This window comes from Dromaius novaehollandiae, chromosome 17, assembly GCF_036370855.1.
Source record: "Dromaius novaehollandiae isolate bDroNov1 chromosome 17, bDroNov1.hap1, whole genome shotgun sequence".
In the NCBI taxonomy this organism is placed as follows: domain Eukaryota; kingdom Metazoa; phylum Chordata; class Aves; order Casuariiformes; family Dromaiidae; genus Dromaius; species Dromaius novaehollandiae.
The window spans coordinates 1,261,616-1,403,483 of NC_088114.1; the positions used below are offsets into that span (position 1 = coordinate 1,261,616).

The window sequence follows — 141,868 nt, forward strand, 5'->3', positions numbered from 1 at the left end:
CTGAGTCTGGGTTTTCAAACTGATTGGCACTGTAAAGTTTTTGTTCTTGCATCAATGGGATTTCCTTGGGGAAAAGCCTGTGCTACTTGGGGTGGAAGTGTGGCTCGTTAGCACGAACCTGGGCCCCGCCTGAGCCAGCCGCTCCCTGGATCACTTCAGCTCTGATACCAGCTCACTGTATGAGACAGGATTTGCTAAACTCAGACTGCTCTTTCGAGCTAACCAGCTTGTTATAAAATTGAAGGTACCAATATAGGCCAAGTGGGTGGGGAGAGGGGACCTCATGTACTGAATAACTGGAGGGCTTTTGCAGCTCTATCAGATGAAGAGATGAATGAAGGAGAGGGATGTTGTCACCTTCCAGCGCCCACTCGCTCCCTGGAACACCAACAGAAGTTGAATTTCTTTCAAACTCCCCATGAATCATTATGAGTTGCAGAGACAGTTTCTGAAGGTTGCGCTCAAGCTGTCAGAGACTCTGCGTCACAGCGCGACGGATTCTGCAGCAGCTCAGCCCTGCAGCACGCCCGGCGCTTGCCCTCCCAGCAAGTCCCGTTGCAGGGGACCAGGGGCATCGCCAACAGCAGAGGTGGTGGGGCCGGCAGAGGCACGGGGACGGTGCCACGTCCGCGCTGCACCCGGGCTCGGGGACCGGCTCGCTGCCTCGCCGCGCGCGGGGCTGCTCCGGCAGCCGTCAGGCCTGGCCACCCAAGCGGCGGGTGCTGTGCCGCTCGGCCCTGGCTGGTGGTGGCCCGTTCGCGGGCCGGGGGGGCCCAGCGGCTCCCCGTGACCGACGGCGGAGGGAGGGCGGCTCCGGCCGCTTGCTCTGGAGCCGGGAGGAGGAGGGCTGGCAGGCTGCCTTTGGGGCGGGCAGGGTCCTGTGTCGTGTCCCCCCGTCCATCCCAGGACAGATGACCTGTGCTTGCCTCCTGGCTGACAAAACAGCTGCAAAAATAAACCGCAACGACGTCTTCTCAGCTTTCTTCTGGGCAGTTTTGTGTCTGCACGGGGAACCTCTTCCCACAGGGGCAGAAAGAAGGCTCTGTTCGTGGTTCCAGGAAAAGGCTGGTGCCGTCCACCCCAGCAAGACAGCTTCCCGCGCGGCTTCAGCCTCCCTGGCACTGCTCTGTTACAGGTTTACAGTCCCGTGTAGGAAGCAGACAAACAATGTTTGTCATGCCAGGTGCTTTTAGGCCGGCTCTAACTAACCCTTTCACTGCTGATGCCCCACAGTATTCCTATTTGCAGGGCAAACATGGCTTTAAATTGGATGCACTACTGAAGATGCACGGAGTGTGTCTCCTTGGGCTTGTTTACCAGAGCGTTCTGGCAACAGCAGCAGCAGTGATGTGGTTAATAAATACTAATAAACTTTCTAGGCTAAGCACTCAGGCAAGGCACTTCCTCCGTCTTGACATTAAATTCCTATTGGTGTGACTCATTAGCTATTTATTTATTTAAAGCCACTGAGCTGTTTGCAATATTTTTAAAAAGCAAACACAGTGTGTGGGCAGGGGAGCTGTTCTGCCTAAATGTTCATCTCGGTGACACTGATGATAACTTATCAGAATAAATAAAGAATCTTCCAATCATTTTTTTAAAATGTAAAGATTGTTTAGGGTGTTCTGCAGGAAAAAGTCACAATGTTTCCTTCTCAAAAACTTTTCGCCAGTCTGCGTGTTAGGTCCAGGTTACACTCCTATGTGGGTAGCTGCCTGAATGTTCTCCACAGCCCCAATTAAAAGCGGAATACATCATCTCCTCCCTGGTCTCTCAAACTCCTGCTTAACTCCGCCGGGCTCCTCCTCGAGCGGGCTGCTTCAGTGGGGCTAGATTCTGACACAGACACCATAAATCATAGTTTGTACAGAATCTGATTCGTGACAAATATTTAGAGAACTCGTGTGTTCCTGGTTTGAGAACAAATTTCTGGCTAATTATAATTTGGACGTTATCTTTCATTTTCCTGCCATCAGCAGTGTTCAGAGATCACATTCCAACCTGGGAGGTCTAGAGGTGTGCGAAGGCTCAGATCAAACACGGAAACTTGAAAAATCAAACATTTTGTATCCCCTTATGTTTTTAAGTTATCTCATTTTTATATAATTTAGGCTGGTACAAATCCAAGAATTTTTTTTGCTTATTTCCAGGGAAAATGTGGATTTTGTGCCATTTCGAAGTTTCAAATTTCATCTCAGTAAAATAGGAGTGTTTTAAAAACTTGAAACGTGGTGAATTTATTCATGTGACAAAACCCAGAAGCAGTTTTGTTCATTAAATGTTTCTTTGAAATATCACAAATCCCAGACTTCTGCTTAGAAAACCCCCTCTCCTGCCCAGGAAGCCCGCGACGGATGTGACTGTGCTTCGGGCAGCAGAGCTGCCGGGGCGGCAGGTGCCACGGCGCGGGTGGGACGCCCTGCGGCACTGGGAAGCTCCTGCTGTACCACTCCTTAGGGGACCTTCTCCCGGAGGTGAGAACAGGTCCAGAAACGGCTGGCTGGATTTTGGTGGCACAGATATGAATTCAGAGTACAGTAAGTCCTTTTGTGCTTGAATCAGGAGAATTTGGAAAATAACGTACTTTGGATCCTTGTTGTTTGCCTTTATTTTCCACTCGAGTTTTCAAAATTTTCAGGATTCCTGCTATGGCCACACTCTTCCATTTTATTTATTGTTATCAAAGAATGAAGAAAAGGAAGTGGGGATCTCTGTGTCACCAGGTCACTTGAGGAGCCATGTCCTTAGCCGTCCCTTGGCGAGCGTCCCTGGGGGGACGGCAGAGCGTGGTGCGGGGGCTGAGAGCGAGGTCTCCTAAGAGGCCCCGGATGCAGTCTGCACTCTGCATTCTGCACGAGTTACAGCTTAGACTTTGGGCTTGCAGTTGTTTCCTGCAGGGGTTGGGTGTAAGAGTTAAAACCCCCAGGTGACCACTTTCCAAAATGTCTCGATTATTTCTCAGGCAATTCTGGGTGATGTTTAGTTCAGACGATTCTGGGGGACTCGGACTCACGGTGGCTGAACCCGGCGCGTCTGCAGTCCTGCGCTTAGTGTTTGCGGGGGGCCGCGCCCCTCCCCTGCACACGCTGCGCTTTTGGAGACTCTACAGAGCAAGTGCTGAACACGGACAGCGAGCGGGAAGGGGAGGGAGGCGAGTGCTGGAGAAGCAGGCAGCAGCCATCTCTCCTCCCAGGGCCCCAGCACTCGGGATATCCCGCTCTGTCCTACTAACCCCAGTGGCTGTAGCATACCCCGTGTGCTGAGCAAGGCTTCTTTTTTTTTTTTTTTTTGCATTTTTCTTGTTTTTAGATCTCACACCCTTCCTGCCACTGCTGAACATGAGCCGGGGGAAACTCGTGTGCAGCACGTGGTGAACCGAGGCCCCAGGCTGTGAGCGAGCGTGCGGCTGCTGGCGGCCACGGCCCGGGTTGTGGGGCAAAGCGCAGGACGGCCCGCGGCGGTGCAGGGCTGCAGCTGCCTCTCCCCGGGGCAACGGGAAGCGGCCGTCTTTTCCTGCTCTCATTTCTCTTCCCACTGCCCCCATAATTGTCTGCAATGGTAAAAAAGCCATCCCACCACAGAGCGTGGTACAAAAGTCAACTGCTTTTATATTCAAACTCAGATTAAAAAAAAAAAGTGGATATTATATCTTGCAGAATGCTTCTTTGTAAATCTCCTGCCTGATGCACCAGTCAAATCATGTTATATTATGCTTCGAAACATAACATGATGTGACTGATGCAACATATGACTGATGGTGTATCAGCCAGGAAATGTAAAAGGACCCAATTTTCTAAAGAGCATTGTTACAGAAACAAACAAGATGCCCTTTTAACTTGTATTGATTGATTGCTAAAGAATAAGCTCTTCTCATACTTTTGCAAGTACTATAATTAGTTGGTAGAATTACCTGGGGGGGGGGGGGGGGGAAGAGCGTTTCTTCCTCCTGCTGGGGAGGGAGAGGAGGAGGGAGAACGGAGAGAACAAGCTGGGAAGTGGGATGGCCCCTCTGGCTTTGCGTGCACCCATTTTCTCCGTGGAGCACTCCGCTCAGGAAGTGGAGAAGATTCATGCCTAGACGTGCCCGATGCTTATTATGGCGCTGGGAGCTGGTAAACCTGCACTGACCTTCAGTGGTTTTCAGGTCACCCAAGCATAAACTGACAGAAAAGCAGTTTTCCCATGGGCTTCCTTCACCCATTATGGCCATGCTTGCTAAGACATATATTTCACTTTGACACTCAGTAATGCACTGGCTCCTGGGAGCAGCAAATTGCAATCTCGTCCAGGGTCCGATCCCTACCAAGCAGGAGACCTGGGATTGTCTTCACTCATATTTCGGTAGCTTTTTACATAACAGTTGTTCTTGTTCCCCCCGCCTTCCTCTTCTTCTTCTTTTTTTTTTTTTTTTTTTTGATTAGCAGCTAAAAATCACAGATATGTCTGGCAGGACAATGCCTTTGACAGCAAAGGGAATATTAGGGTCAAGCTTTATTAAGAAAGGAGCTATTGAAATGACATACTCAAACATATTGCTATTAGGGACTTGAAGAGTATTTGCCTCATTAATGTAAAAGGTAGCTAGCAATCTTCTTGATCAACAGTGGCAATTTATTTTAAAGTGTCCATTTTCTGGATGTCAGAGGAAGACTTTTATTTATAATCTTATTTTCAATTTCAACAAAGAACACTTCACTCATGCTCTGTGCAGATTTTTTTTGCAGACAATAACCGATTATAAAAACTGTACTCTCCCCCCCCACACACATCCCCGTTGTAGTAGTGTTGACATATGGAAATGAATCAAAATGTAATAGGCATAATTACAAGCATTGTATGCAGGCTACAATTAGTGTCTCTTCAAAGCAGACTTGTAATCAAAAGACACCAATAGAACAGTAGAAGAAATGAGAGGACAATTCCCAGAATTAGGGCTGTGTTAGAAAGAAGTTTTCTGCCCAGAGTGAATGGAGTTGCATAGTTGGTTTACATTTTAATTTTCTGAAGAGTGGAGAAAACCCTGTCATCACAGAAACGAGCCACAGCAAAAGCAGGGCCCTCCGCCTGGGCCCGGCAGCAGCCCGCACGGACCGCCGCGAGTCGCGGAGGGGCCGCTGGAGGTGAGCCCCTGGGAGCTGGGCCCCCCGCGCCGACGCCGGACCCCCGCTACTCGGGGACTCTCCCTTAACGACAACGAGGATCGTCCGGGGCACGAGTGACCCACTGCAGCACCGCGCTGCACGGAGCGGAGAGGACACAGCCTCGCTACAGCACTTGCTGTCAAGTAAACAGCGTGCCATGCCTGGGTCCCCCGCTTAATACAATTAGTGCTGGCTGAAATGGCACATTCAAACTTTTTTCAATGAAAAATGCAGATTCTGTGTAAGAGAGGCCTGTAATAATTTAATATCACAGCATTGCTTGCCAGTGGAAAATGCAAAAGAGTAAAAAATATTTCAGCTTGACATTTCCAATGGACTATTTAAATTTTCAAAGAATTGAAATTCGTTTGAATTATTTTCAAAATTCATTTAACTAAAGCCAAAAAAATCTGAAAATGATATTAAAAATGAAATAGTAACTTTCTGAATAAATTCTTACATTCATCTTGAAAATAGTGTTTTAGAACTTTGCAATTTGCCAATGGTCAAAAATTATTTGTATTTTATTTTTTGGTGCGTTTTGTGAACTGGGGAGTATATTATCCACACCGCTCTAAACACAAGAGACAATTTCAGTGTATGCAAAATCCCATTATTTTGTATTCCTTCAAATTCTAGTTAAGGTGGCTCATCTAAACACAAGTTGGTTGACAGTTTTGCAATTCAATTTTTACTTGTCAGAAATGTAACGAATTGAAACTATTTTTGCAGGAACGTTTCTATGTTAATAAGTTTTTGCTTTGAAATAAAACCCTCACATTTTAATAAGGTTAAAGCATTATATTTTGGCCTTATTGGAATGGACTGCTGGATTTTCATTTTCAAATTCATTTTGTTTTCTAATACTTTTTACAAATCAAAGTCAGAACAAAATATTTTTGCCATTATTCAGTTGAATGTTTTTATTGACCCAAACCACATTTCTTTTTCCCAAGAAATTGTTGGGGAGGAAGTGTTTTGATTAGGAACACAAGAAAATTTTGGATATTGAAATTTCCTTTGAAATGGAAATACTGAATTTTTCCCGGCTCTGTTTCTAACCCGCAGACTGCAGACATGCCACCAGCTCTGTACAGGCACAGCGCTTTTAATGTCCATCACTTCGCACTGAGCCAGGATGCGAGAAGGGGTCTGTAGTACGACCGAGAGCCCCTTGCTGCAGAAACATAGCTTTGAGCCCAGTCCCGCGGTGCCACCCGGCTCCCCCAGCCTTCACGCCCCGCTCTGGCCTTGGAGATACACACGTGGGTGACAGGTTTTCATGAACAGCTGTTTGGGGCTCCGTTTGGTGTTTTTTGAGACTTTTGTGGGGTTTTTGGTATGATCTTGCGTTCCTTTTTTCATCTTGGCTCCTCAGAGGGAACAGACACACTCGTGCCAGGGTCAGACACAAGCATCTCTTACTACCGCTCCTGGATGTGAGCCGCAAACCCCTCTCCTGCCCTGGCAGCCAGGCCGCCATGCCAGGCAGGGGATAACGCCAGCTGGGAGGGATTTCTGGGGTGATTCAGAGCACCGGGACGTCGCTGTGGGCACCCGCATGCGCAGTCGTAGTTACTGCTCTGGGACTTGGGATCCTAATGCAGAAACACCTTTCTTGCCCTAACTTTGAAAATTTGCGAAGAAATGTTGGCCTGTCAAGACACCATCTGGGAGGAGAAAAGCGCGAGGGGCCACGGGCACCTCTGCTACCTCCCCGAGCCCTGGGAATCTGCCAGCCCCCGCACCCCACCACTCCCGGCGGGGCCACGCCGGCCCGGGGGGCGCGGGGATGACACCAGCGCTGCCCCTCCCGCCGCCATCGGGACGACGGGGAACGACGCCAGCCACCGGCACCGGCACCGGCCGCCTCGCTAACGGCTGAAAACAACCCACCGCGCGCCAAATCTCCGACCAATCAGAGGAGGCCACATTGCCGCCGCGCGCCGAAGGGTCAGCCAATCAGAGGAGCGCACGGCCGCTGCGCAGCAGTATTTAAAAAAGGACGGTGGCCGCGCGGGGCCCCACGCGAGGCGGCACGTGAGCGCGCGCGGACGGAGGCGCCGGCGCAGCAGGTACCGTGGGGCCGGGAGCCCTGAGGGGGCCGCGGGAGGCGGGCGGGCGGGAGCGGCCTCGTGCGCCGCGCGGGGAGGCCGAGCCGGGGCGGGAGGCGAGGCGTTTCCTGGGGCGCTTGTGCGGCTGCCCCCGGCTTCTCGACGCCCGCAGCGGTGGTCAGGCGGTGGCTGTTGCGGTGGTCGGAGCGCGGCTCCCGCGGCCTGGGGCGGCTCCGGGGCGCCCGGCGCTGCGTGGGCAGCCGCAGCCGGCGCGAGCAGTGTGCAAACGGGGGGGCGGCGGGTCCGAGGGGGCCTCGCTGGGGGGGCGGGCGGCCGGGAAGAGCTGGGGTCCGAGGGCGGCTGCGGGGCCGGACGGCGCGGCGGAGCCGGGGAGGGGCTGGCGGCCTCGGTGAGGGTGTGGGCGCTAACGGGGGGCGCCCCTGGGCCGCCGGCGGGGGCGAGCGTCGTGCGTGGCGAGGGCGGCGGAGCCCGGCTGGGCTGGGGCTGAGCCGGGGAGTTGGGGCGTTTCTATAAGTGTTTAATTGGTTGTGGTGTGTTTGTTCCTCAATACCCGAATCGATAATTAAAAGTTTGTTAGTTAGCAATAAATTAAGTGGAATTCCCCTAATCGAGACTGTTTGCTCGTGACACCTGCTTGAGCCCCTCCGGGGCGGCAGGAAGGGTGGTGCTGTGTGGCGGAGGCCCTGGCTCTGACCGTGCTGCAGCCCCTCCGGGGAGGGGGCAGTTCGCACCAAATGGCTTCCTCCAAGGCGGAGCTGCTCTGTTGAAACCGGTGGAGTGATGCTGATGTCAGTCAGGGGAGAATCAGTCCTTTTACTAGAGGGTCTGTGTAGGAGGACTTATATTTGTTTGCAGAAGCCAGATGGTTAAAGATGAGAGTGACATAATTGCAAGAGCAGGAGCTTTGGGGGGGGGGGGGGGAAGGAGGAGAAAGTCCCTGGAGAAGCGAGACGCGAGGCTCCTGCAGTGTGGCACCACTCATCCTGCTGCTGAAGAGTGGCATGAGCAGGACATGGGTGTGCAGATGGAGCAAGCAAGCAGGGATGGCAGTGCTGGGGTGTGCCAACAGTTTGGCACTTGTGCCTCTTGTGAATTTATTCCAGAGTGCTCTGGGGCACCCGCCCTTTATTTAGATATCTTTTCTCCCTGTCTTTGGATGTATAGGAACAACTGAGAATCTAAAATGGGAAGGATACTAATGCTGGAAAAGTTGTGAGGACAGAAGTGGCAGGCATGACCTTGTAATCATGAAGTTTGTGATGTTAAACAGCTCTCCATTAATTAATGGAAGAGCCATTTATTAACTTGCTGATTTTGGTTGTGCTGGCATAAATCTGAAGTAGCCCCATTGAGTCTGGATTTATGCTGGCATAATTGAGGGCAGAATCTGGACCAATGCCTTTGTCTGCTGCTAAAAGAGTGGAACTAACAGAATATTGTGCTATTATCAAGTTTTGGAACAGAAACTTCAGATATCAGTAGTAAAGTTTAAAACAGTAGCTCAATTTCTGCAAAACAATGTCCAGGAAAAATAGTGCTTCCTACTTAGATTCTGCTAAATATAAACTCTACTTCAGCCTCTGCAAAAGTACAGTAAGTACTGGGCTGGCAAAGCATGCAAAATTCCACCCCAGCGGCAGTGACATCTGGGCTGAGATAATAAGGTTAGGTGAGGGAGAAACGTGTCCTTCCAGGAGGGCTCGTTGAGCCTGCGTGCTGGTGTGCTATCCCACTATCGAAGTTTCCTTGTCTCACCTGTAAGAGCCCCTTTTGTGCAGCCATAATATTTTAGTGACCACAATCCTCTGTTAAAAGCATGGAGAAAACTGCATTTTAGTATTTATCTGTAGGTGAAAGATTGTGTGTTCTGATCAGTAAAGCATGGAGGAAATTCATCACCAGCTATTCAAATCCACCTATTCAACTTGCAGTTAAATCCTTTGGTGTCCTTTTCCTCTATTACTCTCTGGTCTGAATAGGGATGTGGATTTTTAAACTGGCAGAAAGTACCTGTTGTGTTCTACATTTTCATTCCTAGTATTTAATATAGGCTACCAAGCAGAGGTAACACTGACTATGCTGGAGATGAGAAATTTTCCTCTGAAATATTAAGTTTTTGGGGCTCTTTGAAAGAGCTGAAGAGGAAACATGAATCTGAATTTGGAATTACATTTTAATCTTTCCTGTAGTGTTTTTAAATATTGGAAGGAGTAAAAGTTTGCTATCCTAACCATAAAAACTGGGCACAACCTTCTCTTTAAATGTATATAAAAAACCCCCCTATGGCTTACTGTTTCTTTCCCTTATCTGTCTCTTATTCTGAGGCTGACTTCATCTTCAGAGTGCAGTAGTTTCCTATTTCAGCCCTTAAGAATAGAAATGTTCTTTCGCTATTCCTGTCACGTGCTGCGAAGGTTGCATGGCCCCGCTCTTATCAGCAGAAGGCACATGGAGCATTGTGGGATACCCTGCCTAGGTGTTCGCTTTTTAAAGTGCTGTCTCCTGGAATCAGGCACTGGGCAAGTGACCCCCATGACCTTGAGTTACTGTGGTTTCCCCCCGCTGCCTTAAAAAGCAGAATCTTTGCAGACTGAAAATGAATAGATGGTAGCAGCTCTTGAGGGAAACCTTCTTTGAAATTGTTCTATAGATTCCAGTGAGAGACTTTGCATAGGGTGTTTCGGTGTGTGTTTCTTAAGGAAGCTGAGCTGCTTACAGTAGGAACACATTTGAGCAAATGCGTATCTTGGTTTTACCTGACTACTTGATAGTGAAGGTTTCACAGCCTTGTGCCAAGGGACTTGCTGCCTCATCTGCTAAATCCCCAACTGCTGCACTGGAGAATTTTCTTATTGTTTGAGGGTATGGGGCAGGGGCTGTGAAGAGAAACTTCTGGAGACAGAGCTGTGTGCAGAGCCCTTCTGCACTCCTGCTGCTCAGCTTCAGCCTCGCAGCTGGGTGATGGGACAACATGGCCTGGCCAGCTGCCTCCTGGACTCCTGTGGCAGCCACCCCTTTACCTGTGAAAATGCAAGAGGTCTCCTGTCTGAGGTGGGGAAGATGGAAATGCAGCAATTTGGTCTTTCTCTGTTCTCTATCCAGTGCTATGGAAAACAGTTGCATTGGATTGATTTACTCCCCTTGTGTCCCAGAGAAGTCTGTCACTTTGGCTTCACAGATGCTTCTAGCATCTTCCCCCTTCCATTTGCAGTAAGTCACAGGAACAGAAAAGATGTAGAAGTAACATGTTAGCCTCTGCTCTTGAGCCAGTTGTCTAAGATGTTTCTCACTAGGACTGAGAAAATAGACTTACAGATGGGTGTTTCCACCCTTGAGTGAATATGCTGGTAGTTCTAGGCTGGTGCTTGTGCTGTAGCCAAGTGTGGGCTGTTACTTGGACTTGGCAGGATTGAGACATTGTCACCCCTGGCCCAGACTGAATGATTTCATCAAACCCAGAAACTCTCCAAAGATCTGGCTCTCTGCAGGATTTCTGGGCCTACCTACTTCAGATCCTGACGCGTGAGCGGGCTGTGTCCCAGGCTCTGAAGCATCTCCTGTGTGGGAGGCTTTGGGCCTGCTCACAGGTGGCCTGTTCTGCCGGCTGCTGTGAGCAGCAGCTCCGGTGCTGTGCTGCAGCTGGGCTGCCCGGCTGTGCCAGGAGCTCTGGGAGCGTGCTGTGCTGTGCTGCAGGGCTGGACGGCTTCTGCTGCGGCTGCCGAACGGCGCTCCTGGGAAAGCGGTGAGTAGGAGGCTGTGGTGCCTCCCTGTGCTGCTTGTGCCCTGCCTGCTGAATTCCTGCGTTTCCTCCTTAATGACCTGTTGTGACTTTGACTTTTATGATGCATGGAGCTGTTGTGCAGATGTAGTGTACGCTGTGAAATAACCCTGTAATAATACAATTAGTTGCACTGTTATTTCAGTGTCCTGTGGAAGTGCGTCTGAAGAGTAAAGCTTAGCTTTGAATGCAACCAAAGGATAAACATGCTTACTCTCAAGGGAACATTTCCTCCTACACCATGATTTCATGATCCACTACAGAAATAAATATGTATTTGTCAATGACAGCCAATGAGCACCACATATAAGAAACATTTGATGAATTAGTAGGCTTCTGAATAAAGAAATGCTTCTCCCCCAGCACACCTACACTCCTGTGCACTCATTCTTTTATTGCCTGAAGCAGAGCATGCATCCATGTGCGTGCGCACCCCTGTCCCTCCCATGCCTTGCTGTTCCTGCTTTCTCCCAGTGTGATGTTTAGAGGTGCCGAGTGTCTACAAGCTGGGGAGGAGTGGGCATTCAGCACCTCTGACAGGCATGCCCACACACTCCCACTGCCCGTATGCTTTTTTGCACACATACTGTTAGCTGAGCTTGCTTAGGAAGCATTTTGTTCTTCAGACCATTGTGGGAAAATTTATTGCTGCTTGTGATTTTTTTTTTAAGCTTTTTTCTCCTGTCATTGTCTTCAGTGCTGCTGGAAACTAATTTAAAATTGGCTGCAAAGTATTGCTATCTTCACTCCCTTTCCTTTCCTCTAGAACAAAATTTAAGAGCCCACTTCCCTTCTGCTGTCTATTGCAGAGGAAAATCTCCCAATATTCCATGCCACCTTTGAAATTTTGTGCAGTCCTGTAGGTCAAATACTCCAAGACCCTAAAAATCCTTCTCTATATTCAGCAGACAGAAAACCAAAACCTTTACCTTCCTTCTTATTCTTTGATTTTACATCATACACTTCTGTATCACCACAAGGGCAAAAAGGCAGCAGGAAATCGGATATACTGTGCCATCCCCCAAATGAGTTTGTAGTGGGCGAAGAATTCCCTGTGCAAGGTCTTAAACCTAAATGAATTCTCAGTACAAGCCTTCTGTCCTTTTATTTTTTGGATGAGAGAGTTCCCATAGACACCCTGTGTCCTGCTAAAAGGTCTTCCCTTTCTCCTTCCTTACAAACATACTCACTTTTAAGTAAAAGACAGCATTTCTCTCTCCTGTTACTTCAAAATTTTGAAATAAATCTTCTCTAAACTGGTGGGAAATTATACATTTCTAAATTTTTTCATGATGCTTCCAGTCTGATTTACATTGAGTGAAGAGCTCCATTTTTAGTTTTCTTTGTTCCAAGGTCAAAAGGAATTTCAGACCAAGCAATCTGCCCTGAATATCAGTCTGTTAGATATTAGAGTGAATCTCTGCAAACCCTTTGGCTTTAGTTAAAGTCTGTAGGAGCTGGGGGGGGGGGGGGGGTTCCCCTCTGCCTAGCTCCAGCAGTGAGAAGGGACCAGGTATCTCAGGAAGCTGCCACCACCCTGAGTTGCAGAGAAACCCTGAGGTCCTTGGTACAAGACTATTTATTCCCTTTTCACCTGGTTGATCTCTGAGCTTATAAGCAAGTTCCGTGGGACAGACATCAGGGTGTCTGACATGGTAGGGCTTGCTCCCGCTGTTACTAATGGCCGGCTCCCTGTGGGGAGGCAACACCACCAGTTCCCTGGTGTGCAGAACCCCTTCCTCGCTGCAAGGACGAGTGCCGCAGTCCTGGAGCATGGCTTTTTGTTGTAGCTGTTGTTTTCCTAAGAAGTTGAAAGTGTTGTAAGCAAGCTGAAGGCAACACAAAATTCCCTTCTTGCTGCATGAGTTCAGTCAAAAGGAAATGAATGGGGCGTGTGTAACTTGACTGGTCGAGGCCAGAAGGAGTCTTCGGGACCCATCAATCTGCCTTCGCGTATGTAAGTTGCGGAATTTCCCTTGTAAATTGCATTCAGTCGTATGATTTGGGAAGAAATCTCATCTTAATTCTCCTAAATAGTATACATTTTGAAAGAAAAGATGTTAGGAAGTAAAATACCAAAATGTGACATTTGGAAAATGTTAAAAAGAACATTGTTGCATTATTGAAATACTTTGTTTCAATTTCCTTTGAAATTAAACTTTATCAAAATCACATGTTGCCATGGAAAGTTTGTTCTGATAAAATGGCATTTTCCAAAGAAATTGCTCTGGCTTTAAAACTTTTGACTAACAGTAGTAAAATGAAATCATTGAAGCTAGATGCACATACAATTGTCCAAATTCTAGATAAACATTTCTAAACAGTGTGGTTTTTTGGCTCCCTGACCAAACCCTTGAAGAGCCAGTTACATTTTCAATAGCTATAGCATGCCTAGGAGTGTGAAAGAACGCTCTGCTTTGGGTAAAATTGCTTTTGCGGAAAGATGGACCAGGAATTTGGGCTTTGGAATGTGGTACGAATTCAGTCAGCTTCCAAGTATATTTTTCTTTTTGTTAAATGTTCACAATGACACTTTAAGCTTTGTTTCATGTTACTTAAAGCCAATGTAAATCTGTGGGTTTTAACTTCTTCATTCTGAATTAGAAGAGTCTTAAAACAGGCATAAATAAACAGTGTGGTTGTAATTGTTCTGGTCTAGTTAACCACGGCATAAAACAAAATAAATTTGGCTCTGTTTATTTACATAGCACTTCTGTGATTTGCATTTAGTACACCATTAATATTTAAAATAATAATCATGCCTTGTAGCCTATTTTAAAAGTTGCAAAAGGCAGATGGTTTTGCTAAAGTGCTGAATTAGGAGGGAATAGGGATGTTACCCATATCCTTTGGAAGTGGATTGACAGCTCTGGTTTCTTTCCAAGTGCTTTCTGATGATGACTGTTCCAGCCCAGATTTCACCAAACATCTACATTTTAATTTGAGAGTCTGACCTTACTTGAACTGAGTCCCCTCATGATGAGCAAACCCCACTGGTACTGGACTGTGGGGAGCAGTTGATGTTACTTACCAAGTGATCCTTGGGGCAGTAGTTGCCTGCAGGTCAAGTAAATTAACTCATTACTTTATTTCTCTGTAGTGTGCTTATACATACAGATACGGTTTAGCCATGACATAGACACGGGTCTGAAGGCTGGACTGAGAGCCAGGAGTGCTTGGCAGCAGTGGTGGGAAAGGTACCTGAATTTAAAAATGGTGCATTCAGCATAATCACTGCTATGGGTAGGCTTGACCAGCAGTTTGCATGACTAGTTCCAAAAATTGTGCACAATTGCACTTGTGAACTCTTAAATGCAGTTTCAGGTTCTGTCTAATTAGAATCTGCCTTCCCTTAGTGCAAAGACAAGTCACACTGCTGAAGGTGTTAGTCACTGATCTTGCTATAATTTCTAAATTGATGACTTCTTCCCTTTCAAGCTGTCTCCCAAAGTGCTGCCCATGGCACTGCAGAGATGGTCGTGCATCTCTGCTGCTCCCTTGGCAGAGCTGCTGCCTGCCCCGCGGGGCCCTCAGACCCAGGTGAGGTCCCCTGCGTGGGACCGTCACCCTTCCAGGAGCTTCGTGGCCTAACCTGTGTCTGAGCAATATTGCTGTGCTCCTCTGCAGGTCAAGGCCTGTGCTCCACCCTCAGGTTCCTGTGCGTCTCAGGCTGATGTGCAATTTGACACAACCTGTCAAGGGAGGTCAGGGCACCAGGGACTCCCTGTAGTAATTCCACGCCCCTCCCTGTCTGTGGTGGTCTTGTTTGGTTTTACTGGGCTTGTTCTTGGAATCTGAAAATTTCCGACTGAAAGTCAAGACTCTTAGTAATTACCTAAAATTTCTTCCCCAGTCTCCAGAACTTGAGACAAAGTTCTGTTTGCTTTCCTTACAGTTTATGCAGAGTGATCACAGAATCAGCAAATCACATTTAGAGTATACTACTGAAAACTAAGGTTTTCTTTTCCCCCTTCGATTGTGTGACACTCTACCATGGGGTTATTTAGCTAATTGATTATTTTGTAGTTGTTACTACTTTGCGGCAGGAAGAGAAGCTGAGCTGGCAGGAGAGCAGCTTGTATTCAAATACTGCTTTTCCACAGTCAGCAAAATAGGGCAGAAAATGATTTTTCAACTACACTGTGTATTTTGGATAAATGTTCCCTCCTGAAAAAGTTTGTCCCTACTTTAAAACTGGATGGCACAATGAGTTGCTATGAGATCATCCTAGGCATTAGGTTGAAAAAAGCAGTTCTTATTTGTTTATTAAAAAGCAGTATGTAACCAAAAAGCTTAGTACCAAATGAATGACTCTTGTCCCCTGTTGCTTAGTTACTTAGAGGAGATTATCACGATATGCTGGATGAATTTTTAGAACAACCTCTTCATGGAACCATTTCCCAGACCTGGAACACTTAGTGGGATCTTTTCTGTGTTTCAGTGAGGTGCTTAAGGATAAAATTAATTCTGTTTAGCAGCCAACTGGTTCCAAATTGATTCATTCTGCATTTGGGATATTTTAAGGCCAAGAGGGATGTTTTTCAGTATGTGGTACTGCATGGATACATGTGCAGCCACTGAAAGGAAACCTAGTGAAAAAAGGTATCCACAAAAATATCCCTTTGTTTGGGAGATAACTATTATTTTGCTGCTCAAAATGCTGTCAAAGCCTCACAGGAAAACTCCGATTACAACTACACTGAGAAACAGCCTTTGTTCAGTGTTGTAGCTTTCTGCTGTCCTTTATTACTTGGGAGATGATATGAAAGCATTCCTCTTGTCATCCCATCTCAACCATGCCCTGCATCTAGGTTCATCTTTCTTTTTCTTGACAACAATAGCAATTAATGGGAAATCATGGGGGAAGGAAAAAAGTATCAAAAGAGAAGACTCCTGGAATGTTGGCCATGTATTTCCAGAGGAAGATTGTTCAGGAGGGTGAGAAGGGTGGATGATGGTGCGATGGGCCGTGGGTGGAGGGGATGAAGGAAGTAGTGACCTGGGTACTGTCTGCCTTTCCAGTTCTATAACAAGCTGTGGTTAGGTCAGATGCATAGGCTGGCCTCTTCCCAGGCCCACCCTTCAGTCCAGTGTTTACTCTTAAGAAGACATGATGCTGTCCCTCTTAACCTGACAGTGGCCTGCTCACTGTCACTGCTCTGCACAAGTGGGAGACCTGTGAGATTTCACCCTGGGGGAAAGTCTTAGGACTGAAGAGCTGGAGGGCCTGTGTGCAGAGCTGGGTGTCTGGAGTGTGGTTGACCCTGAGCTGTAGAGGCACCTTCCCAGCAATGCCATAAATTCAGGGAGCTGTGCACAGTAGCCCAGGCTCAGGCAGATCTCTTTGAACACAGCCTCCTTGCAAAGCTGGGCTCTGGGCAATGCTACAGCTGCCAAATTACAGCACCATCAGTGATCTGTATCAGTGCCACATACCTTCAGCTGTCTTTGGGTGTTGCATAAGATCTGTCTCTCTGCATGTTAAGATGACTGCTGCAGATAGGCATACTGTTTGTGATTCACCCTCACTGTAAAATGTTTTTTGATTATGGCTCTTGATTCTCCAGTCTGCTTTCCAAATGCTAATGTATCTTTTGAAGTACGTGTCTTCATTCTTCAGCAAAAACAATCAGGTTTTGGACAAACGTATCCCTGTGCTGACTACAGTTTTGCAGCAGGCGCTGCCATCCTGTTACTTGTCTTGGTATCAGAGTTTTGTCATTTTTGAGGAAATAACAAACTTGAAAGTATACGGCTTTGGTGCAGCAATTGCAGCTTAATTGCACGTCTCCTTCTGCCCACACAAATGCTGAAAAGTGACTTGGCAAACTTTAAAGGCAATCCAGGGACTGAAATGGGAAGACTTGACAAGCCAGCATTCATCAGCTCTGACTAACGCGTCTGTAGTCTCAAACCTGCTGCTGTGCCTGCTTTGGCCTGACATCTTGCTGCCCTCAAAGAATTTCTTTGGAGTCTCAATCAGCTACTGCTGGGTGGCTGCATCTGAAAGGTCTCCCCAGCACTCATGCTGCCGGGTTACCCACAAACTATTACAAAACCATTCTTCAGGCAATGGAAGTGTTGGCAGTAGCCCTCGCATTAGAATGGGATGTTTTTGCTGAAGTGCGGTATCAAGGGGTTTTTTGCTGGTGCTGTTCCAGGGGGACACTGTAGCATGGCTGCTCTGTGAGCCTGTTGTCTGTGCTGATGTGGCAGAGCAACATGGCAGAAGCAGATGGACCAGGCTGCAGGAGCAAGGGCTGCTGTGGTGCCGGTGCATGGCACTGAGCGCCCTGCAGCTGCCTCTGGGCCTGTGAGAGCCTGGGGTGATGTGGTGGATTGAGGAGTGGTGTGGATCGGGCCTGCCAGCTTCTGCTGGTCAAACAGAGAGATTCAGGTCTGTGGGGTGGGAAAGGCTCTATCTGCTGTCTCCTCATATAAAGGAAACCTGAGCTGTGCTGGATCCTGTAGATCCCTAGAAGGACTGCTGGGAAAGGGCTTGGGCGAAGGGAAGAGCAGGAAGGGCAGCAGAAGCTGTGCAGCAGGAAATTGGCCTGTCCTTGGTGTTACTGATGATGAGAGAAGTACTTTGGTCATGCCACTGGACTCTGAGGCTGTATATCACCAGGGAAGTGTCTATCAGGGCTGCTGCTTATTGCTTCATCCTTCACAGTACTGAAGGGCTCGTGTGCTCTCTGCTCCTGCTTTGATTACAGGAGCAGGTCCTGCGAGGATTTCACTTATGCCATACCACCCAGAGGCCAGATACCTGCTGCAGCCAGTGCGGTGAGTGGATCTGTGGCGGGGAGCCTGGAGAAAAGGCAGGGGGAACAGGAGGAGAGATTTAGCACAGCCTCTGGGACCTCTAGGATGTCCTGCTGGGCAGCAGACCCCAGAGCCTAGGAAAGGGCAGTGCCCAACACCCATGATCACTGTGTTGCTGGCTGGTTTTCTGCTTGCTCTGGAGGCTGCATGCTAGCCATGGTCAATGTTGTGTGACTAGTTCAGGCACCATCACCGGGGCAACTTCACAGCCCTTGATGTGCTTCCCTCCAGTGTCTGGTGCTCGAGACACCTCCAGCATCTAGGCAGTGTTACTAGGGACACAATCTCTGTGAGAGAGGTGTGGATAGCAGGGAAAGAGATGGTGCCCACTTGACAAATGTGCCCTTCCCTACATGGAGCGTGTCCCCATATCTAGCTCTCCAGCCCTCCCGAGGTGGGACTGGAGCTGCAGCGTGGGATGTATGGAGCTGGAGGTGGGGTGCATCGTGAGCCTGGCTGGAGAGTCGCTGCTGAAATGCTGCTGTGTGCAACCAGGGGCACCCGGATATTGCACAGTAGTATTGAGGGCATGGGTAAAAATACACCCTTCTGAGGACACATTTAATAGTTCTGGTTAGTGAATTGGTTCTTCAAGATGTACCAGATTTTTTTTGATGCTTTGAGGCTTTATTTTCTTGCACATTTGAAGTGAGTATAATCTGGTCTTGGCCAGTACTTTAGAGATGTGAGTTGCCAGGCCAGTGTTCTTAGCCTGTTTTGTGTGTGCTTGCGGGCAGGAGGTTAGTACTTTCAAATGGTTTGTTACTTTCACTTTGTTTGGACAAGGGTGAATGACTCCTTTTCCCGAAGTAAGACCAAAGCAATTCATTTGCTCTCTGACTTGCATTTGTTGGGATCAGTTTTGACTGTGCTTGCTGTGCTGTGTAAGAGGTGCTGCGAGAGCCTGGCATGCACCTCCTGGGTACAGCCGAGGGGAGCGAGTTCCCTGCTCTTGCTCCTTTTTCCCTTTGTGACACCAGTTTGGTTGTCTTTGCTCTTTTTTACAAGGTCTGAGACCTGGCATCTGTTGCTGGGTCTCATGTGCTCTGGCTGTTCAGTGTTTAGTTTTTCTCATGTTATAGCAGCTTTGTTTAGCATTTTTTTGTTAGCATTTTTTTCTTGTATTTTTTGAGTGGTGACATTAACATTGTCTTTCAGCATGTTTCCCTATTTGTGAATTAACAGTGTTTTATTAGTGGCTAGGCAGGGTTATCCATTCAGTTCCTCACAGGTTTTTTGTTATCTCAGATTCTATGGATATTTCCTTCAGAAAAAGTGTCACATAGTTACAGCTGTCTGTCTCGGTTTTCTGTATGTGCCTCGGTTTTCAGTGGGGAGGCTAGGGGAGAGCTGCCCACTGCCTCTTCCCCATATGTTGTAAATAAGTTGTTTAATAGGTTGCCAGTTTGTCAGTTTACTTACCTGTCCTCCAAAAACTCACTCATTCACTTCTGCTCTAGAGTTCAGGTCACCATAGTGCTTCTTGATTGAAATCCACTGGTGACATACTCCCTGTATCGTTCTCTAGGATAACCATAGACACCTTTTCTTTTTATACCACTTACTGTTTAGGCTTTTTACACCAGTGGAGATCTGAACAGGTTGCAATTAAAGTGTTTTCATTTAACAAGTTTTTTGAACAGACTCTGGATGTTTCATCTCTGAATGTTGAGCCCAAGGAGCCAAATGAGTCACTTGCTGTTCTAGAGGCAAAATGTGCACCCACAGGTGTGTTCACACCATGCGGCCTGCCTTGTTCATAATTTCCCAAGTGAAAATTCAGCCAAGATGTCACAGGCCTCAGGTTATGCTGCAGAGCCTATAGGAAGGAGGTAATTGCTTGGTTTTGATCTGAGATCGGCTGCCTTATGAGTGGAGGCGGATTGAATGGGTCTTTACTTCCTAGGGATGCTGAGAGCTCACTAGTAAAGGGTTTCCCTGCCCCCAGTGTTCTCGCTATGCCCGAATGCAAAATGGAAACCTGGTCTGCGGAGCCCCTGCTCCGCTTGCCTGCTGGCCCGGTGCTCCTGAGAACAGCGGCTGCCCTTGGCGCTTGGCCTCGGGGAGTGGGGCTGGCATCTGTCCCCGGTTCGGTTCACAGAGCCACGTTATGGGGCAGCAGGGACGATAGGTCATGGCCTGGTGTGAGGGAATGGAGCATGTGGGAAATGTCCCAGGTCCCTGCCCTAACTGCTGGCTCGCTGAGGGGAGCAGTGCCCACTCTTGCTAACACCCCCCCCCCCCCCCCCCAGAGAGGAGGGCTGTCTGAAGCCTGAGGGGGAGAGAGGCTGTTCAGCTTGGAGATGGTCAAGATCAAGTTGCCTCTGGGAAAGAGGAAGGTGGTCAAGCAGAAGACCCTGACATGAGTGAAAGGGAGGCGATGTTAATGAGGAAAAATACTGTGCATGGACTGGGATGATTCAGGAGGTGGGAGGGGGAGAGATGGGGACTGCAGCTGTGTGCGGTGGCACAGCCAGGGGCTTGCAGCCTGCAAGGCAAGAAAAGGAGCTATATTCTGAGGGCAGAGGTAAATATGGAGCTTATGTAGGCAGTCCCTCCTAAAGCAAGCTTAGCATGCATGTGAAAATCTGCCTGGGCTGAAGCAGCACAGCAACAAAAGTCTGTGCTGCTAAGAGTTTTCCAAACTTCGTTGTGAGTTCCTGAGGAGTTTCTTCAAGGAAGCACACAAAGAAGTCAGTATGAGATTAGTGGTTAGCCTTTAAAGCATGCAAATGAGGTCATGAACTCCCAGAGAAAGAGCAGAGAAGGAGTCAGACAACCACAAAAGATCTTGTGGTTATTTGCTCAGGTTCAGATGCATCCCATGGGGCTGCTGTTCTATCTATCCATCCTTCTTCAAGGGTGTCTGGACAGCAAGCTTTTAAGAGGCTAGAAATACGGTAAGAGGGAGCTCTGCAGAGCGGAGCTAGGAGGACTGTTCCAAGAGGAAGAGGGTGCAGAGACAGCCTCCACTGGCTACAGAAATTAGTTAATTACAGGTCTCAGTTCACTTTCTTCAGATGCTTATGATCAGCATAAAGTTAGGGTACACTTTGGTTCATTATTTTGCTTGAACTTCTGTGCATGGTTGAGCAGGGGTTTAGTGTATGCAGAGTACTGCCTATGCTTGGCATGGAAAACATTGAGGCTACAGGCTTTTGCAAGTAAAATATTTGAAATTTCTAAGCAAATGGTGCATGCGGTTTTTCAGGAAGATGTTTTGCTGTTTTCCCTATAATCAGACTCCTCCAGCACGTTAGAGCGATGGCCTCATTTATATACAGCATTGGAGAAGTGATGGGAATAACTGCTTCTTTCAGAAAAGGCACAATTTACCAAAGGAAAGGAATTATGTAAAGCAATGTGATTTACTCACATCCTGAGGTCTGTAAACAGTGTGAGTTATGCTGCATGGTGCTTTTGAAAAAGATAACTGGAAAAGGAGGCCCCTTGCTTCATTTTGTGAATGAGCGACTCTATTGTATAACGTTGGGGTTTATTCCATTTCATACTGTGTACACAGTACTTACCGCATGTTTGTAAATGAGCAACTTAAGAAATAGATCTTTGCTGGAGGCAATTGCTTTCCCAATAGTGATAGAAAACATCATGCGTGGCAGACTTAGAGGTTATTATTTTAATACCTTTCTTGTTGTAGAGCAGCATGCCTACACGCTCTTGCACGCACGTTTGGTCGCTCCCTCGCTACCTAGCCCCACGCAAGTTATCAGGCCACCACTGTTAACAGTGGTTTGAAAATCTCCTGGTCACTTGTGACACCATGACTGTCATACATCCCGGCAGCTCATTTCCTGCGCTTGCCAGTGCTGGCTCCACTTGGAGAGCTGTGCTGAGTGTCAGTGCCTCAGCCGCTGCTCCAAGGTTTGTCCGCCTGGTTGCTCATCCTTTGCTTTGTGGCCGTTTGTTCCTCCAGCAACAATCACCTTGCAAGGAACAACCGCCTGTCGTACTCCTTAGGCCTGAGTGAAAAATTGAAGTTTGTGGGGAAAAGAGTTGAAGTTTTGCCTTCTGTTCATGAATGAAAATACTATTTTCAAGAGAAATCTGTCAGGATGATGTAAATGTTTGAGATATGGTGGATTTAGGGGGAAGAGTAGGAATAGCATCTTAGAAGAACAAGTAGGCTGATTGGACAGAGCAGGCACTTTAACCAGATGCTCGGATTAGCTGGCCATGTAAGATTTTTCATGCTGTCCTTTATTTACAGTAGAAATTCCATCCCGCACCGCAAATGCCCTTCTGAGGGCAGTTCACTGAGATCAAGGCATCGCTTTAGCTCTGCAGTCTCATTTTTAACTAACAGAAGGTTAGCTGAAAAATTCCTGAACAACTGAAACTCCTGTTCCTGCAGCCATGGGAGACTCACTCCCCTAGTAAGTCCCCAGAAGTGGATCATCAGTCACAAATCATACCCTGGAGCATCCTGAAGACCTTCCTGAGCCATTCTGTGCCCGGGGGCGTTTCTTTCCAGCTTGCCCACTCTCTGGACGGGTCCTGCTCAGCAAGGTGGCCGTGACTGCCCTTCGCAGTGTGCCCGCTGTGAGCAGCGCAGGAGGCTGCTTCCCGTCGCCACTGTGGAGCCCGTGGTGGGGAGGGAAGAGATGTAATACAGTGAGAAAAGAGGGTTGTGGTAATCGGGCTGTGTTTAAGGAAACAGGCACTTGCTGTACCCTCCCTTATGCGAGTGCTCCAGGGCCAGGGGAAGGATGCGCTTGGACTACCCAGCTCTGCCACAGCCCATTTTAACGTGCATGCCTGAAGCGTGAGCCCGGTGCAGGGAAGGATACTGGGCTTTCTGCCTGCGTGTGTGGCTCATGTGGTGCAAGGAGTCTTGCAGCAACCATGCAGGTGCAAAATGATAACTGCTACCAAAAAGCTCTGGTTGTAATTGCGAGCCTGCCTTTGGCCTCCTTCCTGGGCATGGCGATCTTGGCAGGAGCTGTGGATGGGGCAGGCAGAGGGCTGGCAGCTGGCTCATGCCTGTGAGAACTTTTACTTGCTTTCCAAGTCTCTCTGTATATTTGTTCTACAACAGCCTGAAACCAAATAGGGTTAATAGCCCTCCCTGTGTCCTAGTGAGATGAAACTACCATTGGGAGACCCAGGACAATTTTTATATAGGATTAGAAAACAAAAATCAATATTTAATTATCTGTAAGCTTTTTGTGTCACTGCATCCTTAGCTTGCTAACTGTGAGTGCTGGCTGCCATGGAGAAAGTAAGTCATTAAAGGTGCAGTATCTTTTACTGGCCTTTTATGGGCCTGCAGTAAATAGAGTACATTATCACTTCTCACACACTGGTATTGTTATTTATCTTTACAATCTCTATTTACCTATATTTATGGTAGATTTCTCCTGTATATTATATGGCTAGGTTAACTTTAATGGGGTTCATTAAAACAGGCACTTAACAAAACTTTGGAACATCCTCATTTGGACAGATGGCAAGAAACTGAAACAGTAAAAGGGAGAGAAGCTCTATTTCAACAAGTCGCCTAGGCTCTAGAGCTTGCATTAGGAAGGCTAAGAGGTGGGGTGATGTAAACTATTTTCTGAGCGTGGTGTCTCCAGTGCAGTGTTTTCTGAAACTTGCAGCTGGCCTCCTGCAGAGGAGCTGCAGAAAGGACCATTTATTTATGGCAAGCACAGGTTTTTATGGAGGCTTCAGCCTTACAAAGCCAGGTGTTAACTGCATGATTAGTTGTTAGTTGGTGAATGACACTAGACTCAAGCCACCTTCCTATAACGGCTGGTGGCCCCAGTGCCTTGCAAGGCATCACTAAGGTGTCTTTCTCCATTCTCCCAGCTCTGGCTCCCTGGCCTGGATTGGGAGTCAGGTTCTTAAGCTGTGTGCAGTTCTGGGAAAGCATGCTCTGGGGTGTACCTGCTGGGTGTGAAATCGTGCTCCTTCCCATTTCCGAAGAGCAGGTTCTTGGTGACTTCAGCCAGCAAGCTGGTGTCTGTCTCCATCTCCCCCCACAAAGTGGGAGAGCTGCCTTTCCCTGAGCCACAGGAGGAGAAACCTCTTTCCTGTGCATGGAGTGCTCAATCCTGTCTCTAGCTGTGCCAGGAAGAAGCAAGTGCATGGCTCTGAGAGACCTCAGCAGTCTCCCTCCTCCTTGTCTGTTATATCCTTTGCAGTGTCAGCCTGGACCTTCCTGGAGGGTGCCTGTGTGCATCTGCCCCGTGGCTCCTCCAGCCCCGTGCTGCGTGTGCTCTGGTGTCTCTGCCAGTCCAGTGGCTCAGCCTTCCACTGGATGTAGCTCCGTGTGCCACCTGAGTGAGACACGGTCAGCTCTGACCACACCTGAGAAGCCACTAATGCTTATAACTCTTACGTATCTCATTGGTGGGTACATATCATTTCATAAAATGCTCAGTGATGTTCAGAAGACGATAAATAAATATGCTGCAAAATGAAGCCTTCCCCCATGGGGAGGGGAACTGGCAATTAGCAGATCTTTTTGCTGCAGTAGTTAATTTTTTACAAGCCTCCCTTATTTTCACTGTTTCCCCTGGTTAATAATGACTAGCAGCCGCTTACACCATAAATAAGTTCCACAAATTTCGCAGATGCACCGGGCTGTTTAAGCAGGGAAATTGAGCAGCATATGTCTGAATGGTTAATTGACTTAATTGCTGTTAGTTGGGCTATTAGCACACTTGATCCACCCCAATGACCGCAATACTTTCTTAATGGTGTTCATTTTATTTGGATGCCAAGCTCCAGTTACCATTACAGGGAAATTTCCAATTGCTGATTACCTCATAAATATATAATTGTAGTCATAGGCTAAATAAAGCCAACAGGCATTAATAATGAACAGCATTCGACTAAGAGCCTTTAAAGGATGATGGAAGTTTCTTTAAAGACCTTAGCTATTCTTGAAATGTAAATAATCTTTCATGCTTCTATTTTTAATGATGCTGCATCCTTTCTCCAGTAGGCATCAAGCATTGAGAGGTAAAGTTGCATCCTACTGTCAGGTGTTATCCAGAATAAATAGATATGCAAAGGAGTTGCCCAAGCTCTTGCTATTCCACCCAGAGCATCAATTCCTGAGAGAAATTGGGATGGAGTTTTTTCAGGCAGGCACATGTGCATTAGAGACCTACATGTGTAACTGGCCTCTCAAACCTTTCATACAGATGTCTTTAAAACAATCTTTTCCCTGGCAAAAAAAAAAAAAAAAGCCTGTGGACCAAATCATGCTCTTCTGTATCTTTGAGGCACTTGAATGGAGTGCAGTGGGAGCTGTGTGGATGGGCACTGGCCTTCTGCCATGCAGTATAAGAGTTTCTCTCTTGATGTTATGCATAAGACTTCAGACATTCAAGTGAGAAGTATCATTGATTTAGTAGCTTGTCAGGCCAGAAAGGATGGTTATGATCTTCCAGTCTGGCCTTCAGCATAAGGCTGCTCAGAGATTGTCATGCAGTGACCTGGACAAGAAGGAAACTGCTCAAAATGCAGCACCTGCTTTGGAGGCAGGTGGGCTGGGACACCGCTGTTCAGTGTGCAGGGCATATGTAGAAGCCCAGGCACAGACATGCAGTGTGCATGCTTCAGATATTTGCAAGGGTTCAGTGTTACATTTCTAATCCCGTAGGATCTGTTCGTTCTAGTTTTGTCAGCTGTTCCCATGCTTACCCTCCTGGCTGCACCCAAGAAGGGGAGCTCTGTTTTTTCCTACAGTGACTTTTTATACCGGGGAGGCGATGCTGATGTAGAGAAATATAGCCTGGCTGCAGCCATGTGGCTCAAGGATTGTGAAGTGGAATTTAGTCGATCAGTCAAACACAAATAAATACACGTACCAGTGCAGATCTGCCCCAAAGGAAAATGTTAAGGGCAAATATGAGTTATAAGATGAATGGCAAGGGGAAAATGGCCTTTTTCGCTCTAACTCCAGCATTGTTCCTGGCTCTAGAGACAGTTTAATTATTCTAGGCTATTCTTTGACCTAGTAAAATGAACCTGCCTACCTCTGTCCACAATAATTACCTATGCTTTGCTAATTCATGGGGAGAAGAAATTAACAGACTATCTAGGAATAATCTTTGATTCCTAACCATGAGCTCATTTACTCTGCACTTGTTCCCTACTGGCACCAAACAAGGAGAATTACATTAGTTATTTTCAGCTATTAGGGAACTAGTTACCGTTAATGTTGCCTTTGATAGCCTGATTTTATGCAGAGTCTCAATGGTGCTGCCCATTGGGGGGGTGCAGCACTGCCATGCACGCAGACTGGGGCCGGAATAGCTTTTGCCACTTGCTTTACCTGAAGAACCATCTGCGCTAACTGGTGTTTCTGTTGTACGAATCCTTGTCAGGGTCGGTTGCCCTAATGAGGAGGGTGGAGAGCAAGGCCACCTTCTGAGGAGGGCCGCAGGAACGGTGCTGGGCCACAAACCCTGCCCACGGCTCTTGCTCGCGTCCGCCCTGCTGGCTCCTGTGCCAGATGCTCCGGGCTGCAGAGAGCTGCGAGTGCTGGGACTGATCCCCCTTGGCAGCTGTGAAGTGTGTGGAGCAAGTCCCGTCTCCAGGCTGGGGAGCTGTGACTGATCCCTGTCTGCCGGTGGTGTGGCTGCCTGACGCCCTCGTGTCCTGCTTGGCTGAAGCCTGTGGCTGGAGGCTGCTGCAGCAGGGGTGAAGCTGTGCTTCACCGGCATTACTTGGCCTGCAGAAAACTGGACAGGGCACTTGAAAAAGTGGCTGTGCCCCGTGGTGAGGATAATGGGGGGCTGCTGTTACTCTGAGAAGTTCTTTCTGAAAGTCTCCCACCTGTTTCTGTGGACACTGGTGGAAAGTCAATGAATCATTAGATGTGTGTGAGAATCTTGTGAAAGATGGAAAAATAGCAGGAGAGAATTTTTGAACCATTCATAACTACCTGTCAAACCAAACTGTCCTGCCATAAGAGCGAATGTCTCTACATCCTACAGGGCCACCTGCTCCTTTCTCTCCTTATTATGCCTTTAATGTTGAGATCCCTGGGGGAGAATGAGGGGCAGTTTTACTTCCAACCAAGTAAACTTCCTTGGTGGCATATATGTTTCCAAAGAGCATAGTCCTCTTTTCATGAGGAATGCTGCCAGGAGTGTGGATTCCTGGGCCCTGCAAGGTGCCCTGTCTGATTACCCTGGGTGAGTGTGCATGGAGATCAGAAAGTGTGTGGTTGTTCTGGCCAAGCGCTGGAACCGAGGTGCTGGACAGGTCTGCCGTGGTGTGCCGGGATCGGGGAGCTCGGGTCCCGCTGCGGAACAGCTCTGAGCCTCTTGCAGATGGACCCTGCTGACCTTGCTGCACTCAGTGTTTGTGCACGCTGCATGTCCAAAGTGATCCGAGCCCAAAAGAGTGATTACGGCTTCCTTTTCCCCCTCAGAACAGTGCAAATGCAGTCTCCCATTACCACAGGCAATGTAACTGAGTTCCCTGCACTTGAAGTTGCAGGGAGCTTCACAGCTGGAGTGCACAGCGTAAGGCTGATGCGGCAGGGGAAGCCACCTTCCTCATGACGACAGTTCTTCCACCTTGTCCCTGTCTATCCCTTTTTAGTGCGGCACTGGCCATCAGGCTCACCCTCTGCAAATATGGTTTATCAGGACAGCCTAAAGAGATTCCCAGCCAGGTGGGTCTGTTTGGTGAATAAAGATGTGCAACACACCTCTCTTGTTAGAGAGACATTTGCTCACACACCAGTGTTATCAACTGGCCAAAATCTGAGCAGACTGTTTTCAGCCTCTGGTGACAGTCTCTGCCTTCTGCAAGCTCATTGATACAAACCAATTATTGATGTAAACTGGGAGGTCAGGCAGACTTCTCTTCAAACCGAGGGAAAATGAGAAACAGATGTTAGCTTCAGCAGAGGAAAGGTCTTGGGATGTGAAATAGTTTCACCTGGTGCCTTCATCTTCTGCAAAATCACATGTGCCAATTTCTTTTGAAAATGATCAAAGCCAGGCACAGTGTTTCCTTTCTTGTTGCCTATCTACTTGAGTCTGTTTTATCAGATGGAGTTTAAAGGAATAGTATGTTTTATTTTAAAACAGCCTTTTAAAAAAACAGCCTTTCTGCTTGGTCACTCAAAACATCTGGTTTCATACATTCAGATGTTAGCCCAAAGAGAAATGGTGTTAACAATGAGCAAAAGTAGGTAATAATCAGTTTAATACAAAGCTGCGTAGTACTTACGAAGTTGGTAAATCCAAAATTATTACCAGAAGCCCAATCTTAATCCTTTTCAAGTTAGGCAAAAAATGGATCAAAAATTGGAATGATATCAAGCATAAAATAATCTTCTGTCTGTGTTGCACTGATAAAAAAAATAGAATATATAATTACCATGTAAAAACTGCTTATGTTTGTGATTATATGTTGCTGCCATCTCCAGGTTCTCACTGTAAATGACTTAATTGGGTTGTCCTGATGTATGGATGCACAGAGGCGGTATGTGCGCCCAGTTTTGCAGGGGTGTCAACCCCTGTGTTAAAAGGCTGTTGCTGATCTGCAGCATTCCCACCCAGAGCTGCCTCGGGCTCGTGTCAGACTTGCTCCCTGTGTGGGAACCGGGGGGAAGTCTGAAACGCAAGTTTTCAACAACTTGGATGTATTCCGGTCTGTCTGAGCCGGCTGCTTGTGTGAGCCTCCCCTCCTTGAGGACTGGGATGGTCCTGGATCCCGGGCAGGGCAGGGCATGATGCTTTGTGTTCAGGGCTGTTCAGGATGGAGAGTCTCCTTGCAAGGCCTCCTGTACCTCCCCTCTCCTCCATGCTTCCCTGCTGCACGGTCACAAAAGCATCTGTAGACCCCTCGCATGGCCCACAGCCTTAATGTAGGTGGCAGATCGAGTGCCTGGTATCAGACTGCAACCTCACCTTTCTCTTCTGTCCTCCCATAAGACATTATAATTGCCATAATGTACCACAGACTTTCTTTTTGGCAATTTATGAGAACAATAAGCAGAAAGTCCAGCAGAATGAGAGCACATAAATTCTGAAATGAGCATGAGTGCAGGTGGTGTGGGGAGAGTCCACAGTAATGACAATCTTTGAATTTAGAAGGTACCCATGCCTGAAGGGCTATTGAAATCAATACGGGAACCATGAGGGATGGACAGAGGATCGCAGCGTCCTTTCCAGACACTGAATGTTCTTGAAAATCAAGTCATGGGACTATCTCCACCTAAGAACAGACTGGGCAGACATACAACCAGCAGTGCTCAGGACTGAAAGGAAGTTGTACCAAAAAAAAATCAGAAAGCTGGCAAAGGTGAAAGCTTTTTTTTGCTTTGAGTAGTGCTCAGATTACTTGCTGCCTACAAAAGAAAGACAGGATACAAAACTTCAGAGAAGTGTCTTTGGATCTGCACACATTACCACCTCTTTCTCACCATCACTTGGAGAGACTTCCCATGGCAAGTCAGCACAGGGCTCTTGCATGTCAGGGAGCAAGCAGCCAAATCTCTCCTGGAAAAAATGTGTACAAACTGATCAGCTTCCACTTTTCCAGAGCTGGTAACAGCTCCAGACAGCTGGATGACATGTATGCAAATAAAACCTGAGAGCAGCCCTTTGACATGTACTTGGTATTGCCCCCATTTACAGTTCATTAGCAGACAGTTCCCTGAGCCTACAGAACGAAGAGTAAAGACATTAAGTCTGACTGTTAGCTGCAAAAGTGAGGAGATGCCTCAGCACAGAGGCCAGGACAGAGAGCCATAGTTCCAGCATGCTTAAACCTGAGTTATAGGGTAGATCACAGCTTGCCTTAGATGTTCCCAAGATGGTTCTGGGGATTGTTAGCCTTTACACAATGATCTACTGGGATCCTATCAAAAACAATGGCAGAAAATAGTCTGAGCAGAGGAAAGAATCATATTTACATAAGGAACAGATAAAACCTGAATACTCACCAAGTAAAGGACATACGTAATGATTCTCTGTGTGAAAGCTCAAATCTGCAACTCCTTGTGTAAGATAGCTGTGTACAATAATAAATGTCTGCCCATGGATAGGCTGTGAATAAGTACAACATGTATAATACACTGGGATTACATGATTTTTATACATAAAAATGTCATTAACTTCCAGCTTTTTCTCCCACATACCAAATAACAATACCCCACTTAGAGCTGAAGTAGTCTCCTTTTTACTACCCACTGTATTTATTACAGCTGAGAAAATAGATTTTTTTGGTTTTTTATTTGCTAATTTTAGCCATTTTTCTGTTGATGACGTTCAGCTGAATAGAAAGCAACATTCTCAAATAAGTTCATCATTCTTAAAAGCCTTTGGTCTCATTTGGAGAGGAAATCTTACACTGAAAAACATTTGAATGCAAATTATGACCATTACCACAATTAAATATTTATTTCTGCTGCTAAATGTGAAGATAACTTCTTAGCTAACTCCAACTTAAGTAGCACCACAGGGAAGTGTGACATGTGCTGTGTGTGATATAAATAAAGCTGCGCAGCAATACCTGCAGTACATTTGCATGCAGGGTTGATTGTCAGAGCTGCCATGGAAGATGCATGCAAAAATAGTACTGGTTTCAGCTGTGGATAAAATTGTTGGAGCATTTTGTGGGCCTTTGGAGCCTGCTCTGCTAGCTTCCCTCTTTAGTATAGCTCATTGAGAGATAGGTACGTTGAGAGGAGCTGGACAGCGAGGTAACTTTAGGGTCACTGTGCGTTTCTGTTATTTCCATTGCTTGCAAGGTCCAGTCAGGAAGGGCTTGATTTGTTTTCCCAATTAACATATGTGAGTAAAGGAAAAATACGGTGAGAAGTATAGAAAACACGTTTGAAAGTTTGGTATTTGCAAGAACTTTATGCTGTTGAATTCTTGTTCTTTTTTATTTTTTTATGAAAATCCACCCTTAGTTCAGAAAAGATTTCTTTGCTAGCAAAGTCCAAGCCATACCTTTGGGTAATAAAAAGTGATGCCTTTGTTTTGAAGAAGCTTTACTCATCCTATACTTGCTGGATGATGTGAGTTATGCTGAGGAAACTGATGGGTCTGCTTTTAGTACATTTTTCTAAAGGCTGTTAAGGAGCCTAAGTTTATTGGGAAGAGACTTCTTCAAAATAGCTTCTAAAAATGTAAATCAATAAATGATGTTTGTGAAATAATCCAGCCAAATAAAAGCTGTTTTGAATGTGAAAAAGTATCTACTGCGCTTTTTACCATTTACCCAGTGCTAGTGTTTGCCTGAAATTAATTCTTCTAATCTCAGCTAAAAATGTGTGCCTTTTGGGGAGGAAGATGGCTAATGGGATCTTTCACTGTTCCTCTGGGGGTGAAAATGTTTTGGAGGAGCATACCTGGTTCTCTCATTTCCCAGGATCCAGACTGTATTTGATAGTAAAGGTCAGTTTCCATTCATGTAGAAAAGCTGCCAATTGTAGGTGCCTGGAACTGCAGAAATAAGTGAATTTGTTGGCTTGGACAATTAATTTATCAGCAGGATTAAAACTAGAAGCAGTGAAGACACAAAAGCAGGAGACCTTGCTGCTTCCCCCTCACCTGGCTCCCTCTCACTGTCCTGGTACCTCTTGGCTGGCAGGTGACCGCTTGCCTCTGGGAGTTTTGCAGAGCTGGGTGTATTGCTGTCTAATGGGAGTCCTGCCTCCTGTTCTTGATGCAAAATCAGGAATGTGCTCCCCTCCCGTCGTGTACTTGGCTGCCAGTAGGGAGAACATGGCAGGCGTTTGCGTGACCTTTCTCTGGGAGCCTTGCTTGCACTCCAGACATCGAAGCACAGGTTCTCTCCCTCGTTCAAGGGCCACCTCCTCCCACAGCGTGTTTGCTCCAGAGCAGCTGCCTCCTATCTGCATGGAGCCTCTTGCTGTGCTGATTGCATCTTTTTAATCTGGCATAACACGCGTTATAATCCTTTGGTCCTATCTTTATTCAAGTTGTTTACCACTGATAAATGGATAATCTGGACAATAACTGTTTAGTGACTTTTGACTGTTGTGTCACAGATGTGTCTAAAATCCAGAAAAAATGTTTGCTGCACTGTGTCTCTACATAATTTGTTTTGATGCAAAATGCAGCTGGTTCAGATGGCAGGTTCTGCTTTACGACCAGCAATAGCGATTTCACAGTCCCTTCTTTTCATGCCGAGTGCTCTGTAACATATTCGTAGATATTTCCAAGCTGGGAGAGAAATCGAGCAAGATGCTGGTAATGTTCTAGGCTACCCTACCTCCCTCTTGTATCAACTGATACTTTTGTGATCAATTTACTTGCATCCAAATCCCATTTCTTTTGTAACAGGGATGGTTAAATTACATCTGTGTGTGTGTTCCCTCTCTGTTTGGCTTGTCTTTTATTATACCTTTCATACCACAGGCTTCTGCTGTAGCCTTGATGCTTTTCTCTGCCATGACTATATCTGGGACTCTCATTTCCTCCCAATACTTTAACAAGTAGCCTTGAACTGGCATCACTTAGCTTTTTTCTTACAGTATTTGGTAGATTTCAGTAGAGCCATCTGAGGTGACTTTGTATGTGCTAATAAGGCCCTCCAGGTTACCAAATAGTGCTTCAGATTACTCCTTTCGACAGCGTGCGTGATGCTCACAAAGACTGAGAATCTGTACTAGCTTATTCTACTTGACATATGACTGACTTCTGGATGCTAAATCAAGTAGTACTGATAACAGTGGTAACGTTGCTGAGAGCCAGCACTGACCCACCTGAAGAAGAGAATGTCAGGGAAAGTGCTAGGAAACCAAATGCAGGCTCTTCTTGTGATCTCGTTTGTCAGATCACATGCAATGTAAGTAGCTGGAGCAACTTGGAGATGGAGGCTCAGTGCATTAGCTGAAGTTGCACCAGCCTGCAGTTGCCTTGCCCTGAATTTTTGGTTTTACTGTAACAGTCTAGATTGCTGCAATCTTTTTGAAAAAAACCTTGCCTTGGAACTTTGAAAAAAGGATATGCTCCATAAAACTGTCTGGTCACAGGCCATTGTGTAGAAGAAATTTCATATGGTCTCGGTAAAGGTAAAGCAGAAGATCGGAGAGACTCTCTAATGAGGGGTGATGTCTAAAGAAGTTTGTGAACGGACTGGGAAAGTCATGGGCTTAGGATCACATTGCATCTGCTGAAAGAACTTTGTAAATGGAGTCATTATTGGTGGCAGTAACTGATCTGCCTCCTGGCTGAGAGTCATGGAGATTAGGCATTAATTGAACATGGTCTCTGAGAGGGAAGTGTTTCAGGGTTAAAATGGGGAGGTAAAAGAAACATTAGAATTGTAGAATAGAGAGGGGCTGTTAGTAAAGACAAGGGCAGCTGTGCACCGAGCATGGTGGGTGATATAGTATTTCAAGACCCTGGGTCCTCTTTCTACTGAAGGCTACCTTACATGAGGATGTAATCCTAGGAATCAAGTCCCGGGAGTCATTACTCTGCAGTCCCATGCTACGCTGGGGAAGGTGATGCAGGGCGATAGCAGCCCCCTGCCCTGCAAGGGGGACGCCAGACAGTGCCGTCATGAAACCTGCTTTGATTGAGAGATACCACAAGAGAAGAAAAAGTTGCTCATTGCTTGCCACCATACACAGGCTCTTTTGTCTCTGTGACTTGGGACTTTTCTGTTGTTCCTGTTGAAGTTAATGGATCAGGAGACGTGATCCTATAGGATCTGATGAGCAGAGTATTTTCAAGAGGTGCAGGTCCACAGCAATGCCATGCTGTAATGTAATTGTGGCCAAACTTATTATCGAAGCCACAACAAGACAATGCGTTTTCTTCACCGTAGGTTTTCAGTTCATTACTCTCCACCTTTCTTTTGCGCAAATAAGTTAAAGCACTTAATGGGTTGCTACAGGTCACCTAAGCTGTCATGTATGTGCTCTTATCCTGTGGTAATTGCAAAGTGTTATTACTGATCTTAAATATCAAAAAAGATATTTAAACATAAAGTTTACATTTGCTGCAAATGAATGCATACACAGGTAGTTACTACAACTCAGCCAATGCATTATAGCCTGTGGAATGTAGTAATTTGATTGGGACTCTCAACCTGAATTATGTTTGTATGCACGGGAAATTTTGGAGGAAGACATTGCAACTTGGAAACCGGCTCCCACCCCTTGCTGTAGGATAAGGCATCACAGCAAATCTCTACCTCTACCACATAGTCTCCTTGAACTGTTTAGCTGCTCACTTTAGCAGGTAGAACAGGAAGACCACGTTTTGCTGATAGAGGGAGCTGCGTAAGGCTTTTCAGAGGGCAGAGATCCTTTCCAGTTCTGTGCTGGCAGGATTCTGCTCTGGGTGAAATGGGCAAGATTTGAGACCTTGCGACTGTAACAGTCTGCTTCCAGCTGTAGAATGAGCCAGTGCTGGATTTCCAACAACTGCCTCTGCTGTCTGCACAGTGCAAGCATTTTCCCAGTAACTGGTGTTGAACAACCAGATGAACGTTCCTTGTGAACTGAATGCAAGCAAGCCTCAAGTTAGATTCCTTTGTCAATTTTAAATAGTAATTATAAATAGTAAGTAAAAATAGCAAAACATATAGTCAATGTTTGCAGACAGTGTATGAGACCAGAACATGGGGCTGCAGTCACCAAATGAAGTCAAACATTGTGTTTCTGGTGTCCTGTTTCTAATCTGACTGGGGCTGTTTGGGGCATAAACACTTATACAAGCCAGCATGTGCAGCAGAGCCATGAAGACAGCATGGGAAGCAGGTAGCAGGGTACCAAAAGGCTACCCCTAAAATACAGTGTCTCTGAAGCTCAGAAGGAATGGGGAGTTGGTTAGTCTGTATAGTCTATCCTGAATTTCACCGCCTCTTGTATCTTGTTCAGCCTTTCTATGCTCACTGAGAGACTAGTTATGGATCTAGTGGAAAGACTGTATAATATTTCTTGCAGCACTATGTGAGCAATTCTGCTTGTGCATCTTCGGAAGGCTTTAACTAAGGAGAGTAGCCTGAGGCTGGAACTAGACTGATTACAACAGGAATGTAAATCAAGTCCTTAAGAAGAGCAGGGAGAGAAATTATTAAATCTCCTGTATTTGTGTGGTGTCTTGGTGGCTACTCGCAAGGAATGAGGCATATAGAAACGGGAGGAGTGAGGGTGGAAGGCAGCAGTCCATCTGGGCAGAGGAGGGGTGGGTTATGGAAAGCTCGGCTGACTGGACAGTCTGCCTTTGACAAAAGGAGCAGGGAGAGGCAGCTCTAGGGCTCCTCAGGACCTGTCAGCCTGGGGATAGCTAATCAGCTACCTTTATAAAGTACTGAAGATGCTGGAGCAGATAACAAACCTGGTTGCTACAGCTAATTTTAAATATGCATCTTGTTCTTATCTTTTAGTAATTGCTTTGCATTGTTTCAAAGCTCTGATTAAAATGCATCTGTTTTCTACAAATAGTTTAAGAATAAACTGATTCTGGATGATCTGAAAAACAAGAAGATGCCCCATTCCTTTGAGTTCTTGCTTTCTAACTGTGGGTTCTGAGCACCTCCAGCAGTGACTGGTATCACAGAAAGCTGGGAACCTGCACTTTGCTGTGAGTGTTGCGTATCCTTGCAGAAGAATTGTCTTCTGGTAACTAGGGCGAGCAAGATTAGTTTTTTGACATGCAGCAAATTGAGGGGAAAATGCCCAGACCGTGATCTTCTCCCAAAGTGTCTTTTTTAAAACAAAACAAAAACTCCTACATTGCAAGTGGGAGTACAGAATTTAGGCAATGTCCACAGAGCTCAATGATACCTTTTCCTGCTCTCACTGAAGAGAGCTCGTGGATGTGATCTGCTGAGGCTCCAGGAGCCCCTCTGGAGGGAGCGGGGGACCCCCCCTTGCCTGCATCCAGGGCCACCTTGTTCTGCAGCTCCCGGCTTCCTCCACGCCAGGGGCTGCCAGAGCCTCCTGGGGTCAAGCTCCATTATTCCTCTCGTGCGTGAAATGTAAATCTGGCAGGGAGCAGAACAAGATGCCTCCGTTATGAGTGGGAGGCAGTGCTGTGATATTACATAAGGTGTCTGAGGCTCCCTTGGTGGGAATGCTGCACAGGGCTGCTGTAGAGTGACACCCCTTCCGCTTCGATGCGTGGGGCTCTGAGCGGAGCGAGCTTGCATTTCATCTCACAGGCTGCAGGCCTGTCTGGGCGGGCTCAGGGCTGCGCAGGTTGGCTGGCTGCTGGTGGCTGGAGCTCCCACAAACTGATGAATTAGGGCGTGCACGTGGAGCTGGTGCCGATGAGCTGACCTGTCACAGATAGGTCTGTCTTCAGGTCCAGGAAAGAGATCTGGGGTACAAGGATCTGTAAACAAATTAATCTGTTCTTCAGTGAGCATAACATAGCTTGTCATGATGTGAGTGCGCTCAGACGCAGCGTGTATGAAATCCTGCATGTACCTAACCCAAGGGCAGGCGTGGGAGAGCAGCAGAACCAAATTTGCTCAGCTGTGGTTTTAATGTAGACTTCTGCCCATTTGGCACAGCGGAACAGCCTTCTTTATGCGAAGAGCTAGTAGGAGAAATGGGAGGGAGACCGTTTCCAGGAGCAGGAGAAGGCTGTTGCTGGTTGGAAAGAGGAGAACATGCCTCCTTGAAGCCCCTGGTACTTGTGCACCTCTTTGCTTTGCCAGACAGCCTGCGCGGAGGGTCAGTGGGCAGCCGGTGCACAGAGTACGGTACGTATCCTGCCCGCAGGGAAGCCCGGTGGGTCTCAGCTTTGGACACTTTGCTCTCAGGCAAAGTTTCCAGAATTAGATATTGTGTTTTTTTCCCAAGTTCATGTAGAAGTACCTATTTTTGGCCTGAAAGAACATGCTTTCCCTCTCTGAATTTCAGGAGCACTCAAAGTCAAAATTCACTTGTGATTAACGTCTTTGGCACTAGTGTCATTAGAAGCCATCACAGTACACATGCACAAGGGAGCCAAGTTGTTGGGACAACCCTAATATTGATGTATCCAAACTTTGGTGATGTTGATTTTGCAACTTCAATGTCTGACAGGCTTTTCATTAACAGCTTTGATGTAACTATGATACGGATGATAATCTTCATTTTACTAGTTGAGCATATATTTCCTCAGGCATGCACATAGCTGGCATCTTTCCCCTTCTTCCTTTCCCACAGTTTCCATGTGAATAGTCCCAGTAATATGCACAAACCCATTTAGCAAATGGATTTTTTTCTCATGAAGTGTTTAAAAATAGTCACCTTTATTAAAAATGGTGACTGGCATATTGTGACTCAACAGTCTAAGGGCAAATCTGCACATCGTATATCAATACTTCAAGTAAGCAACTGAAGCAATCAATAGTTCAAGTATATGTCTGTATTTATTATATATTCAATTGACTAACTCATGTGCTTTCATCAATACATTAACTGATAATAAAGCACTGTTTACTATAGAAAATATTAGATACTGTATAACAAATAATTGAGCATTAGTATGTGCAAGTACTGAGCTACAAAGGAGCAGCAGGAGGGGGAACCGTACAATGTTCTCCTGGCTAAGCCCACCTTGTGTGATTAAAGGAAAAACAAAATGCCATAGATAAGAGATTAAAAACATCTTGTGCTAATACAGATCTAAAGTCACCAAAGTGGGAAAGATTAAAATAAGCCAGTCCCTGATTTCAAGTTGTCTTCTTTGAAAGGTCTGCTCTGAGGCTTGTTGCTCCCCAGATATTTCAGATGGCAGCAATAGCTTAAAAAGCATGCACTGAATTTGCAGTATCTGCCCCCTGCAACAGTAAAATAACAGGCTTGCCCACAGATGCTTTGCAGATCTGTTAGTGAAGTCACTTTTCTATGTGAATACCTTTTTGGGAGTGTTGCAGCAGGGTAGCTAGGTAGTGTAGAGGGAGAAAGGATGGCTCATGGGGAACATTCAAGAATCGGCTGAAGGATCATTTGAGGTCCAGTCCAACGTATTACTTCTGCTGCGATCTTGGATAGGTAACTTAGACCTCCATGCCTGTAAGCCGGGCATAGACATCCTTCCTCTTTCCTAATTTTTGCCTGTGTAAGCTCTTTGGGGCAGTGACTTTCTTTCCCTGGAGGGTGCCTGATGCGCCCCGCAATGAAGTCCCAGTCGCACAGTGGCCAGTGGCCTTGTTTGAATCACTGCTATTCAGTACAAAACAATGCAGTAAAAAGACCCCCCCCCACACCCCCCAATATGTGCACTGCAGGCACCGAGCGTCCAGAATCAGCAGCAACAAAGCAATGGTTCAAGGAAAATGTCACTTATGTGGAGAACTCGCAGTTAGTGCTGTGCAAGTCAGCTGCAAGCATGGGTGTGGACAGCGCGTGTGCAACCAAAATAACATGCTTCATGTAAACCACAAAACTGAATTCAGTCAAAATGAATTCAGTGCCATGCATGTTTGCAGCTGGGACGAGGCTTACACTGGAAAACACTGAGGGTGCTGGAGAATTCAGAAGTGCTCTAACTGGGACAAACATTACTTTTGACAATATTTTATCCTGTAACTGAGGAAACTTAACTGAATCCATCTGGTTACAAGGGAAGAGGAAACCGGTAGGTGGTAGGTCTGGGGCTTTCAGACAAGATTCGGGATGAATATCTGTGACTTGATGGCATTAAACTGAATGTTTTTCAGCTCTGTAAACCTGTCATTCCAGAAAAATGTCAGGGCTGCAGACACATTCTGGGTCATCTTGCTCGCGCGGGGTAACCCTTCTAAATATGCAGTGATACTTAGCAGCCCGAAAGCATCTTGTTACAATTTGCAGGGTATTAATGAGCAATCTGGTACATATGGGAACAAATGATAGTGCTCTATGTTAATACTGGGGTCATTAATGCATACTCTAACAGAGGAAATAATTAGAATGAATTACAGCTGTAAAGCTGCATTGGCTGGTGTGGGTATGCGCAAAGTTCTCAGATTTTTCTCCTACTTCACCAATCTAGTTGGGCTTGAAGTGGCATCTTGGAGGGCAGCAGTGTTTTCTTTGCATGTAGGCGAGCTAGTTAGCACCAGCCATGCCACCACTGTCCTGCTGCTGTGCAATTAACAGCTGAGAGGGCCTGTGTCCTTAAGATGAAACAGGTGACAGTTTAAAGGCAAATGTGAAAGAACAGTTTATTTGGTGTCGCTTTTAATTGAGCTTGATAGAAAAGACTCCAAGTGTGAGGAATGTATCCTGCGAATGCATTGCATTGGTATTAGTTATATTTATTTTTATCATTGCTATTATTTATTAGTCTGGAGACCCAGTCGTCCATCGATTTGTTTGAGTAGCCCAAATGAGGCTGTGTAGTCATATGTCATCTTCGACTGATGTCGACACTGGCATTTTCTCTCGTAACCCATTCGTTATGAATGTGCAGGCTCTGGTAGAGGGTTGGTTTGAGAATTCTTTGAAAGTGAAGTAGGTGATGACAGAAGCCTTGTCTTGTGCCGGTCTGCGAGGCCGTGCTGGGTTTGACTTCGGCCCGCTCCGCACCCCTTGTGGGAACGCCTGCAGGCACCGAGCGTCTCGCGGACACGCTTCGGTGGGAAGCAGAGCAGCCCGGCCGCGGTGTGACTCACCGGGCTGCGGGGAAATGGGAGCCGGGAGGGGCAGGGGTCACTGCTCCAGTTAAGTCATGTACCTGGCAAAGATTTTGCTTGTGTGGAATGGTTCAGAGAAGAACAAAGAGCTCTTTTTTTGGTCTGGATTAAGAATAATACTGTGTGATGTAGCCCGCTCAAGATAGGTGAATAACCTCTATACATTCGCTTGGAGAATGTAGCGGTGGTGCTATTGCGGCAGGGAGGGAGCCTGCCCTTTTTTGGAGGAAAGAGCGTGGAAGAAAGGTATATTTTCTTGCAGCTTTTCAGATATTGACAACATGCAATCCCTTTCTGAAAGCGAATTTAGGAAGTGAAAGCATGAGAAGTTGGATGTAAAGAATATTGAAAACCATTCTGTTTGCAATGAAGTACCGGGCAGAGGACTGTGAAAGTGCTACGACGCAACATGACTGAATTGCGGTGCGTGGCAGTACGTTAGCACCCACACAGCAGGCTTCACTTATGTTTGATCTGAGACCTGGGATGTCACAAAGCATGACATGAATTGGTTATAATTAACATATTGCTCTTAATGGTGTCAGTTTGGCAAGACATTCAACCGTGATTATCATTTTTCTGGACAGTGCAGAATATCGGTGGATGCATTTGTACTCTGACCCTCTCCCAATCTGCTCTGACCAGATTTGCTGGCCGCCCCAGTCCCTAAATCGTCAGGGCCTCTCCCAGTCCCACGAGCTCACTTTAAACTGGTCAAACAGCTTCGCGCAGGGCAGCAAGTGCCTGCCGTGGATGCAGCAGCCCCGGGGAGCTGCTGCCGCTGCCCCAGCTGGGCACAGGGAGCTGCTTAGCAGCACGCGTTTCCACCGCCTCGCCTGGGAGGGCAGTGCCGACTCTGTGCACCATGTATAATTCAGTGACCAGCTGGGGAATTTGTGTCTGGATGCATGTTTACATCCCTTTACTCCAATGCTTTATGAGGGAGGATGTGTGTGTCTTTGTCATTGCTGATTGCCCTCCGCTTGTTTTTGCATTTTATAGTTTCAGACAAGCAGCCTTCACCTGAGGACATGTCACAGCGTTACTGGTTACTTGTCCAAAGGGGAAAACATTCTTTATCTCCTTCACTAGCTCGTGTGCTTTATGGTGCAGTAATATCCTCTGTTATTGGAGCTGCAGCCTCTCCGTTTAGCATGAGATACGTATTATGTATATTTCAGTGATTCTGCACATATTCCGTGTTATATATTGAGCCGACTATCTCAAATGCTATGCAAATGAAGGAATAAAAATCTGCAATATTTTCAAAGTGAAAAAAGGCTCTATTTCAAGAGATATAGATTTTTGTGGCAAAGTGGAAGGATAATTATTTACAATGCATTACAGTCTGCAGTTTGGAAACATGCTACTCCGCTGCCAACTTCACCTTTGTAAATAGACATGTATTAAATCTGAACAGGGTGCCTGCTCTGCGTGTGATGGCAAAAGATGACTTGAGGGTTTGAGAAGCGCGGAGCCCCTCGGCTGGCTGGGCCTGCTCAGGAGCAGCGTCTCCCTGCGCTGGTGGCTTTGCCTCCTGCGCTGTTCGCAGAGTCGGAGGTCATGCTGTGTGCTTTCTGGAGAATCCCTTTCGTCCGGAACAGGGAGCGTACGGTTGGCCTCAGGCGGCTGAACCACCAAGCTGAAACAAATCTGGATTACTGTTTGTCACGTTAAAACAAGATTTTCCTATGGGCCCTTTGGTGGTGTTGCTGTTGTGTTATGCTAATAGGGAGGTCATTGAAGGCTTGCTGCCCAGAGCCACCCGCTAGGGACAGCGGAGCCCTGACTGCGGCTCCGGGGTGGGAGCTGGCACTGTCCCCGGGCTGCAGCACCTCCTGCCCACCCAGCTGCAGGCTGCCTGGGCAGAGCTGGGGCAGTGGGGCTGGGGGAGGCTTCCTACGGAGCCAGCCAGGGCCAGGAGCTGGGTTTGGAGAGCAAGAGCGCAAAAAAAGGCACATCCTGGAGCAGGGTGTCACCAGGAATGTGCCGATGGCAGCGGGAGGAGGTGTGCGGGCGCTGCTGGGGCAGGCTTCCCAGCGGCAACACCCTCCCCTGTCACCAGGGGTCTGGGCAGAGCACCGAGCAGGGATGGGGAGGTGGAAGATCCAGACACTTTGAAAGTCAACAGCTCCTTAGGGAATGAAGGCAGGACCAGAGCAAGAATTTAAACTTCTGAGTGGATCTACAGTTAGTTTTCTCTTAAAACCAGTTTAAATTGCATGTGTCATCACAACTCTCCTCTGCTCGCTCCCTGCTCTAAGCGCTTCTAATACAGTAGTTCAACATATTAAACACACTGTGTATGTGTAGATATATGGATAGTGTGTGTTTAATAAAATACAAACTTACATTTCCCTTTTCAAATGAAATTAACATACTTTATTGCCAGCTATAAGAAATATTCCTTAAGGGTAAGAAGTTTATAAAAAATTTAAAGTAACAAAGGCAAACTTATAAAAAATTCATCTTTTAGTAGTGATTGCTCTATAAAAAAACCTGAGTTTAAGTGAGAATACAAAATTCACAGAATTAATTATGTAAACAGAGAAAAGGCACAACGGCTGAGAACTAAACTAATTAACAGCAGACTTGCGCCACCAATGTCAGCCTGGACCTGCAAGTCTTCTGTTTAAGAATAACCCACAGTGACAGTTATTCTTTTTAATTTATTTATTAATAATTCTGCAAATGTTTAGAATGGTGTTTACTTAATTGACTGGTGAATGTGGGGAGACACATTTTTCTCACCTGTGCATCACATATGGCAGGTTTCTCCTTATCTTTTCAACAAGGCTGGCTGCAGAGTTTTACTGGGGGTTGCTGATTTTTGCCAAGGTCACTTCCCTGGGATCTGGCCGAAGCTCTGCCCGTCGGGGCACTGCCATGCGCCGCTCCTTACGGCTGAGAGCTGCGTTTCCAGGCTTCGGCCGCCTCGGGGAAGAGCGGGAGACAGCAAGAAGAGCAGGACATCCCGCGGGAGCGCGGGAACCACTGTATTGGAGACCTTGGTGAGGTCCAGGGGAAATGCGTTCGTGGTACAGATCCAGATCTGAGTTGGAGGTTTCGGTAGCCCTGTTACATGGCATCTGCTGTTGCAGAAAGGGTGACTCATGACTTGATCCAGATACATAAGCAGCACTGAATTAAGCAAGTCTAATCTGCTTCAAGTACCATGCCAAGGCACTCCCTTTCTTCCCGTTGTATGTTGCGGTAGCTGGGTTTGGACAGTTGCCTGGCCAAGGGTCCCAAAACAAGAAAAAAGACTCAGAAATAACAGCACCTAGAGAGAATTCTGTTCCAGTACTCTGCAGCTCTTCAGCCACATCTTTACTGCCCTCTTTAAACATTTAACCAAGGCTGATGTTAGAACTCAACACACACAAAAAAATCTTTCCTTGTACTCTGTCCTTTAGAAGGAAAGTAGAGAAAGGGAAGAAGACAGAGGCTAATAGACAGGAGAAGTCCTCTTGCCCCCCTCCGTTAAATCCAGGCCTGACACTGCAAACAATGGATTTGTTTGTAAATTCTAAGAGTAATCTCGTACTTGGGGATTAAGTGTTGTAAGTTTGAGGAGAATACACTTGATTTCTAGCATAGAAGACGAGTTGAATCCCTACTTTAAATATAAAGTGGGACTTAGCTCCGTAGCTGAGGCTGGTGTCTCTGCTGGTAGGAACACTGTATTCGCCGCTAAGTTTGCGCGATGCTCCTGGGCGGTGAGCGGGGGCCCTGCGCAGGCAGCGCGTTCTTCAGGCACTCGGGTCCGGTGCCCGCGTGCGGCTGTGCGGCACAGCGGTGTGCGGGACAGGCGGCCCCGGTGCTCCGGGAGGACCAGGGAGTCCTTGGCACGGCTGCTGTGCGTCCTCTGGGCGCTGTGTATCAAACCTCCTCTTCTAACTGCTGTAACTCCAGCTGCAGGAATGGCAGCTCTCAGTGGTCCTAGTCCTCCCTGGAGCTGCAGTTTAACTGCCAAACATAACCTGGGGAGACTTTCATGCTTAAGTCAGGCTCAAGCCTCCAGTCAGTGCTGTACTGTCTCCTCCCAGCTGCAGGTGAGCTGAGGAGCCTTGCCTGCTTCTGGTGGCCCGGGGAAGCTGGACAGGCACCTCTCGGGGGGAGAGCCAGGCCGGCCGGCCTTTCCCGTGCCTGGCATCCGGGGGTGCACCCCTGCCGCCCCTCTCGCTGGGCCCTGCGAGCCCCTGTCCCCCCTGGGGTTGCTGCACGTTCAGCCTGTGTCACAGCATGATCCAACTGCCCAGAGGGCCCCGATGGCCTGCGGGGGGGGAGAAGAATGGAAGTCCGGATCGTTTCAGAATAGAAGCTGAAAACCTCTGTGTGGTTTAAGCCTTTTTTTTCTTACCTCATTCTAATATGCCGAACTCCGTTACAATCCCAGCTAAAAAAAGCAATCTGCTACTGTGCTACATTCCTGACCAGCCCAAACTGAGCCCTGGCTTATAGAGGAACTAACCCATATAGGGCCTCTGCCCCTCTTAAAGCCATTTAAGCTCACACTAAACCTCAGCTGCTTTCCACACACAGTGGATAAGTGGAGAACACCAAACTTTACTATAAAACTGTAATTGAACAAAGTCTGGAGACTAGCAACCTCCAGGAAGGAAACCCAGAAGAATGCAATAGAGGTGTTTACAAGGCCAGTGGGATTTTTTCAACTTAGTGAGTGGCCCAGCATTCCCTGCTGCTCTGTATTTTTTTCTTCAAATATGATTTTCTGCATTATGAAGCTGTTCAGCTAGTGACTGGGTCTGCACTGGTCGATTTGCCTGTGCCCGAGCTGTTTGCAAACAGCAGAGAACATTGCAAACTGCTGTCTTCCAGGCCAGGAAAGCAGGGTTGGCTGCTCATTCCAACCTTATGCACAGTGCAGTAGATTAAGCAGAAAAAACATGCTCTGTGCTCTCAGGAACTGGGCCCGGCTGTCTGGTGATGGTGCAGGCTGCTGCTGAACCACCAGTGGATCTCTGCATCCCGCGTTTGTGATGCTGCCCAGGACTGGGATAGCACCGCACCGCACAGCGGTTCCCAGACGTGAGCACGTTGCTACAGGCGCTTCTTCTCGGAAGACAGAGGCTTTCTACCACTGTCCTTTTTATGGATGGAGAAACTGAGGCACAGAGCAAGGGAGTAATTTCCTGACGACACTGAAGGAACTGGTAGCTCAGCTGTGGTTAGAAACGCAAGGGCTGTGGGCAAGTTTCCCTGAGCAGAACCGGAGAGAAGCAGGCAAACCCTTCTCATTTCAGGAGGAAACTAAGGTTAATTCCCTCCCTATAGGAGGGGACCTGTGGTCTGTGGGCATTCATAGGTGAGCAGATGCAGCCAAGTTTGCAAGCAACTCCCAGGCAAGTACTGCGTTCCCAGTCAGTCTGAAGGAATTACAGGCTCTTCCTTGGCCAGGAGTCCGCTTGTCCTTGGCATCAGGAGGGTGGGACTCCTGCCTCGGTGTGAAGCGATGCTTGCTGTCTTGTGCTTGTCTGAGCCTGACTGAGAAATGAAGTGTTGGATATGCTTTTACCAGGCAGCTATCGAGGTTATAGATGCTAACTACAGCTCGCATCCTGGGGATGCGAGAGGTGGGAGACTGAGTCCCTGCGCGGTGTATTCCTCGGCTGCGCTGCCTTCAGCTGGGCTCCTGCCCTGTGTGCGCTAGGCCAGCCGCCACTGTGGATGGGCTGTTGTCATTGGTGACTCTTCTGGTCCGAGATCACTGAATAGCATGGCTTTCAGATTTGTTAAGCAGAGGCTGCTCCGCTTAGATCAGACCTCACCCCTCTGCTTTGGCAAGGAGGGATAGTTCAGATCCTGAAATGAAGTAGCTGCTGCTCGTTGCATGGTTCCAGTAGCATCCTCATGTCACTCGCTGTCCTGTGGACAGACACGTGGGCTGGCAGGGGCCTGGCAAGTCCCACCAAATGGGAACAGCAAAGATAAGTGTGGCTTACTGCACTGGGTTCATTTCTGCCTCTCCTCTGAGCCGCTCACTTCTCCAGATCTGCATGGGTGGCTCTCACCCACCCATGAGAAATTGAGCTCTTTGCCTTTTGAAGCTGCCTAACCAAATGCCGGCTATGCACCTCTTTGCACATATAGATTCTTGTCTCACTATTTGAATGCACTGGGTCAGATTCCTTTCTCCAGATTACTCAGGTTTAATGATTATCGTGCTAAATTCAGAACAGCCAAATGGAAAGGACGGGACTAGAATGAGCAAGAGACTTTCCATTCACAGGCACATTAAATGTGTCATTGAAATGGAAGTCACTTGTTCATTCCAGCCTGTGCCTTGCATTATTTTTCACTGTAGGAAAATTTTTAGGAGGAGAAAAGAAACTCAAGGAACACATTTAAAAGTAAAGTTGAATAGAACAGGACTGTTGAGAATACAAATGCTGCTGAAGTTTCTTTCTGATTCTTTCTCTCTTGCTGTCCTCTGCGGGAACATGCTCAGCCTCCCTTCCCTCTGAGGAGGTCCTGTCAGGCAGGATTTACACAGTGATGTGCCAGCACTTCCATCACGGCCAGCCAGGGATCCAGGCAGGGAAGGCTGAGCGTTACTGCTCCCTGCGGGCCTCCAGCCTCCTGTCCCGCACTTGGCTGCAGGGTCCGCAGCAGGAGGTTTACGCTTGCCCTCGCCGGAGCCGGGAGCCCTGCCTTGCAGCTCTTCCAGGGACAGAAAGCTGGCAGAGCAAGAAGGCTCCTGCCGCCTTCTGCCAACCTGGGACACGGGAAGCAAAGCAGCCCCGATGCGTGCCTGGAGTGCCTTGTCCTCTGCCGTGGAGCCGGGGCACATCGCTTCCTCTCCTGGTGATGCTGCTGCCCTCTTTTCTGAATTGGTTTGAGACCTGTGGGTAGAAGAGCTAGAAACACTCACCTCGTACCTGCTGTGTGAGATGCAAGGCGTTTTCTCCCTTCTGGGTGCAGAAGGAATCACCTCCTGCTCTGCCCAGTGCGGTGCTGGCATAGCGTTACTTTCTCACCAGGAGCCAGCAAAGCGCAGTGATAGAGAGGATATAAATGACGCTACAGAACTGAGAAGCTACACACACAGGAGTGGGGGTACTGAGTCGGAGTAGAGGCCTGCCTAGGCCGGTACCCTGCCTTCGGTAGCAGCAGGCGCTTAGGGAAGAGAGTAAGGGGAGGGTGGGCACGCAGAGAACTTTCCCTGTGGCTCAAGCTTTTCCCGAAATCAGCAGTGGTGTATGTCTTATTACTGAAGCGTTATACATTAGTCCCTAATTTAGACATTTATGATGGTATTTTGTACCTTTCACACTGCTTGCAATGTTCATGTTTTCAGGCTATGAGAGGTTTTAAGTAGTCTGCAAGGAGCAGAGAAGCCCATGGAGTTCTGCATGCTGAGACATGGCTTCACCTTGCACTATGTTGTGCTGCAACTTGTTGCATCTCCTCGCAGTACTGCTCTGCTTATGGGCATCACAGTCTGTACAGTGAGTGATGTTTTGATTGTTTCTCCTAAATGGTAACTCTCTGACTGGTCCCGACTTCCATGAATTTGTTTCTCTTTGTACCCATTGAATGCTGATGAAATCAAACACTTAGGAAGATGCTGTGAAAATCCAGATGACATTTTTCATACCAACATTTTTTGTATGGAAAGATTGTCTTGTTGCATGTCTTGTGCAGCTGAGAACATGGACAGAAGCAAGCCACAGCTCCCATACCTCCTGGAAAGGGTGAGAATCAGCAGCTGTACGGAATCCAGGTCAGTTAAAACTGACCTGAGGAGAGAGGCTGGGAATCTTACAGTCCCCATTCTGTTTCTCTGTCAGTCACCACTAGGCAGGATTTCTGGCAGAAATAGCTCCAGGTAGATGCTTTCTTTGGAATCTAATCAGATTTCTGGGCAGTTTTGCTTTTTGCCTACATGTTCCACTTGCTCATAACTTTCTTCTGATGAAGATCCCCCTCAGCAGCTAACTCTTGGGAGAGGGATTAAAATTCTCTGTCCCTCCTCTGTACCAGGGAGAATGTTATCCTTATCCATTTATTTTTCTCTAGCTGAATAAATGAGATGACTTAGGTGGCTTGCATAGTGGAAAAAATTGCTTTTCCAGTGTACATGGGAACTGTTTAAAACACCTGCCATGTGTAGAGCTGTCAGCCTCTGCTGAGGGGACCCACGTACATTGAACATCAGGGACCGTCAGCTGATAGGAGTTACCTGGGGCCACACGGCAGGTTTTGCAGTGTCTAATGAATTACCGGCCTGGATGATGCGTTTTGGATTTCATGGTCGCTCCGAGCCTGGCTGGGAGCAGCTCTGCAAGCGACGTGGCAGCCGTGACGCCTGGCGAGCGTACGTCCAGCTGGCGGTACCACCGGGTGTGCGGCACAGCGACCTCGCCTCCCGCTCAGGGAAGCACGGTGGCAAAAGCTGATCCATGCGTCAGCTCTGTCCCCTGTTACATGCTGTGGTGCCTTCTGCCATCGATATGTGGGGTTGGATGAACGCTGAAAAAGAATTGCTTAGATAAAAAGTCACTGGCATCCGTTAGTGTTTGCATTTGTTTTCTGCTTATACGTGGTTCTTTTTTGTTTCTTCGCTTTCCCGACGCTGAAACTTTCTCCGCTGTCTGCGTGGGTGCTTGCCTCTAGGACGGCCGGTTCCTGCAGCGTTTGCACCAGTGACAAATGGGGGACGTGACTGCTGGAGGCTGGGGAGGGGGAGTCTCTGGGGTCAAGGCTCGGGGAGGATAAGGGAGCTGGGAGGAGAGGGGAGGCTGCCGGAGGGGAGGGGTGCTCATAAGCTACCTGCAGAGGGGAAGAACAAGAGGTGGAAGTGTGAAGGAGAGCTCCTTTGCAGGGCTTTTCCAGCCTTGAATCCCTCCTTCCCTAGAGTGCAGGCGAGTGCGGCTCAGCTCCTGGGCTCCCTTCCCAATAGCACATGGTTATTATCAATCCTTCCTGTGAAGACAGAAGTGCTTCTGCTGCTAAATAAACAGTGTGAAGCTGCTTCTGCGCAGGTGTTAGAGCAGGGATGTTGTGTTGAGGGCTGACCCCCTGAGACTGCCGCGCCTCGCTAGATCAGCGCTTCCCTCAGCAGAGCCTCCCACGTTTCTGCCATTTGAAAGACGGGAGCATCGTCTCGGGTGGGGAAGGAGCAGCCGCATTTAGAACGTGTGCACGGAGGAAGCATTTGAATTTCACACGAGCCCCCCGCCCACTCTTTTCTCACCCTCTCAGCTTAATGCGTTCCTGAAAAATCTCTTTTCTTCCTCTGTGGTTATTTTTGGCTGTAAACTATAGCACAAGTAGGTGTGGATCACTGTGCTGTGTCCAGGTGTGCTGTCCCGGAGGGCTCACACAGGTTTTGCCGAGTGAAGAAGCTCCGTTATCCCCACTGCCCTCCTGCAGAGAAATGACCGGGAGGGAGGATTCTCCTTCCCTCCTCCTGCCTTTTTCCTTCCTAGATTTGGTTTTCTCCTCCTGTGTGATATAATGGTCATGATGAGTCATTTTAATGGAAGTTCTGATGGTTTATGTTCAACGTTGTTCTTATTTGCTGGCACTATCGTGGTTGCTAGTGACTGCAGACAGCGGGGACTCTGGGCCCCACCTCTGCCCGGTTACTGAACATCCCTGCCGCGATGTCCTCCCCTGAGTGGGGATGCAGTGCCTGTCTCCGGGGGGGGAAGATCTGTGGGGCTCTGCTAATGCAGTGAGATGCTCGGAGAGATGTAAATGGAAATTACAGGGTCTGGCAACCCCTGCTGAGGCTTCTTGAAGGCGAAGCAAGGACCAGTCTTTCCTGCGATGCATTTGCTGGATGATGTAAAGCTGAAATAATCTCCCTCAGCAGGGCGTGCTACTGTTTGCCCCTCTGATTTAAAAACCCTCTTTTCCTTTTAACTGCTGACAAGTGCCAGCAGCTGTGAGGTACATGTGCAAGAAAATGCTCTCCAGTGCCTTCCCCTTGGCATCACTGCCCCTTTCCTCTGGCCGGTCTCCATAATAACTTCTAATTAGGATTTTAAGAGATTCCTTCAGACAGGTGCCTGCCAGGACCAGATCCAGTGTGGTAGCTCTTTTAATGAACCTTGCAGGAAGAGAAAGGAATACATATATGTGTATTTCTTTGCACTTAAATTTTCTAGCAATGCAGACATCACCTCCGATCGTTCTCTGCTCCTGTCTGCTGTCAGTGGCACCTGTGCCAGCATCAGACAGCAGAGTAATAGCAATGAGGAGGCAGGAGAGGGGGCATGATGAATATTTCATGTAGCAACACCAGACCTTTTCATTAACACTGGAGTGGAGGGCTCAGCACTTCTGATGTTTGTTATTGTACCTGGGAATGTCACAGCAAGCAAGGCTGGTGGGCTCTGCTTGCTGAAAAAAAAGCAGCAAATACTGTAATTGCTCATACAGTAATGGCCAGTCGGCCTGGCAGCACCTTCGCATCGGCTACGTTGCTGTCTGCTAGGCTAGATGGAGACACAGCTTTAAATGGCTATTTATATGGGAGGGCAGAGATTATCCTTCCAGGAGTTAAATTTCTCGACTGATAATAACTCCTTGGATTTCCTCAGGGCTCTGAAAATACATGACAAAAGATAAAATGTTCATTATAAAATGAGTACAGTAAAGGTTGGACTGACCTTCCAATAAAGCACTGGACACCATCAGTAGAAAGGTCGCGGAAAATATTTTCACTGCATCTTTTACCTGCAAACAGAGATGGCTCCTAATCCACAGGGGGCTGGAGGGGACGAGAAACTGGACAATACAAATATGGATTGTGGGGAGGCGGGTAGATACTAGCCAGCACTTAGCAAACTGTCTCAGCAGCTCAGCACAGGAGCAAATCACCCTCCTGAGTCAGCTGCAGCTCTGGAAATGTTTTGCTGCTTTTAAAGCAAGCGCTTCACTGAGACAGCTTCTCCGGGTCCGGATGCTATCAGGGGATCAATTCGTGGGCTGATAACTTCACCCTTAAAAGAGACCTGCAGCCCCAGTGCGCTGCTTCCCTGCGCGGAGTATGATTTTATGTAATCGAATGTTGTTGTACTCCAATCCCGCTATCATAGCAGCACTTCAGAGCCGGAGCGCTCTCAGCTGGGAGGTGCTCCCTGCCACTGGCACTAGTTCAAGCCGCCTGGTGAACTAAATTGATTTTTTATAGTTGCTCTGGAGCAAGTTTAATGAATCTGTTAGTAGCTGTTCCCTGCTTAAACCTTTCCTCAGTGCTGGAACTGCAGCATGGCTTTTCATAAAACGGAGAACGCTGCTAAGACTTACCCTCACCTCCGAATAGCATCTCGGTGCTTAGGTGGCTACCTGCTGCATAATTCTGCACCGTTACTGAATGCATTAAGGGAAAAGTGATCAGCTGAGTGAGCTGCACATAATGGTTAGAGGAACCAAATGCCAGTCTTGACTTGAAACCTTGTACAAAACATGACACAGGTATCTGTGTACTCCTTATTTTTGTCTGCATACTTCTGTGTAAGAATACTGCCAACTCCAAGCGTTAAACGGCTGGGAGTCAGGCCCTGCAATCACAAGACTGCTTCAAAGATAATGAGGTTAAAAATAAAAAGTTATATTGTTCTTATTTTTATGGAGTTTGTTATTTGAACATTTTCTCACTTTTCTGTACAGTAAAAGGGCTGGAAACATACTGCCAAGCAAAAGTGTAAGCTGAGATTCACCTGAGTCCAGGGTCTGGAGCTTTAAGAGCATTGATGCAGCCTGTGATAAAGTCATGGGACCTGGCAGCCGAGACCAGCAGAGAGCAGCGGACATCTCCAGGGCATCGGGAGAGTGCTCCATCTCCCCGGGAATGCCTGGAAATGTGGTGGTGCTTATCAGGACCGATGGGGAGTGCAGGGTACCCAGGCAGCATTCCTGACAAGCACCTGCTATTGCCGTGTCCAAGAGCCGGGTCAAGCTGCAGCTCAGCGTGTGCCCCGTGTGTGCTTCCCAAGCAGCTTACGGCTTCTCCGAGGGACTCCCCAGCCTCTCACCTGCCCTTCACGCTTGTTTGCTCCTGCCTGCAGTAGCTGTAGGCTCCGGTGTATGCCGAAATGGGCTCTCTCTGCCTGGGCTCCGTGTGGGTGCCAAGCCCCGGTTCTGCTGGCAGGAAGGGTGGCAGTCTCTGCTGAGGCTCTGTACAAGCTCATTAGCTGATCCTCCAGCTTTTGTTGCTGCTTTTACATTCATGGGCTTGTACTAGCAAAAAGAGGGAATTACCACCCGGGAGCGGGAGCGTTTTGTGCCTTCAGACAAGGAAGTTTGCACAGTCCCTCGGCGTGGCCCTCCTCACTGGCAGGGCAGCGAGGTCCTTGGGCTCAGAGCCGGCGTGGGCACAGCTGGCTTCAACAACAGCGGCAGCTGAGGGAGCAGGAGTCCGGATCAGGCTCGGAAGATGAGGAGCAAGGGACTCGACTGCTCCTACGTGTTCCTCGTGGCTTGGGCTTCTGGCTGAGCTGGAGGAGGCAAGAAAGGTGGCGGTGGAGCGGGGGCATCACCCAGCGGCGCTTGCTTCGGTCCAGCACAGCCCGTGCCAAGCGGCCGTGAGGGGAGGGCTGCGGAGGGGGCACAGCCGGAGCCGTGGGGCTGGAGGGAGAAGGGAGCAGGCAGGAAGGCTGGTGCAGCCAGCCTGGAGCTCCCCTTTCGCTGTCGGGTCGCGGCAGCTTCTAACGAGCAAGGACCAACCCCTGCCTGAGCCACTGGGCCCCGCAGAGAAACCGGGACAGTGCGCAAGTGCCTCAGCTCTGCTGCTTTCCAAGTAGTGCACATTCGTGCTCAAGTTAGGATCCAGCAGGGCATCTTGTTCCAGCTGAAAACAGTGGGAAAATCCCTCCCTGGGCCTCGCTGAAAGCTCCAGCCACGCTAGGCAGCTTCTGTCTCGCTTCCTCCAGGACGCGTCACCTCCCGCTCCCTGTACGGAGCGTCTGCAGTGTGGCGAATGCAGCAGACAGGGCTTCCCCTTCACCAGGTGTTGGCACAAGCGGGATGTTGAGCGTGCAAAGCGTTCCTCTGAAAACCGGGGGTCAGGAGGGAGTGCTGTGATAATGCTGGATGGCACAATCATTGGCGGTTTCTATCACTACACACAGCTGTTGAACTAGCTTCTCCCTTCAAAACAGCTGCTGGGATCTGACCCTGTCGATCAGGAAGTACCAGGAAACCCACCGAGCCTGCTTGCAGCCTGCTAGGTGACATAAATATTTTCAAACATGTAGGCAGCTATCTGATCGGTGGTTTCCCCAGAGGACAGGGCTCTGGGGCCTCGGTGCTCACACTGTAAGCTGGGTTTTGCCAGCAAATGATGCTGCTTCCAAGCAGAGTGTTTAACTCTTGAAGCACAACAGCCGGGCTCAGCGAGGGCACTCAGTACTGTCCCTGCGATTTGCAGCTCAGAGCGTCGTGTTGCCTGGGGGAGCTGCTAGGAAAGGGGAAACCTTGGAAATAGAGGAAGGCAGAGTTGGAGGAGAGAACGTCAGTGGAAGGCTTCCTGATGGTCTGACCATCTGGGGTGAAAGGAGGCACAAATCCTGTATGACATCAAGCCAATGAGAAGGAAATAAAAAAATGTTTTTTGTTGACTTGGGACAAAAGATAATTAATATTGATTAAAGCAATATAAATGTCACCAAGCATTAGCAGGAGAGCCAAGAAATCACTTAACTAGCAAACAAAGGATGTCTGCATCTGTGTGACAGCAAGGAGCAGGGTGAGCACTGAAACCCGGTGTGGGGAAGCCACGTACGTTTGAATGCTGTGAGCTTCCTGGCGGGGCTGGTCATTGCCTGCAAGCGATTTCTGCTGCTTTCACAGCTCAGGAGAATTTTCTACCATACGGAGCGGAGACCAGGATAGTCACCTTATTCTTCAAGTCTCATTGGACTCATGACTCTCCCTGCTGCTGGATACATAGAGTTTCCCCCCCACAGTGCTCCCTGTAAAGTGGTTCATGCCCTGCTCTCACCTTCAGATCTCCCAGGAAAACTCCCATCACCTGTGGAATGCCAACACCTGTAGTTCATCCTCATGGAGCAGTGTCTGGTCCTGCTGAGGCTGCAAGAGGTAGGATTTCCCTATTTCCTCGCTTCAAAACACAACAAACAGAGAAGATGAAACAGCGCTGCACCTTCACATTGCTGGAGAAGCCCTAGGATGGCCGTGTTTCTCTAGAAGGCAGGGAGATTTTCAGCAGGTGAAGGTGCAGGAGTGTGGGTGCCCCCAACCCTGGGAACACAGTGACAGCTGAAAGCCTGGATGCATGGTCCATCACCTCTTAAACCCTGTCTGGGGACCATTGGGGCAGCCCTAACTTTGCACTAGCAGAGGATTTTCATGGAACCAGTGCTTATACCAAGAAAAGTCTTGTGCTAGGAGGGACAGGCATAGTGGGCAATTACCACCCCACTCACCATTTCATTTTGCATTTCTTGCTGCTGGAAAGAGGCACCCTGGATGGATGAAACCCACCTGGCCCCAAGTGTGCACCAGCATGGGGACCTTCAAAAGCCCTATTCCTCATTCTCGAGTAAAGGCTCAGAAGGAGAATGCGTTGTCCTATGCATGCTGTTTACTGGCTTGCTTTATTGTTTTTCTGACTTTAGAAAGTCATTATGCTGTAAGGGGAGGAATGCATCTTGGAGCATCCTTGTTAATTTGAGCAACTATTTACTTAAGCATCCAGCATGCTTCCCTCTGCATTATGTATGCAGTGATCTGCCTGCTCCCTGTGTTATAACTGCAGTATTGATTGGTACAACTTCAATAACCTCATTTAGATTCCGGACACTAGCTCAGGGACTCTATCTCAGTGTCTGGTCAATAGCTTATATTTTTAATTTGTCAATAATCAGTCAGGACCTTGGTCTGAGTGCTGCTGAGGTTCTCTGCTCAACGGGGAAGGTGAAATCACTCAAGCAGGGTCATGTTTACGGCCTGCCTTGAACCATGGGAAATGGAAATATCAGTCAGGCTTATGAAAAATAACATGCTATATTATTTTTCATAAACATGAAAATTGTATTTATTTAAAGACAAAGAAAAGGCTCCCAGCTGAGCGTGTTCACTCTCCCTTCTCATCTGAGTGCGTTGCACCCAGGAAAGTGCAAACGGCCTGGAAATGTGCAAGCCGCTGACTGGCGTTACTGGTTTTCAGTGCGTGCTTGGGGAAGGGACGAGAGCGGCTGCTTCAGGCCGGGTCTCCTTTCGGGGGTGAAGGGGTGGTACTTTGGCTTTGTTTGCGTTTGCTGCTGTTTGTGGCACAGGGAAAGGATGTGCTTGATCGAGCATTAGCGGGTCCCTTGTCTACCGCAGGCACGGCTCCGGCTGCGCTCTGCTCGCGTCCTCGCGTGCAGCACGTGCCTCGGAGCCGGCGAGAGCCTCCGCTCCGCAGCCTTGTCTTAGACAGCTTGCTTGTGCCCCTTCTCCTCGTTGACCCTCTGATTTCATACAGCAGCTGAAAGGCAGCTCTTTCAGCCTGGCCTAGTCCCTTAATGAAAGGCAGCAGGGGTGGATAAGGCACTAGGGCCCCAGGTTGTGTTTAGCTTGGGAGAGCCTTGATCCAGTTCGGCTGAAAGATGGTGCACCCAAGACCGCCGACTTCAGCGCTGCTCGGGGATGGGTCTTCGAGATGTTTAAAGGAAAGAGATGCAATTTTTAGTGAGGAGGGAAGACTGGATTCCCAGGTGAGTGGTGTGCCCCTGGTGCCTTCTTCAGCTAGTACTAAGGTGGAATGTTTTAAGTTGCTTTAAGGCTTTTTTTTTAAGAGTGGAGGATTTGATAGGAGAAAAGGTTAATGTCTAAAAATCCTGATTATCAGACTCTGTATCTGTGAACAGTGAATGTCACTATAGGCGAGGTGTTAATAACACCGTTGGCTTTGCTGTAAGGGTACCTAAGAGATTACAGTAAAGGGAAAAATGCTTTAAGTTGCAATTTCAGCCCCTTAAGAGGATAATTTTGTTTTGATTAGTTTCATACTTGTCAAAGATATATGTATAAAGGCATGGCGAGACCAGGGGAAACGTGTGTAAAGAAAAAGCACAGAGTATTCAAAGATAAGTATTTTTAAGTATTTTCCAATTAAACAGGCCTTGTTAGGCTTTGACTCCATGGGCTGGCGTACTGGATATTTGGGGGAAACGATATTGATTTATATCTATTAAAGCAGATTTTTTACTGGGGTTTGACCCCTGTGATAGACTTACTGACCTGTGAGTTGGGTAAGTCATGCCCAGGTAGCGTGTGTGAAGGCAGATGTGTCAGTGCCTGGGCAGAGAAAAGGGCTCTTTGCAGCTGTGAAATAAGTTTTGAAGATCTCGTTACTTGGAGATGCATAGTTTTGTGCACAATTTGGCTGCAACCATTCAGATATCATTCACTCAGTTCTGCTTGAAAAGGCTGAAAAAAGGGGTAGAATTAACTATTAGAAACCCCCAAGGCAAGGTGAGCTGACAAGTCAGGAAATGCTTATGCACACCTGGAGAGGATGTATCAAAAAAATAAAAACGAGGAAAACCTGGAACATTGATCAGGGAGACTTCAATGGCCTTGACACTGGCAGCAAAAGAGTTGCAGAATGAGAGAGGGGAGGGACCGGGCTACGAGTAGGGGGTTGTTTCTTTGCAGAGCTGTTGTAAGGAATCGGTGGGATATGCAGCCTTCCTGGATACACCCAGGCACTGCAGTAGGCAGAGAGGCGGTGGAAGTGCAGGAATGGAGGTCGAGCTGTGCATCTGGGAGGCATCTGTACAGGGAGAGGGAAACTGAGCCAGGAACGGGCCGTGTGAGCGACGTTGGAGGCTGCAGAATGAATGGGAGTTAAAAGGAGGGGAAGAAGAAGGGGGGTGCGGAGTGCGCTGCTGGGCAAATAACCGAGAAGGAAGAAGAGCTGAGCAGAGCCAGCGTGGGCCCTGGGGAGGGGATGGCTGGGCGGGAAGCAGCGCGAGGTTGCAGCGCTTAGCGGGGTGCTGTGCTCCCAGCGGAGGCAGGGGTGCGGGATGGGACCTCGAAACCTGCTGGGAAACGGGACCTCGTCTCTGCGCCCTTTCCCCTGCAATTACCTTCACTTCACAGGTGGGACCCGAGGCATGAAAAGGCCGTGGCCACCTTCCCCTCTGTGACAGATGTAGTTGGGCTTCCCGGGGCCGCAGCCTGCTCTCTGCCCGCCGGGACGTCCCGTCCCGTCCCTGGTGCGGCAGGGCTGCTCCCGGGCCGTGGTGCTGCCGGCACGTTTCCCAGCGCGCGGCCGGGGCGGCACCTCTGTGGCTGGCTGCCTCTCCCGGGTCTTTACTAGAGCACAGCCAGGTTCGGCGAGGAGAGGAGAGGAGAGGCCCTTCTGCTGAGGCAGCGTCCGCGATGCGGATGGGGCTTGGCGCTGGGTTACAGGTCCTCTGCGGAAATGGGAACCCTTATTTCATTGTGGACTTGAGGATTTCCTCCCCAGCAGCAGCGTAGCCATGCTAGGGTGCCGCAGATTAATTGTGCTCAGCCCAAAGCCCTGGCCACCTCTACAGGAGTAAACCTGCTCCTGGCTCGATGCCGCGGGGACGAGGGGCAGCGTGGCTGAACCTGTCCCTGCTGCCAGGCTTGCTGGGGTTATGAACATCCTGTGTCGCGAGTGCTTTAAGCACCCTCCGTGCCCCACGCGCTCCTGCGGCCGTGTCCCCTCTCTGCCAGCGGCTGGCTCTGTGCCCCCAGGGGAAACCGCCTGCCTGCTCGCCAGCAAAACCGAGCTGAGCAGGGCTTTGCGTCTCTGCAGCTCTTGTATCCGCCAAGGAGCCTTGTTCCAGCATCTCATCCTTGTCTCCTTCGATTTCACTGACAGCCAATTCTGGAAAGTTGGAAGATGTGCCATTATCTGGGACTACATTATGAAAGTGTCACACAGGTGATGAATGGCAGCGTTCACAGGCTCCTGAAGAACAGCGAGGAAAGAGTGACATTAGGAAAGATTTTCTTTTTATGGTTTCTTCAATAGGGAGGGTTCTTTGGAGGGTTGTATTTCAAATCAGATAATCAAACACATCTCACAGCCTCCCAAACTTTGCGAGAGATGGCTGGAGGAATGCCCTAATAGGGCGACAAAAGGAGAAGACTTTTTTCAGTTCTTCCCGAGTACTGCAGCAGGCTCTTGGATAGGAATCTTGCTGTCACCACACAGTTGCCCTCATTTGCTGTAGCTCAGAGCCTGCTTGCTGCTGCCTGGACCCGATGCAGGGATGCTCATCCCACGCGTTGTGCAGATCCTGCTGGGGTGGGAAACGGCCTGCTGTGGAGCCAGGGGCTTTCTGGCAGGAACGGTGTGTTTGACCTGTCCCTGCCACTCTACACGAGGGGCTAGAGAGCAGAAGAGAGGCGGAGAGGAGAATGAGAGAGGGAAGAGTGTGGGGAGACTGAGGGGGAGAGCGAAGATGGGAGCGAGAGCTGGTGAGCCCCCAGGCTTTGTGGCTTTTTGCTTGTGGGCATCTCGGAGGGACTGGTGAGGTGCTGCCCTCTTGTACCGGGGCAGAAGGAAGGGATCCGGGCAGCTGGCCCTGCGGTTTGCAGGGCGGTGAATGCGTGCCCCGTGGCACGGGCAGGGCACGGCCGGTGCTGGCTCTGGTAGAGCGCGTTATCTTCGTGTGCTTCTATGCCAAGCGCTTGCCACAATGAGCAGGCAGTTTCCAGAAAAGCCACAGCTTTCCCTTCGTTTCTCCCACAGCAGACCCCTCCCCAGCTGTGGCTGCTCCTGGACTGGGCTCTGATGTTTCCAGTGCATCATCTTGCTCTTCTCTGTGAGAGCAACTAATAAGGTACGTGGGCATGTCATATAAAATGATATTTAATACTGCTGGAAAAACCCTAAAGACCTATTGACCATGCAATATACTGTGTCAGTGCATTTTACAGGCAAGTACAAAGTGAACGTCAATAATCCCACATGTGCTATTACTGTACACATCTCAGCATTAAAATAAAGATCCTGCTCAGCAGCTGAAAGCCTGGTTTGTTGTTTTTCCCGTCGTGGCCAGCCCAGTACCTCCCAGGACGCGAGGGACAGGGCTGTCCCTCCTGTGCCACCCCAGGGCCTGGCAGGGTTCTGGGGGTGCTGGAATGAGAGCCGGGGAGCGACACGTGCGCTGTCGCTGTGTGTTTGTGCCTACAGAGCATCGCTGATCTTAAACAAGTGAAAATGGGTACGTTAGAGACAGAAATGACCCCAAGAAACCTTTCCAATTCAGACATTCAGCAGTCTAAAGTCTGGATTAGAATTCTGTAGGCTGTGGTGGTCTGTAGGTTGCGGTCACCTTTAGAGATTTTTCCATTGTGTTTTCCAGTATACTGGAATTTCTTGCTGGGCTGAAACAGCTTTTGCTGGTCTATAAGACCAGAAAGTTGAAATTGAAAGTGCACTTCTGCAAGTTAAAGTTTACTTGTTTCTTTTCATACGTGTGTGTGTATATGTAAACACAAACCATGCTTTATGTGAGAAGTATTTGAAGGTCAGCAGTTGGCTCTGGGGTGAAGTGGTTCCTGTTGCTGTAATACGCTTGTGCTGGTGGTATCGATGTTAGCATCTGTCTCAGAAGCGTGCAGGGGTAACGGTCCTTTGAGAACACACACATGGTGGCTGCTGAAATGGACACTGGCTGGCTCTAATGCCTGGAGACTAGCCTGCTCCTTGCCGGATAGCGAAACAGAAAATGATTTTGGGTAATGAAGCGCAGCCGTGGTGCTGAAGAGGAGACACGGCCAGCGCCGAGTGGCAGCGAGGCGGGTGCTGTCGGGATGGCGGAGCCCAGAGCAGCGGGTTTCTGCCAGCCGTCCCGCGGGGGCTGCGGTGCCCGTGGCGTCTGCCCGCCGCGAGCTGCTGCGGGAGGGCTCCGGCTTCGTGTGGAGATAACGTGGGGTCCCGGGATTGAACGCTGGGTTGAGTCCGTCTTCTCTGCCTTGGTGCCGTTTTTGTAAAGTGGATTACAGCCTTCCTTCTCCGTCCAGCTTTGTCTGCCTTTCCTCTTCGGGACTGCGGGCTGCTTGGCAGGCTGTTACAGATTATATAGCGTACAATTCAACAACGCCCAACCTCAGGTGAGACTTCTGGGCACAGTTGTGTGCGAATTACAGAGCAGTAACAACAGCATTGATATTAATGCCCGGCTGACCTCAAAAGAGGCCATCTAGATGCTGGGGGGCAAGGGGAGTGCTTTTCTTCAAACTGGCCAGTTGGCGAGACTTTCACACAGTCGCGTCCAAGATCCGCTGGGAATTCACTGATGTTTGAGAAGCAGCTCTTAATACAGGCCGGTAATGTCGTTCGCTTGCATGGCCACTTGTAGGTAAAACCTATTAGCTTCTGTACAGACTTCATGAAGCTTCTACTTTTTAGGTACCTAAAAATGATGGGATGGTAAGCACAGTGCGAGAAGACAGTCGATCTAGGCAGACAGGGATGTACACAGAAAAATCTGCTACAGCTGAGATAGGCCTGGGGTGCCTTTTTCTCGGCATCTTCTCCTGCTATCAGGCAACAGATGGCTCTAGAGGAATTGCAGGAAGTCTGCAAGGCTGGGACTTGGCCCCATATCCAAGGAATAAGAGGACACTTAAAAAGGCTTATTCCTTGTTCTTCCAGAAAGGCAGGTGCCCCAGTCCTAGCTACTCGTGTAACTTCTTCCTTTAATAGACAGAAAGCACAAGCAGCACCAACCATTTCAGATAGCAAAAGCTCTTTTTGTTTTTTCCTCTTGCCTTCAGGATATTAATAAAAACAGATTAATAAAATCAAAGACAGCACAATTAGACAGGGCATCAAGGAAAAAAATGTTTGCCATACAATTTTTCAATTTCCATGGCAGTTCTCACGCTGAGAAAATCTGTCTGCGATTGCTGATGAAAAGATAGAAAGCTAATGTGTTAAACCCAAGGGAGGTGTGTACGAGTGCGGTTCCCTTTGTGCTGCTCTTGTGCAGCGCTTTGGTGCAGCAGTGCTAACAGGTCCCAGGCACAATGCTGTCCCGTGTACTCATTTGGCAAGACCTGTAGGACGGTGTTTGCTTGATGAGTTGCTGGGTGGGCATGTGTGGGTGTTCTTTTAATAAACGTAACGGTGTGCGAAGAGAGAGACCGACTGCCACGGCATCCAGGATGCTGGTCAGGGATCCCAGTCGCTGGTGATGACTTTGCTGCTGGTGGTGCCGTGGGGGAGTCGCGCGGTGTGGGCTGATCTGCCGTGCCACAGGCTGGCCCTGAGACCTTCGCCTGGACCATGATTTGGCTTTAGAGCTGGCCTCGGCCATGCAGTTCATCTGCAAAGGTCCGGCATGGCCTTCGCTGCCACCCTGAGCACCCTGTGAGCCTGCAAGGCCAGCCCAGGTCGCTATTCCTGTTTCGCAGAGCTGGGGTGCAGGGAGGCTTTGGGCCAGGCTGGAGTTCGGCAGCTGCTTATCGCTGTGGCAGGGGAAGCTGCCGGGCGTGAGAGTGCTCAGCGCTGCCCGGCTGCCGAGTGTGACCGAAATCCGCCCGGGAGGGACGGCCAGGGCAGCCCGAGCCGCGGGGCCCTCCTGGAGACGCTTGTTGCCCTTGGGCTGCCGGCTCCTGCTCCCCTTCCCAAGCCTCCTGCTCCAGCCCCGAGGGCAGCCGACCTCCCCGAGGTGGGCAGGGAGCCGCTGCCTCCGGGGAAGGCTCCCAGGGAGCCTGGAGTTTGCTGGGTGGGTTGTGTCGGGAGGAGCGGCTCTCCGTCTAGCAGGGAGGGAAGTGCCCTCGGATGGGCAGGCGAGCTCTCCGCGGCCAGCTCCGGGTGCCCCGGCCAGCTGAGGGCTCGCGCAGGTTGTGATCCAGGCTGGTCTCTGGAGCAGCGGGTTAGCAGCTCTCTCCTGTTTCCTGATCTCTCCCAACACCACATCATAAGGAAAGCATTTATTTTAACAGCGTTGCTGGGTTGCCTCCATTAACCTGGACCCTCTTTGTAACAGCTGAGAAAGTCTGGCTTGTATTTGGGAGTCTGGGCTTGTTGCAAATCATGAAATATCCTCCGCGTGTGTGTGTATATATGTGTGTGTATATATATATATATTTTATAAGATTGAAGTAGTGATTCCAGTAGAAATGTTCTGAAGTGCTACTTAAGCTACCAAAAAGGAAGCTAGTCTTCTAGGAAATCAGACCCCAGCTCTGGGAGTCTTCTCCATCCTGCAGACCCTGATTTGCATGTTCTATATGCAGCTTGTATAGGGCTTGTTCTATTTGCATAATGAGGCTGCAGGGAGTTCCCTCTCCTTCAGAATCACAGTGTAAATGCAGAGTGAAGGCAATTATATCAGTGTTTACATTTGCAGGAAGATACCTCCTGATGATTTTCTGTTAGTAAAATTCATTCTCAGTGAATCTGCTGGTTGGATTTTCTGTGCTGCTGTTCCTGATCAGTAGCTATTGATACCAGGAAGGAGAGGAATGGAGCAGGATTATTTTCTAGATTAAGGCTAAGACAATTTCAAGCAACAGGTCATTCTGGCTGCAATTCTGTATTTTAAATAGAAAAAATAAACATCCCGAAAATTCTCAAGTCAAACAAAAGGATCTTTCACTTAGCTAAGGTGGTGTTTAAGCCTCTTTGCTACCAGGCTGCTCTTGGAGGAGCAGGGCTGGTCTGGTTCTGGAGGGACTTCTGCAAATATAAAGAACGTGCAGTGGCTGGTATGGGGGCATGTTCTTACGCTGTATGTGCACTGCATAAACGAGCAACCTGAAGGCTCAGTCTGGCTTTTGTCTGGCCTGTGAAGTTCGTCCTCTTTGGAGCTAGGGGAACTGGAAGAAACAACAAGAAGCCTTGACTTAAAGGGGGAGGAGAAGTAGCAATAAATCTGGATCTAATTATGCTAGCGTAAACACAGAGAGACTGGTTTTAGCAGGCTAATCTGAATGTATGCTGCCATATAGGAAAAGCAGGACAAGGCCCCAGAGCCTGGGAACAGGCCAAGGGAAAAGGTGCGTGTGGAGCCCAGCCATGAGCTGGTGGCCGGCCTGGGGTGAGCTCAGCCGGGCTGCGGGGAAGTGCCGCTGCTTGCGGGCGTGGGAGGAGGACACTTGCCATGCAGCGGGCGAAGCGCTCTTGGGGCTCGTGCAGCCAGTCCTGGGGGAAGCATTCAGTCACACGTGGATTCTTCTTGTCAAATGCCGAAGCACTTTGTGGAATGATAGTGATTATTATAGCACTAAAACAAAGCACCAAAAGCTTATTGCTTTGGAGAGATCACTAACTATCTTTGTCTAATTACTTGGCTCCAATTAACATTTTACCACAGACTACTTCTTCAAGCACTTCTCTTGGAAGGAAAAAAAGTGTCAACAGCAACATAAAATAAAAATACAGTAGCCTTGAAAGCAGTCTTAGACACCAAACTGGAAAAATAAGAAAACTGTGATATTCCAGTGGTGCTAGAGAGGAGCACCCTTGCACAGAGAAGATGGCCATGCAGAAAGGGAGAGGAGTTAATCAAGCTGGGAGAGCCCAGATAACCGCTGGTCACTTGAGTGTGCCGAGACCGGTACAGGCTGAGGACTGCGGTTCTGATGGCCTCTGCCTTTGGCGATGGGAATGGGCAGAGTCCCCGTCAGCATGCTCAGTCCCAAATTGTCATGCAAGTGACTGACATTATGTTTCTATAAATGTTTCTCCTTACAAACCCTTACAAATCAGCATGACATCAGCTGGCCTGGTCTACTGTTTGGAAAGTATCAGGAGAGTGAGAAAAATGAAAGATTTAGTAAATACATATAAACTAATAATGTAATAGTAAAAATAACATAACAGTCATGTCAGTACAGGAAACAGCACATGCCATAAAATTCCATCTTTGGCAAAAGAGTATAAACATAGAAACTTACCACAACAGAGGGAACAACATCAGGGGAAGGAAATCAGGAGGAAGGAAATAGGATGCTCCCTCTGAGTGAGAAGTGCCCTGCCCCTGTGGGCCCACCGGACGTCCCAGGTAAGCCCTGCTTTTAACCCTGATCCCTGGGCTGTGGGGCTGGTTACCCTCCCTGCTCTGTTCCAGGAGATGCCGTTGTCAATGCACAGGCTGCCTTTGGCCATCAGATAAGCTGACTTCACGGGGAGCTACCAGAGGTTTTTGCCAAGCCCCTTTTTTTAAGCTTTCTCTAACCAAGCTTCCTACTTGCGAAGCCTGGAAGCCTGCTGCTTGAACCAAACCTTACTTACTAGAACTGTTTCCAGAAATAAGGTACAAGAACTCCATGCACGAGGTTGGGGATTTTCTTCATGTGTCTGTGTCTGTGACACCAGTTGGATGCTCTCAGCCAGCCATGAGGAGAGGTGCAGGGTGCAGGATCTTGAGGTTCTAGATAGCTCTTACTTTAAACGCTTCTCTTATGGGGAAGGAGAAGGCCCATAGACATGAAGGGCTTTCCTGCAGCGAGGGAGCATGCTGGAGATTCCCAGTAACAGCGTGGATTGCAGGAGAAGGGCTGCAAACACTGGACAGTCACTTGCGGGCACATCCTCTTGGCGTCGGCAGTGCAGGGTTTCTGCCAAAGCTGACCTGGTGGTGTACCAGCTGGGGTCTCAAAGTGCTGCATTTTGCCTGAGCCAGCAGCAAGGCTGTGTGGCAGTAGCAGTGCACGCTGAGGTGGCACGAGCAGTCTGGTGAGAGCAGAACTCGCCTCCAGAACCTCCCTTCCCTCCGCCAGTGGCCCGACGTGGCACTCCAGCTTCCCCGGCTGAGCGTGGCTTATTTGCACAGCCGGCCAGAGCTGTTAGGTGAGGGGTAGCAGATCTCTGGTACGTGGCCATGCAGCAACATGCAAAGTGTCATCATCTCCCGAGACGGGAATGTGCAGCTGGGTCTGCTCTGATTCTCCTCCCTTTCTCCTTGTGCAATGCTGCTGTGCTTAGGGAATGACTGTTCCTGCACAGCTGCAGGTTGTGGAAGCGTTTTCCTTGGTGGTGTATGGCTGCTAGCGTTTCCAGTAGTGCGGAGAAGTTGAGCTAACAGCCTTTATTGCCGTGAGCTGCCTGTGGCAACAGGCTGGAGCAGCCTGCACTGAGCCTTTGCTTCCCGATGGACTTGTCCCAGCGCAGGGGATCTCCTGGAGGGGCCTGCCGTCGTCACGCGTGCTGCCGCTGCAATTGCAGCAAAAAGGGAGGCAGGTTCCCCTTGTGCCTTACCGTGTATTTACCTGGACTCTGGAGAAGTCTGTTGATGCTCTGCCATGACGAGGCTGCAGTAGTGATCACGGCCTCTTCCCACCAGTTGCAGTGCAGCACATCTGAGTGATCTCAGCTCCTGGGACAGCCAAGGGAGGGATGAACCCACGCATGTCTTGAAAATAACCAAGTAAGGTTCCTCCTTGCAGACAGAAACTAGACATCAGCCACCTAAATAATTGTTTTTCTGGGGATAGTGTCAGATCTTAGTAGTGGGGTGCAACATCAGATTTGTTTTTAGAAGTTTCCATAGAAGAAAGTTTGAGGGCAAAAGTTCTAAGTCTTTGGGGGCTGGCAGTCGGTTTAGGCTGTGCAGATGTAGGAGAAAACCTTTCCAAGTTCCAGTCCTCCTCTTGCCAAAGGGCCCTAGGAGGGGCCAAAGTAGGCATCCCCCTACAATGCCGAAATTCAGCAGTGCGTTTTGCTATGCTTCCTAGAGCTTGCATATTTACATACATTCTATAATTACCATCTGCACAGCCAGAGGCATTTGCTGGAAATGGGTTGATTCCATCTGTTGGTGCAATTTTCTCAGAGGAATTTGCATTGATCACTTTTTTATGCAAAGCTTTTGTATAGATCATTTTTCCCTATTTTTTTAATAGAGCTAAATATTTTAGAGGAGAGAGACTCTCCCAGAGTGGTGCGAGAGCCTGGCGGAGAGTCCCTGGCCCTCAGACTTACCAGTTGCTGTTATTTTTCTTCTCTATTTCAGCATGGACTAGCAACTGCTAGTAAATGCAGGCTGTTCCAAGATGGCATTTCTCAAATATTTATAGGTTTACTTTATACTTGAGGTGGTAACTCGTTCTCAATATGATGACCCTAAATTGGGAGAAGTGGGGTGCGGTGATGAGCCAGTCAGCTGACCATTCTGGATCAGAGATCTCAGCCTCTCTACCTGGTAGGACCAGATGGGACTTCTTGCGCATTTTTGACAGCCGTAATGAGCAGGGCAGCATCGTAGTGACTGAACGCCTAGGAAATGAACACAAGCCTCCGGAGCTCCGTTCTTTCCTGTGAGTGTTCAAAGTCTCTGTAAAGTTTACACAAGTGCTGCTGGGAGGGAGGGGGACGGGGACGGGGCCGTGCTCGACAGCGGCGGGGGGCCGCGGTGCCCTTGTTCTGCGCCTTGCGCCGGTGCCGGCACGGCCGGGAGCCGAGCCCCAGCCCTCGCACCCGGGAGCGGGGATTTCTCCGGCTCCCTTTGGGGTGGGCCGTAGAGCCCCGGTCTCCGTTTCGGGAACGTCGGATCCTTCCTGGTGGTGCAGGCTGGGCTGAAAAGCAGCGAGCCCGTAAGTAGGGCAGACGGAGAAGTGAGACCGCAGATGCCAGAAAGCTCGGGAGCGAAGCACGAGGTGTTGAATTGGGCCTGGCAAAGTGAATGAAAATGAAGAGCAAAACGGTCTTTAGCCATGTAAGGGAAACGGGGCAATGCAGCGCGGGTGGGCGGGACTGACGGAGGAGAGGGGTAGTGCAGGCAGCCGCCAAGCAGGCCCACGAGCCGCGGCCTGGACACGGCCGGAGGGACGAGGGCCGTGGGGGACGGGGACGGCGTACGTGGGGCAGGCGTGGGTCCGCCGTGCGGGTCCGGGCGAGAGGGGAGCGCTCCGGAGAGCGGCACGGCCTCCCGCCGAGGCCCGGTCTCGCTGCCTGCGCGACAGCCGCCGCCGGCAGCACCGAGCGATCCTTAAAAGCCTTAAACAAACAAAAATAGCTCCCGCGCCCTGCAGAACTTGATTAAAGAAGTTACTCCGAGGAGGATGTTAGACTTGCTAATTGCGGTAGATGAACCTGCCTCACTGGAACCCGCAAGTTTCTGTCGCTGTGAGGGAGAAATAAATAAATAAAAATCCATTGTGCTGTAAACAGTTATCAGGGAAGAGCAGAGAAAATGAAGTGAACTCCTCCAATGCATCGTGGAATATTACTGTATTTCATTTACTGTGGCACCAATTAGATGAGAGCCTGTTCTATTAACGTGCACCCTTGCAGATCCATGCTAAATTAACTGCTGGATCTTCACTACAGCAGTAAAACGATTGATTTCTCTCCTTAATCAGTTTATTTCATTAGTTATACATTTATTTTTACATGCATTTTGCCAAGCTGCAGTGAAATGACCTATCAAGGTATGTGACATCACAGAGTGATTTGAATATTAACCAAATAGCTATTACAGCAGTGGCAGTGCTTAAAGATCATATGTAAATCAAATGTCAGGGGATAAAATTGCAGCAAGGGCTGTCAGAAAACAATTTAGCAGTGGTTAAAGGGACAGCTCACAGCTGTGAGAACCTGAACTTGGTAAATGAAAAATCTTGATGCCTTTGCTCTCACTCCTGTTTCCACGGGAAAAATGAAACGAAGCTCCCCCCGCACTGTACTTTTTTGTTTTGTTAAATTAATTTTACAGTTTTGAAAGCTTTCCCCTTTGTATTTAGCATCTGGTTACTAAGCAGCAATTGTAACGTTAAGGTTGAGCTAGGTGCAGAATAATTTCCATTTCTGACCCAGGGAGCCTAAATATGTTAAATATAAATAGCTGTGAGTGGTGAGAGGCAAAACCGGCTTATCCAGTCCTGTAATTATGGAAGCGTATTCCCGAGGGGAAAAGAGAAGAAGAATGAAGTCTAATGACATGTTCCGAATGTTGTGTTTTAGGCAGGAGTGTGAAGTGTTTCTCCCTGCCCCCTGCGCTGAGGACGGTTTGTGGTGACAGTTCGTTACAGGTCACTGGTGGTGGTGGCGGTGGTGGCTGCGTGGCTGGCGGGCAGGAGCGGTGCCCGCGAGCGCCTGGCACTGAGCCGCGTGCCCCGGGGCGAGCCGAGCCCCTTCCTCCTCCGAGCTTTCCGCGGGGGCCGTGGCTGCCGCCGCAGCGGTGGTTCCTCGGGGTCTCCAGGGACCGCAGCCCCCAGGAAGGATGTCCCCGGCAATCCGAGCCCGAAGCTGTGCTCGCCTTCCCCGGGAGCCTTCGCCCATCAGAAAAATCATCCTCTTCTGTCAGGAGCTGTCGGTCCGGTCCATCCTTCCCCGGGGCGTCAGGGAAGGGGCTTGGCAGCTCCTCACGGCAGAGCCTTGCTTGGGGAGCGCCTGTCTGCAGGCCTGGAGAAAGGATTCGGCTGTGGGCAAAGCCCAAAGCAAGGGGGTGGCTGTGTCCTGTGAGCTGAAACGTGGGTCTCGTGCCCCAGACCCCAGACCCATCCTGTGTCTGGCCAGGAGAGGTGGCAGAAGGGGCCACGGGAGCCCCTCAGCACCGATGGCTCTCCTAGCAGCAGCAGCAGCAGCCACAGCTCTGAGGTCTCCTGCCAGGGTTCAGGGCCACAAGTGCACCTGGAAACGCCAGGAACAGCGATTTGCTCAAGTGTCTGAGCCTCCTGGGGCGAAGAGCCGCGTGTCGATGGCTGGTGCAGCACAGACGAGCACAGAGTGGTTTGTTTGTCTTTGATTATTGGTCATTGATGCTTCATTTCCTCATTGATTCTTCAAAGGCAGCAGAGGGGAAGCAAAAAACAAACAACAAAAAAACCCAGCAGATACCCTGCCAAAACAAATGAATGAGCGTTGGGTTGTGATGTGAGTCGTGCCGTAAAACTATCCAGTGAGTGCTACCTTGCTAGGGTTTAAATCCAGCTCTCGAGTCCCTAGGGCACCATCTTAAGAGATCCGTCTGTACAGAGTAAACATTGAAATTATATAATTAGCCCCTCAGAGAAAAGAATTCTAAATTCATGGGAACTTGAAGTTAAGAGAGAGAAATATTACACGTCTTCCACCCCTCTGCATCATCTCTAAACGTCAAGCCGTGCACCGGGAGAGGCATGCTTTGAGGAGGGAGAAAATGATTCGGAGCTTGGGTTTGTCGTACTGGCGGGGTCCCGCAGTGTGCGGCTTGGTCTGGCGGCTCTTTGAAGGCCGCGTTTCTCCAGGGCTTGGGGTGAGCGGCCTCTGCTGCCAGCCCTGCTGGAAGGGTGGGGATGCCCCTCCGATGTTCCGCTCCTTTTCCGATGTTCAGCTCCTTCTCCGATGTTCAGCTCCTTCTCCGATGTTCAGCTCCTTTTCCGCTCGGCGCCCCTGGCTAGTACGCCCACGGTTCACAGCACTGGCTGCTGTTGCAAAGTAGGAGCCATCTCAGAGGGGAGGGGGACAACACGAGGCCCCTAGCTTGACTCTGCATTTCTCAGAGGTGAGTTCATGAAAACTAAAAACTTCCTTCATTTAGTTTTTCCGCCGTTCCTAGCGCAAGGCTGGGGGCGGTCTGGAGAAGGACGTCCCTTGCCAGACCCTCCCTCGGGCCCCGCGTGCTCGCACGGCTCCCCGTCCCGGGGAGGGGAGACGCCCAAAGCAAACACCGCGGGAGGCGGGTGCCAGCACTCGCAGCGGGAGGCTTGGAGCGGCATCCCCTGCTCCCCCCGACCACGTAGCGCCAGAGAAGGGCCAACGTCTGGCCTGCGTCTCGGATTGTTGCGGAGGTGAAGGAGGTTCCTGCGTCTGGCTGTGGGGCGAGGTGCTCGCGGCTGCAGCCAGCGCCCGCCCTCGCACGCGGGGGTGCTGCCAAGGGGAGGCTTCGGGCCGTCAGCAGACGAGGCGCAGCTGCACCGTGCCGCGCTGCCAGGATCCGGCCTCCCGCGCCGCGTGGGTTGGCGGGGCTGCTCCCCAGCCCTTCATGGAGGGGCAAAGCGCAGCAGGGCGCAAAGCCGGGCGGCCGCTGTCACGAGCGCAGCGAGGTGCGGGGCAGGGCGCCCGCTGCCCCCCGGCCCCCTCCGCGCGGGGCGGCTCCCGAGCCGCACCCTGCCCTCACCAGGGAGTCGGCTTTAGGGAGGCGCTTGGTGTCTGTCGGCGTCTGATCGAGCTGCAGTTCTGGCAGTAACGCGGGATTATAAAGGAGAATTGCACCCCATCAGAAATAATTCCCGAGTTAAGTTCCGCTGGCTGCTGAAACCTCCCCTGCCGTTCCTGCTGTTACCATCTAGCACTAAAGCAAATCTGTCCCAGAGTCATCTGGATATAACGCTCTGCTATTTGACCTTGGGTTACTACAGTAACCTTAAGTGCACAGTAATACACTTTCAGTCACTCTTCAATGCTCAGGGGAATGTTTTAAGGCCCTTGGCTGGAGTGAATATTTTTATGCAGGCTATAATTCCTTTTAAGACCTTCGCAGGCAGCGAGGCAGCCTTCACGGCGTCCTTCTCCTCGCTGCAGGGTGGAGACCCCGTCGCCCGGAGCCCCTCTGCCTCGATGCAGCGGGAAGCACGGCCGGGGCGGCGGTCCCGGCCCGGAGGCGCCTTGCTGCTCTCCGGCCTCCTGTGCAGAGGTATGTGGGCTCTTCCCCTCTTCGCGAGAGGGACGTGAACCAGCTGCAGGAGAAGCCCGGGCCGGGTGAGGGGCTGTGGCCGAGCTGCTTTCGCGGGTGGCCGGCGGGCAGCTGTCCTGGAGCCCCCAGCGCCCGGAGCAGCCAGCTCCGCTTCCCGCCCGAGGGATGTGGGACACTTGTGGTCCTGGCGGCCGCACTGCCTCCGTGGCGGGTCTGGAAGAGGTGGGAGAGAAAAGGGGGAGGAATGGGAAGAAGTGCCCCAAAGGCAAAGGGGGTGCGTGGCTTTTCTCCTCCTCCGCTCGCTCTGTCTTGGCCAAGATGTCAATAGCAGCCAAACAATCCCCTTTCTCCCGGGGAAAACTTTCCCCCGTTGGCTTTGGCCTCTGCTCGGGAACGTGCCGCCTGCCACGGGGAACCCGCCCGTGCCTCGGAGCGCCTCGTTTGTGGGAAGCGGGAACGGCACCTCGGCATCGCTTCCTTGGGGCTGCCTCCTTCCCGGGGGCTGACGCGCTGTGGCCCGGTCACCTTGGAGGGCCGGCTGGCCTCTCCCGGCGCTGCTGGGGGGGTCTGGCCGCCCACCCCTCACGGGCGCCTGGCGGCCGGTGCTGCCCGTCCCGCCTGGGTCCGTGGCCGTGTCCCGGCCGGAGCAGATGGGCCGTCTGGCGGGGTGTCTCCCCCCGGGCTGCCAGCTGGCTTCCCCGGGCCGGCGTCTGACGCCTCCGGGCTGGCGAGATGACTTCCGTGGACGTGGGGCTGGCGCTGGCGGCTTGACGAGCCGGCTCCTCTCGGACACGCAGCTGGCGGCGGGGCTGGCTCCCCATGGCTGCCAGCTGGCACCCCTGGGCTGAGCTGGCACCGCGCGGGGCTGGGGCTGGGGCTGCCCGCCGCGTGCCCCGAGATGCCTCGGCAGCAGCAGGACGGGAGAGGGATGAGCGCGATACGCGTGGTCTCTGCGTGGTCCTGCCCCTGCTCCTGGCACGCTGTGCTTCTCCCACCCCGGCCCCAAGCGCGGGGCTCGGCCCTGGAGCCCCTGCCTGCGCCGCCCCTTCTGCTCCGTCCCGCGAGCACCCCTGCGCTCCTTGCCCTGCCTTTGCAGTCGTGCTCCTGCGGCCGCGCTTGCCCGGGCCTCGGGGTCCCCAAGCGTCCTGCCAGCGCTCCTCACTGCTGACCTGCCGCGTGCCCCGGGCCTCGTTTGAGCAGAGATTATGCTGAATTCGGTTAAGCTGGACAAATGCTCGCTAGAGGCCCGGGGAAGAAACCCCCAAACTGATTTTCATCTGTGGATCAGGCAAATTTTGATTCACAATTCAGTTCTCTAAAGGGGAAAATTTGCACAGTCCCTGCTTAGTTTTTATTTTAAGTAAAACCTGTAAGAATCCATCTGAAGGAGACTAACTCCATCTTTCAGATCTTGCACACTGTGTCTGGGAACATGTATTCTGCTTTTATATAATAAGAAATGTAGAGTTTCCTCATGTTGCCATATGTTTTTGCGTTTATCTGTGCACTTGCTATAACCCTCTCTACTGTGTGTGCCTACAGTGCTATCTGTGTCAGCATTGAAATGCATCGAGCGCGTATCATTCATGCAAAAGATAAGCCTAAAATCTCCCTGAAGAGGGGAATATAATAGAATACAATTGTGTCGTTTAAAAAAACTTTGCATCATATTACACCGTCAAGAAGGATAATGTATGCTACAATGGTGGAAGCAAATGAAATATTGCTTTAACCTTTTAGTTGCCGCGGGTGGGTTTTCACGACAGTGATCTCGTCAGTGCTGGAGGACGGGTTCGTGAGGCCCCTCGGACCGGTCGTGCCCCGCGGCGTGCTCGCGGGCCCCACGTCTCGGCGTAGGGACGTCGGCCCTCCGACGACGGCGGCGGAGCAGCTCGGCGCTTTCGGGACCCTCTCGCGTGAGCATGAGGCACCCGCCTTCCCCTCCGCCGGCGGGCCCGGGCGTACCCGAGAGCTGACCTGAGCCCTGCCGCCTCCTCCTCAAGGCTGGCGTAAAAAGGAGTATTTTTTTCCTCTCTTTGAATAGTATCTGTTCCCAAATCATGTATAAAACATTTGCAGAAACCACTTATTCCTCATGTATTTTTTATGAGTCCAGTCCTAAGTTAAAATATATAAACATAAAAATATCAAGAAGTACTTTAGGAAAAAAAAAGTTATTTCATAAAATATCAGGAGACCAATTTAAAACGCTGCCGAAGCTGCTGCCCGCGCAGCCCTGCCTGGCGGGGAGGCGTTGGGCGGGTGTCCCTCCCCGGCGGGGACCTCCTCCGTCATCCGTCCGGCCTCGGCCTCTGCCGCTCCGGCGCGCTGAGGCTTTCACACTCCAGAAATAAAACCTATAATTTTATTTAATCCAGGGGATAATCTTTCTGTAATGGGCCAGGACGAGGATGGGAAGTTTTATTTCCTGAAGACCAGATTAAGGCGGTTTTGCATTGGCAGATAGGAGGACGGAGGCGTTTTCGGAAGCCGCGTCGGGGTCGCCAGCCCTCGCCCCGCTCCCCCGCGTTTCCTGCGCTGTTAACGGGGGGGACGTAGGAACCGAAGCCCTGATGGGGAAGGTGTCATGTTGCTGCTTGAATACGTGCACTTAAATCCTGTTTGTTTGTGTGTGTTTTCGTGCCCCAGGTCAGGCGTGGCCGGGCTGGGCTGCTCAGACCGCGCTGCCCACCCGTGCGGGTGTCACCGCCGAAGGTGGCTGTGTTTGGCGGCCCCCCTCCCCGTCGTGCCTGCTGCCAGCTCTCCTTGGACAGGTCCGGTCGCACCCCTGCAGACTGCAGGTGCAGACGTCCGGGCCCGGGAAGCGCCGCTCCGGCCTGGCAGCACCCAACAGCAGCGGCAAACTTCCTTGTCTCATAGTTTAGTTCGTTTTTATTCCTTCGCAATCAGTTTAATGCCTTACAATTCCTGCGCCGGTCTCTACCAGTCAGCACCGCCTTTCTCTGTGAAATCTTGGAAAAAAGTTAACATTCATTATGTTATATTTAACATTTTTTGATTTGATGTGGTCCTGATAAACAGAATTTGAGGAATGAACTGGGGGGAATTACCCTATATAACAGTCGTTATGTATCATTTGTGATGATAGAGAATTTGTGCTTGCTTGTTTCGTATGAAATTACCCCATTTCTATTTTTCACTTTCTCCTATTTAACCGAAAACCCCTCCAAACCCAGCATCCACAGACTTTTCACTCAGGTCCTGGCGAAACGCACACTCTGCATCTAAGGGCGAGCTCGCAGGGACTGGGCAGCTTAGGACTGTGTTGAAAACTCTCAAATACAGTGAATTATTGGAATACTGTTAAGCAAAACTTACAGATGGGGTAATTTAAAAGGCCTTTCGTTTGTCCATGCTCTCCATCTCGTACTCATTGAATCCTTCCTCAGAAAAGCAGTATGCTGTTTTCCTGTTAGGGCAGTTTTACTAGAAACCCCTGAGACAAAACCTTGCTTTTGTAGATAAAAATTGCTACTTTTGTTAATTTTGCCTTTAAGCATTATTAGTTAAATATTGTTTCTTTAAAAATGTATTTAATTTAAACTAAAATGCTGGAAATTTCCTTTCGAGAGTACTTTTTTTCATGCACATGAATATTAATGCCTTTCTCAGAGAGATCTACTTGAAAAAAACAAGAATAAATTAAATACCTACAGATTTTTCTAATTCCTCTTTTTGGTGACATGCCGTCATTACATCAAATTACTGAGATGTGCTCCCATTTTTTGTGTGTGTGAAAATTATGGAATATAAAGTATATGTAAATGCAGCAAAAGGCTGTGAAGAAAGAACAGGGACAGGAGAAGCATTAGGTATTCAGCCAGCATCGTTGTGAGCCAATTAATCAAGCAGTGGCGAGGAAAGATGCAGAAACGATGAGTTCGCCCTTCATGTTGATGAGGCCGGTCCAGGGCAAATGCTGCTGCACCTGAGCTCATAGTTAGGCATGCAGAAAGGAATCATGGGAATATCTTCACGCCTTTGTCTTTCTCGTGAAGGATGGAAAATGTCAAGCTGTTGTTTGGCTGCATGTGGGAGACTCGCTGAGAATTCACAGTCTGGCGAAGCAGGGTTTTAACTCTTTATGGACACTCTTTCCTTGGCACATCTGCACTGAGCTTTAGCAGCAGCTAGATACAGAGTGCTTGCATGGGGTGGGATTATTAGTGTGTGATTTTGGTGGGGGGAAGAGGGTCTGTGGTCCGATTGCATCAGATATTTTTTTTCTCGTGCCTCTCCCCGGCAGACGTGCCCAGGAGCTGCAGGTCTGCAATCTGCAGCACAAAGAGAAAAGGCGTCGCACCGCACGCAAACCCTTTTCTCTTCGGAAGTCGTTTTACCCACCGACCTTTTGTCTGTCCCCTCAGCTTCAGCACTGGCTGCTCCTTTCCACTGGGTTAGTGTCTGGCTGCAGGACAGAGACCAAAGGGCCTGCCAGCCTTTTGCTGGTTGTGTTTTTTTCCCTCCCCCTCGGTGTGTGCATGCAGGGAGAAGCCCTGTATTAGTTTCTGCCTTGTCACAAAAGGTGGTGATAAAGGGTTGGTGCCTAGAGGCCGTTAGCCGCACGTCTGGAGGGGGCTGCTGGCCCAAGGACCTCTGCTTTCTCCATGTGATGATGAGACATGCTTTTTGCTGTCACTCATTTGAATTTGCTTTGGACTGGCTTTTTAGGAAAGCAGAAGTGCCAGAGCCCAGCAGTGGTGAAAGGTGCTTGCGAGAGAGGGAGGCTGGCAATGACTGATTCTTCTCCCTTGCAAGGGTCTTCTCTGTTCTTTGAAGTCTCTAGACCAGTTTAGGACCTCTGGATGGAGGAAGTGGGAGAAAGACCAGGTTCACTGTGGTCTGCGATAAATTTGTCTGCATCATGGGAATCCCAGCGTCTGTCCGGGGAGCACTCTCTGGAGGGTGAGTACTATCCCGGGAGTCTTGCAGTAAAGCAACGCGCAGCAAAGCTCTGTGCGGTCTGGCACAGAGTTACTGTGTGCATCAGTTCAAAACCTGGGGCTGTCCGCAGCGCAGAGCTGACTCTCAGCCTTTCCACCCCAGTCAAAGGCATTCTCAGTATCTGCCTGCTTCGTACCAGTGTTTTGAAACTATCAGAGAAAGAGATACCAAGAGAAGGAGCAGAAGCTTGTGAAATTCAGATTGAAGCAGCATGCTGTTCTTTAGCAGGGAAAGTAATTATGCGTTAGACCAACTGACCAAGAGATGTCACAGTGTCTCTAACTGGTCATTTTCTAATCCAGACCTGCTGTGCTAGAGGATGTGCTACGGGTGAATCAAAGGGATGCTGGACAAGGTCCTTCTTATGGTATGAGCCCAGGGGTCTTTCCTTGCTCTGCGTAGGGGCAGGTTTAACAGAAGGGGGAAGGACATGAAAATCAGCACCTGCTCAGTGCTGTGGGGATCTGTCGGAAGGAATCAGCACAGCAGGCTCTGGCGTTTGTGACAGGATTTCCCCTATTGCTCACGTTAGTTGAGTGTCCTTTTGGCTCTACTGCTTAGTGAGGATGTCCGGTGTCAGATGCATCAGTAAGGGCTTCAGGCCGTTAGCTGAGGCCAGGAAGCGCAGAGGATCCTTTTGCAGTTACCAGGCTGCTGTGCAAGGTCTCTGTGTGTCCTCTGGACTGTTTGGCGGAGACAGGCGATGGGGAAGCCCGGTGCTTTGTGGGCAGCCGTGTGGGCCTGAGTCCCTTCCAGCACTGGCTGAATAAGACAAGTTCCATTTCATGAGCAATTTTAGTATTTCAGAAGACTTTTCATTCTAGGGTAGAACAAAAGCCTAGAAAAGTCAGAATTTCATGCAGAAAGGACCTTCCAAACAACAAAAGCAAAATGAATATTTCAACTAATGTTTTCTGAAATTTCAGCTGGCCCTAGTCCTTTCCCATTCAGGACATGGTGGATAGGCAGGGCATACGTAGGAAGTCTTTGTAAGGATTCGCTTTGGACGGGTATGTGAAATGAAAGCCCTTTTGGTCTTGAGTCAGAAGAAAGAGCAACTGCTCGCGGTCTCCATTCTTTGTGCCATTTCTTTTGGTGACTTCTGCACACTTTTATCTGACTCCTCTTTATGGTAATGATCCTCATCTTTTCAGTTTCACTGCATACAGAAGTTGTGGTCAGTTCCTCTGCTATTCCAGCTGTCCAGGTTCTCCGAAGTTACTCAGTTTGATAATGTCCCTTTCTCATGGTGGATGCAAACTGGAAGACTCGGGTTCTGCAAACCTGTATCCACACCAGTCCAAATCTTTGCTCCTTCTTCTTACTTTCTTGTTGACTTTTTCCTATAGGTCCAAGTTCACCAAGCCCGAAAGAGTCTTTCATCACTTCCAGCTTTTAATCACTGCTGAGTTGGTCAGAACAATCCCATCCGATGCCTCGCACAGAGTGTGTTCCTGTTCATGAGCTCCTGGAAATTGTTTGCTTTTCTTTCAGCATCACAATATTGCTGACCTAAGTTCAACCCATAATCTTGAATAACTCGTGGATTCTTTTCTCCTGTCACACCAGCAATTCCCCAATTACAGTGAACTTCAGGGGCTGTACTTTGCATTTGTGTCCATAGGATGAATTCCTATTTTTCTCAAATCATTTCTAGCATTTCTCAAGACCTTTGGCATTCTAATTCTGTTCTGTAATACATTCTGAGCTTGCAAATTTAATAATTATAGTCTTGCAAAGGTAATAATTATAGTCTTTTCTGTCATATGGGTCAGTAACTAAAATACTAAATAGCCCTGGATTGGATATAGGGTAGACCTTATAAAACCCTTTTCAATACAGTCCTTCATTTCAACAGAAAACCATTGATGACTAGTCACTGACTGAAGTTTTTCAACTGGTTTACCCTCACCAAACAGTATTTTCGTCTAGACTGTGATTCCTCAGCTTGCTTGTGAGAATGTCATATAAGACGGTGTCAAAAATCTTATTAAAGTCAAGATATGACATTTACTGCTTCTTTTCTATCTGGAAGGCCTATTACCCTGTCGCAGATGAAAATTAGATCGGTTTGCCACGATTTGTTCTTGACAAACCCATGTTGGCTGCTACTCATCCTGTTATCTTCTTGGTGCTTATAAATAGTTTGTTTGATCATTTGTTCCAATATTTTTCTGGGAACTGAAGTTGAACTGACTTAGACTGATTATAATTTCCTGGCTCCTCTTTCCCCTTTTCAGAAGCAGGCACCGCGTTTGCTGTTCTGAGTCGTCTCGGGCTGCATGCATCCCGCGCAAGTCCTCAAAGACGCCCAGGAACAGCGCTGAGGTTTCAGCCGCGGGTTTGCAATGCCTTGTGCTAGTTGTACCAGCCATCTGATCACAGCTGAGCTTTTTTTAGTGATGACTGATGCAGAAAGGGCTTACAGCCCCCACCCTGCTCCACGCTACCCATCGATCTCCCTCCCTTTCCATTACGTAGCAGACCGCTCCTTTCCTTCGTCTCCTTCCTGCTACAGGGCAGCGGGATGCTCTTACCCTTGTGTCCGCTCCTAGCTGCACCTCACTTTGTGCGTTGGTGTTTCTCATTTTGCCCCACCTGGCAGGGCTGCACTTTTCCTCTGTTCTGGGTTTAACAGGCCCCAGCAAAAGCGCTCGCCAGAGGCTGCCGGGTGACTCCTCGCAGGTAAATGCGCAGATCAGGATCACAGCCCCTTCCAGGCGGCCTGGCGTGGACATTACTAGCCAGCCCTGCGCTGAGTAATTCAGCCTGTCTCTCATGGCAAAGGCTCCTTGCTTCCTGTTCGTGACCTTTTGATAAGGACCTGTGGAAACGCCCCGGAGGATGTGGGGTGGCTGGTGAGCTCCAAGCTCCCTTCTGAGGAGGTGCGGGTCGGTTTCTCGACAGATGAGACGCTGCTGCAGTTCAAATGGGAACTAGAGGGATAGATAGAGTGTAACTTGGTGGGGGAGAGAACACAGGGTCCATTGCCTAAGGCTTCTCATTATATGGAGAAGCATTTCCTTGTTTTTAATTAAATATAAAGACTATCTTACAGTTATAATTAGTACCAGGTGGCTGAGGATTAAAGGGGCAGCATCAAAGGCTTGCCTGAGAGAAGCAAAGGCCAGGTTTGCCTCCTTCATCATAAATCACTAGGAATCTCTTTTCTCTTGAAATTCTCCGTTGCACAGCAGTGCTTTCCAAATGCTGTTTGGGTTCAAATTTGAAATTCTGATCCTTACGAAATCGCTCTTCTAATTTTAAAACAAGTCGAGCAGAAGAACAGTGGTTAGTAAATATCAATGCACTGAGATCAAAATGTTCTGTGAGGATCAGAGACATTCAGCCCGGTGAAAGCACCCTCTAACTTAAAGCCTTATTCTTGCTTGGATGGTGAGAGGCGGGTGGGAGGGGGTAGGGCCATCCTGTTCGTATGCTGACGGATGGCCTTTCAGGTTTCTTTTGTTGCAAACTGAAATACCCGAGCTGCTGTTCTCGGGATGTGACCAGTGCCACTGTGTCTGGACCACAGGAGCTGCTGGCAGGCTGACTTGCAGCCACCTCTCTGCTTCAGTTCAGGGTCAGCCTCCAACGGGGAGCCGGCAAGGCTGCAGACACTGGTACTTCTCCTGTTGGGAGACACTATCCTGGGGAAAGCTTCCACACTTAGGACTGGAAAAATTGGCATTTCTAATCTCTGGCCTTGTTAATTGGCTTTGTCTCTCAGTCTGATGGATTTTTTATTGTCTTCATCGAAAGCGGCAACAAATTCTCCTGCTCCCAGTCCTCACTGCTGGCGCATGTGGGACAAAGCACGCTTGGACCGTTCCAGGGTGGCAGAGAGACCTATCTGGCTGGTGTTCAAACTTAGGAGAATGTGTAGGAGACGGGTTGCAGCTCACAGTACAGCAAGCCCCGCGGCACAGTGCCAGCAGGCCACTAAAACAGGGAGATGCCATGAGGGTTAAACCTTCTGCAAGACCGTTTGAAGCACAGCAATAGTGCCGTTGCAGCCAGGGGGGTCTGAGGATGTGACAAGGTCAAGGCTTGTGTGGAAAGGGAAGGATGGACAAGCTTTCCTGGCGGGAGTCCCTTCAGCAGCTGATTCAGCATCTCTGGACTCCCTGGTGCCTCCTGTCCCGGGCCCGCTCTGGGCCCCTCCCCAGTGAACGTCCTCCCGTCTGCTCTGCGGTGAACCCGGCAGCGACGGCTTCGACACCGACCTGCCTTGGGTCGCAGCAGGACACGCTGCGAGGCACTCGGCAGTCGGGGTGGCCCAAGGACCTGCTGGCACTCGGGCGCCTTCAGGGCCTCTCCAGCTGCCTCCCTGCGAATCCTGGCCCCCAGCACACGTGCTGCAGCGAGCCGGGCTGGGACGCGAACAGCAAGCAGCAGAAGGAATGGCAGGAGTCTGCAGTGCCTCTGGGGCTGGTGATCTGGGCTGGCTGGAGGCAGCTTGGTGTCTCTCCTAATCCCAGACTGCTATTTCACTCTGTCTTTAATTTTATTTAACATCTCATTTGGTTTGCTCTGCTCAGACCCTGCACAGCCCATCAGTGCTGCAGAAGGAGCTGACAAATCCATTCCCTTCATGATGGATTGCGGTGCCTCCTTCCGCGTGGAACCGGTTATTGAACCGCCGGCTCTGTCCGGAAGCTCCTTCCTGCTCTCCGGGGTCGGTCTGCTGCGGACCGCGGTCTGGTGAAGGGAGATGCCCGTGCAGGTAGCGTGCTTGCGCCCAGCGCTGCGCGAGGCACCTGGAGCCGGGCGTCAGCCAGGGCTGCGAAGGTGCCATGTTATTTACACCATGGGCTCCTATCCCCAGGGAAAGTCAGACAAACACACAATAAGCTTTGACACAAATAGTGTTTATAATATATTGCTCCTCTGGGACTGTCTTGCCTACAGTCATCAAGATGCTACTAGTTGCAGTAAAATGGAACGGTTCTTTTACTCCTCGCTGCAATTACTTCCCGTGTTTGCTCGTTGACAGAGCGAGAGTTGCTGAACTGAGCTCTCTCTGATGAGAAGGGTAACCTGGAAGAGAAGTGATTTTGCCTGCCTGTGTGATGCCTGGCTTTCGTAAGTGGTCTAGTAAGCCCTGTGTAATTCTGCAAGACCTTTTGGTGCATTCAGAACGGCCCTGAGACCAGGCTGCAATAACAGGATGGAAATGTTAGCTCCTCTCCACGGGTCCGGTGGATTTTATAGTTTGGGTGAGATGTGATAGCAGCATTCCATGCTGCCTTACACGTGTTAGCAACTGCAAGGAAGTTCATTAAAAAGAATGGATGTATTTTCGCAAAATTCAGGTTTAGGGAGCTGCATTCTGCTTTGCTGCATCCTCCTTGCAGCTTCAGATCCAGCCGTGATCAGACGTGTGCAGTGTTTACCCACCTCCGATAATAAATACTGGGAGAGGAAAAGCAAGAAACATATGCAGTCCAGGCGAATGCCAAGCAAATGGGAGTCCCACTGCCAGGAGCAGCCTGTGCTCCGATTGCAGCATAATTCATTTCACAATGTATAAGAAAAGTTGAGTTATTGGGACATGTGACATTTATTTAGTTACATATCTCCTGTGGGAGGTTTCTGGGGCCATTAATGTAGTGTATTTGCATGGCTAGTTTACATGCCTTTGCTTGTTATTGCTGTCTATATTCCATGCACCTCACACTCAATTTCAATTCAAAGTTTGGCAGTTGAGGTGTCACGACTAAAAAATGGAATGGCCTCCCTCAGAAATGAAATAATTTTGTTGTTCAGTTCCGAGCGATTTTGTAATTTCATGCTTGTGTATGATAATTTTATGCTGTCCTGCTCCACGTAACTCAGCTCTGCCAAACCCTGACAGGTGATAAATACAATCTTTTCCGCCCGGCATGCGACAGGCCGGTATGAGGAGAAGGGGAAAAAAAAGTGGCGATTTCACATCTGAGGTCTTAGCACAAGCGGGGCCGGCGCAGGCCCCTTCTTTCATAATTTCACGCCTGGATTCAGGCAGGCGCGCCCCTCCGTCGTGGCTCAAGGACCCCAGGGTCAAGGAAAGTGTCCTGGAAATGGAATAATGCTGGAGAGGAGCCAGGCAATGTTGTGTATGAAGGGAGAAAGTTATGACTTTGGTGTGTCCCCTCCTGCAGTCTCCTGGATGTGATGCGTGATTTAGAGCACAGCCTCTCTCTAATGGAGTTCAATAGAACCGTAACCTTTTGGAGAAATTATTTTTACAAATCTGTTAAACATTTGAAAGACAGCAATTTCCAATAAAAGAATATGAGTCCTTAACATTTATCACCAGGCTACAGATTTTATAACTGTTACTTCATATTGTTCTTGTAAAAAATGTTTCTCCTCCTGAGAGCAGATGAGTCAAAAGACTATTAAGGAAATGCCAGAGGTACAAGGGGGATATAATGGGTGCCAATAAAACGAAAGCAGAAGCAAGCCATTTAAATTAAATTCAAGTGGTGATGAGAATCATCATTCCAACTACAAACCTGGAAAGCTAAACGCTGCTTGGGAGCTCTGCAGCCTTGCTGAGTCTCAGCGAGTGCCGTATCCAGAGGTAGCGGACTGAAACGTGCAGCATCAGAGGCGGGTTATGAGCCGAGCTCCATCCCGGGGTCCCGCAGTCTCCCGCAGAGCTCTCTGGTGTCGGACTGCCCTGGCAGATGCTCCGGCCTCCCCAGGGAACAGGGAAGTGGCTTCCAAACTGGTGGCTCTCTAGGGGGAAGCTGTGGAAATGCATATGAGGAGAGGCATGAATGGACTGAAGCTCTCTGAGGAACACTGGGAAGTTTATCACCTTGAAGAGCTGAAACATCCTTGTAGTAACAAACACTTGTGTTAGTGGAAAGAGCAGTATTTTCTTGCATGTATTCTTGGCTTGCTAGAATTACATCTTCTTTTATCCGTGCCCTGTTGGTGTCATGTCCCATCCCTGACTCGTTTGCATTGGTCTATGAAGAAAAGGTACCAAAGAAGAAGAAGATGTCTCTGTTTCAGTATTGCTTCCTGGATAGAGAGGAGGGTCATACAGACAGCATCACCAAGAATCTCTTCAGAGACCAGGGCATTTTTTCCCAGCAATAGGCCTAAGATCATATATGGCTATTTAGGACAAGGAGAGCTAAGGGTCCGTCTGCTTGGGATCGCTAGAGTTGCTGGACACCCTTACTGGAGCAGCAAATGAGCCTCTGGCCAGGCGCTGCAGCCGCTCCTGTCACTTCTGTGTGCAGGGAGAGTCTTCTCCGCTTGTTGCCACTCTTAGAACCAAATTGAAAATTCAGGGGGAAAAAAAAATCAATTGACAGCGATTACTTTTAATAACAAGCAAGTAGCAGTGTTCACCTGCCAAAAAGGCCTGGGAATATGGGAGCATACGAATCTGGCCAGCGTTTTTGCACGGCACAGAGCAGGTGCCTGGATAAACAGCCACAGCACAGCTGTGTCCTATCGAGCCCTGAGCCCCAGGACGGCTGCCGGCTCCTGAGCCCAGGTGCTGGTCTGCCCTCGTCCTGGCGCTGGGCAAGGAGCACAAGGAGCCCCGTGGGGCAGAGCTCTGCCAGGCCGGCTCGAGGGGAAGGTAGTCCTGGTCCAGCAGAGCCTGTCGTGTGCCAGGTGTGGGCACCGCTGGATCGGCCGGGGCCGGGGGAGCGCAGCCGAGCCCGCAGGGCCCGCGAAGGGGTGAGTGCCCGGCCAGGGCTGCGGAGGGGCCGAGCGGGGCCGCGCTGGGTGGTTGCTGCAGGCAGGGGAGAGGAGCAGGGCTTCAGCGGGGGGATGTAATTAGGGGCTCTGGGGTAATTATTAAGCCCTGTGGTGTCATTTCACTTTGATTAGCGTGCGAGCTGGGTTTCCCGCTGGTTCTTTGTCTAGCGGATGCTGCAGTGCCCACGGCTGAGCTGGGGTTGAGCGTTTGCTGCCCGAGCTGCTCAGCGGGTGAGCGCCGGAGGTCTGTGCGAGCGGTGGGTGCCTGGATCTGCTCGGGCAGGCGTCTCTGGCGAAGGGAACAGCGCTTTCTGCTGCGTGTAGGGCTTAGGCAAAGTCACCTTGTGTGTCTGACCAGTCGTAAATGAGAAAACTAAGTTCAGATTTTTGTGCATTTGTGCCTGGTCTTTGGCAACGTTGGGGTTGTTGGCAAAGGCTCTGGGCTGCTGGGTGCCGGGCAGGCTGGGTCAGAGCGTGCTCCGCGGTGCGATGAGCTTTGCGGTTGTGCCTGTGCAGAGCATCAAAGCCCAGGAGCTGCTGGCGGGGGGGGAACTCCACTTCTCGAGGCAGCTGGGTTGTCCCTGTGCCGTGCCCTGCTGCCAGCTGCGGCTGCTCCCTCGTCTAGGGGGACATCAAGGTATCGAGCGATGGTGAGAGGTGTTGGACCTGTTGTTTGGGTATTGGGCTGCCCTGGAACTGCTTGCTGCTCAGATCCTCTCCAGCTTTCTGGATCAGTCAGGATTAAAAGTTTGCAGAAGCTTCCCTGGAGTGCTGCACGTGCTTCCAGGAGAGCAGAAGGCCAGGGGGTTCGTTAGTGCCGAGGGGTCCTGGTCAAAAACACACTGTCCAGTTGCTTGTTGGCGAAAGCGAATCCAGCTGGGCACCTGGCGAGCGGTGGCCCCCTCCTTACCTCGCTGATGGCCAACAGCCAGGAGCGGCTGGGAACCCTGCCACCTCCCCATCTGTTTAGCAGCTAGTTTAGAGCTCTGAATATGCAAACTCCGTTTCTTCAGCCTAAAATTGCTTCCAGGTCTTGAGTAGTCGGTGATGCTAGCTTCCCTGTCCCTTTCTCTAGAATTAAGCCATCAAAGAAAATACTTTAAAAACTTGACTCAGCTTCCCCTTTGTCATGTCTGCTCCATCTTTCTTCTGCTGTGGGCTGTGAGTTGTCTGGAAGCTGCTGCAGGCCATGAGCGATGGTGAGAATCTGCTGTTGGGCTCTAGCAACCTCCAAACATCCAGCTCAGGGAATGGTGCAAAACAAGCACAGTCTTGGTAGTGTTGATCAAATTGTGTGTGTGGGGGGGGGGGGGGGGGTTTGCTTACTCTCCAGGTAAGTTTGGGGGCATCCAAAGGTATTTTAATGAATTTCAAAAATTATTTAATAAACAAATTGGAAGATATGTTTCAAACAATCTTCCAAGAATTTTTTTATGATCCTTAAGAAGATACTGGTTCTTTATTTTGAATTTTTTTTTTTCATTTAAAAATGCAGGTATATATTTAGAGAGAGAAGCCTGTAAATGAAGTGTCTGTCTAGGAAAAACTGAATTACTTCAGTTGCCCCTTTATTTTCATTTCACTTTCATTTTGGGATAACTAGAAAGCTGCCTTTTCTGACTGTGTTATTTTGTTTTGGCCAGCAAACTGTGAGTTCAGTTACTCGTACGGCTCAGGTCTGGCACCTGGCTTCAGATGTGCTTTTGCATATAGGATCTGTCCTTTTTTTGCACCTTTCGGAGCTCCCTCATGGAATATGCGGTGCTCTGAGAAAGGAGGGATTCGGGAGGAGTCTGGGTTTGCAGGCCTGGCGGGAAGGGGGGCATGCATGTCACCAGCACTGCCACCTTGACCTGACCGCTGCATGAGACAGCCAAGATCTCGGAGGCTAACACAGCATTCCCTTGTATCCGTGTGCTTTGTGTCTGGACTAATGATCTGCAAGAAGTACAAGTGTGTGTTGCACACTGTGCTAGGAGGCACCTGCAGCTCCAGCTCTGAGGGTGTTGTCTACTGATACGTTTTTCTAAAGGACCCACATGAAAGATATTCTGAGTCAACACGACTACAGCGCTGTTAACATAGGTTACGCTTAACCAGTAGGTCACTCCACATCACTGTGCTCACAAGACCAAAAATAATGTATTCAGCATTATTTCAGGGAGGTAGAGTGTGTGTGTGTGTGCGGGTTGCAGATGGTTCCGTGGCATCCAGAAGTGCAGGAGACAATGGCAGCAGCTCCCTGCTTCCTCAGGAGGGATTTTTGTGGGATTTCTGAATGTCGTCTTACTCAGATGGTATTAAAAATAACTGAGACAGCAAGGCTGTAAAAGTCTCTCTCATGTGTCCCTGATCCCTCCGTGGGAGGATGTTTACTGTTTAGCCAGTATTATGGATCCTTGATATGCAATTAGGGCTTCTTTAATGAGCATTTGCAGGCTCAACACTCTGCAGTGGCACTAAGGGCTTTCTGATGTCTTCTGGTGGAACCCACATATACTTGCTCCTCCTCGTCCATGGATCTCTTAGCTGCGAAGTTATTTCCGTGACAAGACCTTGTCTGCTCTGAATGCTTTGAATCATCTCTGATCGCTGCCTAGCCTGAGCCAGAGTCTTCCTTTTGTGGTATCACAGTTGGGTGCTGCAGAATAAATACAGTGTCATGAACAGGATTCAGGCTTCAGACTGGGAAGGAGGAGGAGCGCGGTGGCAGGCTCTGAGGGGACACCTTCCATGCCACAGTGCTAATCGCAATGCAAGGCAGCATTCATCCCTCTGCAGAGAATAGCCAGAAGACCAATGCACCACATCGAGCAGGCTTAATGTGCAAGGTATGATGTTCTTTAACAGCAAGTTAGCCCTCTGCAATAGTGCAAGCATCACCTACATAGAGTGGATGCCTATGCATTAGTGTGTGTATGTATTTAGGAGATAGGATATGCCTGAGCTGGAGAGATCCTATAGCAGGTAGTTCCTATGTCCAGACTGGATCTGATCAGAACTGATGAGCCTTTGAAAATTTTCCGATATATTTCTTTTGTTCCTAAATAAGGGAATCTCAAAGCAAAAGGCATCTTCAACCATAACTAAAGTTCACCAGACCTTCACTTCCAGCTCTGCAGAATACTGCCATCAAAAATAGCACTGTGCTCTCTCCTCCTCCCCCATTCCTCACACAGGCTCGCTGACGTTGGAAAGCCGTAGGTACTGTGAAATGGAATTCAGAAGGTGCAGGAAAGCGTGGTTCAAGTCGGCCCAGCGTGCCCCGTCACCTGGTTGGCCTTGCGTGTAGGCTTCCTTGACACCTTGCGTTACTGGGAGCACTTTTCCTGAGAGCTCCTCTCTGCTCGGTCCCCTTGGCACTTGTGCGGTGGCCGTGACGAGCTCCTCGGTGCTACCTAGGGTGAATCGACCGGGAGCTCGGGATCTGCAGTGCTCCTGCATACATTGCTTTTTGCGTAGTAGGAGGAATGCCTTCAGCCCAGCCGGTGCTGAGTGTAGCCAGACGTGGAGTGTGTTTACTCGGCTAAGACAGCTGTTTCTTCACGTGGCATTAAAATTCGTATGAGGAACTGGGGCACTTCGCTCTGACTTGTTAAACATTGCTGCTCTGGACTAGTCGGGTGCTTGCAGCCCAGAAGAGGATTTGTTAATCCTCTGTGTTTGTGGATAGCTCTTGGAGAGCATGTCTGCATGGCGACGGCATGCGTGCAGCGCCGTGGAAATCCCTCGCCCGAGGAGGATGACGAGGGGACGGAGAGGCTGGCTGGGCGCGTTGGGGACCTCCAGGACTGCCGTCAAAGCTGGCAGGATCTGCTGGTCAGTGCAGGGATAAGCAAAGGCAGTTGGTGCCCGTGGCACCAGCGAAACAGCTTCTACCCCTCGCCTGCCCCTGCAGCCACGAGCACCCTGCTCCCACCACAGCCGCGTGCCAGCACCGGGCTCCAGAGTCCCTGCTGCAGCATCCTGGCTTTGCTTTTAGTTCCCTGGTATAAACCTTCTTCTGCAACAGGACATGGAAGCTAGTGGGCAACGATGAAGCAAATTTAGGTAATACAACAAGCTAAAAACCTTCCCATTGCCTCCCAACTCTGTCCTTACGACTGGGCTGCGAATCCCCCCAGTGCAATCCCTGCATCCAGTTGAGTGCAGATTACAGGTTCCTCAGACTGCCTGGCTGGAAGTTGGCACCTTTACGCTTTTCAATGAAGGCAGTAAAGCCTGGGTGCTGTGCAAGTGTGCTCAGCCCCTTTGCTGAGCTGGCTGCCGGCTGGGCTGGCTCTCCCCACAGCAGGGAATTAACTGCATTACGTTATTCCATACATAGCAATAAATTAGATTTGATTGTTGTTGTTGCATATTTTTACACGTCACACATTTAATATCTCTCTAAAAATATAAATAACATATATAACCATTAGAAATCCTTAGAATCTGGGAAGCGCCTAAGAATTTATTTGTTTCCAGGGGGATCATACATATTGTATTAAAACTATATAAAGTGTTTAATAAAATGGCAAAAATAAAGCAAGAGCGAAGGCTCTCAATCTGCACTGAGAGGAGGGAAGTGATCTTTCTTTGATGCCTATTAAATGTTCCAGCAGATGAAACCCTATATTCTGCCAGGAAATGAGTTTGCCACAAGCCGATTGGGTGCTGTCGTGTGTGCTCGACTTTACCACTGTCATTCCTCTTCTTTGAGCAGCAATACATTACGCCGCCTCCATTTTTCATTCCTCACTGCCCGAAATGCAAATTTTCTCTCTGTTGTTTATATTAGGTTTTCAAATATATGGAAATCCAGATATCTGGAGGAAAATGTCAGGGCCAGAAATACTCGTGATCTGTCTTTCCCCCAGCCTGACACTTTTCTCCATCACTTACAGGAAAGCCTGTGAGGAGTATTAACAGCAGGACAGGAGAGGGTATAGGTGTGCAGCCAGGAGCTGCAGGTCTCTGGGATATTTAGCAGCAATAGGTCTAGGATGGAGTGGTTTGCTGTTTGCAGTAATTCAATGTTTGTACAGATTTTTTCACCTCTGTAAAACTAGAAACACGTGGCCCGTGGAAGAAGAGAGCCGTATTGTGAAGGGAAGGCTGTGGATGAAAGGTGGCCGGGTGACAGCTGTAACAGGAGTCACGGGAGAGTGATGGGCTCTACCCCGTCTCTTGGAAAGCTCGCTGCTGGAGCAGCTGGGCAGGGCAGCGGTTCGTGAGCACATCGCAGACCGTCGAAGAGGGTGAAGGGGTGTCAGCCAGCTACACAGCGGCCTTCCGACTAGGAGGTCTGAGCCTGAGGGCTAAGAGAAGATCTGTGATGCTGCCTGGGTTTCAAGGACTTGCTAGAGCTGAGGAAGCTGTTGGGGGTAGCAGTCACTGGGAAGGGCTGGCGAGAGACGCCGTCCTCCTGAGCCTGGTGCTCTGTGGCTGGGTTTGCTGGCAGGACGAAGGGCTCTTCGCTGACTCTCTGCTGGGTGACAGTGGGCTTTTGCTGTCTGTCACCGTGTGCCACCGTGCCGTGGCACCAGGTGGAGGACAGGCACTGAACTCGCACATCGATGTTCCTGCTCTTAGATCGGAGAGCTGGAAATCTCAGTAAGTTGCCAGAAAGTAACAAATAATGCACTTTCAGGAGGAGTTTGTGGCCAAATTAGGCCAAACTTTTGGGAACCCCTTAAGTTTTCTCGAGTAAAAAGCAGATATACAGATACTTCAGAATAAGGACAGATGTGCCTTCACAGAGCAGAGCAAACAGCATTCGGTGCTTTTTAGCTTGAAGGTGTTTATGAATATTTCGTATCTCTCAGACTGACCTACCTTACCGCGTGGCCTCCCGCCTGGGCATCCACGGCATGCTGTGGCTTTCCCATCACCAGCTTAGTGGGCCGGGCTGTAATAAGCGCTGGGTTGGAGTAGAAAGACCTGGGTTTGCTGTGCTTTTCGGCTCAGTATTGAGTTACAGATTCTCGGAGGCCGCTCGTTCCAAAATCAGACACTCGGCGTGGCTGAGCTGTGTCTGGCTCTCGCTGATGGTACTGCTGTTTTCAAGCGTATGCCCAGCCATGGGCATTCGTACTGCTACGGGTGCTCCCGTGCTCCTGCATCTCACCGAGCTCCGCTGCTGATCTCGTGCTGGAGCAGCCGGGAAGGTTGGCATGGATTGCAGGTTAGAGGAGAGCAAACCGTGTCATTAGGCACCCTCCCATCCTCGGTGCGCTGGAGAAGTGGAGGTGCGAGAGGAAAGGACGAGGTACCGTGGATGCATGGACTGTGAATGACACACCGATAATGAATGTGAATTGCATCCATTGCTTCTCCATGGATAAGAGAGCTATTTTAGGCTCTGGCAGCTAGAGGGGATGAAGGCAAAAATTGTTGTTTCGCTTTCTTCTTGAAGATTTAGAGGACTAAACCAACCCCAGACAAAATTAGGTATTCTGAATATTGCAATCAAGTGTAGACTGTGAAACTTGTAGGACATGTTCAAGCACAGTGTCTGCTTTCATGATCAGTCAAGCTCTACCACTTGAACACATGCAAAGAAAATCGTAAAAGATTGCAGAAACAGTTACACTGAAATCTGTGTTTGAATGAAATTTATATACACAGAAATGTTTTCATCTGTTTGCTTAGCTCTGCACAAACACTCCTTCAAGCACTTACACATGCAACAGCAAAGAGGTTACAGAACTTACATACATGCCAAAGACCACAGTCTTTTTAACTAGGCATTTTAGTACCCAGCACAAAATAATACTTCTGAAATCACAGGAAACATTCTAGGATTAAGAAATAAACAAGCCAGCAAGCAAAATCAAACCGTTCCACGGAATATCGTTATCTGTCCCATTCCACATGCACACAAGGAAAGCTAGCATAGATCCCAAGTCCAGAGGGTAAGAGATTTGTACGCAACTATCCTGTTTGCAGCTCATCATGTCTGCAGGATGACTCCTCTTTTAACAGAGCCACCTTTTCAGAACTCAGTTTGCATCCTCGTAGCAGGTATATTCCTTTTCGATGTCGCTCATAAAAGCCTCAAGCATATGCTTAACTTTACGCTCCTGCTGAGCTGAAATCTCTAGTGCTTCACTTCATCAGAGCTCAACTTGTGCACAGCCACTGGCAGACTGGAAACCATTAAGTTTATTTCTCTGTGATATTGTAATGAGTTTATCATCTTCAGACTCCACTGGAGATGGCTTCCCTGCATATTTCTTCACACAGAAAGTCAGAAAAGGCTGTTCTTGAACTGGGGAGAAGTGGCCCTGGTTGCGTTGGTGTAAGTGCATAGCACTGGAGAGACCTGGACACAAACGGAAGCCTTGCCTCAGTGCTGAGCCTCCTGGCCCACGCTTCCGTGCCCTCTGCACCATGCCGTCGTGCTTTGTGCCTGACGATGTTAGGCAGACATCAGAGTCAACGCGGTGATAAGCTTACGTACCTGCGCGAGCAGGAGACAGCATTTGTGAAAACAGCTCGTACCTTTCTAATGTGCTTCTGAAATGTTACTCAAAGAGTGGTTACATGATTCAGGAACCCGTCGTTACTGTGCTCAGATTTTCCTTCCCAGAGAGAGGCAATCAGGAATGCATCTGGCAAAGGAAAATGAGATCCAGGGAAATTATTTGGGGAGTATGGTTTGCATTCTCCACAACCTCTGCGGAAGGTGGCTGTTTTTTCCCACGGAATAGTGTTAATATTCTTTGCACTTGCAGAAATAGCACCAAGGCAATTTCAGACTTCTATTCAGCTCTTCTTTCTAACACTGTACTTTTTGGCAGACTTCTTGTTCCAAACCAGTGGACCTTGTTACGCGTCAGAATGCATAATCCAAATCTTCCTTCATTGAAGAGGCAGGAGTTGGGATAATGCGTTGCATACCTGCACTCCTTTAATTACCAGCTCTAACTAAGCTGTCTGGAAGTACAAGGAGTTTTCTTTAAGCTCTTGTTTTCCTCTTTTCTCTGTCTCCTCCTCTCTTTCTCCTGCAGATTTAGTAATATTTGAACACTTTGCCCCCTCCCTAGTACCACAGCAAAGACAGAGAAGCCTCGAAGGCTGTATTCAAAGGAAGAACTGTGTTCTGGAGCCTGAGAATTAGCTAGAGTGCTGAGACCAGGTCTGCTTTGCTTCCCAGAAGAATCTGAAGAACCCCTTCCTGTGATATTTCATCACATGTAAACTTGGCTCAAAGAAGGCACAGTCTTTTTGAACACCCTGGAACTGGTCCAAGAGCATAAGAGACTGATGCTGAAAACAAGCAGGAGTCAGGGACTAGAGAGGGTTTCTAGCTCCTGCATCTGCAGTGCTAGTCCTTTTGAGTAAAGATGGATCAGGCAAGCCGAGCAGCTTTCCCGTTATCCTGAGTCCAAACATGTAGAAACAGCTAACCCATGTCTTTCCATCCCACTTTATTTCTGTGCTTTTGGCTTCCTTGTCTTGTTTCCTTTGGCAATAAGTTCACATTACAATGATCATATTAAAAAAAAATCCCTATGGATGTGTTGAGATCCTGAGTTGGAAAGCACCATGCAAGCACAAGGCACTAATACATCACACTTTAGTACAAGAAGCTATTATACACTGTCACCAGGAACAGAGAGAGAACTGTCCACAAAGTAGCTCCTAGCATATCCAGTTTTAGGTTGATAGTGACTTGGGATGGTTTTATTTCACCAAAATGAATTAGTATGGATAAATAATTTGCAGATTAAGACAATTCCTTCAGCAACACGTCTCAGACTGAGGCAAGCAGCCAGTGCTGAGAGTTAAATTATTTGCAGCTTTGCTCAGCTCTTGAGCAATATCTGTTTTGGAATAAGCTGTAATGAGACATACTGACTTCATATTGGGACACCTGGATATGAAGAGCTGAGCCACAACCTAACTACTGCACTTGACTCGTGTGTAGTCCAGAAATCAAATGCAATTCAGATTCCTTTCTGTAGATAAATTTAAGTATCTAACTCACTGGAAATTGGACTGTTCCCTTACGTATCATGCACAAGCTCCAGAGATCTGAGGAAGGGCTTCAAGTTTTCCCCTCAATTCATTGCAGGTGCAGGTGATGCATCAGAATGAAGGCTTTCTGCTGATGATCTTTACAAATAGGCCATCCATCATTAGTGAAGGTCAAGTCACAGATGATTTCCATCATTTTACAATCATATACTTCCCCCTCACATCCCCCCACCCTCAGCTGGGTCTTCAAAAGAAGGTGAGAGCCCTCTCTTGTGTATGTGTTTTCTAGCTGACTAGAGAGAGTGTTCAATGAACTTGCTAGTGTGAACAGTGGTGGAGCACCATGCATCACATTTGACTCTTTATCTCTTCAGAGGTTGAGGAAGATGAATCCTGATGATGCATGGGCAGCCCTGCAGACTGTGCCTGAACCCCCTGGTTCTGCAGAGACCCTTCGAAGCAGGGAGCAAGGAAATACTGCTCAGGGTCTTGAGAGAAAGAGCTTGCAGGGAATCTGTGGTGAAAGAAAGTTGTATATCTTCTGGTAAGGTCCTTTCCACATGCAACTTCTCCTTGAACAGTGATGGTAACCCATCTAGCTCCCTACCAGTGTGTTTAGCTTCAGCTTATGGTACCTGAGTTATTCTTGTCACTTGGTTCAGAAATACATTTGGAGGGCAAAGATGGAGATGATGTTTGCAATCAACTTCTCCAAGATATTGCTAAGTCACAGGTCTTTTAGAATACATTGGTTTCCTTTTATCTACCAGCAAGACCTGAAAGTAGGGGCCAAATGGATCATCAAACTCCCAAAGTTGGAAGAGCAGGAGAACCAGGAAAGGAGCTATTGAAACAAGAATTTAGAGTGGGTTGAGGAGATGTAGGAAGAACAAGGGAAATGTTCAGGGTGTGTCTTTGTGTTTGACCTACTTGAGTCCTGTTTTATGGGAATGAGTTTCTACGTGAGCTGATGCGGGAGCCCAGCTTTAGGAAGGAAGGAAGGACGAGCTTTCAGGGTCCGTGGTTCCTACCACGGGCTGCTGCCCGGTTCCGTCTCATCGCGTGTTGTGCGCGTGCGGGCTGGTGGGCTGGAATAAGCCCCCTCCTCAGTGTGGCAGTTGTACCCCTGTTTTCTGTCGTGGGCCAAACCAGAAAAGAAGAGCTGCTACCGAGGTGCTGTCGCCTCAGAGCAGCTCTGTCTGGAGCGCACAGGCGATTAAATGTGTCATGTGTGCATCATCTAAATTAATGTTGCTAAAACAACAATGCTATTTTTAATATTTAAAGAGCCTCTTTGAAGAATAGGAGAATCTGTCACCTTTCCTGGTGGATTTGAATCTTGTGTTCTGAGAGTTTTTCTTCTCTGATTAAAGGACTTGGCTGTGCTAGGAACAGCTCCCCGTGACGTGTTGGGGGTGGGGGGCTGAGACGCATCTCGGGGAGCAGCTCCCGTCTGCAGTGTCTGAGGACTCAGCCAGGCTGGTTTTCGAGGCAAGGGCTTGCTTTTGTGGGTTCCTGCCCGGAGCATCATCCTGGTGCCAGGAACCCGGTTCAGCTGCCCAAACTGCTTCCCTCAACGCCAGCACCTCGCTGTCTGCGCCTGGATGCCCACGACCGTCTTGGCGTGGTGAGCCCCGGGGTGTCTGGGGGTCTGCGGCACTATAGTGGTGATGCTCTTTGGCTTACAGTTTTTCGGGGGTAGTTTCATCCACCACCTCCGTCTCCACTCGCTTCCCCATCCTGTGGCTCTGCGAAGAGGATCTCCCGAGTGCTGTTTCCTGCTGCGGGCAGGCTACGGTCCGTGCTGAACCTTTCGGGTCCCTTACGATGCGGGACGGGCTGGATCCTCCCTTGGGCCTGGGCTCCTGGCTCCACGGCACACCGAGCTCTGGCCAAGGAGGCTCTGAAAGGGGCATCCGGGTACCCTTGGGTGTCTTTGGGTGCCTGTGGTGGGCTGAACTTGCTCCACAGGGAGCAGAATGTGTTTTACCAGGTTCTTCCATTTAGCTTGCATGCAGTCCCGCGCTGGCAGGCAAGGGAGAAGCTCCAAGAAGTCCGTGAGAGGGATGGAGGCAGCGAAGGAGAAGCTGCATCTCCCTCTGTGCTGGAAGGAGAATGAGCTCACTGGGAAGGTGCCCTCGCCCTGGGGACAGGAGCACCCGGGCTTGGCTTTGATCTCTTGCTGTTTGTTTCTCTCTCTCCTTCTTGTCTGACCCATCCCTCACCCAGCAATTTTCTACTTTTCCTTTCCAAAGTCTCTTCCGAACATCCAGATGTGGCAGGATGCCTGTCTGAGCCTAACCTTGACTCAGACCAGTTGCTGATCTCTGTAATTAGCTGTTTTCACACGTAGGCCATGTGCAACATCTAAGAGAGGTGCAGTCGGTGCCGAGGGTGGGTGTGTTCCTCCGTGTGCCTTGCAGGCTGTACACTTGTTTATATCGCAGTCCGAGATTTGCCTCTCCCTGGTCCACATTCAGCTCGTGACCCCTCGAATCCAGATCCCCTCCTCGCAGAGCCGCTGCCCGCCCGGCCGTCCCGCCGGTGTTTGTGCAGCTGGCCGTTCCCGCTGAGCTGAGCACTGCAGCCTGTAGTCGTCTCTGCTGAATTTCATCTTGATTTTTTTTTCCTTTCAGACCAGGCCTCCAATTTGTCAACATGGTTTTGAGTTCTAATATCCTCCCAGCGGTCTCATATTCCTGGATAGCCATAAGTCTTCCGCAAATTTAGCTTGCATTCTCCCTTTCCTCCAAAATAGGGTTAGTGGAACAGGGAACAGCGTCCGACCCACCTCCCCCCCGCAGACGTCCGAGGGATCCCACGCGCTGTTGACTATTGACATTTAACACGAGGAGCTTTTCAGGTGAGCAGTCCTGTGCACGTGTGTCTAGCGGGCTTTGCACCTCCCCTGGACTTTCACCCAGGTGACGTTGGCTTGTGAACGAGGAGCAGGAGCTGGCTCTGATGGAGGAGCGCTCTCGAACGCGGACTCGCGGTGCCTCTTCCTCGCTGTTAGAAATGTGTCTTCCTGAGCCGAGTGCCTGGAAGGCTGGAGGAGAAGGGGCTGTTGTCAGGGACTCGGGAGTCTGGAGTAGATATTAATGTTATTGGAGGGAAAAGACTATTAGGATTCTGTAGCTCTGAAAAATACATAAGTCTGAAATAAGACTAATGAGACATTTACTGGTGCGGTTGGGTTGCATTAATGACCCTTCAGAGGATACAATTGCAAAAGGCTTTCACTGTAATTACCACACTAATGATCAGCAGTGACATCATTTTAGACCAAATGCGATGCTTGTTTTGGATGCGTTTCAAAATCCCAACTTCTCTGCGGCTGGCGTGTTCGGCCCATCAGCGTTATTGCCTGTCTCCCCGCTCTGTGACCATCGTTCTTAGCTGCCTCTTTGGCTACTGGCTTCCATCCAGCCTGGCCCCAAAGTCCAGCATTCCTCAGCTTTTTAAGGTGCTTCGGGGACTCTGAACTGCAATTTGTCAGCACCAGCTCGGTTCCTAGCGCTGGGCATGGATTGAAAGAGGAGAGGGGCTGGGGGAGGGTCACAGGCCTCCTTTTATTCCGCAGGCATCCTTAAAAGGCTTTTAATAAACAATGATTTATTATCTCCTGGCATGGCCCGGAGCACATCTGCGCTTGTAACCTCTGGACAATACCTGCTCTTGGGTGCACGTCTTGCAGCCGGTGGGGACAACCTGACTCACGTCTTCCCCAGCTCCTCTGGGCTTGGAGGAAGATATTAATTAACCTCATTATCTGGGATGATTTCAGCACCCCAGCCGAGCCCGTCGCCCGCCGTGAGGCTGACGGGGCCCAGCCGCTCGCTGCCTGCGCGTCGCCGGCAGAGGTTTGGGTGTTTGCCCCGGCGCGTCCAGCCCTGCCGTCGGGGATGCCCGGCCGAGAGCGGGGCGGCCGCAGGGTACCGTGTCCCCCTGTGAGCCCCCCCTCCCTGGGCACCGCGCCTGGCTTTGCGTCTCTCTCTTGCCTGGCAGGACTGTGCTCTTACCTGGAGCAGAGCTGGGTGCTCGGTGGTGAGCCCCGAGCGTGTGCGTGCCCGGTCACCGTGCCGCCCCGTCCCTCCCCCTGCGCCGGCGGCTGGGAGCCGGATTGACAGCGGCTTGTTAAGCCTGACAGAGCATCAACTTTTAAGGAGTCGGGGAAAGCAGGGCTTTTTAATTAAAAAAAAAAAGAAAAAAAGGCAAGTCATGATTTCTGCTTCTCCTGTTCGGTCCTTCAGGAAGCAGCATTCCTGCTCGAGCATTTAACAACATCAGGTTGATAGCCCTGTCATCTGTGCCCAAAGGCGACTGCTCCCTGCCCGGCCCTCCCGCCGGGCTCTGCCTTTGAAGGCGGGAGCGCTGCTGCGGGAGGGTCCGCAGGGACCTTCCTCGTCCTTCCCGCAGGCTTGTGGTTGTCACCAGTAGATACCCAGCCAGGCTCGTGTTGTCCGCTTGTCCTCGGCAGCATCCTGGAAAATAGCGATACCAGGTCCTGATCGCGGAGGTTCGTTCCCAAAAGGCGTACGATCAGGCCGGGACACCTTCTTTGTGATTCACAGTCACGCTCTGGAGACTTGCAATTTATGCAAAACGTTGAGCAACCCTTTCATTCTCTACCTGTGATTTTTTGACAGGTGTGTGGAGAAGTTTTTCTTATTGTTGAGCTAGCTCTGTCTTCAAAGAGGCTAATGGTAATCGGCAGTGTTGTTTCAGGTGGAGGCACTTACGACTTTTAGCCGTAAAACATGGGCCTTTATAATCAGGGCAACAGAGAGGAGCATTTAATCTGGAAAGAGAAGAAAAAAGGCACAAACATCCATAATCACTGACTTCCTTAATTCCTAAAGTCTCCTCAGTCCATCTTGTACTTGGTTGCCTGTGTGTTTGTCAGCGTGTCTGACTGCTGCAGCGGAGGTTGCTGCCGAGCAGGACAGTCGTGCACCGGCTGCCTCCCGGTCCCCAGCCCACCGGCGATCAGCCCCGTCCCTGCCGAGCCCCTCGGGTCAGTACGTGCAGTCTGGGCTGGCTGCAGCACCCAAACCAGGCTCAGCCCCCCCTCTTCTCCCGTATGTGCCTAGCTAATACTCAAACCTTTGATTTCATTTCTGAATAACCTCATGATGGAGCTTTTGCAGAGCAAGATTTCTCCATTTCAATTCCACTGCCTTTGAAAATCCTAATGGTGTTTGAAGAATGTTGTCAACAACATTTAGAAACAGCTCAGAAATCCCTCCTGCTCCTGCTTTGCAAGCCAGGTTGGAGGTGCTGGGAGCGCAGGGCTCGGGGGCCGGCGTGTGCCCCGGGCTGCCCCGCGCCTCCCCGCAGCGATGTCCCCCGTGTTTCAGGCTGCTTTCATTTGTGGGGCTTTGCGTTCTGTTGCAGTGCGGGTGTGAAATCTCATTTGCTTCCTTCTCCGAGGTCTCTGCCTCCCTAGTAACGTTGGCTCAGGCGGGAGAGGATGCCGGCAGAGGTTTGCAGCTTGCTGTTCGCAGCCGGCGACGCGAGAGGGGGAGCACGAGCCCTGGCGCCGTCGCGGGGGGGACTCGGAGGTGGCAGGGCAGGTGCCCCGGGGCCCCGGCACGGGACCTGAGGGCAGCTTTGCTCGCAGGATGGACGCCCGGGGCGCCTGGCCGTGCCGCTGTGCCGGAGCTCCCTGCTCCTGGGCTCCGCGCTCGGAGCCGCTCCCCTCCTCGCCTTCCCGGCAGACCGGCTGCATCGCTCAGCTAATGCACGCGTGGGCAAGCGGGGGGCTGTACTGGGGGCTGCGCTCCCGCGCGTCCTGAGACGGCCCTTTCTCAGCAGAACGGTGTTCCTAAGTCACGCTCAGCGTGCGATGCTCTGTAACCCCAATGCAGATCCTCTCTGCTGCGCTGCTGGAAGAGGGTCTTTATTCACCTCCTGGTAGCTGAAAATAATCTGCTGGACCCATTTTCCAAAAATGGGAAAGGGAGAGTCTGTGAAATCAGTGTGTGATGGGATTTACTAATTTCTTCACATTTTGATGGGAAATTATTGTTTAATTTTAATAAGAGCATTTCATTTTGATTTTATCCTATCCTTTTGACTTCTGAAATAGAAAATACAGTCAGAGAACTGAAGCTGTAAAACTCAAGTGTAATGTTTTGAAAACCTGTGTTTAAAAAATTAATTATAATTAAGAGCAAAATCAAGTTTCAGTGTCTTGGAAATCTCCATGAAATGGAAATGCTACTTTTGTATCTGTGCTATTTGTAATACATAAGTCCAAGAAAGGAAATTTGGCCTTTCTAAAGGTCCTAGTGAACTACCCATTTCTTCCTCAGCGCTATATTTTAGAGCTAGTGCAGTCAGGGTTTGACTAGGAAATGTATATCCATCGCAGTGGTGCATATAAATTTGGTAAGTAATTTCTGCTGGATGGTACCAGCTTTAGGGGGTTTTAAAGTCAGATTTGCATCTTAGACTATTTTTGCTGAAACATTTGAACTTCAGTCCATGACTCAGTGCGTATCTGTGCAGTGAGTGCAGAACTCCTGCTGTGCCCCGGGTCCCGCAGCCCTCGCAGATGGGTTTGCTACAAGTATTTCTGGGTGCTGTGCAGTTCTTAAACCGTGTACATATACCTAGTCCAACACATCATGGCCATAACAGTAACTTTCATCTTTGCAAATAAATGATTAAGTGAAAGGATTAGAAAACTCCCTAGGTGTCTTGTCTCTTGTGCTGAAACCCAGCTCTCAGGGTAATATAATACTCCGTGACTGTCTTCTGGTGGGTTCATTTTGGTCTTGTCTGCTTCCATAGTGCCTCTAATGCCCCCAGTCTTATGTTATGAGACATAACTTAGCTTTGGATGATGAATGTGTTGGGGAGGACATACCAGCTGAAACTGTCCATGAAAACACTTCTTAATATTTTTTAATTCTTCCCAGATTGGAATTAAGAAAATGCCCAACTGGACACAGCTGGAAATCTTTCCAGTAAGTCCATTTTCTGAACAAAAAATCTTTGTTTGCAGGTTTCCAAAGGAAAGCAAGCACGTTTTTAGGGCCTGCAGGCACGTTTCGATTCACTTCTCCCTCATCAGTGCCAGCTTTGGCGAAGATGCGTGCCCTGGCACGGCAGCGGTCCTTGGTCCCGGTACCCGCAGAGCAACCAGCTTGTCCCTTTGCACTTTCCTAAACGCATCCCGGCGTTACCTCATCTCCTGGTCGTCCCTGTGTAGTTGTCTGATACACTAATGGGATGTTGTTTCTGAGGTTTTTGGCTGACATCTCAGTGCCGGGAGCCGTGTCAGAGCTTGTCTAGATTTTGCCGTCCCTTGACGGAGGCACTGAGCAAGGTCTCAGGTCCTGCCTCGACAGAACCGCGCACAGCGTTTTGTTGATCCTGGCCTCAACCGAAGGGCAGGTAGCACCTGCGCAACTGAGACCTTGGTTTCTAATCTTCAATTTCCTTGTTTTCCTTTTGTATGTGCCTCTATATAGCTCCGTCCATGACCCTGTGAAGTCTGCATCCGTTCGGCTGGTCCAGACTCACCGACCAGTTTCTCCTCTGGTCCGTCCTTGCGTCCGGCTCTGGAGGTTTATAGCGCTGGTACCCGCCGCTAGCGCCTGCTCGTTTGCGGGCTTTAACGGGGAGGCTTAGCTGCTCCCGAGTCTCCAGCCCCCGCAGGTGCCGTGGCTGCAGAGAGGAGCAAGGGGGAGTGGGGGGATTTTTCGATTCAAGGTCTGCTCACTGCTTGAGCGATCAACATCATTTCCATACTATAATTACATTGCCCAATCCTCTCCTGATTTTACTGCTATCTTGTACGGCGTCCCGGTTGTGAGTAATTTAAAGCTATATGAGATGTCAGGCTCTGTGAAACAATCACCCCTCAAAGAAATATGGTCTGAGATAATAATTGATAAGTCCCATTAGGCAGCGGGGCCTGCTGTTTCCTACTTGGCCTCTGCAGAGACGGCCTTGTTGATTCACTTAACGCAGATTTTGTCACTCGGCGTCACTGGGAGAACAATGCACCGCGGGTGTGCACGGCGGGCCCGGGGTGACAGCGGGAGCGGGGGAGCGGGGTGATTTCTTACCTGGGGGCAGAGCAGGGGTAACCAGCGCGATTCCACGTCCTCCATTCCAGCATTCCGATATTTCAGGCTGATTTATGAGTGTGTTTTCACATGAAGCATATTATGAGTATTCGTTACCACCTGTATTTGCTCTATTGGTTTTGTCTCGGCAGTTTCGTCTCGTTCCCATCAGCAGTCGTGAAATCCTCGGAGGCGTCTCCGCTGCCGCCCGTCCTGTGCTCTGCCTGCTCCTGATGTCAGCCTCCCGCTTGGACATCCTCTCCGTGAGACATCCTCGTTAGATAGCTTCCTCTCTGGTACCTGCTTTCTCAGTCCAAAGTTGGCTGAATGATTGAAAAGCCACATTTATTTTTGAAGTATGTCATAAGGGCTCTGCTGTGATCAGCTTTGCCAGACAGTGTAAATTTGAGCGGAATTGTCAATTCCTTCAAGTTGAGCACACACATACCTACACGTGTATGGGCGGGGGTATGTAAATACACACATACACGTGCATATGTCTAAGAGGACCGTCCCAGCACCTGCGAGCTGCTCCCGGGCTGCGGCTGCTGACGGGCGATGCAGGGCTCGCCGGGCGAGGGGCTCCTCCGGCTTTTTCATGGCTGTGCCGCTTACAGACTCTCTTCTTTTAAACTTTTAGATTTTTAATTAGCGAAGAGAATGCAAACTTAATTTTTTGTTGCCTGGAAGATAGGAAAGGTCTTGCCCATGACAACAGAGTGACTGATGAATTATGCAAGCAGCAAGGGAAAGGCTGGCTTTTTTTGATGTGCTATTTTATAATTGCATAAACTACTGCATTCCTGAATTGGGCAAACGTTATTTTACACATTCAGTAACCTTTAAAAAATGGTGACAGCTAATTTATGATGTTCTGTAACAAAATTACAACAAGAATTTTAAAAAGTCTACCAAACTTGGGCGTTCTCTCCAGAAAATGTGAAGAGTTCAGAATTTCCATAACAAGAATCTAGCTACTTTATGGAAACTGAATATTGTTTGTCTTTGCATTTAGGCACATATACCACAAATTAGAAGATATGCACATGGAAGTCTTAATTAAGGGAGGTTTTTTTTCTCTTTTTTAACTTTTCAGAGCAGGTTTGTCTCGTACGGTGGGACGGGATTCAGCTTAGTGCAGCCCTGATTGTGACACCTGCAATTAAAAATGAGTATTCAGTGACTCGTGGTGGGCATTGGGGTGGGATCCGGGGACGTTCTGCCTTCCAGGCGATGGAGGTGTTGCTGGTAACAACAGCAAAACAAAATGCCTTCCCAGAGGGAATTTCTGTATTTCACATTTTTTTCTTTCATCCTGAATTGGTTCATAGAAATGGAAATCTCTGTTTCACAGAATGGAAATTCTGGAGAAATGTTCTAATTCATAAACAGTGAAACAATCTTATTTGAATGACACAATTTGACAGATGTTAAAATAGTAAAATAAAATGTAAAAAAAAAAAAAAAAGAAATATACCATAATTCATTACTGTCTTTGAAATGTTTAAGAGAGTGAAGAAAGTCAAAACGGATCAGTCTTGATCTTGGATTATTTCATTGAAAAATTCATCAAAATATGAAAGTCCCGGTGGAGTGTTTTGATGCGGATGTAAAAGCACTTTTGGAGAAAACATCTGTTGTTAGAATGATTTGGTGGTTTCTCTAAACAGCCCTGGAAGCTGCTCTTCTCGGCAGCCTGCGACGGGGAGCCTGGCCTTCGGCCGCTGGTTTGCATCGCATCCCATCCCACCCCTGGCCGGAGCCCGCCAGGTTGGTGCCCGCGGGCCGGGTCGGCGCTGCCCTGGCGAAGGGGCGCTGGGGACGGAGACGCTGCTGCTGCTCGGTGCAGGTTGAGCACGTGCCCAGCTCGGCCCCGCGTGCGGTGCAGCGCTCCTGTGCCAGGGCATGGTTTGCAGTCCTGCGTTGCATAGGTGATGGACGCTCACCGCGCCAGCACACGCCCGGGTGCACAGAAGGGACCATCCTCCCGCTCGTGCGGCTCCATTAGAGAGCTGCGGCAGGAAAACAAAAATGCAAATGTTTATCTGTCTCCGCTCTCCCTCCAGCCTTCAGTGCTGGTGAAAGCAGCTTCACAGACGCAGGCTCCGTCGCCTCCCCAGAGGAATCGCAGCGCTGTTTTGTAAGCAAAGGTAAAACTCTTTGCCACGCAGCTACTGCGAAAGTTTTGACAAGAAAGCAGCCGCTTTCACAATACATGGGTGGTGCACGCTGATCAGAGCTCAGTCCCGTTTCTCGGGGACAGGCGTAACCGCAGACCGGTGTCACTGCAGTGACCGAGCCGTGCTGCGCCGCGGCTGACCCCCCCGGCACCCGCCTCGCTCGCCAGAGCCGCTTCCTCGGGAGAGCTGCAGCCGGGCAGCCCTAAGGAGCCATACCTTAGTGCTTCTGAGACTTGGAGCTGGTCGTTTGGAAGCAGTGTGCTCCTCTGGGATCCCTTGGTAAACGCAGCGGCAGAGCTGGGGAGATGTCAGGATTTCCCTTTCTCTCTTTGTCACAATTCCATGCTTTTCTACTTTGCACAATTCTGTACTTTTCGGTAGTGGAATTTAAAAAATTTCTGACTTCTTCAGGATTTTGCTTTTCTCCTTAGCTCGCTGCAAGCGTATCTTGCATTTTTCCTTTATTAACTGTATTTTTAAAGATTTAAAAGAATGGCAATAATTGCTTTACATTTTACCTTAAAATGTCTCAAGTCCCTTTCCTCGCTTTCACTATATATCACTTTTGCTTATAAATATGTTCACAGATGATGAACACAAGCGTGACCGCACCGTGGCCTGACCCGCTCCGGTCAGTGGGACGGGGAGGAGTCGGAGGCTCCGCTCGGCTGCCGGCCGTCCCGGAGTGCCGCAGACACGAGGTATGTCGCAGGGCTCCTCCGCCAAGCCGCCTGCCAGGATTAGCCTCAGCAAATGTGCATTTTGCCACTTGTCACTCTCCTGCCCAGAATTTCGAATGTTTTATAGCCTCTGTAGTGGATTTACCTGCTTCTCTGCCGCTGGCACCAGCTGGCGTTTGCCCTTGTCGACAATCGTGCCCATCCCTGCCGCGATGGGAAGGATGCTCATGGCCCGGAGCAGCCCGGTGCCGATACAGCACCGCGTATCCCTGAATAGCGAAGTCACCTGGTGGCACAAACCCGCCTTCCAGCCCAAGATGCTCTAAAATTCCCAAATTTGGTTCTAAATAATTATTTAAACTACTTTTTCTCCCCTTCTGCCTTCTGATGTTTGAGCTTTCCAAACATAATTTGGCCACGTTGCCCAGCTTGTCTCCATGCTCAGGCAGGTCTGAAATGTGCTACAAAAACAGGTTTAAATAGGTCGGTGGGAAGAATCTCTCCCGATCACCTGGCCTCAGAGGCAGGGCACTGGGTCAAAGATGGTGGTAAAATCATAAAAGCAGCAGATTGTATCCACTGCTCCAGGCGCTTTGCCAGCTTTTTGGGAGCTTTTGCTAGGAGAGTGACTTTTATTTTGGCTTTGTATGTTACAGACTTAGTGCATTCATTTTGAAATCATCTTTCCTTCCTCTTTCTCCCTGTAGTTTGGGTTGTAAATTTACCGCTATTAATTAATTTATAATTAAGTTCTATACACCAACCGCTCACTCTAAGAGAGATGATTTCAGATAATCTTAGTTTGTCAAAATATGCCTGTCTCTTTTCAAAGCTGTAAGGAAAACACTGTACAGCGTCAGGTTTCGAGATGTTAAACAGAAAGGCAGTATGAATATTTGCCCTGGAGGAGTCAGCTCAGCAGTACAAGAGACGGGGAAGAAAAACACAGTTTGTGATTTTTGGCAATACAAAACATTTCCACCTGATTCCATCCATCCTGATGCTGGATGAGGAGTCTGCACCGCGGTTGCTGCAGGACTGGACCCGGAGCGCGACCTCTTCGCAGTCTCTGGCTGTCCTAGCAGTTTGCCGTGCTTCCCCCGTGTGAGCCGTGCGAGACCCCCGGAGGGTGGTGCTGGGGGGCCCGAGGAGGCGGGGGCAGAAGTCGGAGCGCAGCGTTGCCATTCACCCCCTCCGCGTCCTTTCCTCCTGCGCAGTAGTTACAAGTTTGGGAAGCCTGGCTAGGACGGCTAAAAGGCGTAAGGGACTGTAAAACCCAGGGCAGAAGATCCCTGGCTCTGGACAGCCTTGGAGGAGCCTTTTCCTCCTGCTCCTCAGCAGCACAAATGCTGTTTTACCCCCAGACTCAGTGTGTCCCTGGCAGAAGTGCGAGGAGTCACCCAGCAGTGTTGCTGCAGATCGAATCGGAGCATCTTTTGCATTTTCTGCTCCAACATATAATGCCCACTCAAGCTACTGTGCATGTCAGCAATAACGCATCAAAGGAGCTGTAGGTATAGCCTGAAATTGAAGCCTGGGTCTGCCAGGGATGGTGGCGGTGTGACTGACAGACCCCAGATGTGAAGCAGTCATGTTCAGCACCCGCGGGACCCTTTAAATGTGAAAAAGAGTAAAAGAAGCAAGGTTATTTGCTTGTTTTTAAATGAATGCAAGTGGCAGATAACTCTCAACTGTAAACTCCTCATGGACATGCTAGTGAAAGCAGAGGAGTTTGATTTTCACTCGTGCTTTATTTATCACAAATGATTTTCTGTGATCATTTGATCAGGAATTCAAGTCTGACTCTGTCCGTGGGGCCGTGCTCCTGTGCTCGTGCTGGTTACGTGAACAGCGACCTGCAGAGGCAGCAGGGAAAGAGATGGTGACACTGTTTGTCTCTGCATGAGACTGCTGTGAGCGGGAGCCTCCTGAAAAATCTGTGTTGTCACTTTGCCCTAAATGTGTGATGTTTTCCCCAGTTGTTCCAGCTGCTGTGTTTATGCACAGCACCTGTGACTTCGGAGGGACAGCTTCAGCAGAAAGCCTGCGTTTGGGGGAGGAAGATAAAAAGGTGATGTAGTGACACAGAAAAGATGCCATGAGTTGGACCCAAGATGTCATTCAGAAGGAAAGCCACGTACTGGGGCGCTGGATGGACTGGGATTGATTTTCCCAGCTCCCTGTAACGTGACTGTGATGTGTGCCCACCGCTCCACGCTCAGACCCCGTGGTCACCTCGCGCCTGCAGTGGTCCCCAGTGGTCCCATGGCTCTTCTTGCTTTCTTAATGCTCAGCTTCTCAACGTGGCCAGGACGTGACAGAGCAGGGTGTGGGTGGGGGTCTTGAAGAGCCTTTGAAGATACTCCTAGACTCTGGGAAATATTTTCAGTAAGAAAGAACCAATCTTTTTTATTGTTTCAGGTTATTAATTAAATATAATCTGGAAATGATATGATGAAAAATGTGAATTTTCTGTTAAAATTTGCATTTTTCCATCCAGTTCTAGATTTCATACCTAGGGCTTGACTCAAATTGTATCTCAGTACACATGCAGGCCAGACGGAGCTGAACCCTGTTTCTGTGGCAGAAGACTGACTGTGGATGCCTTATAAACTGTAACCATCCTCTTCCTCCTGCTGAAACTGCAGTGACCTGCAATTGGCCAATGCTTGGGCTTCCCATTGCTGTGTCAATGCATCTCTGAGGCTGCTTTTCCTTATCTGCTTCCAAGCAGGAATGATCCCAGACCTCTTCCATCCTGCATCTTTGAGAACATTGCCTGACATAGCATATGGCTTGCACTGCAGCTGAATTAAATAATAACTAATCCCTGCAGGAAGTGTTTAAAGTCATATTTAATATGGATGCAGACTATAACCTGTTTACCATTTAATTGGCTCGAAACTAAACAAGCAGTGGATATCTAATTATGTGATTGTATACAAAGTGTCCTATGTCCTGCTGTAGCTCAAAGGCTCAGGCAAGCATTTAACTGCTAATAAACAAGGTGCTCGGTTTAATTTGAAAGGTTATTGCAATTTAATATGACTCAATGGCAGTGAGCATTCACATGGCAAGTTGCTAATGTCATTATCATACAAAGGCAGTATGTGCAGCTTCCAAGGCATTTGGTCAGTGCAGAACCCTCAGGCACATGAGCTGGGCGTAATCACGACGGGTTTTGCTTTTCGGTGGTCCTACAGATGAGGGTGGAAGGCGGAAGATTGCTGGGACTGGTGCTGCTTCTGTAATCCCAGGGGAATGGCATGAGGAGCAGGACAGGCTGAGAAAACTGTGCTGATTTCCTCCCTGGACTTAGAAGTGGTTGCTTATTTGGCCATCAGACGCGGAAAGAAAGTGCACTGAGGGCTGGGCAAGTACTGAGAAGAGTTTGGCACCTGCCTAGGGGCTGTGCTTTGCCGTACGAGCACTGATCCACCTCAAAATCCATCGTGAACCGACTGCAGACCCAGAGCCCTGGACTCAGCGGCTGTGGTGTGCAACCCCTTCGTGCAGCCCCCTCCTCCCGGGAGGCTGGGCAGCCTCGCCGTTTGCTGGAGAGTTCAGCTGGCAAATTTGCGCTGTCGCCTGGACCTGCCTGGAATTCCCTGCAGACTTGAATGAAGTTTCATCCGCAGAGGATGTGGTTTTCTGCTCCTGGCTGCGTCGGCTCAGCCCCGACACCAGCACCGTTAGCCTAGGGAGGCTGCTCTGGATGGGGTAACCCCGGCTCCTTCTGATGCCAGAACGTTTTCTGACCCTGGAAGATCTCACAGTTACGAATAAAAAAACATTTTGGGCAGCAAGATACAAAACATGGGGTTGTAAGGATCTGCTCCCCAGAAATGCTGTTTTTAATGTGGATCTGCAGCCACTGGAATTTGCAGGAAGCCTCTTCCCAGCAGCAAACAGGCAGGTGTATTGGCTCTCCCAAAATAGTGGTGTGATATAGGCACCTCGCAGAGGTGGAACATATTCATCTGCTGAAACACAGAAATAATCAGGATTCCTCAGTTTTCTGAGATCATTTCAATCACTAATTTGTGCTTTCGGGATGCTTGTTCACACCCATCCGTCTTGCAGCACACGAGAAGCAGTTCCCTGTCCCAGGGAGTTCATTTGCACGCTCACCAGGTGATGTGTGTGTCTGTGAGAGCACCCATCCGAAACCTATCTACTATTCATGTCCTGTTTGCATCCCATTTGGTTAACGTAAGTGGTGGGTAGGCCGGGAGCATAGCCTTGTCACGGGGTAAGGTCCAAGCTTATGCACAAATAACTCTGAGAGTAAAAATAATATTCACCTGTCAGCTCCCGAGCGTGAAATCAGCTGACTTTAGCTGTGGGAAAGGTGCAGCTCTCCAAAGCTGAGGTTTGGGTTTTTAATGGAATTGCCAAAGGGAATGTTGACTTTGTTTTATTTAAAGGCAGGAAAGACTGTGAGAAACTCTGAAAAGATCTACAGAACTCTGCAAATGGGCAACCCACTGCAGAGGAGATGTGTTACTGACTGGCTCATGATAACGGGTAATGGAAGGAATAATCTGAACTACTTGTGCACCTTATTGGAGCCGTAAAGGGGCTGTAGCCCGTCAAGAGAAAGCCCTGGCGTGGCTGTGGATACCTCATGGAAAACTTCTGCACAATGAACTGTAGTTACGAGGGAAACGATATGTCAGGATCTGTGGAAAGTACAGTAGGAAATAGTACTGAAAATATCCTGATGCCACCGTAAGCAGATGCCGTGCTCCCCGGCACAGAGTGTTCTGCTCCGATCGCACCGTCGCAGAGGAAAACAAGACGAGCAGAAACAGGGATCACAGCATGGCCGGTGCACGAGATAAGAAGTCTGGAAAAACTTCCACATAAGGAGATGGTGAAAAGATCCAGACTGGGATGACACAAAGCAGAAGTGCGTAACACCACGGAAGAGCTAAGACTGCTTTGGATGGAGAACATCTGCATAACTTTTGCAGTATAAAAAAAAAAAAGAAGAAAGGGCAATTCCATGAAAGGCAACACACTGAAAGCTATCAAGGGAAATGGTATTTCATGTGGTGCAAAACTGAGCTGTGGAACTTACTGCTGCAACTTACTCTTGAGGGAGAAAGGTTCGTGGAGTTCAGCACGGTACTGGATTTGCATAGAGATCACAGGGAAACCAGGCTGCCACTAGGTATGGTAAAATTGCAGAGGAAGGCTTCATATTCTGAGACACGAGGCAGTTACCAGCTGCTGAGGTCTAAGAAAAAGTCCCTTGCAGTGATTATCCTGCCAGTGATCTTAAAGTATCTGGCAGCGGCCGCTGCTGGACCAGGGCTGGTTGGATCGATGCTGCTGGCATCTGGATTTGTGGGGCTCAGGGTCCGGTTCCTGAGCGCGGCACAGTGACTTCAGGCCCTGAGTTTATTCTGCTTCCTTGGCTGGCCTGCAGCCTCCTGAGCCCCAAGGCAGAAGGGAAGGGGGTGCGCGAGGATGCCCAGCTTCAGGCAGGAGCCAAACACGGAGCTCACAGGCGCGAATGGAGTCCCCCCACATGCACCGCCAGCCCCAGGATGTAAAAAAAGCAAAGAGCAGATAAAATAACGCAAGAACTATCTGCATTGTTTCTTTCTGGGAGTAGCAGGAGCTAAGAAAAACAAACAAGTCTAACTAAGTGCTTTGGCAATTATACAGACAAACAAATCACTTTCCCAAATTGCTTCTTTGGGGAATTACGGCTCCTGGAAATGAAACACAAACAGATTATTAAAAAAGAGCTTCCCGTTGGGAGAGAAACAGTATTTACAAGAGAAGATGTGCCTAGCTGGACCTCTAATTGCTGTTCATTATCTCATATTGATTTAATTAGTTGCTGCACTCAGGTCTAAATTGCCTGCTGTCCTCAGCAGGGACGTAGGAGCCGGGGTGTTGGGAGTGACCCGGCGGGGCGGTGAGCGGAGCGGGCTCCCCTTGGCGCGCCGCGAGGGTCAGCTACCGGGACGTCGCTGCCGCGGCCGACGGGAGGTGGCCAGGACGGCGCGGCATCCTCGGGGGCTTCTCCTCCTCTTTAGTCTGCAGTGGCTGTGGAGCACTAATTAACTGAAGTAATTAGAGAGAGTGTCTTCATAACACAGAATTAAAGTGTCTTTGTGGAAACACAGTAAGATATATCATCTGGGCTGCGTGCTAGGATGGGAGGTCACTTGGAAAGGAGAAACACTGAGAGATGCGGCGAGAGGGGCTGGAGGGTAGCAGACAGTTTTCAGTGAATGCACAGCCCTCCCCTCCCCGGGACACGCGGGAACGCTGAGCCCAGCAGAGTGCCCAGATCTCCAGGACCAGAGCTCCTCACCTCCGCCGGCTTCCAGAGCAAAACAAAACCTGAGCTCTATCAGCTGCTCTGATTAGTGGCCTTTTGGGACCAACTCTTTAGCAGAATCCTATTTTATAATTGTGAGTGATTAATGGGGGAGCTGGCAATTGCGCTTAAAAAGATCAGTAATTGCTTCTTTAAGAAAATCATGTCCAGGCAGGAAGATGACACATTACGCTCTGAAAGCTGAATTCATGAAACTGATGCCTCTGCTGCAAAATTCATATTCTCTGAATGAATGTGGCAGCAGCAGATACAGCGTGAATTAGAGGAGTCACAGCATAAGCTATTTCACACGCGTGTTGGGGCTGGAGCCCTGCCAGCTTTCACCCGCCGTGGATGCAGTGCCGAGTCTGGAGGCAGCTGTGTCCCCCCCGGCGCGGTGGCAGTGCAGTCCTCGGGACAGAGCAGTGAGCCGTGTCACGTCTGCAGGGCTGAGTGGTTTTGGGGGGGGGGGGGGGTGCATATGCACCCACCTGTGCACGTGGACACATGCAAACACAGCAGCTGAAGGCTTTTCTTTCCTTTTCCCTGTTTTTTCCTGTTTGTGGACTTGACTAAGGGGTGTGCTGGGGGGCTGGAGGAGCCGTGGGTCGTTTCTGTGCCCCCCGCAGAGCAGCGAGCACCCTGCTCCTCCCTCCTGCTGTGGGCAGGGCACGGACACACTCTCTCTTTTAGAGGCTGGAGTTGTATTTCCCTCTTGTTTATCAGCTATGCAGCGAGTTGATCCGGTTTTCCCCGAGGCACTGGAAGAATTATTACGGACTAAAGCTAAGGAATAGGCCTTCATGCAGTGAGCCATGCAGAGGTGAGCAATTTCTGTCTAATTCTCTGAACACACACGCAAGCAGCACTGGCTCGTCCTGGTTATCATTCATGCTTGTTTTATTCATACGGTAAGAGCCAGGGACTCACAGAAATGCTGGAGTTCAAGCACAAGACTCAAGGGCAGAGGAGCGAGGATCCCTATCAGGATGGATTGATGCTGCCCAGAGCACCGTGTGCCGCTCCTGTGCTGCCGAGGTGTCTCCCGCTGCACATACTGCACGTCGAGATCGAAAGGAGAATTAGATCTGAGGAAATTGGAGGTACAGCAGCTGTTAAAAATGATCCTTTGTGCATCAAATCAGTATTCCACAGGCTACTCTAGATTCAATACATCAAAGGTTGAAGGATCATACAACCCTATTAGCTGCAAACTTTAATTTCCCTTCGGGGCTGGTATGTTACAATGGAACTACAGCAGCAATTACAACTTTTCCTTCACTGACAACTTGTTTAGATCAATAATGTCCTCAGCATCTCGAATCAAGACGGGCTCCATCAGCCAAACAAGCAGAACAGCTAGGCCCCATGCTTCTCCTTAGCAGAACCTGCCGCGAGGTTTCCTCTGTGCCCGCTCTGCCCTTGCATGCAGGGCGGTTTCCTACGTAGTTTTCTCCATGCCGTGGGAGATGCAGTCACCCACGTCATTTTGTGAAGTTGGTCAGCGGCTGCTCCGTCCCCTTGCTGGTGCCCTTTCCTACACCTTGAATTTCACTGTGTTCCTCTTGAGACGGAGACCAAAGCTGCACACCGCATTGAAGATGTGGACTATCATATTGGTATCAGATATTGTCTCTGATGCATCCTTTAAAGCTGTGGACTGTGTTTCTTTATTACTGTTATTACTGTTGGGGCTGCAGGCAGCCCCACAGCCCCCAGCGAGGCACGTGGCTTGGTGCCAGGTGCTGCACGTCTTCTGCCGTGGCACGGTTCTGGGCTGAGTTTTGGTTTCACATCTCTTGCACAGCCATGCACACAAACACTGCCACGTCATTCTCAGAGGAAAAAAGGAAATTTTCAGCCTATCTTCCTTTATTTTGACAGAGCTGTGATGACCCCCTGAGAACAGAGATTTAGTTCTGATCAACATCTGTAAAATCAAACCCTCTCTGTGCAGAGCCTTGGAGCATCTCTTGACGGCTGCACGCAGTTCCAGTCCCGTTGGATAGGCCCACCTGAAGTCTCAGCTGGACCTAGGACCCTGTACTCACGTGTCAGGACTCCTCAGGGACCGTAACCTTGATTTTGGGAACCGCTGCTTGATGCAGATGACTGTTAGCACAGGACTATGTTTCCTTTTATTTAAAATATTGTGTGAGCTTCTATTTTCCCTTCTGTGGCATGAAGCCGGGGAGGACAGAGAAGTAGTAATAAATCTACTCCCTGAACTAGAGCTGACTTGGGAATTGGAAAGGAGAAAAATCAAACAGGAGTGAGTGTGGTCTCCATACCCAAGACAGATGGCCTGGTGGAGTCGTAAAAAAAAGTGGTGCAGAACTTGTGGGCGGAACGGGATGCAGTAATTATGATCCTTCAATGAGTAAGAGCAGAGTGGCTTCCAGCTATCACCTGCTAATCCCTAAGAAGGTTGGACACCTGTCTCTAACTAAGCGACGACCGTGATTTAAGGCAGGCGCTTAAGATTTTTTTAATGCAGCAGATGGACTGTACCTATTGGAAATGTTTGAGCTTTATGTGGCCTGCTTCTAGGGGCCTGTACGCTAGCAAGGGCGAGGGGGAGGTGAGGATGACCTGATGCTCTGGAAAATCCAGGTGATAGCTGAAAAATTGCAGGCTTGTACATAAAGTTTATGAAACAGCAGAGAGTGCAACATTCTGCAGAACATTAGAGGCCAGTGAGATGGCCTTGAAGGGATGAGTATGTGATGTATGGACTCAGAGTCCATCTCCTTGGTACGGGCTAGTCCTTCAAGCAGCAGTGCTAGAGCGAAGGTTAGGGAAACCTCATCAAAACAGTCAGAAGTTAAATGTCTCATGTAAACCCTCTAAAAACAAACATGTTACAGACCTCTCTTCACTAAAGCCAAGAGCCTTGTTTGGGAAGAAATGGATTTTGATCTAACAGAAATTGGCTGAGCTGAAATTTGCAGACGCAGGTCCTTGCAGAGGAGCACACACAGGCGTGTGCACACACACACCTGCACGCACATGTGCAAGCAGTAGTAAAATTAGTTAGATACACAAATAGTTTAGTTCACAGGAAAATTCATGTCTGCAGGTTCAGAGAATATGTAGCTTCTTTTAGCAAATTTAAAGATTTTCCCTAAAGTGGGCAAGATGAAAGGCTGCATGAAGAACATTTTTCAAAGAAGTAGCCAGTTACCTGTGAATTGCAAAGGCAAAGTATTCCAGGTTATATCCTCGAAGGTCACATCAAACACAGCTCCCACTGAGCTTCGAGAGGCTTTTCGTAGCCCGGGCTAGTCTGACTGCGTGAGGGAGAGAAGTCTGACTATTATGAATGGCGACCTGGGAAGCAAATAAATTAAATGACATGACCAAGATCACATAGAGAAGCTGTGGCCGAGCCAGGAAGCCAAGTGAGGTTTCCTGCGATATCCTCGCCAGGGTCTCGAGCACAAAACCCATCTCTTGTTCCACGGTTTCTCCTGGTTGGTGGCACCAGCTGCTGCTCTAACTCGGAAGCTCTCCTGGGTTGTGACCACCGTGTACCATACACCAGCTTCACGACAGAGACACCCTGGCAAAATTCAGACCTTCTGTATGAATGTTGATTCTTTCTGATGGAAATCGCCACCACAAAGGTCAACTCGAAGCCAAAAAGTGTTTGCTGTTCGATAACAAGCTTGATTTGGTGCATGCGTGTTCACTAAAACATACTGCACAGTGTGCCAGAACTTTCCTTGAGTTATATTGTTGGTGATAACACTCTAACTTGTTCATATTAACACATATTTCAGCTGGCCCTGGAAGTGTTAGCTGTGAAATCAGTGTCGCTGTACGAGGCGCTCGGAAGACTCCAACCCCGTGAGTCTGGGGCACGCGCTGCGCATGCACCGTGAGAGCATGCTGATTATTTTGCTGCTCATCTCAAGCACAATTTGCTTGATCAGGTAGCAGAAAAACTAACAAATTAAATTAAGGAGAAATATCATAGCTCAAAGAACAAAACTTGGGGCATACCCCCCCTCCCCGACTGATAAACTAAGGTTTGTTGTAAGGGGCTCGGCAGCAAGTGCTGTCACAGAGCTCAAATTCCAGCCCTGCCTGGCGAGGGGGTCACCCTCACCGGGGGAAGAGTTACCCTGTGAGCGAGGTGTTGGGGTACAACACCGGGGATCGGGGCTTTTGTTTAAAACTTCCGAATCCAAATATTGCATGTTCTTCATCTAGTTCCTCTGCTTCGGTGGAGTGTGGAACTGCTTTATGATAAGTGTGTTGGCAAATCATTTCTAGGGCTCTTATTCAGCAAGGTACTTAAGCACATGATTAATTTGGTAGTCAATAGGAGTTCTCACAGGTTGAAACTTTAGGGATATGTGAGACCTTGCAAAATCAAAGCTGTAACAATGATTTACTAACAATTCTTTCTGGCCTTGCTGATGTGGGACCTAAAAGATTAGATGTGTTTTTCATAAAATAAGAGTTTATAAGGTTCTCCTTATTGATACACTGGTTTCTGGCAAAGTTCTTGCTCATAATTATATTCTCTGAAGGTTTTCTTTGTAAGTAATGGCTGCACAAGGCACAAGGATGAAAGGAGTACGGCTTGAGGAGCTTGGAGTGTCTGCTTGGAAATTTCAGACAATAGCAGATTCTCAAGTTTCCTTCTCTCAAAGTGTCAAGAATGCTTTGCTGGATGTAAAATGTTTGTCAGAGAATATCTGGTGCTTTCCTAGTTAGAGGAATTGTTTGCCAGCACATTCAGAAATGGAGATGGAGAAGCCAAGTAAGCATCAAAGTGTAACCTGTGGGGAATTTGAACTTTTCCAGCGCAGACTTTGTGCTTCAGAGCTACTATGAATCACACTGATCATGACCGTGTTGACGAACATGCTGAGGGTCTGGTATGGAACATCCAGTCTGAGCCAGAAGTCATCCCTTGTTTTGGGAATGTACTTTGAATGGGGACAAACACCAGTCTGATATATAGTGCAGAACCTGGCAAGGATGGGATGAGGTACCCCTGAGTCGGGGTGGCAAAGGAAGACAAATCTGGGTTGCTTAGAGCCTTACAGAGAAAGCACCACTGAGCTCCTGGACCTTGGCCAGGTATGTGTTTGTGCTGAGAATCCAGGGCTGGCTTCCAGCGTCTTTTATGTTTCCAGACAACTTGGCACATGCTTGCAGGGACATTGCCTGGACACTGAAAAAACTCATCAACCTGATCTGTCAGGACTACACTTGGGCTGAAAAACGCACTCATCTGTACGCTGAGATGTGTTAATAATATTGACTTACTGTATGTTGATCCAATTATAAATACTACATAAACATTGCTTGTATGAATCACATTGCTCATCCATTTTATCACATATCCCTGCTTAATTGCAGTGTAGTGATGCGCATAATTTGCACACACTGGACTTTAAGGACTGAAGGAGAATTTACTTCTGTAATGAACCCCCTATTTGAAGAGGCAAAGGTCTTAGCTGCCAGCTGACCGTCCTCTGCTGTGCTCAGGCATCGGAGGGTGATAAAGCTGTGTAGCTTTTGTGCCTCTGAACCCCCCGGGTCGTGTGGAGTCGCTGGAGGCGGCGCGGGCGATGGGGGAGCGCATCCCCCGAAGGAGCATCCCGGGCGAGCGTCGTGCCGGGCGCAGGGGGACGCGCGGCGAGCGAGCAGGTGCCTTCCGCCGATGGTGAAATGTTGAAGTTATCAACTTTTTAAAAGTTACAGAAATAAAGTTTTACTACAGAGAATGACTCAATTTTATAATGCCTATAAAAGCCGGTTAGGTGTTTGTGAGTGGTCTGCTAATCCTGCTTCTGCCCGGTCCTGTGAATCCGATACGAGGCTCTTGCCTCCGACTGGGTCACTGCTGCTTAATTACCAAAGTCCTCAGGTGCAAATTCTCATGAATAAACAATTGCTTCATGGATAAAACAAATCAACATATTAAACACCCTTTATAGCTTAAAAAGTTCCAACCGTTATGCAAATAGACCTGTTAAATGAAGAATATTCCTAGGTAAAATAATTATGCAGAACAGTTTCCCCTCTGCATAAGGTGCCAAAAATTATCTCAGTGATGCCAATTATCTGCTTGTTAGCACTGACATTATCATAGTCATTACACAGAACTGGTGCAGTTTATGTAAGATCTACACTGTGTTCTATTGTCATTTTTTTCCTCTATTTACAACTCCGTATAATAAATGTCATTTTTCAAATGTTAAGGTATTTGGTATTTAATCTATCATTAAGGCTCTGAATATGTCTAGCCCCTAATGGGAAGACTGGTTTTAACACCCTGCAGTACTAAAAAAAAAGGAAAAAAATCTAATCACCTTAGGTGGGGAAGATGTGAGGAGCAAAACAGTTTAGCTGGTTTAATGATGGGAGAAGAGGAACAGTTTCTCCGCTGGGTCCGTACCGGGGGGTTACGAAGAGCAAAGAGGCTCTCGGTCTGCGGCACCGGCACTGGCCACGCCGTCCCCCCGCCCAGCGAGAAGCTGCTGCCTTTGGGGACCCCCGTCCCCAGTAGCTATGGTGTTTAACATGCACGTGCGTAGTTTGCATTTAAATTTGCATTTAGGAAGTGCTCTGCAGTCATCACCCCGTTAAACCCCCAGCCAGCGTTGATCCGTCGTCCTGTTTGTCGTTCCGATTCCCAGGGCACGCGTCGTCGCGGGACACGGGCCGTGCAGCGCACATTAGCGTTCTGCTTACGGACAGAGGAGGGAAGCAGAAATCTTACGTGAAGGTGAAGTCTTTCAGCTGGAAAACATAAAAGGAGCAGGTGTCCGGCCAGGGCCCCGCAGGCGCGCGGGCTGGGAGAGGGGCTCGGCCGCGCGGGGCAGCGCCAGCTCCCCCCTCCACCGCTCCCCCCCGGCGGTTCCCTGCTGGCTCCGTCCCTCCAGCAGCCCGTGCCACCACCCACTGCTAACGCTCCTTCTCCTGATTGCCCTTGAGAGTCCTCAGAAACCATGATTGCCGTGAAAGTTAGGAGAACGGAAATCTTTGGCTCTCCAGAGATGACTGTGATTAACTCGTCTCTTGGTTTATCAGCGGCGGCACAGAGCCGCGGGCGCTGCCGGGACGGGCTCGAGGGGCGCGAGCAGCTTCGGCTCGCGCTGGGCTCCTCCTCGCCGACGGCAGCTCCCGCGGCCCGCGATGCTCCCGGCACCGACCTCGGCCCGCGCGTCCCCGCCGGCGGGATCCCGCCCCGCGCTCCGTGCATCTCTCCCGGTCCTCTCCCAGAAGCGCGCCGTTCCGGCCGGTCTGCCGGCCTCGGTCGTGGTGGGCACCGTGCCGACAGAACGAATAACGCGGTGATGAATACGGCTCTTCGAGTGGCCATCTGGAACCTTCCGAGTGTATTTATGGGCACCCTTACGTGGGAGGAAAACGCCTCTGATAACAAAGTTATTAATCGGGAGTAACTCTCTCTGGGCCACTCTCGGTTGTCATTTGCTTGTCAGGATCTTTCTTACCCGTAATTCCTCCCTGCTGAGAGCTGTCTTTGTTTAATCTCTCTATAATTATTGGAGCATCACACTTAGGAAGCATCGAAACGGCATTTTGTGCCGTATGCTACAGGCTTTGCCGTAGGATGCTACAGGCTTTGCCGCAGGATGCTGCGGAAGAACCTCGCTCTGAACTAGCCGAAGGCGTCGTGCGGGTCCTCCACCGCCCGGGCCCCGGGGTCAGCGGTCGCGTCCGCCCTCGCGTTGAGGCTCGGAGCAAACAAGGAGTGCTTTTCACATGTTCGGTACGTTATTTGAGGAAGACTTCCCAGAATCGCTCGCTCAGACCTGCTCGTCGTAACTGACACAAGAGCAAAAGCGTATTGTTTTCTCCCTGAAAACAAAACAGCAGCTGCTCTTTGGTTTTTAGAGATCTCTTAATGACAAAACTAAAGACAGGTTGAATTATCTTAAACATGACAGTCACATTATTTATGTTAATTGTCACTCTTTACATTGGAAAAACCCATGAACCTTGCAGTGCCGTAGTAAAGCCTCATCCCCAGTAGCGCTGGGGTCCGGGTCCTGCCGCGGCAGCGAGGGGGGCACGGGGGGGTTTGAGACCGCAGCACAGGTCCACGTCCCTGCACGGAGACCACGGCAGGACTGCAAAGAGGGAAGATGCTGTTGGGTGACATATTGCTCTGAGGTGTTTGCCCAGGTTTTATAGAGAAATAAATCAGTGCGTGTACTTGATTCTGTAAGGGCTTTTGAAAAGTGCTAAAAAACCTCTCTTAATTACTGTGAAATTACTGATAACTGTCTCAGCAACAGGCTATGAACCATCCTCTAATTACGTATTATAGCCACAGTATTTCTATGTATCATTAATTAATTATCCCCTGCTGTCCGGCATGAAAGATTGATGGCTAGAGAAAACAAATGGGGAAAGAAAACTGAACACATTCGGAAAGAGGCGAGAGAAAGATCCCAAATAGTCAGGGAATAGCTGGGAAGATGAGGCATGGGGAGCCGAGGGCAGCGGAGCGGGAAGCAGCTGCGTGACAGCCCGGCCGGGGGAGCGCGGCGCGAGCGAGGGAGAGGAGCGGTGACGAAGGGGAAAGCCGAAGGCCGGAGCGAGCAGGACGGGGTGGGGGGGATGGCGGCTCCGCCGGCCCCGCGGCAATTAAAACACCTGTTGTTAAAAACAGGTAATTACGCTGTAATTGCTGTGACACAAGACATTCAGCAGGTTGTTGTCAAAGTGAGATAAACAGTTACTCCAGCGCGAATTCCCCCTGAGCAGGGGTTCGCTCTCCCCTCTCCTGCCAGGGCGGCACTCGGCTCTGCAGCGCGCGGCCCCGTTTGCCCCTTTCCCCGCGGCCTCGTGCGGCCTCGCTCGGCCGACGGCTCCCGCGGGATGGCACGTCCGCGCCTCCGCCTCCGCCTCCGCCGACCTCTCGCCCTGTGCCCGCGCTGCAGACTCCCCGCAGAGCCCGAGCGAGCGCGGCGGGCAGCGGCATCTCGGCCCTCTCCCCGTTTCCACGGCAACCGCGCGCTCATCCGTCTCCCTCCCGCGCCCGTCTCCCGCTCGCTGCCTCCCGCTTCCCACCGCCCGCTGCCTGAGGGGCGAGATGCAGGGCCCGGCGGGCTGCGGGCAGCGTTCGCCCTGGGGCCGGCGCCCGCAGGAGGTGTGTCATTACACAGGAAGGGGAAAATCAGGGAAAAATGGAAAAGTGGCAAGACAGCTGTCACGACTGGGAGCACGTACTCAAAAGACGATGCTGTGCAGCGAAAACACAAATAAAAGCACAGCTAACGCAGGCACTTGGTGCATCACCGAGGTGAGAGACTGCAACGAATAACGGACAGAGCAGAGATGTTTGGGTCCAGATCCGTTTGGGGAAAGACAACGAGAGTGTCCGCTGACCCGTGCTGGGGATTGCTCGTTGGCCCCGGTGGGATTCAGCTACGGACAGAAGTGTCTGGGATGCCAGAGACAGAGATCCCTGGGAAAGAGAAGATCGTGGCAGATGCTGCGTTCCCGGTGCGGACTGGGAGCGACCAGCGCTGCCGCGTAGCTGCGAGGAGGAGCAGGGGTGGCCCTTCTCCAGGACCTGGTTTGGGTTCTGCCTTCAGCAAAGAAAACACTTCAGAAAAGTTTGTAAGAGAAAATAGCCTGATTTCACTTAAATCAGATGGCAGGAAAAACAAAGGTATGTCTAGTCAGAGACACAAGTGCAACTTGTATCCCAAGGGAGGGGAGGAAATCTCCATGGGAAAGGTGCCGGGCGTGACTGCAGGAATGTCTGTCCCCTGGGGATGCAAGGAATAGGCAGGCAGCTTACAGAAGTCTGACGAGCCAGGGGATTTTTAAAAAGCCACATCAAAGAACAAGGCAAAAAGGGAGGCACTTCATAGGGAGGACGGGTCAGAGATGAAAGATCACCGAGGTGCACCCGGACTTGGGTGGACGCCTGGGCTGGGTCCCGTGAGGGCACGGCAGGGCCGCGGCTCGGCGGGAGGAAACAGCAGCGCTTTCCAGGCAGCGCTGCGCGCGGTCGCTGCTGCGAAACACTGCGAGAACGGGCGCGGGAGACTGACGGTCCCTAGCAGGAATTAACAGCGCGGGTGGTGTCGCTTAGCTCGCGGGTAGCAAGTGAGCTAACGCACGTGATAAAGGAGAGTAACGTGGCGGAGGCAGCGGCAGCCCCGTGAGCCCGACCTCGGAAAAGAGCGCTGCCTTCAAAGCAACAGCCGCGAACATCCCTGCCCTTGTTCGACAAGCAGAGCCGAGCGCAGCTCATACCAAGCAGACTCTGGTTTAGAGGGACACAGCAGGACTGGGAATAAGTGAAGAGAATAACTAACTCAAAATAAACCCCGCTTAATCCGCAGCTCCCCGGTGCTGTAAACCCGCCGGGGATCCCCTCCGACACCTGCCCGGATCAGCCGCGTGGCCGTTGCGGATCCCGCAGCACCTGCGTGTCGCGTGTCAGCAGCAGCCCCTCAACCTGCAGCCGCCTGCACGCCGGCGTGAGTCCGCGCGTGATCTTTGGCTTCACACGGAAGGGTTATCGTTGCAGATCATTCCCATCACTAGAGGTATTTATCGATAAAAACAGAAAGTTAGAAGAAAGCACATGTGCTTCCAAGGTAGGATGTGAAGTGTGTAGTCAGTCTCCAATGGCAATATTCTGGAGGAAATTCTGAAACAGTTCAGTTTGTCGAAATCTTATGTAGACAGTTTTTTTGTTAAACAGCCACTCTCCCGGATTCCTGGCTTTTTGAAAGCTATTCGCAAGAATACCTAGCTAAAAGCTCTCTTTCCTCCTAAAAGAAAGTCATAATGGAAACCCATACACGGTAACCAAACACTGAAAGACTTTCTTGGAAAAAAAGCTGTTTTCTCATTTTTTATTGGAAAGAAATGGGGCAGCTGAGGCAAAATGAAGTTTTTCAGTTAAAGCTTTTGTTTAGGTCACAGAGATATTTTTCATTCTAATCGTTTTAGGAAAAAAAGCTTTGAACGGTTCAGCTTTTGGGGCATTGCGTGTGCCTCCGCTGTGCACGAGCTCGGTGCAGCGTGCCCGACCCGCGAGCGAGGATGGGCAGCGACGGCCCCGGGCTGCTGCCCGCCGCTTTGGAGCGCGGCGAGACCTCCGGCTTGGCCGCCGTCCCAGGGAGCTGAGAGCATTGCTTTTCCAGCTGGAGTTTTCTGTGAATCGTGGATTAAAAGCGGCATTTTGGGATGGTCCCAGCTCTTTTATGCAGTGTCGGAGAAGGGGTGGCAGCAGGACAGCGCATCGCACAGCCCAGGGATAGGTCACACCAGCTCATTTCGTCCACGCTGTCCAGCATACAGGGGAGCCAAGGAGCAATTTCCAAGGCTCGGAGCTCCGCTCTCCGGAGCCGGAGCGCCAGGAGGAGATGCAGACCTCGGCCCTGGTGTTTCCGTGGGGCCGGGCAGCTGCCGCGGGGTGGGCGGCCCGGCACGGTGCGGAGCTGCAGCTGGGCTGGCGGGCGCGATGCTCTCGCGGGAGGAACCGGCCCGGGCAGCAGCCCTGGGGCTGCAGGTGGTGGTTGCTGTGGTGGGGCCCGGCTCTGAGCAGGCTGCTGCTCTTCTCGCCTTTGGCTCCGGCAAGTTTTGCTCTTCAGGGATCAGAGCGGGGAAGGGGCTGGGGGGGCTTTTGGTGGGCTGACCTCTCAGCGCTGTTTTCTGTCTCTGTCCTGGGTTTTCTCTGGCTGGAGCTTGCTGTACGGTGCCAGAGGGAGTCGTGAGGGGGGTCCAGTCCTGCTGCTGTGAGGTGCTGGGCTGGGATCGGTAAAGGCAGATCTCTGCGTGGGGCCCGGGCAGCTGTGTCCCCCCAAGCAGCTGCTGCAAGCGCACGTCCTGCTCTGGGGTCAGCGAGTGTGTGGGGCTGCAGAATAAGGCAGCCTTCCAAAATGCTGGTGGCATCCCTTTCTAGCAAACGTTACTGCTGCTGAGGGTCAGGCTGGCTCCTTGCAGGGCAGCCGGAGCAGGAGGCTGCGCCTGCCTAGCTCTTCCCAAGGACGAGGGGGCTCATTCACTCCCAGGCTGCCGGGAGCCCGGTCCCCTGCCAGCGCAGACCCTGCGCCTTGGCAGCGCGTGGTGGTGACACCCGAGGTGGTGAGCGAGCTGGCCCCGGACCCCGGAGCTTTTGCTTGGAGCTTGGCCTGAGAGTCTGTGCTGGGCGCCTTGGCACCAAAGGGGAGCTACTGCCTTTGCTGCTGCTTTGAGGGGGACACGGGCACGGGCCCCCTCCCCAGTGAAGGTGGGCCATAAGAGGCTATTGCACACCATGCATTCCCTGGGGGGAAGCCAAGAAAACAGAGAAGTCATGGTCTTAGTCTTATCCTGCTGTTTGAAAGGTCCTTTGGATCAGGTTCTGCATCAGAATAAAACCAGAGCATGCTTAAATTACTTTCCCTGACACCGCAGCAAGACTGTACCTGGAGGAGCAAACAGCAGTCGCAGACCAGGACCTAACTCCTCCCCTGTGCTGGTGGCACCTCGCCCCGCCGGGCCCAGAGCTGCTGTTCTGGGTGGAGAGGGTCCATCTTGCAGAAGTGATGAAACGTTGATTTGGCCAGTGCGAGAGATCTCTGCAGGCAGAATGATGTCCCTGTCCGTGAGGCTGCTGGGGATTTTTAAAGACACTTTCTTCCTCTCTCTTTTTCTTTGATTTTGACTTATGCAAACTTTCTGGGGATTTTATTTTTTGTTGTAAGCCCCACATTTCTGTGAGAGCTTGTATCAAGGAGTCTGTCACTCTTGCAGTAGAAAAAATAAGACATTTTAATGAAATACTCCCAACAAAGCCTGTTATAAAATGGGTCTAGGGTTCCTCAGCTACTTCATTTTCTCTGAAAACATGTCCCTTTGCCTTCCCGTGCCTCAGTTTTCCAGCTGTAACATGCCGATAGCGGCTCTGCCTTCCTGCCAGTGGATACTTGTATACGCTGAAGGGTCTGAGGAGTTCAGCTTCTACAGCAGCGGGGGCCGTGCAAGCAGTTCGGAAAGGTCGTTGCTGGTGATAATGTAGATGCAAGTGTCTCTGTCTCTGTCTGACGTCCCCGGGCCGGCTGCCGTGCTCACCTGCCTGGGCCGGGGCTCCGGGCAGCCCCCCGGCAGCGTGCCCGTGGGTAGCTGCGACCCGAGGGGCTCCGGTTGCAGGAGCTGCTGCGTTTCGCGTTCGCGGGTGGCTCCGTCGGCGCCGCGGGGCCCGACGGGTCCTGGGCGCCTGCTCCGCACCCGCAGCCCTGCAGAGCTGCGGAGAAGGGGTGCTGGGGGGCAGGCGGCTGGCAGGCGTCACCCCCACGGCAGCGGCCCTCCGCGGAAGCGTTTGGAGGTGCGGGGGGAGCACCGCTGCGGAGCTGGGCCCCCTCTCCGGCCAGCGAGCTGCCTTGGGATGGGTCTTGCCTTGGACGATGCGCTTTTTTTCTCCATGTTGTGACCGTGACGCGGGTGATGACGGTGCCCTGCCGTTCCTCTCCCCCGTGGTCGGATAAAGCGGCGGTGGCTCCTGCTCACCCCCACGCCGACGGGGCGGTGCGGCGTGTGTCACCCCCCGAATTAGCCACCCCGCTCCTCCCGGGGGGAGCTGCGCTAAGCTCAAACCCCAAACAGCCCGTCAACCCGGCTGTCTCGATTCTTCGCAAGACTCTTGTTTTTATTACCTTGCCTTTGGTCTTTGAGAAAGGAATAACATGTTCCTTCAGAAGTGTCCCTCTGTAAAGCAGGGAGGGCGGAGAAATATAAAAACCTATGAAGTCTAAAAGCCTTGAGATTATTCTGCCATTAAAGCTTTGATACAAAGAAAAGTCTGATGGAAATGTCAAAATATTTGATATTTTACAGCAAAAAGAAAACAGCTCTACTAATGGAAACTCCGCTTCCTTGTGCCTTGGCGCCACTTGTTTGATCATTGAAGGGCAAGAAAATAAATGTTTCCTTGTAACTGTAGATTTCAAATTTCAATGTAAAATCCAAGCAAATAGACCCGGACCGCAGGGAGCGAGCAAGCGAGTGCGTGACGGCTTAACCCTGCCCCGGCCGCTCTGGCGCGAGCAGAAGCATCGGGTGGCCCGAGGGCTCCCGGCGCGGCCGAGGCCGGAGCTCGGCGATGCCCGTGACCGTCCCGCGGGCGGGCGGCTCCGCTTGCAGCCGCGGTGCCGGGCGGACGGGGCGAGGGGAGTCGGGTCGCAGCTGGCCGGTCCCTCCGGGGCCTCACCTAGCCTTTTCCTCGGCCAATTTGGTGAGGAAAGAAGCGAAGACGGGTCTCTGCTGTGGGACCCCAGCTGCTCTGCATACGAGCTGGTTCTGTAGCACAATTTAAAGTACTGGATAGGACCACTAAAGGGTGCCGAGAAAACAAGCGGCGCTGGAGCAGAGCGGGCTGCGACTGCAGGTTGCATTGGACAGGCAGGACGGATGGACGGAGGGAGCCCACCTTGCAGAGCCCCCTCGCTGCCTCTCCCTCCTCCTCTTCCTCCTCCCACCCACCGTGCACGGCCCAGCGGACGCCCTACAGCCCAGCCAGGAGCCTCTGTGCAGTTTTATGAAATGGTATTTTATTAAATAAACAAACTGAAGCAATTCCAACAGATTTATGAACACTTCCTCTCCTCTCACTTGTTCGACCCGTTGCAGATTTATGGTTCTGCATTAACCTCATGAGCACTCATAAAGTTTACTAAGATAATGTTGGCAGGAGGGAGAAGGGATTTTTATGGGTAAGTAATAATTACAAAATGCAGAAGTACTCAGGGAATCTGTTTATTAGTTGCAAGTGCTTGGCCAACAGTTATACTCTATGTGTTATTCCTGCTTTATGGAACACTTGCCCAAATGCTGCCGCCTCCTCAGATCAATTATTCTCCCTTGTTTTCCTCTTTTTTTTTCCTCCAAAAGATTCTGTGCATGTTCCGGGAGGATAAAGAGCGTTTTAAACAGTTAATGATGCACTATTCCTGCTTCCCTGTGGCGCTGCCCGGCGCGTGGGGAGGGCAGGGGGGCCGGGGCCGGAGGCTTGGACGGGGTGCCGGTGGCGCGGGGCCGGGTGCGCGGCGATGCTGTGCCTCCCAGGTGCCTGGGCAGCCTGGTCGGGGGGCTTCCAGCCTCTCCTGGGCTCCGCACGTAGTTAAGGCTGCTCCGCTGCTGGGCTTCGGTTACGTCCGTGCGCTGGCTTGTGCAGTGCCCAAAGCAGCAGCTGGAGCTCCTGGATGCTGCGGCGGGAGCCACTTCGTAAGGGCAGCGCCTGGCTCCCGTAGCAGCCATGGGGAAAGCGGCGACGCTGGTGTTGCTGTGGCTTGGTGCCCTGGTGAGTCCGCGGGCCCCGGCGGCTGTCGGCGCGGGTGTGCAGACCGCGGCGAGGGCACGGGTGGCCGGCGGGGCTGGGATGCCGGGGCCGGGCTCCCTCCCGGAGAGCGGGGCTGGGTCGCCGGTGCAAGGAGACCGCCCGGGGATCCTGCCCCTCCGCTCCGTCTCCCCTCGGGGTGGTGGCGGCGGGTGGGCTGGGCTCGGGAGCGTCCGATGGGACGGCAGGGATGCGCTGCCCCGCGGGAGGGATGCGCTGCCCCGCGGGAGCTGCCGTCAGCGGGGTGACGGGGCTGCTGGAGCCCCTCCCCGAGCAGAGCAGGTCACCGGCACGTCCCGAATCCCCCTTCGTCGCATCTTCCTATGATTCGAGACTCGAACGAGGCAGCATGAATAATGCAACGCGCTCCTCGTCTCTCCTTGCCTTCAAATCCTGGGAGGGTGAGTGAAGCCGCTTGTCTGCCTCATTAGCGGCTCTTCAGCCATTTGATTTCCGTCGCGACGCGCGTGCTCGCCGCAGTTTTCATACCTATTTGCGTCACCGAGTCAACACTGAATTTTTGAAATCACATAAAATTTTAATGGCGTAATCTGCATACGTCGATATTTCAGCGTAGGCTCCTCTCTCTCCCCTGCCGAAAGGTAGCGACCGGGAGGGTGCTGGCAGCGCACACCAGCACGGGGGGAGGCTCCCCGGCCCCCAGGGCAGGTCCGCATGTGGCTGTTGGAGGGCACGCCAAAGCCCGGCTTTAGCAATCGGGATATAGTCGCCCTGGCCGTGGTTTCCCTGCCATGAGCCTCCTTTGGGAAATGCATGCGCTTGCTCGGGGCGCTCCCTCCCAGAAACCCCCTCTGCGCGGGGCGGCACGAAATATGAAATGCTGCATGTCCCTATTATTGACCGAACCTAAAGCAAATTCGGCAATGTTACAGGAAATAGGAATTTAAAATGCATCTCCATATGTAGGTCTAAACTCCGTATTTTGTGCGGAACGCCATCCTTTGAGTAGGAAAGTATCTAACGAAGTTCTCACTTATAGACAAACGCAGCAGTTATTCCAGTGAACTGCATGGACTGACCCGCACCGAGCACGGGCCGGGCGGAAACTCATCCCTGGTGCTGAGGGCTGAGGAGGTGGGGACAGGCCGGGAAGCCCTGAACTGGGGCAGAGCTGGTTGGTGGCAGGCAAATAAACAGTTCTGGAAAGAAAAAAGAAAGAACAACAAAGCTGCTGGCGGTGTCTCATCAGAAGTTGGAATAAAGCCTTTTATCTATGGGAAATGGTACTGTAAAAAACATTCAAAATTATACTGGATTGAAATATTAAACTTTGAAACTCTCAGCAGAAGTCTGAAATTTCAGTTCAGGAATGTTGAAATACTTTCTGTTGGCAACAGTGAATCATTCCACTCAGATAAAAGCCTAAATATTAGAAAATGCTTATAAAAATATAAAAGATAAATAGAAATATCCATCTAATTTCATTCTGAATATACCAAAACATGATGTTTTGATAAGAGCAAAATAAAAAGGCAAAGCCAATGAGAATCGCTCTGAAATTTTCCTGTTTAAAACATCACCTTGCTGCTAACTATTCCAGTTTCAGAAACCCGAATTTCCCGAGGGAAACCCGTTCCGCTGGCCGTTCCCGCCGGGTCTCGCCGCCTCCCGCATCGGCGTCCCCGGGGCTGCGCCGGCCCAGCCACCTCCGCTCCTGCTGCTGGGGCTGCTCGGGATATTTAATTTGAATTAATTTAAGGTGTGAATTTACAGTGGATTAGCTAAACCTCATTAAATCCCCTCCTGCAGTGAAAGTCTTATTTAGCATTAAAGTGCCTCATAAATTGAACTAAACCAAATTAACAGGGTTTTAATTCTGAGTGAGTGTCCACAAATGAGTTTAATGCAAGTTAACTAATCCACTTTCTGTTTGTACTGTAGTTTAATTCAGATTGTTTTTCTGAGCGTCCACATCTTGACAAAGCCTGGGAGCTAAGCTTTGCAGATTAGTTCTGTGTTACCAAATAGACTTTAATTCATACATGCGCCTGACAAACTACATACAGAGATAAGAAAAGGTACGAATGATTTTTCTCAGAAATACAAATCCCTTTTAGGAAAAAGCACACCTCTCCTGGAGCCGTTCTCAGGACGAGCAGAATCTCCCGCGGAAGCTGCTGCCCTGTCCGCGGCCGGAGCTGCCCGGGTGTTTTCGGTGGGAGCTGCCGGGAAGGAGCACCGCGGCGCTGGAGAGCATCCCACGCTCGTCGTGCCGGGCGCGGAGCAGAGATGATCCCCACCCGATGTCGGAGCTCCCGCGTTATCTGCAGGTGATGGATAGCAGGAGACTGGTAACGAACCTGCAATTCAATCAGGGCCCTGCGATGATATTGCGGATGGAGGACCAGGGAAGGTGCGTTCGAGAGGTGCTTGGAGCGATGCGTTATTGCGGCTTTTCCAATCAGTCTTCACTATCTTCTTATCTATTTTTATTTTATTTTATTTTTCCCTATTTTAGCAGATGAAAAAATGGGCTACAGGTTTTATTTCTGTTCTGTGCAGAGAGCAGTGCAGCGTGAGGAAGGGGCTTTCTGATGAAACGAATGGTGACTCGATGCTTTCGGTGGAGCCGTGCCAGTTCAGTCCGTGGTTAGGTCCCAGTACGTGCCAGTGCCGCAGGTGCCCGTGGTAAGATCTGGGCTCGTACAGGTGGGTCCAAACCAACGTCGGTGAGGGCAGGCGGCGGTCGCTGTGTCGTGGAGACGGTGCCCAGGGCTCCGGCCGCTCTGCTGCCGCTAGCAGATCCCAGAGCCTGGAGATGGACCAGGCTCCGTACTTGCAGTCCGAGCTTAAGTAGACACAGCCACACGGCTGGGCTTTTGGAAAGCGTTTTACAGAGACTGGCAAAATTATCGTTGCAAATAGAGAATTTCACTTGCAGCAAAATCATTCAGGCATTAATACTATTAAAGAAAAGAAAAAGAAAGAAAAGAAAAAGCTACCTGTATTTAATTAATTGAGAGCACCGTATCTTGTACCAGCATTGCACATTGAATGTTCTTCATGGATGATGCTCGGAAAAACCTTGTGTTTGAAAATAATCTGTAAGCTCAGTAGCTTCATGGGCAGAGGAGCGAGTTACAGGAAGGATTACTGTTTTTAACTTGTTTGCCTGTAAGGAAATCCAGAATTTGATCTATATTGAAAAATAATGAACAGTGCGGTGTCAGGCAATCCAGACAGAGTATTTCTTTCAGCCAGTCTATTTACAGGTTGGGTACCTTCTTTCTATAAATGGGACAACTTAAAAAAGCATGTAAGTAAAGATTTAATTTTAGAAAGAATAAATGCATTTTGAGTCTGGCACAATTGTATTATCGGTACCGTTATATCTGCACCGGAAAATGATTTTGATGTTGTATCAGAGTATGAGTCTGTCATCTCAGGTCACTGGGGATCATTCTTGTTTTCTATATAGTTTACAAACTCATATTTTCCATTTATGACATATAAAGCTTTGGATATCAGCAGAGAAAATACTGTAGTAAAACCCTAATAAATTATTACAAGCATAAGCAAACTCTAGTAATTTATAGAGGGTTTCGACTTTAATAATGTTTTGTCTTAGATTTGGTCCTAATTATAAATCATTTGTAAAGACAGTTTAAAATATAAGCAAATCTTACATGGCATTCTTATTATCTACTTAATATCTCAGATCAAAAGATTTACTGTATTGCATTCTGGGAATTAAGCAAACTAGGAAACTAAGTAAGAAAGAAACACGGTAAAATTATAGTTTTGTCATAAAACTTTGATTGATCAATGATTATTGTAAAACTATGGTAACTATGCAGATGCCAACATAAATCTGTAGCAGAAGAGGATTTATTATAGAAAATACTATATTTTCCACAATTTTGACTATGGTGTTAATATGGATCTGACAGATTTACTGCGGTTTTAGCTTAATTAACTCTATTTGACTGTATATACCCTTATAATGCATGTATCCCCAGGTGCATCTGTTACGTATCTAGTTTTTCCCTTCAACTGTAGTTTAAGAAATATTTAGTCCTTGTCATAATTCTAAGACTCAGCTGGCCTGTACGGAGCGCAGCGTTGTATTTAGCCTAACTGACAGAGCAGCGGTGCGATTTGCATGTGTTCGACTTGCAGATGTGTTGCTTCCCGGGGAGGTGACTTTCTGCCCGGCCCTGAGCTCTGACTGCAGCCGCTGCACCCGGGGCGCCGGTGCCGATGTCGCGGAGGTGCTGCAGCCGCGGGCTGTCCCGCGGGGGCCGAAAGCTGTACGCAGACACCCGCACGGGTGTGCAGTGCGGCAGGGGCTGACGGTGACAGCGGGCGAGGGTTGTGCTGGAGGACCGGGCTCTTGCATCCCGGTGCCGCGGCGCGGTGGCTCCCGGGAATGTGCAGCCGTGCCGTGGGACAGCTGTGCCGTGGGGCCGTGCCGTGGGGCATCCACGCATGGCCATGCCGTGGGGCGGCCGTGCAGCCGTGCCGTGGGGCAGCTGTGCCGTGGGGCCGTGCCGTGGGGCATCCACGCATGGCCGTGCCGTGGGGCATCTGTGCAGCCGTGCCGTGGGGCAGCTGTGCCGTGGGGCCGTGCCGTGGGGCATCCACGCATGGCCGTGCCGTGGGGCGGCCGTGCAGCCGTGCAGTGGGGTGGTCACTTGCCAGGCAGCGCCGGGCCCCGGCTCGACGAGCTCAGCAGCCTCACGGAAATCCGGCCGCCGGGTCCGAACCCCGCAGAGGTGTCGCAGCACATGACTGCGCGGGCGGTTGGCAAGGGTCGATCTCCCTTCTCCCGGGAAAACGTATGGGAAAAGCAAACCAAGGGCTGTTGCAGAGCATTTTCCTAAGGGCAGTTCTGTTCCCTCCTTGTCTGGTAACAGACTGGTGGGTTTTAGCCCCTCACGTACCACTTTTATAAGAATTTTGGCTCTATTTCCCAGAGCTTCGCTGGCAGCGGGAGCTGGCAAACGGGCACCAGCTTTGGGAGCACGTTCCTGCGGTGAATCCTCACGCTCCCGCTTTCTCGCCCGGGAGATGCCTGGGATCAAACCCCGTGAGCTGCCGGCTCTGCACCTCTGCTCTCTCCATGCAGCGTCCGCGCGCGTCACAGAGCAACACTGAGGACGCAGCTGAGCCCGGCCCCAGGGAGGGCTCATGCCCATTTGCTCCCTTATTGCTCCTGCATCCCAGGCGGAGCTGCCCGGGAGGAGTTCGGATCGCGTCCGTGCGTGGCGCGGGGGGCCGGAGGGGAAGCGACCCGGCAGCAGCCCCTCGCCGTAGCAGGCGTTGCACGGGACCGGGGCAAAGACTGCGCGGGACCCGAAACACGGCTCGCTGGAGCATTCCAATCGGTGATTTAGAAACCCTTTTTCTTTCGTTTTTTGTTTTTTTTCCGTGCAATATTAGGAGGTCGGCGTCGCCCCGGTGCTGCGCGGCGGCGGCAGTCCCCCGGCATTGCAGACAGCGACCCGTCCCAGCGAGCGCGCGAGGAAACCGCGTTTTGTCCCAGGCCCAGACTGTGTCTCTGGTGTCGTTGCCTATTTTGCCTAACCATGAAATTACTCGACTGCCCTTAAATACACTCCCGCAAATGAGGACACCGGAAAAAATGCAATAATTGTGACAGTAACTCACTAGGCCAAGCCTGACATGTCTCTAATTGCCTGCTAAAATTGTCTCTGTCTCCTAAAGTGCAAATTATCACCCGAAATGACAAGAATAATGAATGAGTAACTCTGATGTAATGCAACAATTAGCCCTTAAAGACACTGTCTAATATGCTAATTCTGAACACCCACTCCTTGTTATTAAGTGGCTGATAATTATTTAATTATCTATCTGCCAGGATGATTTACTTGGTTTATTTAGCTGCAGATGCAGGGCAGTGGCACTCGGGCTGGGGGTCAGGAGGAGGCATCCCCATCGCTGGCCGGAGCGCGCTTCCCCGCGCCGTGTCCGACTGTCTGGCTGTCTTCTCTAATCAGCAGTGTCAACTGAAGCAAGAGCAAACAAACAGGCTCTACCTGTGTGCGGAGAGTCCCTGCTGCTTGCAGGTCAGCGAGATGTCAGGCGAGATCTTCAGTGAGAAATTGCTATTTCTGCTTTTATTCTATGCTGTCAGAGACGTCCTTTTGCAGAGCGCGGTGATGGGTGAACCTCGGAGTCCTGATTTGGCTCGGCTCGCCTGCCGGATTGTTTTCTGGCAATTTTGTGTTGATGTTTTTGAAGGTCAGAAAGCATCTTTATGCTGAAAGTTTCTGCCATCCCGAAATAGCCCTTGCTGCTTCCCATCAAGGCAAGGGAAGGCAATGAGACCGCCAGGCATCTTCCTGCACCTTTCCCGTCTCCCAGAAAATAATTCATCAGAGAGCAGACGAATGCTGCGAGATGCGAGCTTTACACAATCCCCTCGGACCAGGGAAAAGACCATAAAATCTATTGACCGAGCCCAAATGGTTTAACTCGGGGTTCAGAGATGACAGCGGTGACGTTACAGCAGCAGAGGGTCTGGGCTGTGACACGCAGAAAGGACAAATGAAAGTTAGTGCGAGCGGTGTCTGCGAGGGAGATGGCATGGCCCGCACTAAATGAAAGCCAGATAGGGAAGCAAAAGACTTTCCGTCAGAGACTCATTTCCTTTTTTATTTAGCAAACTCTTCTGAAAATTTCCTATTAAGCGCAGCCTTAGTAAAAAGAATAACTGTTTGCAAAGGTGTAAATCCTCTCCTGCCCCGCGCGGCCCGGAGGGACTGCGCTTGGTATGAAATAGCACAGGCTCCGGCAGTCAGAGCCCTTTCTAATTAGTCGATAACCCGAATCCCTTCCCAGATAAATGTTCGGCTTCCCTGTTTGTCTATGACTAATACCAGAAACGCGTCACGGCGTTGTTTATCGCAGCTATTCTGCATCTTGGCCTGTCCTTTGCTTTTGTTCTGCATAATTAAAGGGTATTTACATCTAAATGCAGGGCCGGAGTTGGGCGTCTGTGAAACCCGGCCCTGGCGCTGATCCCCTCTGCGGCTCTTGTCCGGCGTCCGGCTCCCGGGCGGCTGCATCCCCGCGGCGATGCGAGGCAGCCCCGGGGCCCCGGAGCCGCAGCGTCCGCGCACGTGGGCAGGGTACCCGGTGTGCGAACTCATTCTGCACTCGGCTTCGTGCCCTCGGCATCGCAGTTGGAGCTGCTGAACCGGAGGTCCCTTTAGCTCCGATAAAACCTAAGGGTACCGAGGGGACTTGGATGTTTTGCAGAATTAGGTTTCACGTCTCCACTGCACTCCAGGGAGCAGCCCCCGGAGAGCTGAGACGGGAAACCCCAGGACGAGTCTCCTCCCGGCAGCCCTGCTGGCCTGGTTCTTATTGTCTTGCTGCAGGTAAGCTAAGAAAAAGCAGATTATAGGCAAAGTGCTTTGGAGGAAACCTGTGCCGCTCCGCTCCGTTTGCCCCGCGGCGCGCCGGGGAGAGCCCGTGCGGTGGGTGCTGCGGCTATGGGCTTCGCTGCTGCTCAAACTCCTGTTTAAACTTTTAGCTGGAGATGCCAACGGGAAAAGAGATGGGTGAGGTGAGGCAAAACCGCCTCTCGGGGCTGCTCCCTCCCTCGCTGCCTCCCGCGGGCAGGATCCGGCCGCAGGGCAGGGCGGTGCGGGAAAGGTGCTGCCGCTCGCTCCGGGTCGCGCGCTCGTTGCAGCGTCGCAGTCCCCTGGCGCTCCGACCCTGTTTCTTTACGCTTGCTGGAAGTGTGTTTTCCTGCTGGAGAAGTCGCTCCCCGGCCATCGCGGAGCCGGGTGACGGACATCGGAAGACGGGGGGGGGGACGAGGGAGCGCGAGTTTCTGCCCGCGCGTCAGCACACCCGCTGCAGAGCCCGCAGCCGTCCGCGCGGCCCATCTGGCAATTAGCATGGCATTATTTATAATGTTTAATGCACTACCTTGCTGTAATGAAGAAGAATTCTGCTCCTCGGCTTCTGTGCTGAATTTAGTTGACTTTGGAGATTTTTTAATGCAGTAATAACTCCACGCGCTCTCATCCCCCTGCGAAGCCAGGGAGCTGTTCATTATCCAGATTCTGTCTAGAAGGGACTTTTTATCATCAAATTCCCAGGACAGGAGCAGAATTTAATCTTCCGACTGCAGCTGAGCCGGAGAGCGGAGCCCCTCAAGGTCACCGGGCCCCGGGGTGACACGGGACGGCGCAGGGTGCCGGGGTGCAGGACGGAGCGGGGTGCTGGGTGCAGGGCACGGGGCACCATGCGAGGTCTCGCTGTGCTCGGGGAGGGGGCGGCAGGGCCCCCCCGTTCTTCTAAGCAAAGCATTAATGGTGCGTGCGAACCTGGGGGAAAAGTGCCGATGGTTTACGAGGGCCCGTGTAGGGAAGGGGTAAGTTTTGCAGAGCGAGGAGCGGGTTTGGGGTGAACCCCGAGCTGCCGCCCGCATCCCTGCCCTGTCGGTTCAGCATCTGCCTCGCGCCATTAACCAACCTGAAATAACCGCTACGGTAATAACCCTTCAGATACAAACGCTCGCGCAGACAAAGGTGTTATTAAGTTAAATTACCCTAAAAGTGTCGGATTGACAGGAAGGTGCAGTCGGTGGTTTGACAACCGAGGGCCTGAGTCACGGCAGTAAACAGCCCCCGGCAGCCGCTTTGCAACGCTCCGAATGGGGCTGCGGTTCCCTCCTTCAGGTATTTTAAGCACCTCGTCTTCCGCAAGACGTTTTGCAGTGCAACTTGGCTGGGGAGGGAGTCGCTCCCGCCCGCCCCATGGACCCGCTCGGAGGGGCTTTGGGGGTGGTGGGGGGCGGCTGCAGCGCAGCGCTGTGCGCCCTGTCTCGAAGCTCCCGCCTGGCCTCGTCCAGCCCCATCCGCAGCAGCCCCCGGGCAGCCCCCGGCTTTGGCCTCTGCATTCCCAGTTGCAGGCGACCCCTGGAAATACCCGTTTCACACCCAAATCTGCGCTGGGGAGAAAGTGATGCAACCGGGCTGCACGGGGCTCCGACGAGCAGCCGTGCCCGTGTCTGCCCGCTGCCGGCGTTCTTTCCCCCGGTTTTAAAACCCCCCGTTTGCACTCGGCCCCCTGCGGGGTCTGTGCCATGGGGGGCCGGTGGCACAGGGCCAGGTTGGCGGGGGAGCCGCTGCCCTCCCTGCACCGCTGCCCCCCCTGCACCGCTGCCCTCCCTGCACCGCTGCCCCCCCTGCACCGCTGCCATCCCTGCACCACTGCCCTCCCTGCACCGCTGCCCTCCCTGCACCGCTGCCCCCCCTGCACCGCTGCCCTCCCTGCACCACTGCCCCCCCTGCACCGCTGCCCCCCCTGCACCGCTGCCCCCCCTGCACCACTGCCCCCCCTGCACCGCTGCCCTCCCTGCACCACTGCCCCCCCTGCACCGCTGCCCTCCCTGCACCGCTGCCCTCCCTGCACCACTGCCCTCCCTGCACCGCTGCCCCTCCTGCACCACTGCCCTCCCTGCACCGCTGCCCCCCTGCACCGCTGCCCCTCCTGCACCGCTGCCCCCCCTGCACTGCTGCCCCCCTGCACCGCTGCCCCCCTGCACCGCTGCCCTCCCTGCACCACTGCCCCCCCTGCACCGCTGCCCCCCTGCACCGCTGCCCCTCCTGCACCGCTGCCCCCCTGCACCGCTGCCCCCCCTGCACCACTGCCCTCCCTGCACCGCTGCCCCCCCTGCACCACTGCCCTCCCTGCACCGCTGCCCCCCCTGCACCGCTGCCCCCCCTGCACCACTGCCCTCCCTGCACCGCTGCCCTCCTGCACCGCTGCCCCCCCTGCACCGCTGCCCCCCCTGCACTGCTGCCCCCCCTGCACCACTGCCCTCCCTGCACCGCTGCCCTCCTGCACCGCTGCCCCCCCTGCACTGCTGCCCCCCTGCACCACTGCCCTCCCTGCACCACTGCCCCCCCTGCACCGCTGCCCCCCCTGCACCGCTGCCGGAGCCGGGGGAGCCCGGCAGAGCCCGGCAGAGCCCGCGCCGTCTCCCTTCGCGGGGCCGCAGCAGCACCAGCCCCAGCAGCCTTAATTAACATTACTGCGCTTGCTTTTATTATAAAACACGCTTGTCTGGGCTCCGCTGAGAGACCGGCCCGGTGCTGAGCTGAAGCGGGAAGCGTATCTGAAGTCCAGGAATTGCTGTTTCCGAGACGTCCCGTCCTCCCCGATGCAGGATCTGACTCCTGCTCCGCACGTGAAGCGAGATGAGCCACAGTTAATAATTAATACCCGACAATCCCGGGCGTTCCTGAGCTCCCTGGGCCTGGCGGGGCCCCGGCCGGCGCTGCTCCCGGGTCCGTGCGGGAGCGGAGCTGCTGCCGGCCCGGCCAGGGGCTCCCGGGACTCGGTGCCGCCGGGCAGCAGCGTGGGAACCCATGAGCCCGTCTGCCCCGCTCGGCCCCCCCCGCGCCGCGACGGAGACGCTGGAAGCTGCTTGGGGTTGGTTAGACCTCGGGGACCGAAATTCGCGGCAGGGTCTGGAGCAGGGAGGTCGGGGACGAGCCGGGATGGGGCTTTCCAAGGAAACGGCTGGGGGTTTTGCTCCGCGTGGTCCCGCAGGCCTGGACCGCAGGTGGTTTTGGGAGGAAGCTGCTGCGCTGGAAAAAAGAGACTTGCCGTGGGAGTTTGCAGACTTTTCACATGCACACACACGTGCATGCACAAACAGACGGTTTTGGGGTGAAGATGGGCGTTTTGGAGCCGAGGCCGGGCTGTCCCTGCTCGCCGCTGCGGGAGGCAGCTCAGACAGGTGGGCGCCCCGCGTCCCCCCCGTTTTCCCTCCTTTTGCATGTTTTCCCCATCCCGGAGGTACCTTTGAAATCTCCCAACGTCAACTGGAATCAGCTTTCGCTTATGCCTCGCCTAATAAATTAAAAATGCCACATTCTCCCAAACTGCATTATTACCGTTTATAATTTTGATTGTTAATTTGCATACGAAAATTAGTCCTGTGACATGCGTGAATTTTATTTTATTCTTGAACTAATTATAAACAAGAATGCCACATTATTTACATAACTAATTATTGTTCCTTCTGTTCTCCCATTTTTAAATCATAGTCCCATTCTACGTTGGTTAACGATGCAAATGAACAATCAGAGAACATTTCCAAAGTTTCTGAATTTGTTCTATTTGCATCAAATACAAATTCCTTTGAATGGGAGATAATGTGCTTTTCCATTTTAATGGACATAAATTAGGTTGATCTTAATTTATAGTTAATTAGAATGAATAATTCCTGTCTACCTGAGTATATTTTTTCAGAGGCTAATTGTAGATGTTTATTAACCCATAAATCTGCCTTTTGCTATAAACAAAGGAGAATTTTGCCCCCAAAATTGATTTTCTACCTTCATTTTAAAGCTGGTCCTCGGATTTGCTGCGTGTCTAGCGCAAACCTGCCGCTCGGGGCGGTTCTTGCACGCTCCCCGCGCGGCGCCGGCACAGCCCTCTTTGAGAGTTTGCTTTAGGGTTAAACTTTTCCAGTTTTTCCCCAATTTCAGCACGTGCAGCGCGCTGGTCGCCTTCGATGCCCGCAGCCGGGGATCCGACCGGCTCCCGCGCTTCCCGGGAATGGCAGCCCCGGCATCGCTCCGTTGGGAAACGTGTGCCGCGTGCGTTTTGCAAAGGAGACAACCGGCCGCGGCGAGCCCACCCGCCCCGCTGCGCGCGGAGAGCGGCTAATTGGCTGTAATGGGATTAGGAACCTGGTGTGTGAAGACTGGAATGAGAATTTAATAAACTCTAACGTGAAAGTGGAAAAAACCCGGCGCAGCTTCAAATCCCTTGCTGTGCCGGGAGGGAAGGGATCGCAGTGATTAGACCAGCAAACTGGGATCGTTATGTCCAGGTGCTCTGGCAAATTTTAATCACACAACTCATATATAAAAGAGACTGTTTAACATGGTATTTTAGGTACAGAGGGAGAGACCGGAGCACGAGGACGTGCAGCAGAAGCGGCGGTAACCAGGACGGGCTTGGGGAGAGCCGGGCTTTTTTCTCTGGAAGACGCAGGAAAGCCCTGTGCCAAGCCCCGTCCTGCTCAAGCGGAGGAGTTCGTACCCGCCGTCTCAGAGAGCCGCCTTCGCACCGTGTCCCACCCGGGACCACAGGTCCTGCCTGCGGCTGCTGGAAGCTCAGGGCACGTGTGAAATGCCCTGCGTGGCCTTGCACGCGCTGCGAGGAGCATCGCGGAGCCGCTCCGGCTGCTCCCCGCCTGCAAAAGGACCCGGCAAAGCCGGCACAGCCGGCGCCCGAGCTGGCCCAAGGCGGGAAGCGGAGCCTCCTCGCGCCGGCTTATCCTTCTCTGGGCAGCGAAGGGTGACTCGGGGCCGGGTGGGAGAGCAACCTTCTTTAGACCTCGGCGAAGGTGTGTCCAGGGGCTTTTGATGAAACGCAAATACCTAGGAATGTAGTTAGTCCGAATTATCGAGACCATTGCATAGCTAAGTGTTGAGGAAGTGCATAGATACTGCAGAACCCTTGGAGATTTGGCAAGAACGGTACAAATAGGAGGCACCAGGGCGGGGGAATGGGTGAATCTGCTCCGCGCGGTCCCCACGTTCCCCTGCTCTGAGCATCCCCGCGTTACCGGCGGTCCCTTGGTACCGTGACAACCCACTAAACCAGCATTTCATGTTGCACCCAGGGAAACGCCAGGCCGGCCTCTCCCTCGGCACCATGTCATCGCTTTGAACCGCCCTTTAGAAGAAGAAGTCCTGCCGGTCGGTCTGGCGAGCCTGAGAGGGGCTTTCGGGGGAGCGTTTCCAGGGTAGCTGATACATAATGCACGTTTTTAAAATGGTCTCTAAATAAATGTGAGTCTTAAAAAAAAATAACTCTAACAACATATCTATCTGATAATCATTAAATTGGCTCCCAAGGAGCCGTTATGTTCTATGTGGTAGAAAATATGAATTTTAAAATAGATCCTAAATACTGCTTTTATATGGTAGAGCGTTACAGCTCACAAAGAGCCGTCACAGTCTAGCGGATGGATAATACACGTCTTAAAAATGGTCTCAGTTCTCCCACACTTACATATGTGATAAATCTGGAGGCTCAGGCAGGCGGCCCCGTGCTGCCACGCGGACCGTGTGCCACCGGCCCGGCCCCGGCTCGGCTCCGTCCCACCGCCGGAGTCGGCCCTGGGGCGTCCTGCGGCATCGGATGGCCCAGAAACGCACGCGGGTAGCTGCGAACCCCGCTGAGGACATCTGAGCTGCACGGTGACTTGCATTTGTTTGTGTAAATATGCATATTTTTAATTTACCTGAGCATTTTCCATATTAACTCGAATTCTAAATTCTAAAAATTCATGAGCCAATATGGGAAGACTGTTCTCGATAGCTCATCCTTAACCTAGCAAGTCGTCACTTCTGGTTCCAATTCACCTTTCCGACTAGGCAAATATGTCTAAGAGGTAAATGGCATTTTATTGAGTTCACTTCTTTATTGATTTAAATATAATGCAAGTTCAGAAAGACTCAGGGAAGAGGGCCCTGCAGTAACGCAACTGTCCCTGGCATGCCCTCCCGATACCGTGGGGCGAGTTCAGCTCTCATAATCACTGTCGTCTGGTTTCCTGCATTTGGAAGCAAAAATCTGATGGACAAAGTTTTTATTCTGCCTTTATTCACCTCTGGTTTCTGCATGAAAATGCAGTGGGACTAGTCTATGGCTCCCGTTTAATCTAATGGGGACCCGGAGTAATTGTTCGTGGATTCTTCAGGCCCAATTCAGCTCCCATTAAAGCCGATAATTAGATTTTCATCACCAGTAATTGGAACTGCTGCCCAGCCAGCTGAGCTGCCGTCCCGGCGCCGTGCACGTCGCGGCGTGGGCTGGGACAGCCCGGCTGCTGCGGAAACAACCGCACCGGGCGTCTTCCGACGTCCTCCGACCTCGTGCGAAATCCCGCCGGTGGGTCCGGCCCCGGGCTGCCCCACGGCAGTGCTCCCGCAGCGGATGGCCGTGGGGACCCGCCGCGGCGGTGCTCGATGCCGGCACCCACCGCCCCGTCCCCGCCGGCACCCGCCGCTCCCGGCCGACGAGGAGGGAGGACGCTGCTTTGGCCGGGGATTTCAGTCGAATTCGTGACCTGGAGCTAGTTTTGGGGTTTACTAATGCAATTAGGGAGTCTAATTGTATTAATCACAATCATATTATATTGCCAATAATTATATTCCCTTCGACACAATTGTTTACGCTTCCATTGCTTATTAATTAGCCAGCGTCGTTAGTCACTCGCGTAACGGAGAGGCGACGCCCCGGGGGGCCCGGCGGCGTCATCGGCAGGAGACCGCCGTGGTGTCGGCAGCGTGCGGGGAGCCGGGGCGGGATCGCGGTGGCTGCACCGTTCCTTGCGGGCGCTCGTCCGTGTGTCCGTCCTGCCCCGAAACCCCAGCGACGGGGCCCTGCCGCCCTGCCGCTGCCCCGGTGCCTCGCTGCCTGGCTCCACAGCCGAGTCTCCCACCCTTTCCCGTAAATTCCTTCTCCCAGGCCACAGCGACTGGGAGGAGTGCACTCCTCCGCTTTCAGCTGCCTTTTCCATCCCTGGAAACTGTCCTCGTTTCCCCTCAAACTTTGCTCTCGACCGAGCAAATCCCTTTTCCCGTCTCTGCTTTCACCTGCTCCTCCCGATTGCTCTTTAGCGTATTGCACATCGGCCCGTTGCAGTCCTCTGTACTGAACAACTTGTAAAATAAGTAAGGTATCATTAGAAACGGAGGGGAAGCTCTTCTAGATTTGATGCCAATCACTGAGAGGATCTGGCTGGGCATGTGAAGGCAGCGGGTTGTCCTAGAGAGAATGACCATGAAACAGTAAAATTCCTAATTCCTAGGAAAGGAAAGAGAAAGAAAAGCAAAGTGAAAACAGTGGACTTTAAGAGTAAATTTAGAGAATTAATGGGTATGGCTCCCTTGGAAACAAAGCTGGTGGTGTCCCCCCACGCACGGTGCCCCGTTCCCACGGGTGGGTTCCAGCTCGCTGTTGCTCAGGTGGGAGTTGCCGGAGGGCTGAGGGCTGCGGGGGGGCGAGTCCCCGCGTCTCGTGCGAGCCGGCAGCTGCAGGAGCAGGACGGAGCCCGGGCGCGCGTGGGGAAAGGTCCGAAGGGAGATGCTGGGGGGGGGGGGTGGGTGGTGGTGGCACAAAGCAGTGGGGAGCCCCTCGGCCAGGAGATGATGTTCCATCGTTATTGGCCTCTAAACAGAGGTGAGCAGCCCCCCAAAGGTGCCCCTTTCCCGACAAGTGCCAGCAGCCATCGGTGCTGTCGCTGCAGGTGTCCTGTGCCAAGCACCGTGGCCGGGCCCAGCTGCGGGCTCGTCCCGCGGAGGCCCCGCGGGGTCCCCAAGCGCTGTCGTGGGGCGCGGAAAGCAGCAGCAGGACGGAGCCGCACCAGCCGCGCTCCACCTCCACGGCTCGCCCTGGGAATTTGGAGGAGGTGGAGGCTCCTGCAGCACGAGCCGATGGCTGCACACGGGGTGTTCGGCGCAGTGATTGCGGCAGGGTTAATTGCTAATTGGATATAACGTTCCCTGTGATGAGCCCTGTCAGGTTGTATCACCACTGCTGAAGTGAATTCATCACTGCTGCACTGCTCATAGAGTTGCTATTATCGTAATTATAATTACGTATTTCATATGCTTCTGCCGAATACCTTACAGCTGCTAACTAATTAGCCCACATATCCCCGTGCTGCTCCTGGTCCGTGCTGCCCTGGCCCTGCTCGGCCGGTGCCGTTCCTCCCCGTTCGGAGGCAGGGAAGATGAGAGGCCCGGGGCTGCGGGGAGGAGGCGCGGGGAGCGGCGTTAATTAGTGCTCTTGGGTTTGGTCCTGGGACTGGGCCTTTCAGTACGGTATCAAAACACTTTTGAGCGTTTGCCCCACACTCCAGCGCACTTGCTCCTTTGCACTGAGCACTTGATATTCCAGTTTGCAAGAGGCTGTCAATAATTAACGTCTGTCAAGCGGCACCTCGTCGGCCACTCCTGCTCTGCGATCCCCGGGTCTGCCCTGGCCCCGGCTCTTGCTCACCCTCCTTTGGATTTTGCTTGTGATTAGAAATTGCAATTCCAGGCTGGGAACTTTTAATAATGGTGCACAGAGGAATGCCTGCAAGACTTAAATTGCTTAATTTGCATTGTCTTGGAATATTTTTGCATATAATAAAGATCCATATTTTTGCTTTGCCCTCTTCCCTTTCTTCCCCTCCCCATATTTTTCATCAGGAATGGGGAGTGCAAAGCCCTGTAGGTTAGATTAATCACACATTGCACCTGGAAGGAGGAATTTGCCTAATCCTGTGGCAGTGATCTCTGGAGAGGGCACTGGCCGTAGGAGTGGGGCCAGTGTCACCATGGGCTTCTCTGCTGCAGGTGGGCTTCAGCCTGGCTGCCGCCTTGTCTCGTGGCCTCTGTCCCGTGTAACCTTGGAGGACTACACCTCTGCCTCCGTGTGAATGGCAGAAGTAAAAGCTCTTCCCTGGGCTGCATCATTTTTCTAAGAACAAATTCAGCTTTTTTTTCCAGCATGAAACAAATGCCTGTGTGTGCGCTCGCTGCTCAGCCTGCCCGCGCTGCCGGGCTGGAGGTAGTCGCGGTGAGCGCGGCCGAGCCCTGCTTGCTATGCATCGCTAATGAGAGCGCGGGATTGATGGATGCCTGCTGCGCCTGCCTTCCCCCGAACAGGCCACAGGGAAAATAGAGCAAAGCAGGAGGAAAATCTGCTGGAATCTAATTGTGGAGGCGGGGGAGATGCGGAGGGAGCGGCAGCGATTGATAGCTGTCTGGTCGGCTGCACCTTTGAGGAATCATTAACATCTGATTAATTAGTTAAGGTCTGCTTTGAAAGTGCAAAGTGCTGTATAAGTGCAAAGTATAAATGGGATGATCCGGAGCGGCTGGCAATAGTAATGGCAATGACGGGAGATGCTCTAGGAGAGGAAGTGAGGAGGGAAGGCAGGGATGCAGCTGGCTGGTAGCGAAGCGGAGACGTCCGTCCCACGGCGAGGGCAGGCGGCACGTGCCAGCGGCTGCCACGGTGGGTGCAGACTGCGCTGCCGGGCGCGGGGGTCCTGCCCACCGCCCTCGCACGTGGCACGGCTCAACACGCTGTGCCGGCTCGCGTGCTCTGCCCTCGCGGCGCTGCCTTGCCTGGGAGGCTGCCGGTTGTCTCCCGGGGCGGGAAGGATGCTGCCGTCAACCCTGCCAAGCCATGCGGCGAGCGGAGGGTGGCTGCGCGTCGGGCTCCCTCCCGGCTGCGTTACCCACCCCGGCGAAGCGAGGCGCTTCCCCCAGCTTGGCGGGCCTGTTTGGATGAGCCCTGCTTAATTCTGTCTGTCTCCTGCGTGACAGCTCTCTCCGGCCTCCGCGCATCTGGCTGGAGGAAGCAGCATCCACCCGGTACCACTAATCGCGTTACGATTTTCTGCAGGTTTTTAGCACTGTTTTCACAGCGCAGTTCACATTTCTGCCCATGCTCGTTGCCTTGCGCTCTGCGTTCAGGGAGACGGCGGGGGTGTTTGGGGGTGCTTTGGGCGGCCGGTATTGCCTCCCCTGGTTTCGGGGGGGCGAGATCCCCTGCTCTGCCCGTGCTCCCTGCGCCGGCTGTCCGTGCCGAGCGACCGGCATCGCCTCGCTGTTTGCACAGGTCTTGCTCCAGTGTGTCT

General features: G+C 50.6%; 2 long non-coding RNA genes across 10 annotated transcripts; one reads left to right on the forward strand and one right to left on the reverse strand.

Moving 5' to 3' along the window:
* Nucleotides 1-7,157: 7,157 nt before the first annotated feature.
* LOC112989030 (uncharacterized) lies at nucleotides 7,158-115,090 on the forward strand. Of its 9 annotated transcripts, none has more exons than XR_010392011.1 (7): nucleotides 94,213-94,451; nucleotides 98,515-98,562; nucleotides 99,070-99,139; nucleotides 99,822-101,819; nucleotides 101,933-102,128; nucleotides 102,437-102,550; nucleotides 103,362-115,090. It is a non-coding gene; the product is annotated as an uncharacterized LOC112989030 (long non-coding RNA). The 9 variants fall into 9 exon arrangements; XR_010392012.1 differs by lacking the exon at nucleotides 101,933-102,128 and having other exon boundaries at nucleotides 103,362-109,692; nucleotides 109,786-115,090; XR_010392013.1 differs by lacking the exon at nucleotides 101,933-102,128 and having other exon boundaries at nucleotides 99,822-99,965; nucleotides 100,766-101,819.
* LOC112989031 (uncharacterized) lies at nucleotides 58,233-64,982 on the reverse strand. Its single transcript, XR_003260708.2, has 2 exons — nucleotides 63,291-64,982; nucleotides 58,233-61,832 (listed from the first exon to the last, which is right to left on the reverse strand). It is a non-coding gene; the product is annotated as an uncharacterized LOC112989031 (long non-coding RNA).
* Nucleotides 115,091-141,868: the final 26,778 nt, after the last annotated feature.